At 43.4% G+C, this 144179-nt stretch overlaps 2 protein-coding genes across 2 annotated transcripts; both read right to left on the bottom strand.

The window, feature by feature from the left end:
* Positions 1 to 54402: 54402 nt before the first annotated feature.
* On the bottom strand, positions 54403 to 123757 carry rtn4r (reticulon 4 receptor). The gene is made up of 2 exons (XM_024438204.1): positions 123223 to 123757; positions 54403 to 56583 (listed from the first exon to the last, which is right to left on the bottom strand). Exons 1-2 carry the CDS (start codon positions 123257 to 123259, stop codon positions 55169 to 55171), a joined length of 1452 nt encoding a protein of 483 aa, XP_024293972.1. The 5' UTR covers positions 123260 to 123757; the 3' UTR covers positions 54403 to 55168.
* Positions 123758 to 133850: 10093 nt separating this feature from the next.
* LOC121847896 lies at positions 133851 to 138273 on the bottom strand. Its single transcript, XM_042331155.1, has 2 exons — positions 134756 to 138273; positions 133851 to 133858 (listed from the first exon to the last, which is right to left on the bottom strand). Exons 1-2 carry the CDS (start codon positions 138174 to 138176, stop codon positions 133851 to 133853), a joined length of 3429 nt encoding a protein of 1142 aa, XP_042187089.1. The 5' UTR covers positions 138177 to 138273.
* Positions 138274 to 144179: the final 5906 nt, after the last annotated feature.

The following is a 144179-nucleotide window of genomic DNA, read 5'->3' as shown; positions in this document are numbered from 1 at the left end:
TATCCGGGGTAGGCCGTCATTGTAAATAAGAATAATATAGTATAGTATAATAATATAGTATAAACTTTCACCTTCCTTATAACTGTAAAATACATATTTGTATATTTACTGTTAAAGAAAATGTGTATATTTTCTAAAGGCCTTTCTTGATTAAAACGTCTGCTGTGAATGTCTCACAGAGCTCACCCTTCATCTCATATTGATCTTGTCTGTGTATGACAAACAGAAAGTGTTTTTTATTTCAAATCTATTAATTATTTTAGATTACGGTGTAACGTGCAATGAGTGAAGAGGTGTGGAGTCAGGCGCAGAGAGCAAAAAGGATGTGGGAAAAAACACGCTTTAATGTCCAGGAAAAATAACATGAACAAAAGTAGGAGAACAAATGAACAGAAATATTAACGGACAGCACGAAACCCAAAATGCAAACAAAATACACTCTAACACAAAACAGACGAACAAGCCCGCACGAAACAGAAGCGGGCTGAACAAACTTAAATAACCCCACCCTAACAACCAAACAAGAAACAGGTGATACCAATTAGACAAAACCAAACGAACACAGAACAAAGGATCGGTGATAGCTAGTAGACCGGCGGCGACGACGACCGCTGAGCGCCACCTGAACAAGAAGGGGAGTCACCTTCGGTAATATTCGTGACAGTACCCCCCCCTGACGCGCAGCTCCCGCAGCACGCCGGCCTCGGGGACGACCCGGGGGCCGAGGCGCCGGGCGATCCGGACGGAGGCGATGGAACTCTCTCAACATAGATGGATCTAGAATATCCCCCACCGGAACCCAGCACCTCTCCTCCGGACCGTACCCTTCCCAGTCAACGAGGTAATGCAAGCCCCTCACCCGGCGTCTCGAGTCCAGAATAGCTCGTATAGTGTACGACGGGGACCCCTCGATGTCCAGAGGGGGCGGAGGGACCTCCGGAACCTCACCTTCCTGCATGGGACCAGCTACCACCGGCCTGAGAAGAGACACATGAAACGAGGGGTTAATACGATAATACGAAGGAAGTAATAATCGATAACAAACCTTGTTTATTCTCCTCAGGACTTGAAATGGCCCTATACACTGTGGACCCAGCTTCCGGCAGGGCAAGCGGAGGGGCAGGTTTCGGGTCGAGAGCCAGACCCTGTCCCCAGGTGCAAACACGGGGGCCTCACTGCGGTGACGGTCAGCGCTCTTCTTCTGCCTTACACTCGCTTGGCGTAATGACTCTTGGACAGCCCTCCAGGTCTCCTTAGAGCGCTGCACCCACTCCTCCACCGCAGGAGCCTCAGTCTGGCTCTGATGCCAAGGTGCCAGGACCGGCTGGTACCCCAACACGCACTCAAATGGTGACGTGTTGGTAGAGGAGTGGCTTAGTGAGTTCTGGGCCATTTCTGCCCAGGGAATGTATCTCGCCCACTCCCCTGGCCGGTCCTGGCAATACGACCGCAGAAACCTACCCACCTCCTGGTTCACTCTCTCCACCTGCCCATTACTCTCCGGGTGATACCCTGAGGTCAGGCTGACCGAGACCCCCAGACGTTCCATAAATGCCCTCCATACACGGGAGGTAAACTGGGGGCCCCGATCAGAAACTATATCCTCGGGCACCCCGTAGTGCCGGAAGACATGGGTGAAAAGAGCTTCCGCAGTCTGTAGGGCCGTAGGGAGACCGGGCAATGGGATAAGACGGCAGGACTTAGAGAACCGATCCACAATGACCAGGATCGTTGTGTTACCCTGAGAGGGGGGAAGGTCAGTAAGAAAATCCACCGATAGATGGGTCCACGGCCGTTGTGGAACGGGGAGAGGTTGTAATTTACCTCGTGGCAGGTGCCTAGGAGCCTTACTCTGGGCGCACACCGAACAGGAGGAGACATAGAATCGCACATCCCTCATCAAAGTGGGCCACCAGTACTTCCTCCGAAGACCTCGCACTGTCCTAGAAATACCTGGGTGACCCGACGAGGGTAGACTATGAGCCCATCGAATCAATTGATCACGAACAGCGAGCGGCACGTACCTACGACCCTCCGGACACTGTGGAGGCGCAGGTTCCTCCCTTAGCGCCCGCTCGATGTCCGCATCCACCTCCCATACTACTGGTGCCACCAGCTTAGCTGCCGGAATGATGGGAGTAGGATCGATGGACCTGTCCTCAGTGTCATAGAGTCGTGACAGCGCGTCGGGTTTAGTGTTGAGGGAACCTGGTCGATACGAGATAGTAAAAAGAAATCTGGTGAAATACATGGCCCACCTTGCCTGACGAGGATTCAGTCTCCTAGCTGATCGGATATACTCCAGGTTACGGTGGTCAGTCCAGATAAGGAAAGGGTGCTTAGCCCCCTCAAGCCAGTGTCTCCACACCTTCAGGGCCTCAACCATAGCCAACAACTCCCTGTCCCCCACATCATAATTCCGCTCCGCTGGCCCGAGCTTCTTCGAAAAAAAGGCACAGGGGCGGAGCTTCGGTGGCGCACCCGAACGCTGTGAGAGCACCGCTCCAACCCCAGCCTCGGATGCGTCCACCTCTACTATAAACGCCAAAGAAGGGTCCGGATGCGCCAACACCAGCGCCTCAGTGAACATCGCCTTCAACCTACTAAAAGCTCCGTCCGCCTCTGCTGACCACTGCAAACGCACCGGCCCCCCCTTCAGCAGTGAGGTAATAGGAGCTGCTACCTGACCAAAACCCCGGATAACCCTCCGGTAGTAATTGGCAAACCCTAAGAACCGCTGCACCTCCTTTACCGTGGTCGGAGTCGGCCAATTACGCACGGCCTTTACCCGGTCACCCTCCATTACCAACCCAGAGCTGGAAATGCGATAACCCAGGAAGGAAACTGATCTTTTAGATAACTCACATTTCTCCACCTTCACGTACAGGTCATGCTCCAGCAGTCGTCTAAGAACTTTGTGCACCAGAGACACATGCGCAGTGCGTGTAGTGGAGTAGATCAAAATATCGTCAATATACACCACTACACCCTGTCCGTGCAGGTCTCTGAGAATCTCATCCACGAAGGATTGAAATATAGCTGGAGCATTCTTTAACCCGTATGGCATGACGAGGTACTCATAATGGCCAGATGTAGTGCTAAATGCAGTTTTCCATTCATCTCCCTCCCGAATACGCACCAGATTATACGCACTCCTGAGATCCAGTTTCGTGAAGAACTGCGCTCCGTGAAATGATTCCACTGCCGTAGCAATGAGGGGTAGTGGGTAACTAAAACCCACCGTGATGGAATTTAGACCTCGATAATCAATACACGGACGCAAACCACCATCCTTTTTCTTCACAATAAACAAACTCGGGGAGACAGGTGACATGGAGGGCCGAATGTACCCCTGTCCCAGAGCCTTGGTGATATATGTTTCCATAGCCACCGTCTCCTCCTGGGATAAAGGATACACATGACTCCTGGGGAGTGCAGCGTTTACCTGGAGGTTAATCACGCAATCCCCCTGACGATGGGGTGGTAATTGGGTCGCCTTCTTTTTACTGAAAGCGATAGCCAAATCGTCATACTCAGCTGGAATGCGCACGGTGGAAACCTGGTCTGGACTCTCCACCGTTGTCGCACCGATGGAAACCCCTACACACCTGCCTGAACACTCATCAGACCACCCCTGGAGAGTTCCCTGTTTCCACGAAATCGTAGGATTGTGAATAGCTAGCCAGGGAATCCCCAGCACCACCGGAAACGCAGGTGAATCGATAAGGAACAGACTAATTCGCTCCTTGTGATTCCCCTGCGTAATCATCTCCAACGGAATTGTGGCTTTCCTCACCAGCCCTGACCCTAATGGTCAACTATCTAAAGAGTGCACGGGAAAAGGGGGGTCTACTTTTACTAATGGAATCCTCAACCTCTGAACGAGTCCGCGATCTATAAAGTTCCCAGCTGCACCTGAATCTACCAGTGCCTTATGCTTGAGAGAGGGAGAATAATTAAGGAAACAAATTAATAAGAACATGTGACCAACAGGAAACTCTGGGAGAGTGTGGTGCTTACTCACCTGGGGTGACCGAGGAGTGTTCTGCCTGCCTTCTCGACTCCCAGATGAATTCCTCCAGCACCGACCTAGACGTGTGCCCTCCGGCCACAACTGGTACAGGAGGAGCCTCCTCCTCCGATCTCCCTAGACGCGGTCCCTCCTAGCTCCATCGGGATAGGAGCGGGAGGGTCAGGAGGTAGAACTGACAGGACCCTTTCAGAACGTCCGCGAGCAGCTAGCAGATGGTCCAACCGGATCGACAGGTCTATCAGTCCATCCAGGCTAAGTGTAGTGTCCCGACAAGCCAGCTCCCTGCGAACGTCCTCTCTCAGGCTACACCGGTAATGGTCTATCAGGGCCCTGTCGTTCCACCCTGCTCCAGCGGCCAAGGTCCGGAACTCCAGCGCGAAGTCCTGCGCGCTCCTCGTCCCCTGCCTGAGATGGAACAACCTCTCACCCGCCGCTCGACCCTCTGGAGGGTGATCGAACACGGTCCGGAAACGGCGGGTGAACTCTGGGTAATTGCCCTTCGCTGAGTCGGGCCCGTTCCAGACCGCATTGGCCCACTCAAGGGCTCTACCCGTAAGGCATGTGATGAGGACACACACGCTCTCCTCGTCCGAGGGAGCCGGCCGAACGGTGGCCAGGTAGAGTTCTAGTTGAAGCAGGAATCCCTGGCACCCCGTCGCTGCTCCATCGTACTCCCTCAGAGGCGTAATGCGCAGAGAGCTGGAACCGGATCCCGATGGGGGAGATGGTAGAGTTGCTGGTGGGAGGGTCGGTGGGGTAGTAGGGAGACCATTCCTCTCCCAACGATCCATCCTCTCCATCATTTGATCCATTGCTGATCCGAGGCGATGGAGGATGGACGTGTGATGAAGGACTCTCTCCTCCATCGTGGGAAGAGGAGTGGTCGCTGCTCCTGCTGACTCCATATCGAGGTGCGGGCTTCTGTAACGTGCAATGAGTGAAGAAGTGTGGAGTCAGGCGCAGAGAGCAAAAAGGATGTGGGAAAAAACATGCTTTAATGTCCAGGTAAAATAACATGAACAAAAGTAGGAGAACAAATGAACAGAAATATTAACGGACAGCGCGAAACCCAAAATGCAAACAAAATACACTCTAACACAAAACAGACGAACAAGCCCGCACGAAACAGAAGCGGGCTGAACAAACTTAAATAACCCCACCCTAACAACCAAACAAGAAACAGGTGATACCAATTAGACAAAACCAAACGAACACAGAACAAAGGATCGGTGATAGCTAGTAGACCGGCGACGACGACCGCCGAGCGCCACCCGAACAAGAAGGGGAGTCACCTTCGGTAATATTTGTGACATACGGGCTATAAATCCATCTCTGAATGTGCTACAGAGATATGGTCACTCTCTCCTGGTGCTTTACACAGTAAGTATTATGGTCATATGCGTTGTTAGGGGCTCTGACATAGGGTTTAGCCAGAAGTTGATGGACAGTAGGAAGAGCGAATTAAATGGTAGGAGAGACATACCAGCTTCAAGTGGCGTCAGATTTCATGTCCTGCTTCATTCAGTCAGAAGAGACATTCTCCTTTGTCCATGAGAATCAGGGCTACCGATCAATACAAGCCATTTTGTTTCCACAAATCGATTTATAAAAGAAAATGTCGGTCAGAACCAGTACCAGAACCATGCAGGTCCGCTACACAGGGGACTTTACCTTCGAAGATGTTTAAGAGGAGACAACCATTATTTACCTCAATTATTGCAGACATTTTTCAGTTTCCTGAGAGGATTGACATCACAGCATCATCAATCAGGCCAACACAAAGAGTCTATGAGGGGAGTAATAGTACTGTGATGGGAAGGGAAAATGCTTCCCCTTAAGAAGACATGCCTTAAAGATGAACAAACACACACACAGTAACTGGGTACCTCTCAGATAGAGAGAGAGAGAAAAAAGAAGATAACAGGAATATAAAAGGCTACTGTGAATATAAAAGCAAAATTTAAGATCTGAGTGGAACTCTACCCTCTTTTTACAAGAGTCACAATTGATAGAACAGCTAGCACCTTGCCATACACCATTGTAGTTGTTTACAAGTGATAACATTAGCTAGAGTTTATGGTACCAAGCAATATCAGTGTTTGGCCAGTAACAGAAAGGTAACAGGAAGTTTTGAATCCCCGAGCCGACAAGGTGAACAATGGATCAATGTGCCCTAGAGCAAGGCACTTAACCCTAATTGCCCAAGGGTCGCCGTTGACAATGGCCGACCCTGCATGACCCCACTCTCCAAGGGTGTCTCAGGGGGCGATGGGATATGAAAAATAACATATTTCCATTTCACACATGCGTGTTAATACACATGTGTGAAACAGGACAAATATAAACACCCACCATGTTATTACTAATGTTATTCACCCTCTAATAAAAGGTCAAATTAGGTTCTTGTGAAAGGGAAATGTGGCACAGTTTTGGAACACAAAGCCTAATTCCATCAACTTATTGACCTATAACATTTATGAACTATCCCATTGCTTCCTATCCTGTCCATTTTACCTGACCTTGCTTTCTGGTGTGTTATTGTGATCAACACAAACAGTTATTGAAGGTTAAAAAGCAAAGTAGAGCTGTCAGATGTTCCTATGCAGGAATCTCAGACCCTAAAATGTACTCATCACTCACAGTTGGCCATTCAGTTTTATGCAAGAAGCTGTTTCCTCCACAATATGAATAAATAATGATGAAACGTCAAGATACATTGGGACAAAGAGAAATACAGATATAGACAAAGATCCACCTCAGCAGACTTGGCAAAATAGTTCCTGCAGGTACAGTATGTGCTAAATTAGCTCTAAAAGTAAATAAAGCAGTCTAAGCATCAGAAGAAACTTTTGTTTCTGACCATTTTGAACCTGTAATCGAACCCACAAATGCTGATACTCCAGATACTCAACTAGTCTAAAGAAGGCCAGTTTTATTGCTTCTTTAATTAGGACAACATTTTGTAGCTGTGCTAACATAATTGCAAAAGGGTTTTCTAATGATCAATTAGCCTTTCAAAATGATAAACTTGGATTCGATAACACAATGTGCCATTGGAACACAGGAGTGATGGTTGCTGATAATGGGCCTCTGTTAGTCTATGTAGACATTCCATATAAATCTGCCGTTTCCAGCTACAATTGTCATTTACAACATTAACAATGTATACACTGTATTTCTGATCAATTTGATGTTATTTTAATGGGCAAAAAAAAGTGCTTTTCTTTCAATAACAAGGACCTTTCTAAGTGACCCCAAACTTTTGAATGGTAGTATACATGTGTGAATAACAAACTTACTAACATTTACAAATGTGGTAGTACTGATTCATAAATGGTGAGCAAACAGTTTGTAATTGTCACGGCTGATTGAAGAGAAGGTGTAGCAGGGATCGGACCAAAATGCAGCGTGGTAAGTGTCCGTAGTTGTTTTTAATGAATAAACCGAAACATTACAAAACAATAACCGAAACATGAAATACCCAAAACAGTACCATGTGGTGAAACAAACACAGACACGGAAACAATCACCCACAAAGTGCCACAGAATATGGCTGCCTAAATATGGTTCCCAATCAGAGACAACGATAATTGAGAACCAATCTAGGCAACCATAGACATACAATATACCTAGAAAGGAAACAGCCCCATAAACATACAAAACCCCTAGACAAGATAAAACACCATACATCACCCATGTCACACCCTGACCTAACCAAAATAACAAGGAAAACAAAGAATACTAAGGCCAGGGTGTGACAGTAATTGCCTTAAAAGTTTTAAAAATGGTTTAATATGGACCCTTAAAATAAAGTTTTGCCAACGCTTAATTCATGGACCACAAATTTAGTGGTAAGTAAAGTTAGTTAGAGGCTGAACTGATTTATTCAGTTTGAAAACAACCCTTTCAAGTCCTTTAGTACTTATATAACCCTCAACCCTCCTCTTCCTCATCCTTCCATCATCCTCCCTCCCTCTCTCCCCTCAGAAATCAATATCAGTTCAACAAGTGCGATCCCCTGTTAGAGGATTTAGTGGGTAATGGAACTGGTAACTCCTGACAGCTTCTCCTGTGTGTTTGGGCAGACCAGTAATGAATCCAGGGAACAAAGGCAGAAGGGCAAGTATTTACCCTGGCTATAAGGCAGCAAGCTGCCTGCAGCACGTCCTGTCCATCAAAAGGCTTTGCTCCTTCCCTAACTGAAATGAAACCTCAGTAATGAGCTGACAGGTCCAATGTTTGTGCTTGATACCAGCAAGGCAAATGTGTAGGGGGATTCACATGATGTATGATGCATATTAGGAGTTCATATTCATTAATGCCTCTCTCATCTCATCCAAGCCAGATGTGAACCCTTCAAAATGCGTTCAGTGGCTTCTGTAGCATTAAAGGGGCAGTGCAGTCAAAAACATGATAATCCTTTTTTTAATGATAGTTCCACTCTGAGGTCAAAGTAACATTAATAATGACATTTTAGTGTAAGCACTTACTGTTCATGTGGGAGGGAGTTTTTGGGCCACAGCATGACATCACAATCAGATTTGATTATTCTGACCAATGACCAAATATTGTTTAATCAAAAATATAAAATAAATACGTAATTGAAAAAATATTTATACAATACCAGTCAAAGGTTTGGACACCTACTCATTCAAGGTTTTTATTCATGTTTTACATTTTAGAATAATATTAAAGACATCAAAACTATGAAATAACACATATGGAATCATGTAGTAATGAAAAAAACGGTTGATCAAAACAAAATATATTTTATATTTGAGATTCCTCGAAGTAGCCACCCTTTGCCTTGATGACAGCTTTGCACACTCTTGGCATTCTCCCACACAGCTTCACCTGGAATCATTTCCCAAAAGTCTTGAAGGAGTTCTCACATATGCTGAGCACTTGTTGGCTGCTTTTCCTTCACTCTGCAGTCCAACTCATCCCAAAGCATATCAATTGGGTTGAGGTAGGGTGATTGTGGAGGCCAGGTCATCTGATGCAGCACTCCATCATTCTCCTTCTTGTTTAAATAGCCCTTACACAGCCTGGAGGTGTGCTGGGACATTGTCCTGTTGAAAAACAAATGATAGTCCAAATAAGTGAAAACCAGATGGGATGGTGTATTGCTGCAGAATGCTGTGTTAGCCAATCTGGTTAATTAAGTGTGCCTTGAATTCCAAATAAATCATTGACAGTGTCAAAGCACCACCACACCATCACACAACTTCCTCCATGCTTCACAGTGGGAACCACACATGTGAGATCATCCGTTCATCTACTCTGCGTCTCACAAAGACACAGCAGATGGAACCAAAAATCTCAAATGTGGATTCATCTGACCAAAGGACAGTTTTCCACCAGTCTAATGTTCAGTACTCATGTTTCTTGGCCCAAGCAAGTCTCTTTGTCACGGTCGTCATAATGAGGAGACCAAGGCGCAGCGTGATAAGCGTACATAACTATTTAATTATAGAGAGAACACTGAACAAAACTATACAAAACAACAACACGCACCGTGAAGCTATATGACTAGTGCAAACAGGCAACTAAACATAGAGTAACAACCCACGAACTATCCAAGGAATATGGCTACCTAAATATGGTTCCCAATCAGAGACAACGATAAACAGCTGCCTCCGATTGAGAACCAATCTAGGCAACCATAGACATAAAAACACCTAGACTAGAAAAACCCCATAAACATACAAAAACCCATAGACAATACAAAAACTACACAAACCACCCTTGTCACACGCTGACAAGGGAAGACTATGGGTCTTCCCTTCCTGTGGCTATTGTTCTACAATGTAGAAAGTAGTAAAGATAAAGAAAAACCCTGGAATGAGTAGGTGTGTCCAAACTTTTGACTGGTACTGTAATTGTCTCATGTAGTTCTAGTTCAGAAACTACCCCTTGACATTTTGTTGTGTTTCAGCCTTTTTTTCTATTGATCAAATGTAGATTTCTTTGTCACTGGCCTACACACAATACCTCATAATGTAAAAGTGGAATTATGTTGTTCAACATTTTTACAAATGAATAAAAAATACAAAAGTACAAAGTCTTGTCAATAAGTATTCAACCCCTTTGTTATATCAAGCCTAAATAAGTTCAGCAGTAAACATGTGCTTAACAAGTCTCTTAATAAGTTGCAGAGACTCACTGTGTGCAATAACGGTATTTAATATAATCCTTTAATGACTACTTCATCTCTGTGCCCCACACATACAATTATTTGTAAGGTCTCTCAGTCGAGCAGTGAATTTCAAACACATATTCAACTACAAAGAGCAGGGAGGTTTTCCAATGCATCTCAAAGACGGGCACTTAAAAAAAGCAGACAATGAATATTAATTATTATTAATTACATTTTGGATGTTGTATCAATGCACCAAGTCACTCCAAAGATACAGACGTCAATCCTAACTCCGTAGCCAAAGAGGAAGAGAACCTCTCAGGGATTTCACCATGAGGCCAATGGTGACTTTAAAACAGTTACATAGTTTAATGATAAGAGAAAACTGAGGATGGACTAATGACATAGTTACTCCACAATGCTAACCTACACTGAAAAAAATGTGGCAAATAAATGAAATACAAAGCTTTATGTTCGGGGCAAATCCAACAACACATCACTGAGTAGCATTCTTCATATTTTCAAGCATGGTGGGGGCTGCATCATGTTATGGGTATGCTTGTCATCGGCGAGGACTAGAAAAATCTTCACGATCAAAAGAAACAGCATACAGCTAAGCACAGGCAGAATCCTAGTGGGAAACCAGGTTCAGTCTCCTTTCCAGGTTCAGTCTCCTTTAGAACAGACACTGGGAGACAAAGTCACCTTAAAGCAGGACAATAACCTAAAACACAAGGCCAAATCTATACAGGAGTTGCTAACCAAGATGACATTGAATGTTTCTGAGAAACGTTGTATACATTTTGGTCTTAAATCGCCTAGGAATCTACAACAAGACTTAAAAATGACTTTCTAGCAATGTCAACAACCAACTTGACAAAGCTTGAAGAATTTTAAAAAGAATAATGGGCAAATATTGCACAATCCAGGTGTGCAAAGCTCTCAAAGACTTCCTCAAAGAGACTCACAGCTGTAATAGCTTCCAAAGGTGTTTATAACATGTATAATATTTATAACATGTCTCTGGGGGTTGAATACTTATCTAATCAAGATGTATTAGTGTTTTACTTTTCATGATTTTTTGTAATTGTTAGAATTCTTCTTCCACTTTGACATAAGAGTTTTTTGTGTAGATAGTTGATCAAAAATGACAATTTAATCAATTTTCATCCACTTCGTAACATCAAAATGTGGAAAAGTCAAGAGGTGTGAATACTTTATGAAAGCACTATATGTTGCCTTTTGAGGTCAGGATTGTGTTCCATTCACAAGAAAGAAACCTCTAAAAAGTCTTACTTCTTGTTGGCACCTGCTGGTCCTCACTCCCACACCCTCTCCCACTCCCAGTGTTTTCCACAAACCTTTTGCATCTCCTCTGCAGCTGGTGAGTGGACCTCATCACCATCCTCACCATGCCTCCCTCCCTCCATCCTCAAACCCCCTCCCTCCATCCTCAAACACCCTCACTCCCGCCCTCCCTCCATCTTCGAACCCCCCCCTACCTTCATCTTAAAACCCCCTGCCTCAAACCCCCTGCCTCATTCCTCCCTAACACCATTATTTTCCACAGGCCAGTTTGTAGCTCTGTGTCTGGTGAGTGGGCCAGTTTGTATCTCTGTCTGGTGAGTGGGCCAGTTTGTAGCTCCTCCGTGGTGGGTGGGTGGTGAGTGGGCTAATACCCCTCATTAGAGAGGTGACCTTTCTGGGAATTGCAGCTGTGCTCTCATCCTCGGCTCATAACCCCCTGACTACCTGTGTTACTGCAGCTCAAATCAAATATCCCAGTCGGCAGTCACTGTTCGTGGCGCTCACAGACCAGCCCAGAAAAATAATGCATTTTATTGATGCCTCTCCTGGCAAGCTTACTGGAAATGGTTGAGGTGGTTGAAGGATACACAAATACCCCGTAATGATAAAGTGAAAGCATATTTTTAGAAATGTTTGCAAATGTATTGAAAATGAAATACAGAAATATCTCATTCACATAGGTTTCACACCCTTTTACTATGACACTCCAAATTGACGTCAGGTGCATCCAATTTCCTTTGATCGACCTTGAAATGTCACTACAACTTGATTGGAGTCCACCTGCAGCCAAATCAACTGTTTGGACATTATTTCTTAAGAAGCACACCTGTCTATGTATATAAGGTCCCACAGCAGAAACTATACTATGAAGTCCAAGGAACTGTCCGTAGATCTCCAAGACAGAATTGTAATGAGGCATACAGTGTCTTAAGAAAGTATTCGTATCCCTTGACTTATTCCAAATTGAGTTGTGTTTCAGCCTGAATTCAACATGAATGATGTATTTTTTCACAACCATCTAAGACAATAGCTCATAATGACAAAGTGAAAACATGTTCTTATAATTTTTTGCACATTTATTGAAAAGGAAATACAGAAATATCTCATTTACACAAGTGTTCACACCCCAGAGTCAATACTTTGTAGAAGCACCTTTGGTTACGATTACAGCTTTGAATTGTCTTGGGTATGTCTGTATCGGATTTTCTCCCATTCTTCCTTGCAGATTTTCTCAAGTTCTGTTATTTTATATGGGGAAAGGCAGTGAACAGAAATCTTCACGTCTTTCCACAGATTTTCAATGGGATTCATGTCTGCGCTTTGGTTGGGCCACTCGAGGACTTTTACATTCTTGTTCTGAAGCCATTCCAGTAATGCTATGGCTGTATGCTTGGGGTCATTGTCCTGTTGGAACGTCAATATTCTACCCCAGTCTAACGTTGTTTGCACTCCTAAGCAGGTTCTCATTAAGGATTTGCCTGTATTTGGCCCCATTCATTATTCCCTCTATCCTTATCAGTCTCTCAGTCCCTGCCACTGAAGAGCATCCCCATTGCATGATGCTGCCACCACCATTATTCATAGTAGGGAATGTGTTAGATGGGTGATGAGATGAGCCTGGTTTTCTCCAGAAATAGCACTTTGCACTCAGGCCAAATAGTAGTTTTTTGTCTCATCAGACGACATAATCTTTTGCCTTATGATCTTAGAGTATTTCACGTGCCTTTTTTCAAACTCCAGGCTAGCAGTCATGTGCATTTTTCTCAGGTGTGGCTTCCATCTGGCCACCAACGTATTGTGGAAGGCTATCCGAAACGTTTGACCCAAGTAAAACAATTTAAAGGCAATGCTACCAAATACTAATTGAGTGTATGGAAACCTCTGACCTACTGGGAATGTGATGAAATAAATAAAAGCTGACATAAATCATTCTCTCTACTATTATTCTGAAATTTCACATTCTTAAAATGAAGTGGTGATCGTAACTGACCTAAGACAGGGAATTTTTACTCGGATTAAATGTCAGGATTTGTGAAAAACTGAGTTTAAATGTATTTGGCTAAGTTTTATGTAAACTTCCGACTTCAGCTGTAACTGAGTACCACTCTTCATATTTTCAAGCATGGTGGTGGCAAGGAACCAAGCACAGTGTCACGCCCTGGTCAAAGTATTTTGTGTTTATCTTTATGTATTTGGTCAGGCCAGGGTGTGGCATGGGGTTTTTGTAATTGTGGTGTGTTTGTCTTGGGGTTTTGGTGGTGGTATTGGGATTGTAGCTTAGTGGGTTGTCTAGCAAGGTCTATGGCTGTCTGGAGTGGTTCTCAATCAGAGGCAGGTGCTTATCGTTGTCTCTGATTGGGAACCATATTTAGGCAGCCATATTCTTTGAGTTTGTCGTGGGTGATTGTCCTTAGTGTCCTATGTGTACTCGTTGTTAGTTTGCACCAGATAGGCTGTTTCGGTTTCGTTTATTGTTTTTTGTAAGTTCGTGTTTCTTTGTTATATTAAACATGGATCGCAATCGACACGCTGCAGTTTGGTCCGACTCTCCTTCATCACCACTAGAAAACCGTTACAGAATCACCCACCACCAACGGACCAAGCGGCGTGTCAACAGGCAGGAGCAGCCGAAAAAGGAGATGCTCACCAAGGATTTCTGGTCATGGGAGGAGATCTTCGACGGGAGAGGACCCTGGGCTAAACCAGGGAGTGTAGCCGCCCAAAGGAGCAACAGGAGAAGAGGCAACAGAGGCAGCAGCAGCAGGAGCAGCAGCAGCTACAGTGGGAGAGGTTGCACCACCTGGAGTTATGGACATGGGAGGAGGAATTGGACGGTAAAGGACCCTGGAATGAGCCTGGAGATTATTGTCGCCCCAAAGCCGAGCTGGAGGCAGCAAAAGCAGAGAGGCGGCATTATGAGGAGCTAGCACGGCAGAGCGGATGGAAGCCCGAGAGTCAGCCCCAAAAATTTCTTGGGGGGGCTTACAGGGAGTATGGCTATGCCAGGTAGGAGACCTGCGCAAACTCCCTGTGCTTACCGGGGGCTGGAGAGACCGGGCAGGCACCGTGTTATGCTGTGGAGCGCACGGTGTCTCCAGTGCGGGTGCACAGCCCGGTTCGGTATATTCCAGCTCCTCGTATCGGCCGGGCTAGAGTGGGCATCGAGCCAGGTAAGGTTGGGCAGGCTCGGTGCTCAAGAGCTCCAGTGCGCCTGCACGGTCCGGTCTATCCAGTACCACCTCCACACCCCAGCCCTCCGGTAGCAGCTCCCCGCACCAGGCTTCCTGTGCGTGTCCTCGATCCAGTACCACCAGTTCCAGCACCACGCACCAGGCCTTCAGTGTGCCTCGCCTGTTCAGCGCAGCCAGCGCTTTTCTCCTCTCCTGCGCTGCTGGAGTCTCCCGCCTGTTTAACGCAGCCAGAGCCTTCCTCCTCTACAGCGCTGCCGGAGCCTCCCGCCTGTTCAGCGCAGCCAGAGCCTTTCTCCTCTACAGCGCTGCCGGAGCCTCCCGCCTGTTCAGCGCAGCCAGAGCCTTCCTCCTCTACAGCGCTGCCGGAGCCTCCCGCCTGTTTAGCGCAGCCAGAGCCTTTCTCCTCTCCTGCGCTGCCGGAGTCTCACGCCTATCTAGCGCTGTTAGAGCTTTCCTCATCTCCAGCGCTGCCGGAGTCTTCCGCCTGTTTAGAGCAGCCAGAGCCTTCCTCCGACACAGCGCTGCAGGAGCCTCCCGCCTGTTCAGCGCAGCCAGAGCCTTTCTCCTCTACAGCGCTGCCGGAGCCTCCCGCCTGTTTAGCGCAGCCAGAGCCTTTCTCCTCTCCTGCGCTGCCGGAGTCTCACGCCTATCTAGCGCTGTTAGAGCTTTCCTCATCTCCAGCGCTGCCGGAGTCTTCCGCCTGTTTAGAGCAGCCAGAGCCTTCCTCCGACACAGCGCTGCAGGAGTCTCCCGCCTGTTCAGCGCAGCCAGAGCTGCCAGTCTGCATGAAGCAGCCAGAGCTGTCAGTCTACATGAAGCAGCCCGAGCTGCCAGTCTGCATGAAGCAGCCAGTCTACATGGAGCAGCCAGAGCTGTCAGTCTACATGAAGCAGCCCGAGCTGCCAGTCTGCATGAAGCAGCCAGTCTACATGGAGCAGCCAGAGCTGTCAGTCCGCATGGAGCAGCCAGAGCTGTCAGTCCGCATGGAGCAGCCAGAGCTGTCAGTCTGCATGGAGCAGCCAGAGCTGTCAGTCCGCATGGAGCAGCCAGAGCTGTCAGTCTACATGAAGCAGCCCGAGCTGCCAGTCTGCATGAAGCAGCCAGTCTACATAGAGCAGCCAGAGCTGCCAGTCTGCATGAAGCAGCCAGAGCTGTCAGTCTGCATGGAGCAGTCAGAGCTGTCAGTCTGCATGGAGGAGCCAGAGCTGTCAGTCTACATGAAGCAGCCCGAGCTGCCAGTCTGCATGAAGCAGTCAGTCTACATGGAGCAGCCAGAGCTGTCAGTCCGCATGGAGCAGCCAGAGCTGTCAGTCTACATGAAGCAGCCCGAGCTGCCAGTCTGCATGAAGCAGCCAGTCTACATGGAGCAGCCAGAGCTGTCAGTCTGCATGAAGCAGCCAGAGCTGTCAGTCTGCATGGAGCAGCCAGTCTGCATGGAGCAGCCAGTCTGCACGGAGCTGTCAGTCTGCACGGAGCTGTCAGTCTGCACGGAGCTGTCAGTCTGTAAGGAGCTGCCAGTCTGCAAGGAGCTGCCAGTCTGCAAGGAGCTGCCAGTCAGCACGGAGCCGCCAGAGCGGTCAGTCTGTAAGAAGCCGCCAGAGCTGTCAGCCTATATGGAGCAGCTAGTGCCGCCAGTCTGCCCAGCGCCGCCAGTGCCCCCAGTCTGCCCAGCATCGCCAGTCTGCCCAGCGCCATCAGTCTGCCCAGCATCGCCAGTCTGCCCAGCATCGCCAGTCTGCCCAGCATCGCCAGTCTGCCCAGCATCGCCAGTCTGCCCAGCACCGCCAGTCTGCCCAGCGTCGTCAGTCTGCCCAGCGTCGTCAGTCTGCCCAGCGTCGTCAGTCTGCCCAGCGCCGCCAGTCTGCCCAGCGTCGCCAGTCTGCCCGGCGTCGCCAGTCTGCCCGGCGCCGCCAGTCTGCCCGGCGCCGCCAGTCTGCCCGGCGCCGCCGGTCTGCCCAGCATCGCCAGTCTGCCAGACTCTTCCAGATCTGCCAGTCAGCCAGACTCTTCCAGATCTGCCAGTCAACCAGACTCTTCCAGATCTGCCAGTCAACCAGACTCTTCCAGATCTGCCAGTCAACCAGACTCTTCCAGATCTGCCAGTCAACCAGACTCTTCCAGATCTGCCAGTCAACCAGACTCTTCCAGATCTGCCAGTCAACCAGACTCTTCCAGATCTGCCAGTCAGCCAGGATCTGCCAGTCAGCCAGGATCTGCTGAAACCACCAGCCAGCCAGGAGCTGGTAGATCTATCTACCTGCCTGAGCTTCCTCTCACTCCTGAGCTTCCTCTCACTCCTGAGCTTCCTCTCACTCCTGAGCTTCCTCTCACTCCTGAGCTTCCTCTCACTCCTGAGCTTTCTCTCACTCCTGAGCTTTCTCTCACTCCTGAGCTTTCTCTCACTCCTGAGCTTTCTCTCACTCCCGAGCTTCCCCTCAGTCCCGAGCTGCCTCGGTCCCGAGCTGTCCTTCAGTCCCGATCTGTTCCTCAGTCCAGTGGGGTTCTGGGTGAGGACTACTAGGCCATGGTCGGCGGCGAGGGTGGACTATCCAGGGACGAAGGGAGAGGGGACTAAGACATTAAAGGAGTGGGGTCCACGCCCCGCGCCGGAGCCGCCACCATGGACAGACGCCCACCCGGACCCTCCCTATTGTTTTGAGGTGCGTTCGGGAGTCCGCACCTTAGGGGGGTTCTGTCACGCCCTGGTCAAAGTATTTTGTGTTTATCTTTATGTATTTGGTCAGGCCAGGGTGTGGCATGGGGTTTTTGTAATTGTGGTGTGTTTGTCTTGGGGTTTTGGTGGTGGTATTGGGATTGTAGCTTAGTGGGTTGTCTAGCAAGGTCTATGGCTGTCTGGAGTGGTTCTCAATCAGAGGCAGGTGCTTATCGTTGTCTCTGATTGGGAACCATATTTAGGCAGCCATATTCTTTGAGTTTGTCGTGGGTGATTGTCCTTAGTGTCCTATGTGTACTCGTTGTTAGTTTGCACCAGATAGGCTGTTTCGGTTTCGTTTATTGTTTTTGTAAGTTCGTGTTTCTTTGTTATATTAAACATGGATCGCAATCGACACGCTGCAGTTTGGTCCGACTCTCCTTCATCACCACTAGAAAACCGTTACACACAGGCAGCATCCTAGAGGAAAGCATGGTTCTGTCTGCTTTCTAACAGACACTGGGAGATGAATTCACCTTTCAGTGAGAAAATAACCTAAAACACAGGGCCAAATTATACACTGGAGTTGCTTTCCAAGTCAACATTGAATGTTCCTGAGTGACGTACTTACAGTTTTGATTTATTAAATCGGCTTGAAAATCTATGGCAAGACCTGAAAATGGCTGTCTAGCAATGATCAACAACCAACTTGACAGAGCTTGAAGATTTAAAAAAAATGATGTCAAATATTGTACATTCAGGTGTGCAATGGTCTTAGACAATTACATTTGAGTCATTTAGCAGACGCTCTTATCCAGAGAGACTTACAGGAGCAATTAGTGTTTAGTGACTTGCTCGAACCTGGCACAATACTTTTAACCGCTAGGCTACCTGTCTATCTTACCCAGAAAGAGTCACAGCTTTAATCACTGCCAAAGATTCTTCTACAGAGTGTGAATACTTATGTAAATTAGATATTTATGAATTAAATTTTCAATAAATATGCAAACAATTCTAAAACATATTTTCACTTTGTCATTATGGACTAGTGTTTGTAGATGGATGAGAGAATACATACATTTAATCCATTTTGAATGCAGGCTGTATGCAACAAAATGTGGAATTAGTCACAATACTTTCTGAAGGCACTGTATATAATAGACCTGGACTGCATGGAGTAATTTTGTAATCGTACTGGATGTACAGTACTCAAGAACTTTGAATTGCATCACTTCATTAGCGGCTCCTGAGAACCGAAAGGGGAATAAGTCACTGGACATGTTTTAGTAAGTTGAAAAATCCCCAATTATAGGATTTACTGAGTCAGGGCTACTGCAGGGCAAAAAGACATGAACAGAAATGCAGGCTAAACATTGTCAATGTTATCCCCAATGAAGTGTAGTATGACTTGAACGTTTCGTTCCTGGATCAGTTCTAGATTTTCAGCAACTGTGTATATGTCCTTTATGTTTTCTGTCCAGTTACAACGTATCATTGATTATTAATGAACTATTTAGTACAATTATTCAAGAATAACATTCATTAGTATATCAAGAGGAAAATGACCACACACAAAGCGTACCTCGGTAAGAGTGAAGTCCAAACACTGTAGTTATCATCCAATTTCTGTCTTATTTCTTGTTTTGAGACTGGTTTTCTTCAGACAGATCTGGATGACGTTGAGGCCAATCATAACTTTTCTGACATATGGTGATATTTGAGCTTATAGAAAGCCCCTACAACAGCTACAACATTACAGTGAAATGCTTACTTACAAGCACTTAACCAACAATGAGAAGTTCTAAGAAAAAGAAGTGTTAAGAAAGTATTTACTAAAAAAAAACTGAAGTATAACATAAGAAAATAGAAAAATAACAAATTATTAAAGACAACAAAATAACAGTGCAAATCGTAGTGGACCAGTACATCACTGGTGTCAAGCTTCCTGCCATCCAGGAACTCTAGATCAGGCGGTGTCAGAGCAAGGCTCTGAAAATTGTCAAAGACTCCAGCAACCCTAGTCATAGACTGTTCTCTCTGCTACCTCACGGCAAGCGGTACCGGAGCGTTACCAAGTCGAGGTCCAATATGTTTCTAAACAGCTTCTAACCCCAAGCCATAAGACTCCTGAAAACCTAATCAAATGCTACCCAGAATATTTGCATTGCCCCCCCTCTTTTACACCAAATCAAATCAAATCAAATTTTATTTGTCACATACACATGGTTAGCAGATGTTAATGCGAGTGTAGCGAAATGCTTGTGCTTCTAGTTCCGACAATGCAGTAATAACGAACAAGTAATCTAACTAACAATTCCCCCAAAAAACTACTGTCTTATACACAGTGTAAGGGGATAAAGAATATGTACATAAGGATATATGAATGAGTGATGGTACAGAGCAGCATAGGCAAGATACAGTAGATGATATCGAGTACAGTATATACATATGAGATGAGTATGTAAACCAAGTGGCATAGTTAAAGTGGCTAGTGATACATGTATTACATAAGGATGCAGTCGATGATATAGAGTACAGTATCTACGTATGCATATGAGATGAATAATGTAGGGTAAGTAACATTATATAAGGTAGCATTGTTTAAAGTGGCTAGTGATATATTTACATCATGTCCCATCAATTCCCATTATTAAAGTGGCTGGAGTAGAGTCAGTGTCATTGACAGTGTGTTGGCAGTAGCCACTCAATGTTAGTGGTGGCTGTTTAACAGTCTGATGGCCTTGAGATAGAAGCTGTTTTTCAGTCTCTCGGTCCCAGCTTTGATGCACCTGTACTGACCTCGCCTTCTGGATGACAGCGGGGTGAACAGGCAGTGGCTCGGGTGGTTGATGTCCTTGATGATCTTTATGGCCTTCCTGTAGCATCGGGTGGTGTAGGTGTCCTGGAGGGCAGGTAGTTTGCCCCCGGTGATGCGTTGTGCAGACCTCACTACCCTCTGGAGAGCCTTACGGTTGAGGGCGGTGCAGTTGCCATACCAGGCGGTGATACAGCCCGCCAGGATGCTCTCGATTGTGCATCTGTAGAAGTTTGTGAGTGCTTTTGGTGACAAGCCGAATTTCTTCAGCCTCCTGAGGTTGAAGAGGCGCTGCTGCACCTTCCTCACGATGCTGTCTGTGTGAGTGGACCAATTCAGTTTGTCTGTGATGTGTATGCCGAGGAACTTAAAACTTGCTACCCTCTCCACTACTGTTCCATCGATGTGGATGGGGGTGTTCCCTCTGCTGTTTCCTGAAGTCCACAATCATCTCCTTAGTTTTGTTGACGTTGAGTGTGAGGTTATTTTCCTGACACCACACTCCGAGGGCCCTCACCTCCTCCCTGTAGGCCGTCTCGTCGTTGTTGGTAATCAAGCCTACCACTGTTGTGTCGTCCGCAAACTTGATGATTGAGTTGGAGGCGTGCATGGCCACGCAGTCGTGGGTGAACAGGGAGTACAGGAGAGGGCTCAGAACGCACCCTTGTGGGGCCCCAGTGTTGAGGATCAGCGGGGAGGAGATGTTGTTGCCTACCCTCACCACCTGGGGCGGCCCGTCAGGAAGTCCAGAACCCAGTTGCACAGGGCGGGGTCGAGACCCAGGGTCTCGAGCTTGATGACGAGCTTGGAGGGTACTATGGTGTTGAATGCCGAGCTGTAGTCGATGAACAGCATTCTCACATAGGTATTCCTCTTGTCCAGATGGGTTAGGGCAGTGTGCAGTGTGGTTGAGATTGCATCGTCTGTGGACCTATTTGGGCGGTAAGCAAATTGGAGTGGGTCTAGGGTGTCAGGTAGGGTGGAGGTGATATGGTCCTTGACTAGTCTCTCAAAGCACTTCATGATGACGGATGTGAGTGCTACGGGCGGTAGTCGTTTAGCTCAGTTACCTTAGCTTTCTTGGGAACAGGAACAATGGTGGCCCTCTTGAAGCATGTGGGAACAGCAGACTGGTATAGGGATTGATTGAATATGTCCGTAAACACACCGGCCAGCTGGTCTGCGCATGCTCTGAGGGCGCGGCTGGGGATGCCGTCTGGGCCTGCAGCCTTGCGAGGGTTAACACGTTTAAATGTTTTACTCACATAGGCTGCAGTGAAGGAGAGACCGCATGTTTTCGTTGCCGGCCGTGTCAGTGGCACTGTATTGTCCTCAAAGCGGGCAAAAAGTTATTTAGTCTGCCTGGGAGCAAGACATCCTGGTCCGTGACGGGGCTGGTTTTCTTTTTGTAATCCGTGATTGACTGTAGACCCTGCCACATACCTCTTGTGTCTGAGCCGTTGAATTGCGACTCTACTTTGTCTCTATACTGACGCTTAGCTTGTTTGATTGCCTTGCGGAGGGAATAGCTACACTGTTTGTATTCAGCCATGTTACCAGACACCTTGCCCTGATTAAAAGCAGTGGTTCGTGCCTTCAGTTTCACACGAATGCTGCCATCAATCCAAGGTTTCTGGTTAGGGAATGTTTTAATCGTTGCTATGGGAACGACATCTTCAACGCACGTTCTAATGAACTCGCACACCGAATCAGCGTATTCGTCAATGTTGTTGTCTGACGCAATACGAAGCATCTCCCAGTCCACGTTACTCTCTGTTGTTATCATCTATGCATAGTCACTTTAATAACTCTATCCACATGTACATACTACCTCAACTAACCGGCACCCCCGCACATTTACCCTGCACCGGTACCCTGCACCAGTAGTCTAGCTATTGTTATTTTACTGCTGCTCTTGAATTACTTGTCACTTGTATTTCTTATTCTTATAAGTATTTTTTTTAACTGCATTGTTGGTTAGGGGCTCGTAAGTAAGCATTTCACTGTTGTATTCGGCGCATGTGACATATAATTTGATTTGATTTGTTACATCTTATGGAGCTACACTTAATTTCTGTACGATCAGATCAGAAATCCCATGGTTAGACCTAGCTTGTGTGTTGTAATGTATGAAGCCATACAGAGCTGTCTCCTGGTGATACAGCATGTGTGGCTTGGCAATGATGCGTACCTTTGTGTATACATACACATCGGTATGTTTGTATTAGTGTAGCACGGTGTTAGATGAGGTTTGGCTGAGTACAATGAAACTCCCATCGCCGCCTCGAAGGGTCTGTCCAATACTACCAATAGGAGCATACTGCCTTGAACCCATAATCAAAAGCAACATCAGAAAGTAGATGGACTTTATTGAACGCCACATAGGAAAAGCTAATGTTGCACAATGCAACGCACTCAATGTGTAATTGGACTTTACAGATTCAAATAAAACGGTTTTACACCTCATTTCAAAGTTTCTCATTATGATTGGATAATTGTCCTGGAATCTTCCCAAAAACAGGGGTGCATTGACCGGTCAATAGCGTCTAGACAATGGATGTACAGTAAATGTGTCCCTTTAGAGTGAAGGCGAAGTTGCTAATCAGTGCAGGCTGTTTTTATAACCTTTCACCTCAGATGACGCACCAGTGAACTGGGAATCTATGGTAAGTGTCATTTACACATGAACCAGATACACAGATTGTAAACTATGGAAATATATGTCATGTAAATTCGAACATGTACTATCCGAACAAATCAAATGTCGTCAGGAAGTCCAGTCCCGTCAGGAAGTCCAGTACCCAGTTGCACAGGGCGGGGTCGAGACCCAGGGTCTCAAGCTTGATGACGAGTTTGGAGGGTACTATGGTGTTAAATCCTGAGCTGTAGTCAATGAACAGCATTCTCCCATAGGTATTCCTCTTGTCCAGATGGGTTAGGGCAGTGTGCAGTGTGGTTGAGATTGCATCGTCTGTGGACCTATTTGGGCGGTAAGCAAATTGGAGTGGGTCTAGGGTGTCAGGTAGGGTGGAGGTGATATGGTCCTTGACTAGTCTCTCAAAGCACTTAATGATGACGGAAGTGAGTGCTACAGGGTGATAGTTGTTTAGCTCAGTTACCTTAGCTTTCTTGGGAACAGGAACAATGGTGGCCCTCTTGAAGCATGTGGGAACAACAGACTGGGATAAGGATTGATTGAATATGTCCGTAAACACACCAGCCAGCTGGTCTGCGCATGCTCTGAGGGCGCGGCTGGGGATGCCGTCTGGGCCTGCAGCCTTGCGAGGGTTAACACGTTTAAATGTTTTACTCACATAGGCTGCAGTGAAGGAGAGTCCGCATGTTTTGGTAGCGGGCCGTGTCAGTGGCACTGTATTGTCCTCAAAGCGGTCAAAAAAGTTATTTAGTCTGCCTGGGAGCAAGACATCCTGGTCCGTGATGGGGCTGGTTTTCTTTTTGTAATCCGTGATTGACTGTAGACCCTGCCACATACCTCTTGTGTCTGAGCCGTTGAATTGCGACTCTACTTTGTCTCTATACTGACGCTTAGCTTGTTTGATTGCCTTGCAGAGGGAATAGCTACACTGTTTGTATTCCGTCATGTTTCCGGTCAACTTGCCCTGGTTAAAAGCAGTGGTTCGTGCTTTCAGTTTCACGCGAATGCTGCCATCAATCCACTGTTTCTGGTTCGGGATTGTTTTAATCGTTGCAATGGGAACAACATCTTCAATGCACTTTCTAATGAACTCGCTCACCAAATCAGCGTATTCATCAATGTTGTTGTTCGACGCAGTGCGGAAAATATCCCAGTCCACGTGATGGAAGCAGTCTTGGAGCGTGGAATCAGATTGGTCGGACCAGCGTTGAACAGATCTGAGCGCGGGAGCTTCTTGTTTTAGCTTCTGTCTGTAGGCAGGGAGCAACAACATGGAGTCGTGGTCAGCTTTTCCGAAAGGAGGGCGGGGGAGGGCCTTATATGCGTCGCGGGAGTTAGAATAGCAATGATCCAAGGTTTTTCCAGCCCTGGTTGCGCAATCGATATGCTGATACAATTTAGGGAGTCTTGTTTTCAGATTAGCCTTGTTAAAATCACCAGTTACAATAAATGCAGCCTCAGGATATTTTATTTCCAGTTTACATGGAGTCAAATAAAGTTTGTTCAGAGCCATTGATGTGTCTGCTTGGGGGGGAATATATACGGCTGTGATTATAATCGAAGAGAATTCCCTTGTGTCACGTTCTGACCTTTATTTCCTTTGTTTTGTCATTATTTAGTATGGTCAGGGCGTGAGTTGGGGTGGGCAGTCTATGTTTGTTTTTCTATGATTTGGGGATTTCTATGTTTCGGCCTAGTATGGTTCTCAATCAGAGGCAGGTGTCATTAGTTGTCTCTGATTGAGAATCATACTTAGGTAGCCTGGGTTTCACTGTGTGTTTGTGGGTGTTTGTTTCCGTGTCTGTGTTTTTCACCACACGGTACTGTTTTGGGTTTTCGTTCATTCCACGTTTATTGATTTTTGTATTCAGTTGTTCATGTGTACTACTTCTTATTAAAAGAACGATGGACACTTACCACGCCGCATATTGGTCCTCCGATCCTTCTCACCTGGAAATCACTTACACCTTGGTAGATAATGCGGTCGACATTTGATTGTGAGGAATTCTAAATCAGGTGAACAGAAGGACTTGAGTTCCTATATGTTGTTGTGACCACACCACATCTCGTTAACCATAAGGCATACGCCCCCACACCCTCTTCTTACCAGAAAGATGTTTGTTTCTGTCGGCGTGATGCGTGAAGAAACCGGCTGGCTGCATCAATTCCGTTAGCATCTCTCGAGTGAGCCATGTTTCTGTGAAGCAAAGAACGTTACAGTCTCTGATGTCCCTCTGGAATTCTACCCTTGCTCGGATTTCATCTACCTTGTTGTCAAGATACTGGACATTGGCGAGAAGTATGCTAGGGAGTGGTGCATGATGTGCCCGTCTCCGGAGCCTGACCAGAAGACCGTTTCGTTTCCCTCTTTTACGACGTCTTTGTTTTGGGTCGCAGGCTGGGATCCATTCCGTTGTCCTGGGTGAAAGGCAGAACACAGGATCCGCTTCAGGAAAGTCATATTCCTGGTCGTACTGATGGTGAGTTGACGTTGCTCTTATATTCAGTCGTTCTTCCCGACTGTATGGAATGAAACCTAAGATTACCTGAGATACCAATGTAAGAAATAACACGTAAAAAAACTAAAAACTGCATAATTTCCTAGGAACGCGAAGCGAGGCGGCCATCTCTGTTGGCGCCGGAAGTAGACAACACTGAAAGGAACGATACCTGCAGCGAGATCATAATTAATATCACGGTAAATCTGCCTTGTGTGCCACCAGGAATTTTAGCTGACCTCAGAAGAGGGGTGAAAGTAAGACCATGGCTGGTGCTTTCCTCCACATGCTGAACCCCACAAATACATACAGTAGATACTTTTGTACCTGTTTCCTCCAGCATCTTCACAAGGCGCTTTGCTGATGTTCTGCCATTGATTTGCACTTCTCGCACCAAAGCATGTTCATCTCTAAGAGACAAAACGCATCTCCTTCCTGAGCGGTATGAAGGCTGCGTGGTCCCATGGTGTTTATACTTGCGTACTATTGTTTGAACAGATGCACGTGGTACTTTCATGTGTTTGGAAATTGCTCCCAAGGATGAACCAGACTTTTGGAGGTCTACAATTTTGTCTTGGCTGAGTTCTTTTGATTTTCCCATGATGTCAAGCAAAGAGGCACTGAGTTTGAAGGTAGGCCTTGAAATAAGTCCACAGGTACACCTCCAATTGACTCAAATGATGTCAATTAGGCTACCAGATGCTTCTAAAGCCATGACATCATTTTCTGGAATTTTCCAAGTTGTTTAAAGGCACAGTCAACTTAGTGTATGTAAACTTTTTATCCACTGGAATTGTGATACAGTGAATTTTAAGTGAAATAATCTGTCTGTAAACAATTGTTGGGAAAATTACTTATGTCATGCACAAAGTAGATGTCCTAACCGACTTGCTTGCCAAAACTATAGCTCGTTAACAAGAAATTTGTAGAGTGGTTGAAAAACGAGTTTTAATGACTCCAACCTAAGTGTATTTAAACCTCCGACTTCAACTGTATTTCACTGATTTTACAAACACGCAGGGACATGCACCGGCTCCATCTTCCTGTCAACACCTATAGTTGAGTTACTGTACTATATTCAACTCTACTGTACTGAGCTGTTACTGTACGTCATTAGCTGTCTCACTGTTCCCCCAGAGTCTACAGCTCACTCTCTGTGTCCCTAAATCAGATGTCACTTACCTACATTGTGAATAATTATACAACATAGTATTAATAGAAGACATCCATGATGTTGGTGATGAAGAGGAGGAGGGGGAGGAGGTTTGGGAGAAGGAGGAAGAGGGTGAGGAGGAGGAGGAGGAGGAGTAGACGAAGGAGGAGGATGTTAGGAGGAGAAGCAGGGGGAGGAGGAAGATGGGGGAACGTGTAAAGGAATGTGTATATTGACTACCTTTTATTTGTGTTTGTGGCTCTTTGAGTAATATGTTTTCACTGTGATAAAATACATAACACGACAAGGATTGATTTGTAGCAGTGGCCCATTTTCTACTGGACCTTTTTTGTCTAGCAGCTAGTCAACACAGTCAACATGACTTTGTTCAAGTGCCAAGCTTGAATGTGATGTTAAACCAAGCCAGCGATCTACAAAATACTTTCCAGCCGAAGCCTTCAATATGCGACAGACTTAAACTCCCGGCACCGTCTGTGTGTAATAAAGTAGGCTCAGACCGTGGTAAAATATAGATGCTTCTGGAACAATCGGCCTTGTTTACCAAAAGCCCTTGACCCCGAAGGATCAGAAACATTCTGCTATGAATTCTGATGTTCTAAATCCCAGTCCAATAAATTGCCTACATTTTTGTCAAACATCAAAACACCTCATGTCGATGTGCCACAGGCTGTATTTTTTTTAAGTAAGTGAGAGAAAAGAGAAAGGGCCTGAGAAAGAAATGTAGGACTCGGAGTTTAGTTTAATAATGTCTCTCTCTCACGTCTATTTCTATGACTCCTCCAATAATCTCTGTACGTACAGTGGCTTGCGAAAGTATTCACCCCCTTGGCATTATTCCTATTTTGTTGCCTTACAACCTGGAACTAAAAAAGATTTTATGGGGGTTTGTGTCATTTGATTTACACAACATGCCTACCATTTTCAAAATGCAAAATATTTTTTTATTGTGAAACAAACAGGAAACAAGACAAAAAAAGAACTATGCACCCCCCAAGGTCAAAACATTGTAGAGCCACATTTTGCAGAAATTACAGCTGCAAGTATCTTGGGGTATGTTTCTGTAAGCTTGGCATATCTAGCCACTAGGATTTGTCCCATTCTTCAAGGCAAAACGGCTCCAGCTCCTTCAAGTTGGATGTGTTACGCTGGTGTACAGCAATCTTTAAGTCATACCACAGATTCTCAATTGGATTGAGTTCTGGGCTTTGATTAGACCATTCCAAGTTATTTAAATGTTACCCCTTAAACCACTTAAGTGTTGCTTTAGCAGTATGCTTAGGGCCATTGTCATGCTGGAAGTTGAACCTCAGTGCTAGTCTCAAATCTCTGGAAGACTGAAGCAGGTTTCCCTCAAGAAGGTTTCCCTCAAGAACATCCCTGTATTTAGCGCCATCCATCATTCCTTCAATTCTGACCAGTTTCCTAGTCCCCGACGATGAAATACATCTACACAGCATGATGCTGTCACCACCATGCTTCACTGTGGGGAGAGTGTTCTCAGGGTGATGAGAGGTATTGGGTTTGTGCCAGACATAACATTTTCCTTGATGGCCAAAAAGCTCACATTTAGTCTCATCTGACCAGAGCACCTTCTTCCATGTTTTGAGGGAGTCTCCCACGTGCCTTTTGGCAAACACCAAACGTGTTTGCTTATTTTTTTTCTTTAACTTCTTGGTGACAGGGGGAAGTATTTTCACATCCGGATGAAATGCATGCCCAAATTCAACTGCCTGCTACTCATTCCCGGAAGATAAGATGTGCATATTATTAGTCGACTTGGATGGAAAACACTCTGAAGTTTCTAAAACTGTTTGAATCATGCCTGTGAGTATAACAGAACTTATTTAGCAGGTGAAACCCAGAGGACAAACATTCAGATTTTTTTTTGAGGTCACTCTCTTTTCAATGGGTTTTCATTGGGAATCCAGATTTCTAAGGGACCTTCTTGCAGTAACTCCTTCACGGTTATGAGTTTTGGTGGGCGGCCCTCTCTTGGCAGGTTTGTTGTGGTGCCAAAGTTTCAAAGTTTCTGATATTTTTTTATAACCCAACCCTGATCTGTACTTCTCCATAACTTTGTCCCTGACCTGTTTGGCGAGCTCCTTGGTCTTCATGGTGCCGCTTGCTTGGTGGTGCCCCTTGCTTAGTGGTGTTGCAGACTCTGGGGCCTTTAAGATCTTTCATGACGGCAACAACAGAGATGGTCGCCTCGCTTTGGGTTCTTCGAAAACTATGCAGTATTTTGTTTATTTGTGTATTATTTCTTACACTGTTACCCCAGGAAATCTTAAGTCTATTACATACAGCTGGGAGGAACTATTGGATATAAGAGCAACGTCAACTTACAACCAGGAATACGACTTTCCCGAACCGGATCCTCTGTTGGACCACCACCCAAGACAATGGATCGCATCCCATTAGGCGACCCAAAACAACGGCGCTGCAGAAGGGACAGAAGGAGAGATCTTCTGGTCAGGCTCCGTAGACTGGCACATCGCTCACCGCTCCCGAGTATACTACTCGCCAATATCCAGTCTCTTGTGTCGTGTCTTTACTATCATTAAATGGAAGACTTAGTTTTTATCAAAGATTCTGTGTAATTATTATTACGCAATCAAACTGATTAATCATGAAACTGTAATTAACTGGGAAGTCAGGGCACCAAGGAAAATATTCAGATTTCAGATATTTTATATCTGATCAGTAGTCTTCGAATTAACAAATTATTTACTTTACCTCACGTTAGTCTCATTCCAAACGTCGTAAATAGTTGGTTATCTCCACGAACAAAGCATTTTGTGGGGGTCGACTAAGAAGTCACTACAGAGTTAATAATTATAACAATTGAAATGCTAATCCTTTACACATGAATGCTCACTCATTCGGGAACAATTGCAATCAATATATATAGTTACGCTCAGTGTGTCATCTTGATCGCTGTTAAAAAGTTTGTTTCTTTTGTAGAATTGTCCGTCTCTCTCTCTCTCTGTCGATTTATAGTGTATAGTTCAGAGTGACATTCATTCATGTTGTTGTAGAATGGATGTTTCGGTTGTCTTTCTTCATGTTCAATGATACCGAATTCCTAGCTGCAGACTAGTAATTAATATCAAGTTCTTATTCTGTCAGTATCGATAGTCTAAGAGTTTAACCAAGTGGTATGGTTAAAAGATTCAGCAATGGTCTGCAACCTTTGTCCTCCAGTGATTGAGAGAAACATGGTCTACTGAGAATTTCTCAAAGTTGGGTTTTATTCGGATTTGCAGAAAAGGGGAGGTCCCAGGATGCCTGACCCTAACTGGGCTCATGGGCGGTCCTCTGATTTAGTTCAACTCTAAAGGGAATTGGAGTTTCCTTCATTAAACAGTCCAAAATCACATTACACAATCTTACAAACAGTCTCATACTCACTCATTCATCTTATACAACAATTAGATGTAAACCTCATATCTAAGGCTAATATATAAACAGCGTTATGGTAATGTGGCCACACCGTCTCCCATGAGCTTCCCCAAGTTGTAGCAAACGGACCAGTTCGTAGCTGGATTCTTCACCGATCTTTTATACCTTCTCCGGAACGTAAACGTTGTTCGGACCACAAATTCTGTGAGGTGGAAGAAATTCCTTTGTTCTCTATGAAACTTCACTCTATCTCTATACTGTGTGGCCATGAGGCAGGGTCTCCCCTATGAATTTACGACCTCACTCTGAACACAGCAGTCTGCTTGTAGAAGCAGAGAGTGGGGGATGGTGCTCGCTGTACCCAAAGAGGGCAACGTCATGACACTTGACAACAAGGTAGACGAAATTCGAGCAAGGGTTGCCTTCGGAGATTGTAACATTCTCTGTTTCTCTGAAACATGGCTCACTCGGGATACGTTATCAGAGTCAGTACAACCACCTGGTTTCTTCACACAGAAACAAACATCTCTCTGGTAAGAAGAAGGGTGTGATTGTATGCCTTATGATTAACGAGTCTTGATGCAATCATTACAACATTCAGGAACTCAAGTCCTTTTGTTCACCTGACCTAGACCCTTTTGTTGACCTGACCTATTCCTTAAAATCAAATGCAGACTGCATTATCTACCAAGAGAAATCTCTTCGATTATAATCACAGCCGTGTATATCCTCCCAAGCAGACGCCTCGACGGCCCTGGACTCTATGTGAACTGGAAAGCATATATCCTGAGGGTCCATTTATTGTAGCTGGGGATTTTAACAAGGCTAATCTGAAAACAAGGCTCCCTAAATGTTATGAGATGCGCATTTTATCAAATGCGCAACCCGGGCTGGCAAAATTCTGGATCATTGCTACTCTAACTTCCACAACGCATACAAAGGCCTCCCTCGCCCTCCTTTCGGCAAATCTGACCACGACTCCATTTTGACTGCATCCCCCTGCCGGACCAGACTGCATCCCTAGCCGCATCCTCAGAGCATGCGCAGACCAGCTGGCTGGTGTGTTTACGGGCATATTCATTCAATCCCTAAACCTGTCTGCTGTTCCCACATGCTTCAAGAGGGCCACCATTGTTCCTGTACCCATGAAAGCTAAGGTAACTGAGCTGAACAACTATCACCCTGTAGCACTCACTTCCGTCATCATGAAGTGCTTTGAGAGACTAGTCAAGGACCATATCATCTCCACCCTACCTGACACCCTAGACCCACCCCAATTTGCTTACCACCCCCAATAGTTCCACAGATGACGCAATCACAATGCACACTGCCCTAACGCATCTGGACAAGAGGAATACCTATGTAAGAATGCTGTTCATCGATTACAGCTCAGCATTTAACACCATAGTATCCTCCAAACAGCGTGGTGAAGGAGGCGCAACAGGCTGAAGAAATTTGGCTTGTCACCAAAAACACTCACAAACTTTTACAGATGCACAATCGAGAGCGTCCTGTTGGGCTGTATCACCGCCTGGTATGGCAACTCTCCAGAAGATAAGTGAGGTCTGCACAATGCAAACTACCTGCCCTCCAGGACACCTACACCACCTGATGTCACAAGAAGGCCAAAAATATCATCAAGGACAACAACCACCCGAGCCACTGCCTGTTCACCCCACAATCATCCAGAAGGCGAGGTCTGTACAGGTGCATCAAAGCTGGGATCGAGAGACTGAAAAACAGCTTCTATCTCAAGGCCATCAGACTGTTAAACAGCCCCCACCAACATTGAGTGGCTTCTGCCAACATACTGACTCAAATCTCTAGCCACTTTAATAATAAAAAATTTGATGTAATAAATGTATCTCTAGTCACTTCAAAACAATGCCACTTTATATAATGTTTACATACACTACATTACTCATCTCATATGTATATACGGTTCTCTATACCATCTACTGCGTATTTCCTATGCCGTTTGGCCATCGCTCATTCATATATTTATATGTACATATTCTTATTCATTCCTTTACACTTCAAAATCAAATCAAATCAAATTTTATTTGTCACATACACATGGTTAGCAGATGTTAATGCGAGTGTAGCGAAATGCTTGTGCTTCTAGTTCCGACAATGCAGTAATAACGAACAAGTAATCTAACTAACAATTCCCCCCAAAAAAACAAAAAAAAACTACTGTCTTACACACAGTGTAAGGGGATAAAGAATATGTACATAAGGATATATGAATGAGTGATGGTACAGAGCAGCATAGGCAAGATACAGTAGATGATATCGAGTACAGTATATACATATGAGATGAGTATGTAAACCAAGTGGCATAGTTAAAGTGGCTAGTGATACATGTATTACATAAGGATGCAGTCGATGATATAGAGTACAGTATCTACGTATGCATATGAGATGAATAATGTAGGGTAAGTAACATTATATAAGGTAGCATTGTTTAAAGTGGCTAGTGATATATTTACATCATTTCCCATCAATTCCCATGATTAAAGTGGCTGGAGTAGAGTCAGTGTCATTGACAGTGTGTTGGCAGTAGCCACTCAATGTTAGTGGTGGCTGTTTAACAGTCTGATGGCCTTGAGATAGAAGCTGTTTTTCAGTCTCTCGGTCCCAGCTTTGATGCACCTGTACTGACTTATACTTTTGTGTATAAGGTAGTTGTTGTGAAATTGTTAGATTACTTGTTAGATATTACTGCACGGTCGGAACTAGAAGCACAAGCATTTTGCTACACTCGCATTAACATCTGCTAACCATGTGTATGTGACCAATACAATTTGATTTGATTTGAACAGGTGTATATGTATACTGAGATCATGTGACAAATCATGTGACACTTAGATTGCATACAGGTGGACTTCATTTAACTAATTATGTGACTTCTGAAGGTAATTGGTTGCACTAGATCTTATCTATTGCTTCATAGCAAAGGGGTGAATACATATGCACGCACTACTTTTCAGTTTTTTCACTTCACCAATTTGAACTATTTTGTGTATGTTCATTGTATGAAATCCAAATAAAAATACATTTAAATTACAGGCTGTAATGCAACAAAATAGGAAAAACACCAAGGGGGATGAAAACTTTTGCAAGGCACTGTACAAAGCCCTGGTCACTCGCTGAGCATTGAACACTGACATACATTTTTTGATGTAGGGCCTGTGCACCACTTTCTTAATTCTCCAGCTGGTAGTTAAGAATGCATACAAGAAGATGATCTTTCAGTCAACTTTCAACCATTGTCTTCATCTTACTGAATTGTTTTCACCGAAGTGTCATTCGTGAAAGTAAGTTCTTTGAGAGAAGTAGTTTTTAGTGTAACAGCCAGACTGCATACAATTCCATATCTGGAATGAATAGCATGGATGTGTTTGTTAGGCTCCATTTCTTGATTAAACCATTGTCGTGTGTGAAATCTCGATTTTACCGCTCCTCTGTCCTTTTACTGGCTAATTTATTCAGATAAAAGTGGGAAGTAAAAGTGTCAGATTGAGCTGTTAAAAAGTGATTAATAGCTCAAAGCTACAGTTACTGTTTGGGACATCTGCTTGCTTGTTATTTTCTCTAATTAAAATGATAAATAATTAGTCATGTAAATCCATCAGCATATCTTTGGATTTTTCCTGCTACAACAAAATGTGTGGTTGGATTCAAACCACCGCTCTCATCTGCATATATTAGATACACTTGGAATGGAATGTGCCAATAGGATGTTGAGAGTAATTAGTGATGTTTCCACTCAGAACCAGAGGTCCAGAGGAGGGTTATACAGCATGTGGGTGATAGCAAGGCTTTCATTGTAATACTAATCAGGTTCAAGTGGTTGGCCTAGTGCTTGTTATGATTTAGTTCAACAAACTATTAGCTAACATCCAACATGAATTTAAATATTAAAACATACCGATCTATCCTTTGTAATGTGTGCACTTCAGTTGTTCTGCCATCACAAGATGCTGCCTTGTACTCAAAGATGGTCCTTCAACCTGGACTATGGAAACCCAGAGCCTCTGTGCAAAAGGCAGGATTTGACCCCCATTTTACCTCGTTACCGGTGAGATACATTTTGTCCTGATTAGCCAGTATTCTATAATATGTGTATAAGGTTTCAACTGAACAGATGGGTGCCAATTGCTCTGACAACCGCAAATAACCTTTTTTCCAATATCAGGTAACTGCTAATTAACTCCATATCAGAGAACTGCTAACTATGACACCCAAACTTGGGCTTATCCAACAGTTCAGCTGTTTATAGCAGTAAAAAAAACAAGTTTAGATATGTAAAATATAGTTGCATTTCCTGTGTGCATATTTAACGATTGTACACTATATATTTGGTGCCCTGTATGTGTTACATCTGCTCCTGCCACGCCCTCTACAGCTCGTCCTGTCTCCTTGACCTGCAGCCCACTCCCCCAGTGTTCTCTCCCTCTCGCTCACCCTCTCTCTCTGTGTGTGTGAGTTTGTGGGCGGAGACAGGTGTGCTGGAGTCAGAGCAGATCCCCACCAGCTGCAACCTGTTCCATAATCAAGAGCTCTACAAATACTCAGTCCTGCCACTTCCACACTGCCAGATTGTAATCTTTGCTTCGTCAGTCTACGTTTCTAGCCGTTTGTTACTATTTAGATCCTGTTATCCTGTTGTGCCTCTTTTCCTTGCTAGACAAGGTTTTCCTCTCTGCTACAGTTATGCCCGCTCTGATCTCTGGTCCCTGTCTCCAGTCCCACGTCTCCTCATCCTGCTACTCTGCCCTGGATTCCCCACTCTACTGCTCCCTTGGATTCCCCTCTGGACCTGCTTACCCTGTCCCAACCCCTCTCACTCCTCCGCACCTGGTTTCCTGCAACCCGCCTGAGTTTCCCCTGGCCTGCACTCCATCTTCTCCCTGTGTTTCAATAAATATATTGATTTCATCCCAGTCTCCTCGTCTGAGTCTACTCTTGGGTTTCCCTGTTCAGATAGCCAGAGTGAATTTACCAGCTACGTCTATCTACTGTTGTCCCAGTGACATCAATATTCTATTGAAATAGTTACTTGATTAGTGGAGTCTTTTGTTTAGACATGTAGCTAGCGAAAAAATGAACCATAATCCCAACTCATAACATTACTACCCTGCAAGAATCTGCAGGTAGCTAACCAACCAGGTTCAATGTTAGCTAGTTAACATTAGGCTATAACTAGCAAAGCAAATGGCACTGAGATACAAATAATATTACTACACAGATCATACACGTAATGTTAGCTAGCTAGCTAACCAGCCAACTAATGTTAGCTAGCTAGCTAACCAGCCAACTTACGTTAGCTAGCTAACGGTACACTTTAACTTGAAATGAAAACAACTTTCTGACAAAATTAGAAACGTGTAATATCTGAAAATGTATCTAGCTAGACTCTCTGTTCCATACACATGGATGGACGCTTCTCCCTCTCTGTCACGCATAGCATGGTTGCCCTTAGTTTGAAGATGTAATCCGGGGAGATATGTGTTTTATACAACAGCCTTCCCTGCAACTCATCTCCTTAGCTAGCATACTCTAATTCCACAGATTTTCAAAACTTGGTCCTCCAGAAAGTGGAGAGCAACACCTATGCAGTTTTACAATGTGATATATATATTTTTTAAACCGCATTAGAAAGGATTACCTGCACATACTGACCAGCTCACATTATAGACAGAAGCGTGCTTCATGGCAGACCAATCTGAACTCATCTCTCAGCATGTCCAGCCCACTCATTATCTTAGCCAATAATGGCTAGTGGGAAGGTTACTCACTTTTTCTGTGGCTAAACCAACTAGGCTCGTAATTTAACAATTGTATTTGTATTTACAGATGGCTTGCAAGTTTGTTATTAAGGCACATGAAAATTCACATGTTCCAGAAGGAATTTTGATTAAAAAATAAAAGTACATTCCAATGTCTCTCCTGTGAAGTAGTGACACGCAAAACACGCTTAGTTTCCCAAAATGAGTCACATATTGTAGACTGACTGAAACTGTTGAACTGTTAGATTTCAGCTGGAATCAAAACAGTGTACATACTGTCCAAAATAACACTCTCAGATTATGCTTTTTAATCAGATATCCATGCATTCCCACACAAGCATTAAATGATGGACCAGGATCTCATTGCATTGACTAAGCATTGCATTAGAAGTCCCAGTCTAAGTGGATGGATGGAATATTTCATTATTATTAATGTTGCTGTCTATCCAGAACATACTCTGCTGTTGACTGTCTCATAACTGAGAGGAGATGGCCAGACGATGTTCATAAAATCAAAACAAATTTGGTAGGTCACATACACGTGTTCAGCAGATGTTATTGTGAGTGTAGCAAAATGCTTGTGCTTCTAGTTCCGACAGTGCAGCAATATTTAACAAGTAACATCTAACAATTTCACAGCAAATACCTAATACACACAACATCCATCAGTACAGTGTAACTGTACTGTAACGGTGTAGCCACCGTGCTACTACACCTGCATTGCTTGCTGTTTGGGGTTTTAGGCTGGGCTTCTGTACAGCACTTTGTGATATCAGCTGATGTACGAAGGGCTATATAAATAAATTTGATTTGATACAGTGTAACTGGTGGCTGTGCTGCCTGCAATCAGTATAGGAGAGGTTTATAGATTGATGGTGTGGAAAAGGATAGGTCTGCCTCCCAAATGGCACCCTATTCACTATATAGCGTACAAAAAAACATGCACTGGATAGGTGCATAGTAATATGGTGGCACTGGAGCGAATTACGGTAAAGTGGCTTGCTCAAAGGCACATCGGCAGATTTATCACCTTGTCAGCTCGGGTATCGAATCAAATGTATTGGTCACATACACATATTTAGCAGATGTTATTGCGGGTGTAATGAAATGCTTGTACGAAATGCTTGGGTATTCGAACCAGTGACCTTTCTGGTAATGGCCCAACAGTCTAACCTCTAGACAACCTGCCACCATACCATTACTACAAGGCCTGCTACTTTTGATAAGGGCCCATAAGCCTCTGGTCAGAGGTAGTGCACTATATATGGAATAGGGTTCCATTTGGGAGGCATCATTGGTTTTCAAAGCACTTGTTGATGGATGATCAAACTGACCATCCATCCGAGATCCGACTAATCACAACCGTTTCTCCATCATGGCCGTAACGACAGGGTAGCCTAGTGGTTAGAGCGTTGGACTAGTAACCGGAAGGTTGCGAGTTCAAACTCCTGAGCTGACAAGGTACAAATCTGTCGTTCTGCTCCTGAACATGCAGTTAAACCACAGTTCCTAGGCTGTCATTGAAAATAAGAATTTGTTCTTAATTGACTTGCCTAGATAAATAAAGGTTAAAAAAAATATGTTTAAAAAAACTACTCACAGGACGTGGATGTTTAAGTCAACCTAATATCATGCAGGATGTATGAGTCACTAGCTACAGTTGAAGTCGGAAGTGTATTTACACCTTAGCCAAATACATTTAATCTCAGTTTTTCACAATTGAGATTTAATCCAAGTAAAAATTCCCTGTTTTAGGGCAGTTAGGATCACCACTTTAAGAATGTGAAATGTCAGAATAATAGTAGAGAGAATGATTTATTTCAGCTTTTATTTCTTTCATCACATTCCCAGTGGGTCAGAAGTTTACATACACTCAATTAGTATTTGGTAGCATTGCATTTAAATTGTTTAACTTGGGTCAAAAGTTTCGTGTTGCCTTCCACAAGCTTCACACAATAAGTTTGGTGAATTTTGGCCCATTCCTCCTGACAGAGCTGGTGTAACTGAGTCAGGTTTGTAGGCCTCCTTGCTCGCACACAGTTTTTCAATTCTGCCCACAAATGTTCTATGGGACTTAGGTCAGGGCGTTGAGATGGCCACTCCAATACCTTGACTTTGTTGTCCTTAAGACATTTTGCTACAACTTTGGAAGTATGCTTGGTGTCATTGTCCATTTGGAAGACCCATTTGTGACCAAGCTTTAACTTCCTGACTGACGTCTTGAGATGTTGCTTCAATACATCCACATCATTTTCCTACCTCATGATGCCATCTATTTTGTGAAGTGCACCAGTCCCACCTGTTGCAAAGCACCCCCACAGCATGATGCTGCCACCCAGGTGCGTCACGTTTGGGATGGTGTTCTTCGACTTGCAGACCTCCCCCTTTTTCCTCCAAACATAACGATGGTCATTATGGCCAAACAGTTCTATATTTGTTTCATCAGACCAGAGGACATTTCTCCAAAAAGTATGATCTTTGTCCCCATGTACAGTTACAACCCGTAGTCTGGCTTTTTTATGGCATTTTTGTAGCAGTGGCTTCTTCCTTGCTGAGCAGCCTTTCAGGTTATGTCGATATAGGACTTGCTTTACTGTGGATATAGATACTTGTTTCAATACTTGTACCTGTTTCATCCAGCATCTCCGCAAGGTCCTTTGCTGTTGTTCTGGGATTGATTTGCACTTTTCGCACCAAAGTACGTTCATCTCTAGGAGACAGAACGCGTCTCCTCCTGAGCGGTATGACGGCTGCATGGTCCCACGGTGTGTATACTTGCGTACTATTATTTTACAGATGAACGCGGTACCTTCAGGCGTTTGGAAATTGCTCCCAAGGATGAACCAGACTTGTGGAGGTCTACAATTTTTATTCTGAGGTCTTGGCTGAGTTATTTTAATTTTCTCATGATGTCAAGCAAAGAGGCACTGATTTTGAAGGTAGGCCTTGAAATACATCCACAGGTACACCTCCAATTCACTCGAATGATGTCAATTAGCCTATCATAAGCTTCTAAAGCCATGACATCATTTTCTGGAATTTTCCAAGCTGTTTATAGGCACAGTCAACTTAGTGTACGTAAACTTCTGACCTACTGGAATTGTGATACACTCAATTATAAGTGAAATAATCTGTCTGTAAACAATTGTTGGAAAAATTACTTGTGTCACGCACAAAGTAGATGCCCTAACTGACTTACCAAAACTATAGTTTGTTAACAAGAAATGTGTGGAATGGTTGAAAAACGAGTTTTAATTAATGACTCCAACCTAATTATATGTAAACTTCCGACTTCAACTGTATTTCTCCAAACACGCAATGTCAGGTTATCGTACTGTGTGTAATCTAGCTGTAAACCATATAAATTCATTTAAGACCCAATGAATGACATTTTACTTAATGGAAGTGTAAACCAAATGTTGATGTTGTGGTTATAAAAGTTGCAATAGTATTAAGTGTCTATTGGAGGATAGTTCTAATCAAGCGAAAACTAATGAGAAAGACTCTGTTACAGTTATAATCATTAATCATGACACAGACGATAAGGGAATCATTAGCCATTGTCTTATTTTGTCATTTTTAGTGCTTGGATGAGAGGTTTGCCCTTCACCTCTTCTCTCCTTTCTTTCTAAATGCCCCTGTCTCTCTTTCTCAGTCTCTTTTCACTTTATCTGTCTGCCTACCCCCTCCGTCCTCACTCTCTAAACACCCAGCAGGGATGAGATTGGGGAACCTGAGCCAAGAATGTGCACACAATGGGGTGTGCGGATTGAGGAAAATCAGTCATAGTTACTGGAGTGAACAGTGGGATGGATTGTCCCGTGCCCAGGCACCTGCAGGCCATTGGCACATCAATGGTAGGTTTGCCACGGTATATTCCTCTGATAGAATAGAGAATAATAGCCTGTTGCTCTTTGATTGAAAGATGCTTTGTTATTGTGTTATTGTGAGTCAGAAGGTTCTATAAATACTTTATTTTGATGGGGTCTGTATTATTTTGTTTATTTATACCACAGCATTGTTGAATACTTGTTTCTGATTGGTTAGAATCACATTCTATACTGGACATTAAAACCAGATAACAGGACAGTTGGAAAAGAGGTCGTGAGTGATGTACATGAATTTCTCTGGTCCCTAGTCATACTGTCAAATACTCCCACGTTTCTGGTTTGACCAGCTGTTTTAGGCAACTGATATTGTTTTGTTCGCTTGTCATATAGTTTTGCTAGCAACAAACTGGTGTCCTGATGAGAAGGTAAACTTTTCGATCTACGCCAGGCAAAATCGGGCATTATCAGCTCATTGTTATGGATGTACTCAAATGACTGTCAATAGAAAACAGCTACTTTGCTGTTATTCTGGCTGCAGAGGTCGTGACTGTGTTTATCCCTAGCTATCTGGTTAGCTAGCAAGTAAGGGATAAGAATGTTGCCAGGGACCATGGCAACAGAACAATAAAGAACAATCGACTGGGTAGCATCCATAAATATGATGAGAATGTATGAATTCCTTTATATAAATGAAAATATCTACAAAAAATATTGTTTCTACTCGTGTGCTTATAGTATTGTTTTCTTGGGCAACTGTTGTATAAGCAGGATAAACAGCTTAAACAAACGCAACTGAATACACTTTGCTTTCATTCTGGCAGCAGAGGCCATGACTGTGTAGCCATAGCTAGTTGGCTAGCTAGCAACAAGCAAGGGACAAGAATGTTGCCACTGAGCATGGCAACGGAACTTAAAGAACTGTTTTCTTTCCAAAAATATTAAACTAATCTCAAGAACGACTGGGTCACGTCTCCATCAAAAAAAGATGAGATCGTTCTGTACATTACCTTGGAAAAATGAACTCTGCAAAGGGACTCAGCTCCCCCTCTTCCCTCTGCATCGTCCATGTTTTTGTTGTTGACATTTTACACACTGTAGTCATTTAAGCAAGATAATGTACAGAACGGAGCCGCTTATACCTTAACTTTATTCTTACATAGTTGTATAGATTAATTATCTGTCAATTGATTCCCAATGCCTTTTTGTGACGCCATCTTGAGTGGTACTTAAAGGTAGCTTAGTGCACATATAGTATTTCAATAGTAGAGAATTCTGTAAATCCCACAGTGTGATAAAAAGAAGTCTATTGACGCAACATGCGTCAATCTAAATAACATAATAAAAAATCTCCAGCAAAATCTGGCAATTTAAGCTAGATATACAGTGCCTTTGTAAAGTATTCAGACCCCTTGACTTTTTCCACATTTTGGAATCCACTCTTCAGTATAAGGCACGTGACAGCCCACTTGTAGTTTGCCAAAAGGCACCTAAAGACTCTCAGACCATGACAAACAAGATTATCTGGTCTGATGAAACCAAGATGGAACTCTTTGGCCTGAATACCAAGCGTCACGTCAGGAGAAAACCTGGCACCATCCCTACGGTGAAGCATGGTGGTGGCAGCATCATGCTGTGCAGATGTTTTTCAGTGGCAGGGACTGGGAGACTGGTAAGGATGGAGGCAAAGACGAACTGAACAAAGTACAGAGAGATCCTTAATGAAAACCTGCTCCAGAACGCTCAGGACCTCAGACTCTAAGCACACATTCAAGACAACAAAGGAGTTGCTTCGGGACAAGTCTCTGAACGTCCTTGAGTGGCCCAGCCAGGGCCCGGACTTGATCCCGATCTAACATTTCTGGAGAGACCTGCAAATAGCTGTGCAGCAATGGTCCCCATCCAACCTAACAGAGCTTGAGTGGATCTGCAGAGAAGATTGGGATATTCCCCAAAAACAGGTGTGCCAAGCTTGTAGTGTCAAACACAAGAAGACTTGATGCTGTAATTGCTGCCAAAGGTGCTTCAACAAAGTACAGAGTAAAGGGTCTGAATACCTACAGTATGTAAATGTGATATTTATGTGTTTGTTATATGTTTGTTATTATGTGGTACCGTATGTAGATCGATGAGGGAAAAAACAATTAATCAATTTTATAATAAGGCTGTAAAGTAACAAAATGTGGAAAAAGTCAAGGGGTCTAAATACTTTCCAAAGGCACTGTTTTTGTTTGTTTAGCATGTGCTGTGTCTCAATCCACCGCATCCGCCTAAGCCCCCTAAGCCGGCCTTCAGCATCTGTGGTGGAACGTGGACGAGCTAGAACAGTGTATGTCAGACAATGAGCCATCCGGAAAATGGGTCTTCTCACAAAAAGGTTTTGCTCTTCAACCCCCACAAGTGTCACAGGTATCGTCTGAAGGTACGATTTTTTTTTATGAATGGAAGTACAGTGGCTTGCGAAAGTATTCACCCCCCTTGGCATTTTACCTATTTTGTTGCTTACAAAAAAAATAGATTTTGGGGGGAGGTTGTATCATTTGGATTACACAACATGCCTACCACTTTGAAGATGCAAAATATTTTTTCTTGTGAGACAAACAAGTAATGAGACAAAAAGACAAAAAATTGAGCGTGCATAACTATTCACCCCCCCCAAAAGTCATTAATTTGTAGAGCCACCTTTTGCAGCAATTACAGCTGCAAGTCTCTTGGGTTATGTCTCTATAAGCTTGGCACATCTGTCCACTGGGATTTTTTCCCATTCCTCAAGGCAAAACTGCTCCAGCTCCTTCAAGTTGGATGGGTTCCGCTGGTGTACAGCAATCTTTAAGTCATACCACAGATTCTCAATTGGATTGAGATCTGGGCTTTGACTTTGCCATTCAAAGAAATGTAAATGTTACCCATTAAACCACTCGAGTGTTGCTTTAACAGTATGCTTAGGGTCATTGTCCTGCTGGAAGTTGAACCTCCATCCCAGTCTCAAAACTCTGGAAGACTGAAACAGGTTTCCCTCAAGACTTTCCCTGTATTTAGCACCATCCATCATTCCTTCAATTCTGACCAGTTTCCCAGTCCCTGCCGATAAAACACATCCCCACAGCATGATGCTGCCACCACCATGCTTCACTGTGGGGATGGTGTTTGGTTTACACCAGACATAGCGTTTTCCTTGATGGCTAAAAAGCTAAGTTTTAGTCTCATCTGACCATAGTGCCATCTTCCTTATGTTTTGGGAGTCTCCAACATGCCTTTTGGCGAACATCAATTTTTTTATGAAACCATATTCTTTTATAACCCATCCCTGATCTGTACTTCTTTGTCCCTGTCCTGTTTGGAGAGCACCATTTTAATAAAGAAAATGTACGCCTACCACCTACCAAATGTACGCCTACCTGCACCTTGGTCTCGTTCGAACGACGGACATTACACCTTGATCTTAATGTGCTTCTTGCTTGGTGGTGCCCCTTGCTTAGTGGTGTTGCAGACTCTAGGGCCTTTCAGAACAGGTGTATATATACTGAGATCATGTGACAGATCATGTGACACTTAGATTGCACACAGGTAGACTTTATTTAATGAATGATATGACTTCTGAAGGTAATTGTTTGCACCAGATCTTATTTAGGGGCTTCATAGCAAAGGGGGTGAATACATATGCATAGACCACTTTTCCGTTTAATACATATTTTTAATTTCACTTCACCAATTTGGACTATTCTCTGTATGTCCATTACATGAAATCCAAATAAAAATCCATTTAAATTAAACGTTGTAATGCAACAAAATAGGAAAAATGCCAAGGGGGCTGAATATTTTTGCAAGGCACTGTATGGAGGTAGTTTTGTGTCAAAAATGTGTCCCCCCCCAAAGGCTTAGACTTTTAGAGACTAGAGATGTTATTAAATTACTAGAGGGGCTATGTCATAAACCATCAAAGTTCCATAAAGGGATCGAAATGAAAGTCATCTTGGTCAGAGAAAAATCCAAAACCAGTGTAATTGGAATGAATTGAAGTAGAGGCATAGGTCATGCATTTCCTGCTTTTACATATGCAGGGGGGGAAGTAGGGCATGTGATGTATCAGAAATTGTGTTCTGTAGTCAACCTAAAATATTGTCATATAATAAAAATACAGTTATTATGGGTTTCATACACATTTTCTGAATAAATAACCTCTAAAATATATATAAACGGACTATAAATGTCTGTTTACATATATAGCTATGACGCTATTATATGATACAATATCTATACTTGTTGCATTTACAACTTGTCTAAGTCCTATCATCAACTGATTTCAGCCAGTGTATTGACTGCATTGTTTGAATGGAATGTTGGCTTATTGGCAGTGAATTATAACAATTAATAGAATAATTCCTCTAAAACTGTCTGGCTAGGTAGTTACACAGACATAGCGCAGATAAATTTTTCACATTCATTGTTTTACACAATACCTTATCACAGCACTGGCAAACCATAGTTGACCAACTCCCTGACCAACATGGCTGACTTTTGGACCATCATAAGAAGGTTCATGTCCGTTATAGTATTCTAATTTCTAATCCTATGGGTTTAACATTAGCATAGTAAGACCCTGGCTGTCAGGAAGAACTCTATTTTAGAAATCCTTAGCTCCGGAACATGCTCAGCTCCATTAGAGAGTAAAAATTGGAGGCAGGGACGTGTGCAGAATTGCACATAACCCCACTAGCGCCCCAGAAGTACCTCAAGAGCCTAGGCCTGCCATCCCTCCTGGTTGGGGGTAGAGCATGTTATTCCCACGAAGATGCCTCCACAGTATAATACATTAATGTAACACATTACTGTGTTAGCGATGGATTTTCCCTCCATATCTCCTGGGCGCTAGGGGGCTAATTAAGAAGGATTGGGGGCTAATTGAGAAGGAGGAAAGGAAGACATTTTGAAAAGATTTTCTCCTTTATGTTGGAAACTGTTATGTTAGTTTGAATGTTAAACCAAATTATCCATGGGTTACACATTCCGTCACAATATTGTTTTGGAAGTTCATTTTAAGCCTGATGCCCAACTGAGCATTCTTCTCAATGCATTCTCAATGGGCACTGACTAAAATTTGGTCTAAAGTGCATTACTGTGGCTTGGAAACAAAATTATATTTCAAAATAGGCAAATAATTAATTGGAGAACCTTTTGTCATCATTGGATTGTCGCCTGATTGACTTTAGATATAGCATAACTTTAGCCATCTAGCTAATCGTGAAAGGTCAGCACCAAAATTTAGCTAGTTAACGTTAGCATTACTAGCTATTTTTGACTAACTTTTCTAGCCAATGGCAACTATAGCCATCTCTCTGAAATAAATTTGACAACACCATAAGGATGGCAAGTTGTTACCTACTAATTATTTGTCTACTTTACCAATGTCATATTTTTCCAGGCCACTAGAGTACAAATTTGACAAAATCAGTAATTAGCTCAACATGCAGAATGACTGGGCACCAGTCACTTTCATACCTATAGGGCACTAATATGGCGGAGATGTTTTAAAAACGTTCATAACAATGGCTTGTAGCAACTGAGTGACGGAGGTGCAAATCCATGAATATGGTCCGTGGTAGAAATGATCTTTCGAGCCAAGTCTGTCATGGTTACATCTCATTATTTTCTGAAAAGTTCATTAGTGTGAGTTCTCCCAGTCAAATAAAGTATATCAATATATAAGCATTTTTGTTGGTGAAAATGTTTTTAAAACCACAGTGTTATGGTTTCAGTCCTGCCCTCAGATGTTCTCTGAGGCATCTGGTTCGGAACAGATTTGACATTACTGACTGTGTTCTGCCTGCCTGATTACTGATTTGTGTGATGCCTGCCTGATTAATGACTGTGTGCTGCCTGCCTGATTACTGACTGTGTACTGCCTGCCTGATTCATGACTGTGTGCTGCCTGCCAGATCACTGAGTATGTGCTGCCTGCCTGATTACTGGCTATGTGCTGCCTGCCTGATTCATGACTGTGTGCTGCCTGCCAGATCACTGAGTATGTGCTGCCTGCCAGATCACTGACTGTGTGCTGCCTGCCTGATTCATGACTGTGTGCTGCCTGCCAGATCACTGACTGTGTGCTGCCTGCCAGATCACTGACTGTGTGCTGCCTGCCAGACCGCTGACTGTGTGCTGCCTGCCAGACCACTGACTGTTTGCTGCCTGCCAGATCACTGACTGTGTGCTGCCTGCCAGATCACTGACTGTGTGCTGCCTGCCAGATCACTGACTGTGTGCTGCCTGCCAGATCACTGACTGTGTGCTGCCTGCCTGCTGATTAATGACTGTGTGCTGCCTGCCAGATCACTGACTGTGTGCTGCCTGCCAGATCACTGACTGTGTGCTGCCTGCCAGATCACTGACTGTGTGCTGCCTGCCAGATCACTGACTGTGTGTTGCCTGCCAGATCACTGACTGTGTGCTGCCTGCCAGATCACTGACTGTGTGCTGCCTGCCAGATCACTGACTGTGTGCCTGCCTGCTGATTAATGACTGTGTGCTGCCTGCCTGCTGATTAATGACTGTGTGCTGCCTGCCTGCTGATTAATGACTGTGTGCTGCCTGCCTGCTGATTAATGACTGTGTGCTGCCTGCCTGCTGATTAATGACTGTGTGCTGCCTGCCAGATCACTGACTGTGTGCTGCCTGCCTGCTGATTAATGACTGTGTGCTGCCTGCCTGCTGATTAATGACTGTGTGCTGCCTGCCAGATCACTGACTGTGTGCTGCCTGCCTGCTGATTAATGACTGTGTGCTGCCTTTAAAACATTTTTTATTTTTTATTCACCTTTATTTAACCAGGTAGGCAAGTTGAGAACAAGTTCTCATTTACAACTGCGACCTGGCCAAGATAAAGCATAGCAGTGTGAACAGACAACAACACAGAGTTACACATGGAGTAAACAATAAACAAGTCAATAAAACAGTAGAAAAAAAAGAAAAAGAGTCTATATACATTGTGTGCAAAAGGCATGAGGAGGTAGGCGAATAATTACAATTTAGCAGATTAACACTGGAGTGATACATTATCAGATGGTCATGTGCAGGAAGAGATACTGGTGTGCAAAAGAGCAGAAAAGTGAATAAATAAAAGCAGTATGGGGATGAGGTAGGTAAATTGGGTGGGCTATTTACCAATGGACTATGTACAGCTGCAGCGATCGGTTAGCTGCTCAGATAGCAGATGTTTAAAGTTGGTGAGGGAGATAAAAGTCTCCAACTTCAGCCTGATCACTGACTATGTGCTGCCTGCCTGATTACTGACTATGTGGTGCCTAATTATTGACCATGTGCTGCCTGTCTTATTACTCACTGTGTGCTTCCTGCCTCGTCAGGATTTACAGCTGTGAGAATGAGAGCTGCCCAGCTGTACTGATGCCTCTGCTCTCTGGCACGTACACAGTCATGGGAGAGTAGTGTGTGTGTGTGTGTGTCCATCCATGTACACACATGTGTGTATGATTTATTATTTTTAATAACGCTTAGATGGATCATTAGATGTACCAGTACTACTGTGGTCGTTTCATGAGGTGAAAACTGTCAAATCCTATTGGATATCAGCATAATCTACTGCAAAAGCTCTTCAGCCTCGTACTACAGCGTGTCAGTGGTACGCTGTGTCCCAGACTAGTAGGAATGGCTCTGAAATAGTCTATTAATCTAGGGAATTTAGCTAGAGAACAAATTGCCACTCTACATTCCAAAATCCTAACTGATTGAGAAAAGATGATCAGCTCAGCCCTTGATAAATGGTTTATGGGATTACTCCTGTTGGATACTACACCTCCCCTGTGCAATGAGACAAAAAATGTTTAATTGTCATAATTTACTGTACATAGATATTGTACGCATGTAAAGGCTGTCATAACATGGCAACATAAAGACTGTTTTGAAAGATGTGTTGGACATTTGATCCTCTTCAAAGTTCCATTCAAGATTCCTCATACAGGGCACCAATATAAAGTGCCTTTGGAAAGTATTCAGACTACTTGACCTTTTCCACGTTTTGTTACGTTAAAGCCTTATTCTAAAATTGATTAAATTTAACAAAATTCTCATCAATCTACACACAAAACCTCGTAATAACAAAGCAAAAACAGGTTTTTATAAATGCTAGCAAATCTTTTAAAATTTAAAAACAAAAATACCTTATTTACGTACAGTGGGGAGAACAAGTATTTGATACCCTGCCGATTTTGCAGGTTTTTCTACTTACAAAGCATGTAGAGGTCTGTAATTCTTATCATAGGTATACTTCAACTGTGAGAGACGGAATCTAAAATCTCAAAAATCCAGAAAATCACATTGTATGATTTTAAGTAATTAATTAGCGTTTTATTGCATGACATAAGTATTTGATCACCTACCAACCAGTAAGAATTCTGGTTCTCACAGACCTGTTAGTTTTTCTTTAAGAACCCTCCTGTTCTCCACTCATTACCTGTATTAACTGCACCTGTTTGAACTCGTTACCTGTATAAAAGACACCTGTCCACACACTCAATCAAACAGACTCCAACCTCTCCACAATGGCCAAGACCAGAGAGCTGTGTAAGGACATCAGGGATAAATTGTAGACCTGCACAAGGCTGGGATGGGCTACAGGACAATAGGCAAGCAGCTTGGTGAGAAGGCAACAACTGTTGGCACAATTATTAGAAAATGGAAGAAGTTCAAGATGACGGTCAATCACCCTCGGTCTGGGGCTCCATGCAAGATCTCACCTCGTGGGGCATCAATGATCATGAGGAAGGTGAGGGATCAGCCCAGAACTACACGGCAGGACCTGGTCAATGACCTGAAGAGAGCTGGGACCACAGTCTCAAAGAAAACCATTAGTAACACACTACGACGTCATGGATTAAAATCCTGCAGCGCACGCAAGGTCCCCCTGCTCAAGCCGGCGCATGTCCAGTTTGCCAATGACCATCTGGATGATCCAGAGGACGAATTGGAGAAGGTCATGTGGTCTGATGAGACAAAAATAGAGCTTTTTGGTCTAAACTCCACTTGCCGTGTTTGGAGGAAGAAGAAGGATGAGTACAACCCCATCCCAACCGTGAAGCATGGAGGTGGAAACATTATTCTTTGGGGATGCTTTTCTGCAAAGGGGACAGGACGACTGTACCATATTGAGGGGAGGATGGATGGGGCCATGTATTGCAAGATCTTGGCCAACAACCTCCTTCCCTCAGTAGGAGCATTGAAGATGGGTCGTGGCTGGGTCTTCCAGCATGACAACGACCCAAAACACACAGCCAGGGCAACTAAGGAGAGGCTCTGTAAGAAGCATCTCAAGGTCCTGGGTGGCCTAGCCAGTCTCCAGACCTGAACCCAATAGAACATCTTTGGAGGGAGCTGAAAGTCCGTATTGCCCAGCGGCAGCCCCGAAACCTGAAGGATCTGGAGAAGGTCTGTATGGGAGGAGTGGGCCAAAATCCCTGCTGCAGCGTGTGCAAACCTTTTCAAGAACTACAGGAAATGTATGATCTCTGTAATTGCAAACAAAGGTTTCTGTACCAAATATTAAGTTATGTTTTTTGATGTATCAAATACTTATGTCATGCAATAAAATGCAAATTAATTACTTAAAAATCATACCATGTGATTTTCTAGATTTTTGTTTTCGATTCCATCTCTCACAGTTGAAGTGTACCTATGATACAAATGACAGACCTCTACATGCTTTGTAAGTAGGAAAACCTGAAAAATCGGCAGCGTATCAAATACTTGTTCTCTCCACTGTCTGATGAAAACAACTTGAACTCTTTGGCCTGAATGCCAAGCTTCACATATGGAGGAAACCTGGCACCATCCCTATGGTGAAACATGGTGGTGGCAGCATCATGGTGTGGTGTTGTTTTTCAGTGGCAGGGACTAGGACACTAGTAAAGATAGAGGGATATATTAATGGAGCAAAGTCCAGAGAAATCCTTGATGAAAACTTGCTCCAGACCGCTCAGGACCTCAGAGTGGGGTGAAGGTTCACCTTCCAACAGGACAACGACCCTAAGCACACAGCCAAGACAACGCAGGAGTGGCTTCGGAACAAGTCTCTGAATGTCCTTGAGTGGCCCAGCGAGAGCCCGGACTTGAACCCAATTGAACATCTTTGGAGAGACCTGAAAATAGCTGTGCAGCGATGCTCCACCTCCAACCTTACAGAGCTTGAAAGGATCTGAAAAGAAGGATGGGAGAAACTCTCCAAATACAGTTGTGCCAAGCTTGTAGCGTCATACCCAAAAAGACTTGAGTATGTAATCGCTGCCAAAGGTACTCCAACAAAGTACTGCGTAAAGGGTCTGAATTCTTATGTAAATGTGATATTTCAGTTTAGAATTTTGTATAAATTAGCAAACGTTTCTAAAAACCTTTTTTTGTTTTGTCGTTATTGGGTATTGTTTGTAGATTGATGAGGGACAAAAAATATTTAATCAATTTTAAAATGAGGCTGTAACGTAACAACATTTGGAAAAAGTCAAGAGATCTGAATAATTTCCGAAGGCACTGTACGTAGGGTTAGATTAAAGCAGTGGTTTTCAAATTTCTCTTCTGAGACCCCACAACGTTTCAGTTTTGTTGTAACCCTGAACTAGCTGACCTGATTCCCCAAATCATGGGCTTTATAATTAGTTGACAAGTTGAATGAGTTGTTCTAGCTCTGGAGCAGTTCAAATACATGGAATGGCTGGGGGTCCCCGAGGAAAGGTTTGAAAACCCCTGGTTTAGAGTAAGGACTTACCAAATGTGTCCACTGTACCTGGATGCCTCATGGACAATCCTACAGCAACAGAAGCCGCGTTTATGGTGGTGTTGCTGTTATTGTTGGTGGTGTTGTTTTTGTTGCTGGTGTTGTTGCTATTGTTGGGTTGTTGTTGGTGTTGTTGTTCTTGGTGTTGTTTTTGGTGGTTTTGCTGTTTTTATTGTTGTTGGTGTTGTTTGGTTTGCTGTTGTTGGTGGTGGTGGTGTTGTTGTTGGGTTTGCTGTTATTGTTGGTGTGGTTTTTGAGCCACGTTGTTACCTTCTCACCTGTTCGCCACATTGTGAAGGAGACAATGATGATAGCGGTCTCTGATGTCACAACGTCTAAAACATTCTGTTAGGAATTTACCCCATGACACCATTCCTCACCCCATGCCCCTTTAACCCATTAATATCAACTTCCTGTCTTTCTCTCAGCAGTCTGAGAACTGGTGAAGGTTAAAGTTACACACTGATCCCAGCAAATATTCACAAACGTGTCAAATGCTCACAAATGATTTAAATGAGGCTGCTTATTCCACTGTGCCGTGCGGACATCAGAGAGGAGAAGGGTGACATTGATGAACCATCTGTTCACCGAGAATCACCCTAGGCAGCCATGCTGATGGACAGAGCCCTGGGCTTTCTGACTCTGGAAAATACCAGCTCAGCGACTTTGGTGTAATAATTATGTACCAACTGCGAAGCCATCGTGTACTGTGCCCCATCTCTCTGGATTACAGAAAGAAAAGTTGAAAGAATATTTTAGGAAGTTTGTGAGCAATTTTGTTTTTGTGGAGGCTGTCATTTTCTTTGGGACTGCTTTATGCCACCACTGAACCAATCAGGGCCTTGTGTGTGTGTGTGTGTGTGTGTATTATGTGTCTGAGGTCCTTTAGCGGTGAGCAGCATAAACTTTCTCATATAAGCCTACGCCCTGGGCCATGAACTCTAATATTTCAATCACATTCAGTGGAGCTTAGAAAAATGTCTTATTACTCATGATCAAAGGGGTTCTGCGAGGGAGATGTGGAGAGTCAAAGAGAATATGCATGGAGAATTGTAGGCAGATCACTTTTATTGAATATTGAAGAATTTTGCTGGACTGCTGATATTAACCGTTTGTTGTTGTAAAGGTCCTTGTTACTTTGTCTTTGAAGCAAGCTGAAATTAATTAAAATATGCTAAATATAAGCAAATTAGAAAACATAAACAACAAATAACTGCGAGCACTCCCCCAAAAATGCAAATAAAAATGTAATTCCAAATGACATTGATCTGGGCAGTTATTGCAATATTGAAAATGATCCATGAGAACGGTTATTGCCCTTCCAGAAAATGAAACTTTAAAGTAACTTAAAGTAAAATGATGGCTCTCCTCTCAAGTATGTTAGTGGAAGTTACAATGAATACAAATTTAAGTGGAAATTAAGATATTTCTTTGTGGTTAGTAGCGAACAAAAAAACAAATAAACATTGAACAATATTTTTTACCTTTGCTCATCAAATTTAATTAAACTGTTTACATCTGTCATCTGAACAAATCTAAAAGAGCTACTATGACTACCAAGTTATACCATAACTAAATCAAATCAAATCCTATTCGGTGTCCTGTGTGAATTCTCTAATTCTCTCCTTCTCTCTTTCTTTCTCTCTCTCGGAGAGCTGCATGGTGGGCACTGAAATCGAGTTAAATGCGACATTTAGCTATTTTCCTCCTTCCAACACCAGATACCTTCCCTAGCCCTGAGTTATTTTCCACCTCCACCAATAACAGTGCCTCAAAAACTGGGTTCAAATACTGTTTGAACTATTTAAAATAATTAGAGCATTTATTTAGCCTGCCTGGACTGCCAGTTGGAAGGGATTTAAGTTTCCATGACTATCCAATCCATTCCTGTTCCTATTGCGCCAGCCAAAGACGTCAGATATTATTTTAACACAGGTTTGTTAATTTAACAATGAGTGGAAAAGAGAGTTAGTCTATTAGAGGGGAGGTAGAAGAAGAGCATGCCTATTTCTCCTGTTGATTCCCTCTCCAGATTGATATCTCCATGGCTCCCTTGGGTCCTCTCCTCTTCTTACTCTCTTCTCCTCTTCCTCTCGTGTTCCTCTCCTCTTCCTCTCCCTCTCCTCTTGCTCTCTTCTTCCTCTCCTCTCTTCCTACTCTCCTCTTCCTCTCCTCTCTTTTTCCTCTCCTCTCCTTCAATGAAAATTGCCACGTGTGTATTTTTTCTTTGAATATACAGCCAGGTTGTCATATGTGTTGAATCTTTTTGTGAAATCCTGAGCAATATAGAGATCATGGATCGCAATATACAAAAACCTTATTTTGTGTTCCTGTCATTTGCCCTGAGGCATCTTATGCAAGTGTCATACTGCATTTGAAGTTACTGATAAAGCAAGATCTTGCCGCACGCAAACCATATGAACAAAGGAACAGTGGTATGGCTATTCCAAACGGTATTTTAGGACCTATTGGTCCGTATAGATCTTTTTCAAATAGCTTTCCGAGGTCATACTAAAATAATATTTGGACAGGAGGTGTATGAATAAGTCTGTGTGAATCATTTCAAGTCACTTTTAGAGGTAACACCAAAAGCACTTTGATGAAAGATGTGTAAGGGCAGGCTTTCTATTTACAGACATATCAGCGTTGGTGACATTAGACCAGATCAACTCCCCCCACAAAAGTAAAAAGCAGTGAATATAAAAACTTTTTAGGGGTCATATGGAAAGCATTCAGGGCAATCCTGTAGACAAAAGGTGTATGGGTACTCTTTTTAGTCATGTCAGCATGACCCCCCTACAAAGTACAGAAATGAAAAAGACAAAATATAGTGAAATACAGATAGGATATGTGGTCTCTAGGAAGATTGATGCAGTCCAGTCCTGCTTTAGTAGATTAATGAAATGTGTTTCATGAGCGGGATATGGGGATAGCTAGTCAGTTGTACAACTGAATGCATTCAACTGAAATATGTCTTCCGCATTTAACCCTGAATTAGACAGGTGCGGGGGGCTGCCACAATCGACATTCATAGCGATCGGCATCCATGACATCCTATTGGTTACTGGCCCATCGCGCTAACCACTACGCTACCTGCCGCCAAGTGAGCTCACGCTGGTGACACACACACACACACACAGCAGAGCAAGCGCGTCACTCACCCGGGCAGTGGGTGCCAGTATCCCGTGGAGGACCGAGAGGAGAAAGAACTAAATGCAAAAGAACTAAATGCTGAGATACCGAAATCAGGCCAGGGTTGACAAAGCACCACAAAATATGAGCCTGCCCTGCCACTGTAGGCCAGGCCCAGATATGAACAGTCCACAGGGCAATTCAGGCAAATGCCAGATGGGCTGGTCCATCTTTAGCCCAGTGGGCCTGTCAATACTGTTTATTGTAATAAAAAATTGCATAGAATAGTTGTTATTTGGCTAATAATTGGGGCCTCCTGGAAACAAATTAGCTGGAGTAAGGGCCTCGAAGGAAATAAATGGGCCAGTATGTTAGAAATGGGCTGATTTGTGGTCCCAGTCCATCCCTGCCTGGCCTGCCATCTGTTTAGAAGGAACTTGGGGAAAAGTTAGGGTCTACTTACTGTATGCTTAGGTGATATGTTATGTGAGTGAGGTGACACTAGCTGCTGTTCACTAGATCTCAGGGCCATTTTTTTTTACAACATCTGAGGGATCTTTTTATAGCATTATGGGGCATATATTTTTCACATACCTCATTAAAATAGCATAACAGAATGTTGTTGTACATTTTTATGAGTGTTGATGATGTAATCCCTGTGTTAGCAGTGCAAGAGGAAACCTGTCTCTGCTATTATTTATGTTATGCAATATGTCCTTGTGTCCTTTAGATCATAGATCATCAATGTGTGTTAAGGTTTCATATGTCTATGTGCGAAGAAATTCAGACACTGCCAAAGGCCTACTATACTTTTTGGACATGTATTACATTACATCGTGTTCATGAACAATAGTCTGAAGAAGCAAAATACGATTGAGCAGTTATGAGTGATTCTGTTTGAGGCTGTTGAATTCTGTGTGATTGTGTTACTGGTTATACTGAAGAGCTATACTGAAGACTATACCTCTAATGCCTAAAAAGAACACATCAATAACCAACCAGTTATATGAAAGGAGACCTTTTATTCATAATATATTCATACTTGTACACAAGTAAAATAAAATGCATATCTATGATTCCATTGCAATCTCTGTAAAACATTTAGCCAGCTTTCTATTAGCCAATGCTACCTGTATCCATACTGTGATGAAAACAGAACTCAAACTGGGGAACAATAAACATTTGTCTTTACTGAAATACGTATAAACATAAAAAACATAACAGTACCCAACAAATGCATCACTTTTTTTTATAAATAATGGGGGGGAGGGCATGAAAATCTATTTTTTAATAAACGTTCTTTGTGTGCGTTCAGCCGGCTCTCGGAATTGATGTTTTTTCCTATTTTTTCAGTGGTCTGTCTCAGCAGTCACTGTTGTTGCAGTAAAAGCTTTTTGAGAGGGAAATAGGAATAAGGAGAGTCTCCAAAGTGGTGTAGCTTAGACACGGTACAATAAAGTACATACAGAACAAACAATTTGGGCACCGATTTATTATATACATTAGATATGATGTGTTCTGTAAAGGCATCCATTTTGTTAAATTGTATTTTAACTTCTTTTGTAGTTTAACTTCAAGGACATAGTCCTTGTTACCCTGGTAATCTGTCCAAACCTGACCTCCTGGTTATCAGTCTCTAGGCTATTATTGGAGGTCAGAGGTCACTGCAGAAGGATTCTGTATTATTGTCATGAGCATTAATAACAATCTGTGAGTCCCAGCAATGTATATTTAGCATGTGATCTTATCCCAGCCAGGCCCTAAGGTCCTAAGACATGGCCAACGAGAACCAGATCCAGACTATGGACATGAAGAGAGAACTCAGCGCCACCTGCATTGTAGATCCATGGCCTTTGAGACACTGGGCGTCAGATTTGGGCTTTTTAGTGCACTTCTTTTTCTTCCTGGTTGGGGCTGTAGAGGGTTCCAGGTCTTCAATTTGAACCAATGACTGGTCAAGGTTGTTGGACAGGGTCCCCAGAGGCCCGTCGTTGAGACTCTGCTTATTCCGGATGGTCTCGTTTTTCGTTCGCTCATGCTCTCTGAATTTGGTCTTGGATATGTTCTCCTTCTCCTTGAGGGGGTTGTTGGTGATTTGACGGCTGTTGTAAGATGAGGGGTCAGCGATCGTTTTCCCGGAGATGATAGAGGACTTATCGTTGTCTGGAAGACAACATCTGGGAATTCCATCTCCCAGAGGATTTTCAGTGGAGGGGAATTTTCCGGAACGCGGCTTGGAGCTGAAGAGCTGGGTCTGGATCTGGGGTGTCTCCACACACCCTTCCAGGTCGTTACTCTTCAGCCGTTTCAGGTCCTTCCCGAACAATTCCAGGGGAACGTTACATTCGAGCTCGGAGCTGGAGCCCTTGAAGCGTTTGAACCAGTCCCATAGGGTACTGGCCCGACAGTCACACACCCACTGGTTCCCATTGAGACGCAGGTATTGCAGCGACACCAGCGGGTCCATGGTCTCCCCGGTCAGCACGGTAAGGTTGTTGTAGAACAGGAACAGCGTGGTCAGCTTCCCCAGGTCGCTGAATGCCCTCGGCTGGACGTAGATGACCCGGTTCTGGTGCAGCAGCAGGCGGTCAAGGTTGATGAGGCCGCGCAGCATGTGGTCCGACACGGTCTTGATCTTGTTGTTGTGCAGGAACAGATAGGTGAGGTTGGCCAGGTCCAGGAAGGTGTCGTTGTGCAGGGCCAGCAGGTTATTGTCCTGCAGGTAGAGGTACTGCAGGGAGAACAGTCCCTGGAACGCTCCGACAGGTAACTCCGACAGGCCGCACCTGTGCAGGTGGAGGGTGTGAAGCTTGGACAGACCCCTGAAGGCTGTCGGGCTGATGATCCTCAGGTTACTGTTGTCCCCAATGTCCAGCTCCTCTAGCCGCTCCAGACCGTAGAATGCCCCGGCCTCAATGTGGCTGATATTGTTGGAGTACATCCAGAGGACGGTAAGGTTGTGCACAGAGCTGAAGCTGGTGGAACGGACCACGGTCAGCTTGTTGCTCTGGAGAAATATACGCTGGCTCCGCACAGGGATCTCGGTAGGGATGGAGAACAGTCCTTGCTGCTGGCAGGCCACGGTGGGCCGTGGTTCGCTGTAACACACACATTTGGCCGGGCAGCCATCCACTCCTCGAGACACCAGGTTTAGCCACACAACCAGGAACAGGAGTCGCCCCCCTGGAGGGAGGGAGGGAAAGAGCGGGAAAAAGGTAGAGGGGGAGAAAGAGAGAAAGAGGGTCAGTTTTGGAAACTACGTAAAAAATACTTCATCTTCATATTCATTTCCATGTAAACGTTGCTCCTTGAAGGTTTCTAAATGTGATTTTCGTGATTTTAACACCTCTGCCTATCTCTTAATTGGTTTTTGATTGTTATTTCCTGTAAAGCAAATCAGCAATATTGCTCTCAGGAAGCAATGGTAATCTAAGATATTCACATTTTTACATCAGTACATATCCCTTCCCTCAAATCACCAATGCATTGCTTTCCTTCACATTTACAAATGGCATATATACAGTTTAAGCAACATCCACCTTCAAATCCAGTATAACAGGGAAATAGCTCTGAAGGGAAATAGCTCTCTTTTTACTAGTGATGCAGTGTGTCTATAAAGAGAGAGCAGTCGGTGGTTATTTGGCCCTGGGGACCCATTTCCTCTCTGCTATCGACGCAAGCATGAAGCCCCGGGCAATCGAGGAGAGGGGTCCCGAGAAGCTGATTCATTAAATATGGGTGGGTCGATTTTATGCTGAATTAGCCAGCACTAATAGGTTGGACATAACTAATGGCATCCTAGAGATTTCTGACCTTTTGACATGTATCTTGTCGTGTAAAGATACGTGTAGTGGGGCTTGGTGCTGGTTGCCAGGGTGGAGAGCTGACCTAGGTTTAAATATTGGAGATCACTTAAATTATGTTATTTGTGTTTTACTGTGCTTGTCTGTTGCAATATACAGTGGCTTGTGAAAGTATTCACTCCACTTGGCATTTTTCCTATTTTGTTGCCTTACAACCTGGAATTAAAATAGATTTTTGGGGGTTTGTATCTTTTGATTTACAGAACATGCCTACTACGTTGAAGATGTGAAATATTTTTTTATGTGATACAAACAAAAAACTGTCAATTTGAGCGTGCATTACTATTCACCCCCCTCCCCCCAAGAATGTCTCTAACCTAACAATAGAACAGTGTTCTATCTCTAGTAGAAAGAGGAGGAAGGGAAGCGCTACTAAGGTACACAATAGTACATTTTAGTAGATAGAAGGTGCTCTTTGGTAAAAGGGGTAAATTGGTTATCAAAAAGAAAGGAGGACCAAGGCCCTCTTCATATAATTCATTAAAATGCCTTTATTAGTATGGCATGTTCAATAGAAACAAAGGTTTTTAAAAACCGACGCGTTTTGGCTGCATGGCCTTCGTCAGGGAGCACAAAAAAATGAATACAATGTCCTCTTTTGAACAGCTTTTCCAATTAGCCCTAATTGGAAGAGGGAGTGGTTACACAATTGATTGGACACTATACACATTAAAAGGTGAAATACTGTAGCTATGTTATCATAAAAATACTACTCCAAGCTAGAAGTATAAGAACACTTAGAAAGGTAGTTCTAACCTTAAATATGACTGGGAGAAGTGTCAAGAATAAGAAAGCAATATATTCCATAGTACACTAGAACACAGCAAAACATGAACAACAACAGTCTAACCGTAGCTGAGGGCAATTGAGCAAAATGTCCACTAGATGACAGCAAATGGACCCATCACAACCCTACAGGAAGGGTGAGAAATCCATATCTTCATTTAAACCAGGGTATTTAGTGGCCTGTAGTTTGTAAATCCATATCTTCATTTAAACCAGGGTATTTAGTGGCCTGTAGTTTGTAAATCCATATCTTCATTTAAACCAGGGTATTTAGTGGCCTGTAGTTTGTAAATCCATATCTTCATTTAAACCAGGGTATTTAGTGGCCTGTAGTTTGTAAATCCATATCTTCATTTAAACCAGGGTACTTAGTGGCCTGTAGTTTGTAAATCCATATCTTCATTTAAACCAGGGTATTTAGTGGCCTGTAGTTTGTAAATCCATATCTTCATTTAAACCAGGGTATTTAGTGGCCTGTAGTTTGTAAATCCATATCTTCATTTAAACCAGGGTATTTAGTGGCCTGTAGTTTGTAAATCCATATCTTCATTTAAACCAGGGTATTTAGTGGCCTGTAGTTGGTAAATCCATATCTTCATTTAAACCAGGGTATTTAGTGGCCTGTAGTTTGTAAATCCATATCTTCATTTAAACCAGGGTATTTAGTGGCCTGTAGTTTGTAAATCCATATCTTCATTTAAACCAGGGTATTTAGTGGCCTGTAGTTTGTAAATCCATATCTTCATTTAAACCAGGGTATTTAGTGGCCTGTAGTTTGTAAATCCATATCTTCATTTAAACCAGGGTATTTAGTGGCCTGTAGTTTGTAAATCCATATCTTCATTTAAACCAGGGTATTTAGTGGCCTGTAGTTTGTAAATCCATATCTTCATTTAAACCAGGGTATTTAGTGGCCTGTAGTTTGTAAATCCATATCTTCATTTAAACCAGGGTATTTAGTGGCCTGTAGTTTGTAAATCCAAAAACCTTCCCTTTGGTTTAACTGTTTAAGACGGTCCGCTTTTCTAATAGAGGCTGAAATATGATCAATACCCATAGCTTGTAGGGAGGCAGGGTTGCCATGGTGTAGGGACTTGTAGTGCCTTGCCATGGGGTCGTCTTCATTGCCTACCCGTATGGCGTACTTGTGTTCCGCTAAGCGGTCTTGAAGGCGTCTCTTTGTCCGTCCAATGTAGAACACCTTGCACTGTTCAATCTCTAACCTAAAAATAGAACAATGTTCTATCTCTAACCTAACAATAGAACAATGTCCTATCTCTAACCTAACAATAGAACAATGTCCTATCTCTAACCTAACAATAGAACAATGTTCTATCTCTAACCTAACAATAGAACTATGTTCTATCTCTAACCTAACAATAGAACAATGTTCTATCTCTAACCTAACAATAGAACAATGTTCTATATATAACCAACAATGGAACAATGTTCTAGCTCTAACCTAACAATAGAACAATGTTCTATATATAACCTACAATGGAACAATGTTCTAGCTCTAACCTAACAATGGAACAATGTTCAAGCTCTAACCTAACAATAGAACAATGTTCTATATATAACCTACAATTGAACAATGTTCTAGGTCTAACCGAACAATGGAACAATGTTCTATATATAACCTAACAGTAGAACAATGTTCTACATATAACCTAACAATGGAACAATGTTCTAGCTCTAACCTAACAATGGAACAGTGTTCTATCGCTAACCTAACAATAGAACAATGTTCTATATATAACCTAACAATAGAACAATGTTCTACATATAACCTAACAATGGAACAATGTTCTAGCTCTAACCTAACAATGGAACAATGTTCAAGCTCTAATCTAACAACAGAACAATGTTCTATATATAACCTAACAATAGAACAATGTTCTATATATAACCTAACAATGGAACAATGTTCTAGCTCTAACCTAACAATGGAACAATGTTCTAGCTCTAACCTAACAAAATAACAATGTTCTATATATAACCTACAATGGAACAATGTCCTATCTCTAACCTAACAATAGAACAATGTTCTATCTCTAACCTAACAATAGAACAATGTCCTATCTCTAACCTAACAATAGAACAATGTCCTATCTCTAACCTAACAATAGAACAATGTTCTATCTCTAACCTAACAATAGAACTATGTTCTATCTCTAACCTAACAATAGAACAATGTTCTATCTCTAACCTAACAATGGAACAGTGTTCTATGACTAACCTAACAATAGAACAATGTTCTATCTCTAACCTAACAATAGAACAATGTTCTATCTCTAACCTAACAATAGAACAATGTTCTATCTTTAACCTAACAATGGAACAGTGTTCTATCACTAACCTAACAATAGAACAATGTTCTATCTCTAACCTAACAATAGAACAATGTTCTATCTCTAACCTAACAATAGAACAATGTTCTATCTCTAACCTAACAATGGAACAGTGTTCTATGACTAACCTAACAATAGAACAATGTTCTATCTCTAACCTAACAATAGAACAATGTTCTATCTCTAACCTAACAATAGAACAATGTTCTATCTTTAACCTAACAATGGAACAGTGTTCTATCACTAACCTAACAATAGAACAATGTTCTATCTCTAACCTAACAATATAACAATGTTCTATATATAACCTAACAATAGAACAATGTTCTATCTCTAACCTAACAATAGAACAATGTTCTATCTCTAACCTAACAATAGAACAATGTCCTATATATAACCTAACAATAGAACAATGTTCTATCTCTAACCTAACAATAGAACAATGTTCTATCTCTAACCTAACAATAGAACAATGTTCTATCTCTAACCTAACAATAGAACAATGTTCTATCTCTAACCTAACAATAGAACAATGTTCTATCTCTAACCTAACAATAGAACAATGTTCTATCTCTAACCTAACAATAGAACAATGTTCTATCTCTAACCTAACAATAGAACAATGTTCTATCTCTAACCTAACAATAGAACAATGTTCTATTTCTAACCTAACAATAGAACAATGTCCTATCTCTAACCTAACAATAGAGCAATGTTCTATCTCTAACCTAACAATAGAACAATGTCCTATCTCTAACCTAACAATAGAGCAATGTTCTATCTCTAACCTAACAATGGAACAGTGTTCTATCACTAACCTAACAATAGAACAATGTTCTATCTCTAACCTAACAATGTAACTTTAAGCATCAGCTGTCAGAGCAGCTCACTGCACCTGTACATAACCCATCTGTAAATAGCACATCCAACTACCTCATCCCCATATTGTTATTTATTATTATTTTTCGCTCCTTTGCACCCCAGTATCTCTACTTGCACATTCATCTTCTGCACATCTATCACTCCAGTGTTTATTTGCTAAATGGCAATTACTTCGTCACTACGGCCTATTTATTGCCTTACCTCCCTTATCTTACCTCATTTGCACACACTGTATATAGATTTTATTTTCTATTGTGTTATTGACTGTACGTTTGTTTATGTGTAACTCCATGTTGTTGTTTGTTTCGCACTGCTTTGCTTTATCTTGGCCAGGTCGCAGTTGTAAATGAGAACTTGTTCTCAACTAGCCGACCTGGTTAAATAAAGGTGAAAAAAAAGAAACATTCAGACACAGTACAGATACAAGTACAGAGATTTCACTAATTCATCAAAGGCGGATCAAGGTGTCAAAGTGTGACAGCAGGAGAGTCCGAATCCAATATGCCATGTCAGGTGGCAGGTGGCAGTGCCAAATATTGCCCAAATCTCAGTGAATCCGACCCTAGCCCCTATCATAAGTGAGGATTTCCATTCCCAGCTGCCACAACCATCACGGGAAGCCCAGGCTCTCTGCTGTGACAGGTAGTGAAGTACTGGAAAATGCATGAGCTTTACCCCTCTCGTCCTCTCCATCCCTCCATCTCTTTCCTCCTCTTCTTCCTCCCCTGCCTCCCTCCATTCCCTGTCCCTCTCTCTGCCTCTCCCTTTCAACTCCTCGCTCCCTCTCACTTTTTCTACCACACCCTCTCCCTCCCTCTCCCTCTCCCATCCCTCCATCCTGCCTTCCTGCTGTTCATGCAGCAGTAGCAGCTCATCCCTGGCCCTTGTTAAACGAAGGCTGTGGTGTGGCCTGACAGCAGCCCTCTGTTGCACTTTCCCTCCAACCTCCCTGCTCAACCTTCAGTCAGATATACTCTGCCACCGGAAAGCTGTCAAGAGTTTTCTTCCACTACTCTTTCGTTCTGCATCGCATCACTTTTTTTCTCTTCCCTCCCAGCCACAGCTCCTACTTTCCTAACAATAGCAATTTATATATATATATATATATATATTTTTTTTTTTTTTACTGCTGCAGATAGAGCACTCTTCGTATCTCCTCACTGTATGTCCTCTCACTGTCTTACTTTTTAATGTTCATTAACAGGCTACGTCCACCAATTCGCTTTATTTCGAACACCCGGTTTTCTGAGCTCCCTGCGTAATTTTATCTTCATTAGCATCTTCTGACACTAAGCAAGTCAGATGTCCTCAGTTATTTTCCTATATATAGTACTATATCAATTTCCTCGCCATTAGTTCCTGTCAAAACAAAGGAACAATCCAAAGCCATTTTGCACTCATCACGTTGACCTCCTTGGACTGTGTTTTTAAATGTGCTTACTCTTCTGTGATTAAAGTGGTACTTTTCCCTCTGGTCTTTCAGAATGACCTCTGTGTGATTTGATAGTTCACAGAAGTTCTCTCACCTTCTTCTTTTGGGAATTACACCATGTCTCAAAACATGGTAATCGCTGTAAAAGTTTGCACTCCCACGCAATGTTGACCTGCTAAGTCTACTAAACTGTACGTCCTGACTTATCTACCGACCTCTGATTGTTCCCTCCCCTTTTACCTTTGGTAGTTTCTCTTATTTATCACAACATCGTTGCTAATAGTTTGCCCTCGCTATTGAGCTGTTGGGTATATCAGACTCTATCTTTCAACCTTTCTGCTCAATTCCAATCAACTTTACAGTGCTGATATACTAATGTAAAATATTTATGTGGCTAAACTGACATAATGAATGCATATACAGTACCAGTCAAAAGTTTGGACACACCCGCTCATGCAAGGGTTTTTCTTTATGTTTACTGTTTTCTACACTGTAGGATAATAGTGAGTGAAAACATCAAAACTATGAAATAACACACATGGAATCATGTAATAACAAAAGACATTGTCGTGTCTTTGTGAGCCGCAGAGGTGTGTGGTTCCCACCGTGAAGCATGGAGGAGGTGGTGTGATGATGTGGGGGTGCGTTTTTCAACAGTACCATGACCCAAAACACACCTCCAGGCTGTGTAAGGGCTATTTGACCAAGAAGCGGAGTGATGGTGCTGCATCAGATGTCTTGGCCTCCACAATCACCCAACCTCAACCCAATTGAAATGGTTTGGGACCCAATTGATGAGTTGGACTGCAGAGTGAAGGAAAAGCAGCCAACAAGTGCTACTTCAAAACTGTTGGAAAAGCATTCCTCATGAAGCTGGTTGAGAGAATGCCAAGAGTGTGCAAAGCTGTCATCAAGGCAAAGGATGGCTACTTTGAAGAATCTCAAATTCTGATTTGTTGAACACTTTTTTGGTTACTACTTGATTCCATATGTGTTACTTCATAGTTTTGATGTCATTGTAGAAAATAGCACTAATAAAGTAAAACCCTTGAATGAGTAGGTGTGTCCAAACGTTTGACTGGAACTGTATAACATTGTACTGGTGCTAACAAATAACAAAAAAGCTATGTATCTTTATCTTATTTGGCCAACTTTGGTTTCAACATGTTATCTCCCCTATATGTTGTCTAATTACAGTCCTGACACACCAACGGTCACAAATCCAAATCTCCGGTGTTCCAGTAAACTGGCCTCCCTGTCCCTTTTGAAAAGTCCATTATGGTCTAACAACAATCTTAACTCTGTCTAAGATGAGACAACAACCTCTTTGTCTTGCGGAGGCCAGACTTCCTTCCAAGCTCTTTATAAACTAATGCACATTGACTCAGGCTCTCCTGCATGTTTGAGAAGCACTTTTCCTCACAAAGGCTGAGTGCTATATGGCAGCCTATTTCCTGTGTCGTGAATTACTTTTGACCAGAGCCATATGGATCCTGGTGAGAAATAGTGAACTATATATAGAACAGGGTGCCATTTGAGACAAAGACTGGCTGACAGACAGAGAGACAGACAGACAGACAGGGAGGTAGACAGAGGCAGACAGAAAGGCAGACATACAGGGAGACAGACAGAGAGGCAGACAGGAAGAGAGACAGGAAGACAGAAAGAGAGGTAGACAGAGAGGTAGACAGAGAGACAGAAAGGGAGACAGACAGAGAGCCAGACAGGGAGAAAGACAGAGGCAGACAGAGAGGCAGACAGAGAGGCAGACAGAGAGGCAGACAGAGAGGCAGACAGAGGGGCAGAGAAAGACACAGACATGGAGACCAAAAGAGATCCAGAAAGGGAGGCAGACAGAGGGGCAGACAGAGAGACAGACAGACAGGCAGAGAGGCAGACAGAGTTGCAGACAGAGGCAGACAGAGAGGCAGACAGAGAGGCAGACAGAGGGACAGACAGGGAGGCATACAGAGACAGACAGACAGACAGAGAGACAGACAAAGAGGCAGACAGAGAGACATATAGGGAGGCAGACGGGGTGGCAGACAGGGTGACAGACAGAGAGGCAGACAGGGAGGCAGACAGAGAGGAGGCAGATAGACAGACAGAGGGAAAGAAAGAGACACGGACAGAGGCAGACAGAGAGACATACATAGAGGCAGACAGGGAGACAGAGGTAGAGATATGTCCCGACAGTTAACAACCTAGTGATGAATGGCAGACATCAAGGTTGCTCCTCACTCGTCTAATTGTGTTATTTGCCAAAACAAAAAGAACAATGTGGGAGAACAGAAAACACTTGCGATAATAGCAAGGTGTGAGGAGGGTCGAGGAGGACAGAAGTGGGAGCAGCCAGAGAGAGGTGTTTACTTAACGCAGCAGTGCATGACCAGCCTGACACCCTCCCGGATCATTAGCATACGTCCCTGGCTGTGTGTGTGTGTGTGCGTGTGTTTGCTACTTCACTACTCCAGGCCCATCCGGTGCTTTGTCTCAGCATGATGGAGGCATCCCAATCTGACCCAGCGACCCGGCCAAGTGCCCTGAGAGCACAAAAGGGCATGTAGGGACAGGGAATCCACAGGGTCTGTAATTCATCACGCAGGCTTTACTTTGAAGAGAAATAGATCGGGCCCAGATGGGTAACACGACAGTGTTATCCCTTAGCTGAGAGGAGAAGGGAAGAGAAGTCTCTCTAGGAGATGTATCACACAATTCATCTCAGGGGATGCAATGGCCTCTTTCCACTCACACAGCGTTAGGGAATCTTGTTGCTGTGTGGAATTTAACATGTTCCAAATATAGTCGAGATCTGTGTACTTCAGGCTGTTTGATTGTTGTAAATGCATTCATGCATACAAATGCAGCCTAATATCATGTATAAATCAATAAGCTAAAGGCAATGTTCTCAAAGCTCTGTCACAAAGTGGTTCTAAACCCAAGTGATTGTATGGTGATAACGTGCATTACAACCATTGCCGGCTGTCATACTAGGACCAACATCTTTGACTGGTGGCATTTACTCTTTCAAGGGGAATTCACTCCTGTATACGGCATAATGGGAAACTGGATTTGAAGAGTTGGTACCGCTCCTAAATGCTTCCCCCTTTAACACGGATGGAACTATAGTTCCTAATGTCTTCCCACATGAACATACACAGAGACAGAACTACAGTTCCTAAATGTTTCCCTGGCATGAACATACACAGAGACAGAACTAGAGTTCCTAAATGTTTCCCTGGCATGAACATGTGTGACTCATTTCAGGAAAATAGCGTATGCCACTACTTTACGGGATTAGCATTTGAATGTTAACAGGTGTGTTTTATCAAAATGCATTTTCTGGCAGCAATGCATTCTGGAACATGTGAACTTTTACGTGCATTAATAACATACCTGTATGCCTTCTGTACATACAAATACAATTGTTAAATTACGAGCCACGTTGGTTTAGCCACAGAAAAAGTAGGGAACCTTCCCGCTAGCCATAATTGGCTGAGATATTGGATGGGCTGGACATGCCGAGAGATGAGTTGGGATTGGTCTGCCATGCAGCAAGCATCTGTCTATAACATGAGCTAGGGCTGGGCGATATGGCCAAAATCTCATTTCCTGATGTAGCTCATTTCATATCCTGATGAAGATACATATCACGATATGGCGCATTTTCTGTAAATTCAATGAAAAAATAGTTTTTATAAAATGACCACATGTAAAGGCCTATTTCTTATTACATTTTGAAATATAGTCAACAAATAAAAGGTACTTAGTCATGTTTGATTATTTCTCCTTTCATTTGGAACCTTTGCGCAAATGTGCAATTAAGCATGTAGCAAAATATTAAATATTGATGTATAAATCTGAAAAGGTAAATAGAAAACAAAATAAATACAGGCCTAAAATATAAAATATATATGTTATTTTGGCATTAATATGTGTAATATATCAATTTTCATTTTGTACCTTGGGTCGAGTATTAGCACCAACTCACAAAACCCCTGTTTCTTGACCATGTAAATTGGGGCCATGTCTTTGCAGATGTAAGTTGTAATGGCAGCTGTTTTCTCCTTCCATCTTCATGATTCTTTGCCATATTATGTGCCACGGACAAAAGCCTCTTGCAACCTCTGAGTCGGGGGTTTGTTTTGAGCACTTGACTGTACTTCTCTGGGTCTCACCCGTAGACTCTCTCCGTACTGTTTCACATGATTCTTGCATAGGTGGTAAAAGAGGTTAGTGGTGTTTGAGCCTGTTGTCGGGACAGGCCTGCAGCATATTTTGCAGAGGACGGTTTTCTGGTCCGTGTCAGACTTTTCATACCCAAACCACGTCCATGCGACCGAAGTAGCCCCTATTTTAGGTACGAGCTCCGTGTCTCCTTGCCTCCATGTTTGTTTGTGTTGTAAATTTCCTTCCACAAGAACGTAAAGCGTCGTCCAATTGATGAAAAATATTGCCGTAAAGAGTGATTTGTGACACAACGAAATAAAGGAAAGAGCATCATTTGAAACAAAATACATTTTTCTATCGTCACACGATATATATCATCACATCGCCCAGCCCTAACATGGGCTGCTCAGTATGTGTAGGTAGTCCTTCCTAAAACAGCTATTTTGAAAGATATTATGAAGAGCCACGTTTTGACATCACTGGAATGCCCGGTGGAAGCAGAGTATGATAGCTATGAAGATGGAGAAAATTCTGGCGTTTGATTGCAAATAATGCAGAGGGAGTCTAAAATAAAACACACAGAAGAAGACTGTTGTATAAAACTCCTGTGTCCGGAGGATATCTTCAAACTAAGGGCAACCATGGCATCCATGAAAGAGAGGGTGAAGCGTCCATCCATGTATACGGGTAAGAGTATAGCTAGCTACATTTTCAGATATTAATACATTTCTAATTTAGTCAGAACGTCTTTTTAATAGAAGTTAAAGAGTATGTTAGCTAGCTAGCTACCTTTAGCTTGTTGGCTTGCTAGCTAACTTTAAGTATATGATCTGTTTTAGTAATATTAATTTTATCTCAGAGCCATTTGCATGGCTAGTTATAGCGTAATGTTAGCTAGCTAGCTAACATTGAACCTAGTTTGTTAGCTTTAGCTACCAGCAGATTCATGCAAAGTATTAAGAGTTGGGATTATGGTTCATTGTTTAGCAACCTAGCTACATGTCTAATTAAAAGACTCCACTATGCAAGTAACCATTTCACTGTACTGTTTACACCTTCTGTATCCTGTGCCTGTGACAAATCAACTTTTTTATTTGATATAATGTGTGTTTATCAGAGACTGTAATGTGAAGAACCAAATGACCTTCACCAAAGTCAAATTAGGATATAACACTAGGCCAACGCGACAGTGTCCAAGTTCTAAAATTCTCCAATAGAATGCCCTGCTTTTATTTCATCACACTCACAACTGTAAGCTATTTTCTGTAATTATCTCGTCATTAACTTGTAAATAATGATCTTGTTGTGAGTTTATTTTCCTGTAATAAAGAATTAAAATGAGCTAAAGTTAAGATGTTGTCAGCTATATGATATGGTAATTTTTAACGTTAGCTTGCTAGCTAACAAGCTAGAAAGGAACCAAAACATTGTTTAGAAAATTGCTTTTAGTTGCCTGGTTTGCTAGATTGACATATACTAAATTAATTTTTGAACGGATGGCTTGATTGGTGTTAAATACACCAGTTATACTATTTTGGACCAACAGGCTGCTGATGTCATGTAGCCTGTCGTTTTTGTGTTTATACTTTTTCATAATGACAACAACAAGTTTGATGTCGGACGACAATAGAATGTTCATGATGTCACTGCGACAACTGTCTACAGACATGTTGATGGACGTAATATAAACCAGCCATTAATCTTGGTTTCTGCGGTCGTTTAGTACACTACAGTACTCACTCTGTTTAGCACATGGCCTCACATGTGAATCCTTAAAGAGATGGGTGGGACTAAGGCTTAAGAGGATGTGAACAATGCTGAATGGATGTAGACAAAGAAGGGCTCTGCAGTAGGTGTACCAAAACATTCTAGGGCTATTTTCTCACAAGTGGGGTTACACAATTTTATCAACTTTCAAAGCAGAATTACTTTCCCATTGTTCCTCAACTGTAGTGTATAATATACCATGTTCTAGCTCAGAGTCAATTATTTTATCTCATATAAAAAACACAATTAAACATTTTGCTACGAGCCGGTCGTTCACATACGCAGGGAGAGAACTACAGTTCCTAAATGTTTCCCTGACATGAATATACGCAGGGAGAGAACTACAGTTCCTAAATGTTTCCCTGACATGAATATACGCAGGGAGAGAACTACAGTTCCTAAATGTTTCCCTGACATGAATAGACGCAGGGAGAGAACAGGTCATCTAACAACACATAAAACCATGTATATCCTGATCAGGCTGTTAAGGGTAAGATTGCTTATAACTAGCTTTGGATTGTGCGTATTTGTTTGTGTGTGTGTGTGTGTGTGTGTGCGCGCACGCCTGCATTTGTGTTTGTATGTGCATGTATGTGTGAGTGTTTGTGTTTGCACTCGTGTGTTTCTGGGAGAGCCCATGGTCTAGTATGCAGACAAGGACACAATTAGCAGAGCGGCAGAGGGACAGATCAGGTCCTGTCTGCCACACATCTGCCACAACACTCATCTCATCCAGACAGATGGCTCATGAATAACTGAGGAAACCGGAGGTCGGCGGGAGAGAGAGACAAAAGAGAGAAAGAAGGGAGCAACTGTGTGTGTGTGTGTGTTTGGTTTTACTATCCTTGTCGGGACCAAAAGTCCTCACAAGGATGTTAAAACAAGGGAAATTATATGCGAGAGGTGAGAAGAGAAAACATGAAATAAATGCAAGATTGTCAACTACTTGGATTGCTCGTCAGTCGTAAAATAGGAAACATGACACAATTTAACTATCGAGGGACAAAATGTCAGGGCTGAAGTTGGAAAAACATGTAAGAACTAAAAACTTCTCACCCCATTGTGTCCACATCAACAACAAACTAGAATGGTCCAAACACACCAAGACAGTCGTGAAGAGGGCACGACAAAGCCAATTTCCCCTCAGGAAACTAAAAAGTTTTGGCATGGGTCCTGAGATTCTCAAAAGGTTCTACAGCTGCAACATCGAGAGCTGCACCATCGGACCCAGTACATTACTGGGGCAAAGCTGCCTGCCATCCAGGACCTCTACACCAGGCGGTGTCAGAGGAAGGCCCTAAAAATTGTCAAAGACCCCAGCCACCCCAGTCATAGACTGTTCTCTCTACTACCACATGGCAAGCGGTACCGGAGTACCAAGTCTTGGACAAAAAGGCTTCTCAACAGTTTTTACCCCCAAGCCATAAGACTCCTGAACAGGTAACCAAATGGTTACCCGGACTATTTGCATTGTGTGCCCCTCCAACCCCTTTTTTACTCTGCTGCTACTCTCTGTTTATCTTATATGCATAGTCACTTTAACTATACATTCATGTACATACTACCTAAATTGGCCCAACCAACCAGTGCTCCCGCACATTGGCTAACCGGGCTATCTGCATTGTGTCCCACCACCCGCCAACCCCTCTTTTTACGCTTCTGCTACTCTCTGTTCATCATATATGCATAGTCACTTTAACGATACCTACATGTACATACTACCTCAATAAGCCTGACTAACAGGTGTCTGTATATAGCCTTGCTACTCTTTTTCAAATGTATTTTTACTGTTGTTTTATTTCTTTTTACACACACACACACACACACACACACACACACACATACCTTTTTTTCACACCATTGGTTAGAGCCTGTAAGTAAGCATTTCACTGTTACTGTTACACCTGTTGTATTCGATGCACGTGACAAATACACTTTGATTTGATTTGTAGACCTGGCATTCAACCAACCCTCACTGCAAATTATGATCACTTTGACATGTGATTTGAAGTCTCTTCCATGCAGTTCTCTCTCTGCCCCCTCAATCCCATTGGCATTGCCACTTCGCAGCACATTACATTGTGTAGAATGTATCATGCAAGCAATGTGAGATGAAAGTAATGCAGGCCTCAGTCGAGTGCGTGTGTGTGTGTGGGGTGGAGGGCTTCCCAATGCACTCTCCAAACCCCAAAGGAGCCAGCATAGAAGAGTTGGCCTATATCATGTGGTTGGACTATAGAGTTTGTAGCCCTTAGCACATCTCTCTACTTTAACAGCAAGCCTCATTCTGTATGGGCCTATTTCTTCAGTAAATGTAATATGTCATGCAGAAGCATATATGTATTACCCAAATATAGCAAGAGTATTAAGTTACACAAATCCTACTGTATTTAGTATAGTCGCCACCTTCCAGATGTGAGTTTTAGGGAGATACTAAGCATTGCTTTTCTTTCTCTGTAAGAGCATAATTCTGGTATTGACATAATAAATATTATTTTCTTCAGCGTACAGCAACTTAAATATACCAGGTAGCAGTACAGAAGATACTGTATTAAGTTTTAAGTGTGCATTAAGATACTGTATTAAGTATTAAGTGTGTATTAAGATGCTGTATTAAGATACTGTATTAAGTGTGTATTAAGATGCTGTATTAAGTATTAAGGGTGTATTAAGATGCTGTATTAAGATGCTGTATTAAGATACTGTATTAAGTTTTAAGTGTGCATTAAGATACTGTATTAAGTATTAAGTGTGTATTAAGATGCTGTATTAAGATACTGTATTAACTTTTAAGTGTGTATTAAGATACTGTATTAAGTATTAAGTGTGTATTAAGATACTGTATTAAGTATTAAGTGTGTATTAAGATACTGTATTAAGTATTAAGTGTGTATTAAGATACTGTATTAAGTAAGTGTTTGAAATGTATCACCAGGTAACTCTTTAGGGGATACTGGGCAAAGGTGTTGGTCCATCTCTGTAAAAGCTTCGTTCTGCCTGGTCTATATCACGCAGGCAGAAGCACCGAAGCTACATATCTGTAACGGCCAAAATAATGGAAACACTTGAGTAAATAAAGGAACACAAAGTACATTGAAAGCAGGTGCTTCCACACAGGTGCGGTTCCTGAGTTAATTAAGCAATTAACATCCCATTGGACGACAATGTGCCATGGCCGTCTCAGTGACCCAATCTCATCCTGATTTAACACTTTTGGGAGATTCTGGAGCAGCATCTGAGACAGCGTTTTCCACCACCATCAACAAAACACCAAATTATGGAATATCTCATGGAAGAATGGTGTCGCATCCCTCCAATAGTTCCAGACACTTGTAGAATCTATGCCAAGGTGCATTGAAGCTGTTCTGGCTCGTGGTGGCCCAACGCCCTATTAAGACGCTTTAGGTTGGTGTTTCCTTTATTTTGGCAATTACATGTGCGATTATGACACATCAGCTAATGCATTTAGAGTGCTGGCCAGATGTGGAACGTGTCACCAGCAGCTCAGAAGAGGCTACTAGGCACAGGTGTTAGTCCTCTTCTATCTGGGGACCACCGTTAATCATCATTTAGATGAAGCCATCACATCTTAACCCTTAAAAAAACATGCCCCTCCTCCCCAGCCAAAAATGAAATCACTGTCTCGCATTGCAGACTTTTATTAGCAATCAAGCCTCAATTTGAAATCTGTGAGGCTGCCAGACCTGCAGGGTTGAGAGAATACATTACCCTGAAATAAAGGAGAATGTGGACTAATGATTTACCGCTGTATTATCAGAGTGCCGTACCAACGGTAGTGTTCAATTAGGGCTGTGATAGGATAGCGATGCTAACACCTCTTGATTCAAAGTGTCTCGTGTGAGAGAGAGCCATGATAAGGTTCACTGATTCACTGACAATTGTCACACACGGTGCTCATAGTTTGTGTGGATGACTTAGAATACTTAAATACTTGGAATATGGAATGTTTATGCTGCTGCTTTGTTGTCTGTCACAGTTATGCAGTGCAGCCAGCTAGATCCTACGTAGAAGTATTTTCTGCCCCCAGACTAGACAACCAAGCAGTCCCAATGAAAGTAGTTAATCAAGCTGATCTCAAGTGAGATCTCTAACATGATCTACTCTGTTCTATTCTGATGGGTACATTATGGTAAAATTCTAGTGTTCTAGTGTTTGGCACAGTTACGCAGTCAGTTAGAGGTTATTTAGAAATATTTTCTGTCCCAGAACAAACCAACCCAACAGCTCAAATCAACTTGTTTGTTATGCTGATAGCAATGCTTACACCTCCTTGTGTGAAGTGTTTCATCAAGATAGAGAAATAATCATAGACTATTTAAAAATGCTTTCTGTCCCAGACTCAAACAACCAAGAGGCCCAATAAAGTGGCACTTCATACTGAAAAGAACCACATTAAGACCTCTAATACTATCTACTCTGCCTGCAATCTCTGCATCTGTCTGAAAGGTTCATTAACGTACCATTCTCGTGTTTTGGCACCAAACTGTTTCAGACTGGTATTTGTTTTCTGCTTAACATTTAGAGACTGTTAACAAATGTTTTCTGCCCAGAATAAACAAGCCAGCAGCCCACATTATCTACTCTGTCTGCAATCTCTACATCAACATGACAGGTTAATTATGTCTTTGGCACCATTTTAGACTGGCACTTGTTATTTTCTTCATTGTCTTGGGCATAGTTATGCAGTTAGTTAGCCTATTTAGAAACCGTTTAAGCCCCAGAAGCCCAATAAAACAGTTGTTCATGCTTAAAAAGGCATTACAGTCAGACCTTTAACATTATGGACTTCGTCCAGAACACTTTGATAGGATCATTACCGCAAAATTCTAGGGTTTGCCGTTTGGCACCTAGTCGTTTAAGAATGCCACTTCTTGTCTGCTTGTCAACAACAAAGAGGGAAGTTGAGATGAACTCTGTTTGCGGTCGGGTTACAAATTGGAGGACAATAAATCAAACAAGGCACTAACTCTCGACCTACACACTAAATCTCATCCACTTCTTAAGTGTTCAATTTACAGAGCATTGTGAGCGGTAGACGGTGATAGAATTGCCTGGTTGCACGCTGCTTCAACTCTTTCTCTGGAGCTCAACGTGATCTTTCAACCCCTTATTTTCTCTTACAGGATGGAAGCATTAAAAGTGTGCAGTACCAGCCATTTTAAAAGTTACAGTTGCACAAAGAGTTTCAGGCAATTACTGTTCTGTATCCTGGTTTTCAACGTGACAGGCTGAAATCTGAACTGTGAATGGTTTGAGAGACACACCACTATCGACGCCTCTCTTATCTATTTAATGTGTCATGTAACCGCTCGCTGTCTGCTCTGGTTCTGCCAGCTCTGCACTTTGGTGGAGGGCTGCGCTACTTTAGCTGACTAAGCAGGGATGCGACAAACGTCTCATCCACAATCATCTCAAGCTTAGCCAGATTGGGACAGGCCGAAAGGTACGATTCAACTGATGAACCCAGATGAAGTACGTCAGCAAAGCCTAACAAACGGCTAAGCCTTCTGTGATGGCTAGAGTGTCATACTGGGGTTCAACTTAGAAGCCACATGAATAACTCGAAAGCACAAATAAAATGAACACACACACCGAGTTCTGTATGGTTTAGAAATTTGCAGCTTCCACCAGCATCTGCCATCCCAACCTCCACATGCAAGCCAGAGAATGAATGATACAAACGTTGGTTAAATTAAAGAGTTTTGCTATTCCCCAGCCAGTCAGCGATAGATTCATTGGACTTAAAAGCCTGCAATGCTGTAAAAAATACAAATTAACGTAGCTTTATTAGATCCAGCAATCTACATGGAGCTGATTGAAGCTTGATTGACATAAAATGTGTTTGTGTCTGTGTGTGTGAGTGTGTATGTACATTGTGTGATATTTCACCCTCAAGGTAGCAGTAGCACTTGGTCTTGCATCGTACATACAGTAGAATACAACACAATGCTACCATGCCGATTGCTAAGAGGCTTGCTTTACATACCACACAATGGCATGCAGCTGACAGATGGTCTGCCTTGTTTTTGAAAAAGGACTGAACTGAAGTGACATTTTAGATTCCTTTGTCCTGTCTCTGTGCTCTGGTATTTTATGGGTCAATTCCATTTCTTATCCAACACTTTATGTGCCACTCTGCTTTGTTAGTAGTGTAATGGACAGGCACACAGCTGGATGAATGGGACAGATGGATTGCATAGTGTAGGTGTAGGGATTGATTTACAAGGTTACAAGCTCTTGAGGTGTGTGTGTGTGTGTGTGTGTGTGTACATATTTTTGTATGAGAATGTTGTTGTTGACATACCGACTCTGCAATAGTTATGGTACTTCAAGTACTGCTATAGCGATGGTATTACAAGTCACTATCCAGCCACCTCAGCCTACAGTAGAGATCCTCATTAGAACCAACAAGGCTCAACTCACATTTGTATTTGCATTTTGTTGTTAATTCGGTAAGTCATTTAAGACCAAATTCTTATTTACAATGATGACCTACCTTGGACAAACTCTAACCCGGACGACGCTGTGCCAGTTGTGCACCGCCAACCACAGACAGTTGTGATACAGCCTGGAATTGAACCAGGGTCTGTAGTGACGCCCCTAGCACTGAGATACAGTGCCTTAGACCGCTGCGCCATTCAGGAGCTCAAACATAACAGATGTGTTTAATCATGTGGCATCTCAATTGATATCCTTTAGCTATCTATTGCCTAACACAATGGATATGTAATATGGTTGCACAGCACAACTGGAGTCCCATCATGTCTCATCACCAATGTGGATGGCTAACTATGCAGCTTTAAAGGCGCAATCTGTGATTTTCATATACATTTGTGGTATTTTAAATATACCGAAGAATAACACCTATACAGTAAATGCTTCATGAGATAAGGTCAACATTAGTGGAGAGCAAACATCCCTTAATAATCGTAGTATGGATATACAGGGCATTTGGGAAAGTATTCAGACCTTTTACCTTTTTCAACATTTTGTTACATTACAGCCTTATTCTAAAATGGATTCAAATTAGTATTTTTTTCTCATCAATCTACACACAAAACCCCATAATGACAAAGTAAAAACCGGTTAGTAGAAATTAATACAGGAGGAGTGATTCCCACAAGGCTTAGCCCCAACGGATACAGTAAGCTCCCATCACAGATCTCTACTTATTCAAGACCATCTATTTCCGATGCTCAGGCAGCACCCTTGAGGCACGTTGACCTGGAAAAGACAGACCCTCTCTCTACTTTCATCTCTACAAGCTAACGCATTAGGACCAACCATACAGTTGGCCTTAGTTCTGTTCTGTGATTCTGTCCAATAATATCAGAACTGTTCTCCTCTCTGCTGTGGTGTTTTCTGAAAAATATTTCCAAACTCAAAGATGTTTCCACCCAAGATGATTTGTGAAAATTAAACTTAAATGTCTACTAACATAATGTCAGGCTATATACTGTAGGCCCAGTAATAAGAGAACTGTTCTCTCCGTTACTGTGGTATTTTCCAACGGATTCTCTTTTCAAAATAGCAATGTCAAACAGAACATTTACTGCTTAGTGCCTGTAAATCCCATTTGTGTTTGCTCCATACTGAACTGTGTGTGTGTGTGTGTGTGGGTGGATAGCTGACATCACGGGGGCACACATTCTCATATCTACTCTTCTGCCTCCACATATCTCAACATATCGCCATTTTCAGTGCCTCTGGAATAATTTGGCCAGTGAAGCATTTTCTCTTCTTTGGCTCTAAACTCCAACAGTTTGTATTTGGAATCAAGCAATGAGGTTAAAGTGCAAATTGACAGCTTTAAATTGAGGGTATCGGGTGAACCGTTTAGAAATTACAGAACTTTTTTTGAACATAGTCTCCCATTTCAGGGGAGCAAAAGTATTGTACTACAAATTCACTTATTTGGATTAAAGTACTAAAAAGATGAGTATTTGGTACAATGTTCATAGCACACAATGACTACATGAAGCTTGTTGGATGCATTTGTTGGATGCATTTGCTGTTTGATTGGTTTGAGTTTCAGATTATTACTATAGAATGGAAATGAAAGGTAAATAATTAATTACTATGGAATAGAAATTAATGGTAAATAATATATTGTGTCTTTTTCAAGTCACATTTATAGTAAATAAGAATAAAATATGTTTCTAAAGACATCTACATTCGTTATGTCTCCTCCGTTCTGGCGCTCGACGTCACCGGTCTACTAACTACCGGTCCTGGCAACCCATCTTTACGCATACCTGGCAACCATCATTACGCACACCTGGCAACCATCATTACGCACACCTGGCAACCATCATTACGCATACCTGGCAACCATCATTAACCACACCTGGCAACCATCATTAAGCACACCCGGCAACCATCATTAAGCACACCTGGCAACCATCATTACGCATTTATCTAGCACTCTGTTTTGTCAATCATCTGGTAGCATTGTTTGTGTTTCTATGTCAACGCTTCTCCTGTTTTGTATCATCTGTGTTCGTTATCATTAAACTCACTAATCGCACCTACTTCCTGACTCACTGCGTCTACGTTACAACATTAATGTGGATGCTACCATGATTACGGATAATCCTGAATGAATTGTAAAAATATCATACCCCCAAAACATGCTAACTTCTAACCATTACAGTATAACAGGGGAGATTGGCATTTTTGGGGAGTTGTGATATTCGTGCGTATATATTCAGGATTATCTGTAATCATGGTAGTATCCACATTCATGTAGAAGTGTTTAGAAACATATTATATTCTTATATACAATAAAAGTGACTCCAAAACGACACAATACATTATTTACCATTAATTTCTATTGGGCACAAAATAATCTGAAACAACCAAAACAAAAAGAAAATGGAGATTCTTTATCCTCAAACTCTGGGCTCATCTTTACCAGGCTAAAACTATTTTGAGGAAGTGATGAGAAAGGGACCACCTAGGGATGTAGTGAGAAAAGGAGAAGAAAAGAGGAGAAATCTCCCTCTTCGTGCTGAAATATGACAGAATGACAGGCGGGAAGACATAGGTTGTAAGTCCCAGACTTGAATTCGATCAGTCCTGCTCTGTTCTGCTCAGGATGCCTTAATGTGGACGTACTGTACGTCATAGTCGCCATCTGCTCCTCTTTTTGATGTTTGCTGCTGTCGACACACTGCATAGCATCAAGCTGGCCTATCTGGCATAGCATCAAGTTGGCCTAGCTGGCCTAGCTGGCAAACAGTGCTGGGAACAAGACCCCATTTGTACCGGGACTAGTGCTGGGGACTCTTCAGCGAATGATGCAATCCTAACATCTCCTCGGTGCTTCACAGTAGGGACACAGGGGGGCACTTAGGAGGGAAGAGAGGGGACGGAATGGGCGGCAATTCGCACCACAGATTCTGATTCTCAATTGTTTTGTGAGGGCTGTAATAATGACCGCCTTTGGCCCCCATGCGGCGTAAATTTTGAGCAAGGGATTTTTTGGGAAAGCTCCCCCAAAACACAGAGAGAGAGAGAGCTGGGCTGGTTTAATGAGCCCACTTCAGAGGTTCTGTTGTAGCGAACAGAGCTGAGCGGTCGGTCTCCTTTAGAAGGATGAAGAGAGAAAGACGTGCATTATTTACCAGCTGTCTCTGTATCGCCACGCCCCGTACAGACAAAGAGCCCTGCTGCAGGAAAATAGATTTTCTGCAGAGGAGACTGAATGATAAGGAGGGTGAGAGAGAAAGAGACCTGATCTGCTGTCTCCTCTGCCTCCTAATCTGCTGTCCCCTCTGTTTCCTAATCTGCTGTCTCCTCTGCCTCCTGATCTGCTGTATCCTCCGCCTCCTGATCTGCTGTCTCCTCTGCCTCCTGATCTGCTGTCTCCTCTGTCTCCTAATCTCCTGTCTCCTCTGCCTCCTGATCTGCTGTCTCCTCTGTCTCCTAATATGCTGTCCCCTCTGTCTCCTATTCTGCTGTCTCCTCTGCCTCCTGATCTGCTGTCTCCTCTGTCTCCTAATCTGCTGTCCCTTCTGTCTCCTGACTGCTGTCCCCTCTGTCTCCTAATCTGCTGTCTCCTCTGTCTCCTGATCTGCTGTCTCCTCTGTCTTCTAATCTGCTGTCTCCTCTGCCTCCTGATCTGCTGTCTCCTCTGTCTCCTAATATGCTGTCCCCTCTGTCTCCTATTCTGCTGTCTCCTCTGCCTCCTGATCTGCTGTCTCCTCTGTCTCCTAATCTGCTGTCCTTTCTGTCTCCTGATCTGCTGTCCCCTCTGTCTCCTAATCTGCTGTCTCCTCTGTCTCCTGATCTGCTGTGTCCTCTGTCTCCTGATCTGCTGTGTCCTCTGTCTCCTGATCTGCTGTGTCCTCTGTCTCCTGATCTGCTGTGTCCTCTGTCTCCTGATCTGCTGTCTCCTCTGTCTCCTAATCTGCTGTCTCCTGATAAGGCAGATAAATGTGTTCTTTACATCTGAGCCCTCCATGGATCAGTCACCTATTTCATTCCAAAGGTGGAGTCCTGGCCATTCGCACGTCAACGATGGGAAGCCATCATCCCGCCACCTCTCTTTATCGCCAGTGTGAAGGATGAGCCCAGACTCAGGGTGACGCCACATCGCCCCCCTCTATCCGCCCGTGCCCCCTGGGCTGCATTCAGCGAGATAGAGGAGGGAAGGAGGGAGGGAGAGAAGGGACAGTGAGGGGTGCGGAAAGGAAAGGCAGTTTGGAGAAGCTTGTCGAGGAGGGTGGCTATCTGATAAGGGCAGGATCCAATGGCAGCGAGAAGGGAAGGAGCATCTGTGTCGCACCGTGGCGTCTCCAATCCGAGCGATGAGACCTCGTTTTCTAGCTAGCTATCTCCCCAAATCCGACACGACACACCTCGGCTTGTCGCAAATGGAGTCTGAACAAGCCATGGCGAGATGAGCTGGAAGGATAAACATGTCAGCGACTCAGCTGGCATCCTTCTGAGACTTCTCCAAAGCTTTTCTTTTCTTTCACCATGGCCCCCCTCAGGTCTGATCTAGGATCAGGACCCCCTGTGCATACTATCTCATTAATTATTCAACTCCAACTATGAAATGCTTTCTGAATACTGGCCTAGGTGTTTGTCCCTGTTCCAAACAAACAGTATACAGTACTGTAACCATGTGCCAGGGTACTGTAGGACGCCCCAGATGATATACAGCACTTGCTGCTGCTATGGAGCCTGGGTAATGAGTCACTCTACCCCTGGAGAAAAACAATTGTGTATTTTTAAACTGCATCCTTCAGCTGTTCTTTGCTCCCAGGAGCAGTGCCTAGCTGCCTGCCTGTTAGATCTTGGTTGGCTGTGAAATTAATGCAATTTTCAGCAGTTGGCGCTAATGGGCATACGTGGACCCACTCCTGGTCCAACCAATGGACCTGTTGGTGAGAACTCAACTCTCAACACATCACAATGGGCATGAGATTGCATGTATGAGTTCTAGAAGTGACACGTGTCGAAAGCACTGTACTGTAAGTTGTTAGGACAAAACGTCAGAGAATTTAGAGTGCTGATAATTGAGGTCCCAATATTAGTACAGTAAACATGTATGTACCTGTGTGCCTGTGTGCCTGTGTGCCTGTGTACCTGTGTGCCTGTGTGCCTGTGTGCCTGTGTACCTGTGTGCCTGTGTGCCTGTGTGTCTGTGTGCCTGTGTACCTGTGTGCCTGTGTACCTGTCTGCCTGTGTACCTGTGTGCCTGTGTACCTGTGTACCTGTGTACCTGTGTGCCTGTGTACCTGTGTGCCTGTGTGCCTGTGTACCTGTGTGCCTGTGTGCCTGTGTACCTGTGTACCTGTGTGCCTGTGTACCTGTGTGCATGCATGAAATATGAAATAGCAGCCAGCCAGCAGAGGCAAGAGACACACAGAGCAACAAAGCCCACTTGATCTCCACTCATAAACAAAAGCTGTGCTCTGCAGCTGAGGATTCTGCTTACAGAGGCTGTCTGCATTCCCGCCTCATCACTTGGGCAGACATCACCTGACAGCAGGGATTTCCATCATTCTGCTGAGCTTCAAACACAGCGGTTCCCACTGGGCAAAACTGGTTGAATCAAAAACAGTTCTCCGTCATTTCAACCCCAAAAATCATTGTGATTATTTTGAATCAACGTGTAAAACTTATGTAATCAATTTAAGGGCATTTAGTATTTTTTTCATCCTACTTTTATCTTAAGCATTTGACATTTGTTGTTGATTTCACGCTGAATTCACTTGAGTTGACAACTAACACATGAGCGTGCACGCACACATACACACAGACACCAGTGCCCACTGCCAGTGCTACAAGCCCCTGTCCCGATGATGTGAATGCTCCAGTTTTAGAGTTTTCACAGGTTCCCTAATGCAAACAATAATTATTTGGGACTCGCTGAAATAGATCATGTGTACCCCCTCATCAAATCCTCATTAGCAAGCCTTTCTTAATGACCAATATGGGTATTCTTATTTATGCAGTTTTCTTTGCAGGAAATGGCTTTTTAACAGAATCAGGGACAATAGCAGGGCGATATACAACAGTCACTTGATAAGCGTTAGAGAACAATCACAATGCCTTTCTACATCTATGTATGAAAAGAGCGACCTTGCAGTACAGCATCGTGGTTGGTTTCCATAGTTCCATTAGCTATATGGAGGGAGTTGTTGGGGATATACGCTATTCAGCTGGATAAGATACACATCCCTACAGTATCCCATTCAACTAGGACTGAAAAGAGCTCTGTACAGTATCTTTGGCTAACAATAGAACATAATGTTTCCCATCCCCTTTCTAAATTCATTATCTTTAGTGGATGTTTGTCAATGTAAACTGCCTGTTGTACGACAAAGATGGTATATCATCAATTACAGTGTATAAGTATACAGCCAAATAACGAAAAACAAACACTTAAAGTATGTGTTTTTTATAGGCACAAAATACCTTCAAAACAGATAGCCGGCGCTACAAACAACATAAATGTTTAGATAATTTATACCTACTCATTCAACTTCTTTTATCTTACTAGCCTGCTGCTAGCATTAATATCTCACAGTTGCCAATGAAACCAACAACTGTTAAACACAGTTTCATTCCAGCTAAATGTTTGGAGTTGATGTTTTCATATATCAAAACAACAGAGATGAAAATATGCTAAAGTAGGTCATGTCACTTAACAAATGCCAAAGTCTATACTTTAAAAATATGCTACTGCTTTGTCACTTCAGAAATGCCTTAGCCTATACTTTTTAATCAGTTTGAGGACCTGTGTAGCCTCGATACATAAAGGAGCTTGACAAGCACATTATGATTAATGATGCATTACCCTCTGGGTCTGAATAAGAGCTCAATTAGCCGCCAGGGCTAGAAGGGCTAAAAGCTTGTCATTAGCTCCACAGGCTAATCCCATGTCTTTTGTTACTCTTGGTAACCGCATGGGGTTAGAAGGAAAACATGTCCAACATCTGTTAAATACATAGCCTGGTAACTGCTTTTATGAACAACTATTCAACAACATAACAACATACTGTTCGTAGCACAATCCTTGTAGTTGCCATTTATGTGACGGTGACTGTGTGACATGACTTACCCATATTCCCCATCTACCGTTGCTCTCCTCTCTTGCCCTTGGTGGCTGCCCGCCTGTGACAACAATCACCGAGAGAAATTAAATTAAACTATTTTAAGTTAAATTAGTTCCTCCATGATGTTAATATTTGATGGAGGCTGGGCCTTCCTGGCCTCCTGAGAGGAATCAGCCATACTTAATCCACACTTCTTCTCCCTGGGGTCTTTCCGCACTGCTTTAAGTGATAGAAGACTTGTATCTTCTCCTCATGAGGCACAACAGGGAAAGGCTGAATAGGCTGAATATTTCATATACTTCATATAGTGCCCCAAATGGCCCCTTCTTGCCTACATCATGCACTCATTTTGATTAGTGCCCATAGGGAATAGGGTGCCAAATGGGACACAACCATAGCTACAGTAGTCTGCACCAGTTATACAAGGACAGCTAGTACATCACATCACAGAACACCAACAATACAGCACAGTTGAGTACAGTTTGTGCTGTTCCCTCTAGTGAGGACCATGCCCTCATGGGAAAACATGGCTTGCCATCTGCTCTACCTGCCTCAGTGGAAACAACAGACAGAAGGAAAGACAGAGAGACCGAGAGAGAAGAGAGAGAGACTGACAAAGACTTAGACAGAGAGAGAGAGAGAGGAAGACAGATAGACGCAGAGAGAGGGAGCACCACTCCAGAACAGATTGCAGAGTCGGTGGCACAGGTACAAGGCAACTAGCTAAATGCAGGATGAAAAGAGCCGTCAGAGTGAGAGGATTTGATCAGGTGGGCTGGGCTGACACTGTAGACCCATGACTGATGCATATTGCGGCAGGCACAGAAAATGAGCCACTGTGCAATGGGGGAGAGAGCAGGGGAATTAGCTTCGATAGAAAATGTAGCCATGAGGAGAGACACCAGAATCATGCACACATGACTCACCTCAATCAGAATACTAAGTAGCCCGCTGATATTTTTAATAGATTAAGATTAATGTGGGCCAAATGACTCACACAGCTGCGCATGCATTCACGCACACACATATGCATGCATGTAAGCATACTCACACTCCCCCTCACCACTCACCCACCACCCCAAACACACACACACACACCCACCCTCACCCACTCACCACCCCACAAACACACACACACACACACACACACACACACACACACACACACACACACACACACACACACACACACACACACACACACAAACACTCCCTCCCTCCCTCCCTCCCTCACCCACTCACCACCCTAGACACACACTACATAGATAGCAGGCAAGTATTATGAGACGGTGGAAGAGATCCAAGCGCCTCAATGTGTCATGTAGTAAAGTTGTGAGAAAAGCTCAAGCTTGCCCCCTAGTGTACATCCCAGTCCCGCCGGACCAACTCTTAACATGGTCTCTGCTCCACAGGGAGTCTTGGATGTCCTTCTTCTGATTGGGTGGGCTTGCTGTTACTACTTTATAATGAAATACCCGAACACATCTCTGATCAAAAGCCCTATTAAGCATTTTGTCCTGTACAGACCTAAATCTCCCCACTCTCCAAACTCCTATATAGGTTAACATTGATTACGATTTCATATGAGACTCCATTCCATGTTTGTAGTATAGTTAATAAGTCCTCCATGGCAGTAGTATAAGATGTCTGAGAGCCACTGTGACTATGTGATCACATTCTCTGTGCCTTGGTCTCTGTAGCTCGTCTGAAACATGCCTTTCTGTCAGAAGGAAGGAGTGTGTGCGTGCATGCGTGCCTGTGTCTAAAGGAGGAGGGGCAGAGATGTCAAAAAGCTCATTATATGGTCTGCGATGAATCCATTAGAAACGGTATTCATTGATTCATGATTTGATTCTGCTTGACATATCTCTACGAATACGTTTCTGCAGTAAATGGGGCAATCAACAGCACTAACACACATATGCACACACACACACGCGCACACACACACACACACAGAGAGAGAGAGAGAGAGAGAGAGAGAGAGGCATGTGTGCACACACACTCAAACACAAATGTTCCGGCATCATAAGGTACACTAGGAAGACAGAGGGAGCTAGGCTGCAGTATTTAACAACAGTAGAAGGATACAACAACCTGTCAAGAGAGGTGTTGCTTATAAAAGTGTATGGTAATTTATTGCCCAGCAGCTTGCATTAAGTCAAGAAGTAGATGAATCCTATGACAAATACAATTAAAAGGATCCAAAAAAAGTGATCTACTCTATCAAGAAGGAACACTTTGAAAATCCTCCACAGTTCAACAACACATTAAAATAGTGCTATATGGTTCTTTGTCACAAGGCAACTGAAACACAAACCAATGCCAGAGGATGAGCTTTACATCACACACATGATACAGTGCTTTATGTGTTGTGAACATATACAGTAGCAACACAAGAGGCGGATGGCACTGGTATTCATTCAAATCTTCTGCAACCTTCAATTCCTTGCTCTGGCATCACCTGTCACTATGATGTGATGTGGGAGTTTAGGGAATCTCACCCTTACATCCCATCCCTCTATGGGGTATCTCTACCTCACATACTATCCATCTTTGGAATATAGGGGAACACCTTGCCCTCACGTCCCATTCATTTGAGGAATATAGGGGATCACCTCGCCATCACGTCCCATCCATCTATAGAATATAGGGGACCACCACTCCATCACGTCCCATCCATCTGTAGAATATAGGGGATCACCTCTCCATCATGTCCCATCCATCTGTAGAATATAGGGGACCACCTCTCCGTCACGCCCCATCCATCTGTAGAATATAGGGGACCACCTCGCCATCAAGTCCCATCCATCGGTGAAATATAGGGGACCACCTCTCCATCACGCCCCATCCATCTGTAGAATATAGGGGACCAACCTCGCCATCACGTCCCATCCATCTGTGGAATATAGGGGACCACCTCGCCATCACGTCCCATCCTTCTGTGAAATATAGGGGACCACCTCACCATCACGTCCCATCCATCTGTGAAATATAGGGGACCACCTCCCCCTCATCCCCCATCCATCTGTAGAATATAAGGGACCATCTCGCCATCACGTCCCATCCATCTGTGAAATTCAGGGGACCACCTCAACCTCACACCTCATCCATCTGTGGAATATAAATGACCACCTCACCCTCACGTCCCATCCATATGTGGAATAAATATAAGGAATTCTTGCTGACCCTCATGTCCTAGACGGCAATCCGAAGGGATAAGGTAAACACGGCTTGTCTCAACCATCAGCAGTACGTACGGCCATGGTCTCTATATTTAAGGGTCCAAGCTAGCAGATAGCTGACAGCTCAAATCCCAGCAGTCAATGGACTGAATATAAAACAGCATCGAACCACATCGTCCGACCGTTAAATGTGAAAGGAATGTCTGCTCTGCTGCGAATGTTTATGATTGTCAATAGAGAGTGTCATTAGATATAATAAATCCCTGAAATCTACAGTTGAAGTCGGAAGTTTACATACACCTTAGCCAAAAACATTTAAACTCAGTTTTTCACAATTCCTGATATTATCAGAGTTAAAATTCCCTGTCTTAGGTCAGTTAGGATCACCACTTTATTTTAAGAATGTAAAATGTCAGAATAGTTGAGAGAATGATTATTTTCAGCTTTTATTTCTTTCATCACATTCCCAGTGGGTCAGAAGTTTACATACGCATTGCCTTTAAATTGTTTAACTTGGGGAAAACGCTTTGGGTAGCCTTCCACAAGCTTCCCACAATAAGTTGGGTGAATTGTGGCCCATTCCTCCTGACAGAGCTGGTGTAACTGAGTGAGGTTTGTAGGCCTCCTTGCTCGCTTTTTCAGTTCTGCCCACAAATTTTCTGAGATTGAGGTCAGGGCTTTGTTATGGCCACTCCAATACCTTGACTTTGTTGTCCTTAAGCCATTTTGCCACAACTTTGGAAGTATGCTTGTGGTCATTGTCCATTTGGAAGACCCATTTGCAACCAAGCTTTACCTTCCTGACTGATGTCTTGAGATGTTGCTTCAATATATCCACATAATTTTCCTACCTCATAATGCCATCTAGTGGCATCCGCCCCTCCTGCAGCAAAGCACCCCCACAACATGATGCTGCCACCCCGTGCTTCATGGTTTGGATGGTGTTCTTCGGCTTGCAAGCCTCCCCTTTTTTCCTCCTAACATAACGATGGTCATTATGACCAAACAGTTCTATTTTGGTTTCATCAGACCAGAGGACATTTCTCCAAAATGTATCATCTTTGTCCCCATGTGCAGTTGCAAACCGTAGTCTGGCTTTTTTATGGCGGTTGTGGAGCTTTGGATTCTTCCTTGCTGAGCGGCCATTCAGGTTATGTCGATATACAACTCGTTTTACTGTGGATATAGATACTTTTGTAGCTGTTTCCTCCAGCATCTTCACAAGGTCCTTTGCTGTTGTTCTGGGATGGATTTGCACTTTTCGCACCAAAGTAAGTTCATCTCTAGGAGACAGAACACGTTTTCCTGAGCAGTATGACGGCTGCATGGTCCCATGGTGTTTATACTTGCGTACTATTGTTTGTACAGATGAAAATGGTACATTCAGGCATTTAGAAATTGCTCCCAAGGATGAACCAAACTCGTGGAGGTCTACAATTTTATTTCTGAGGTCTTGGCTGATTTATTTTGATTTTCCCATGATGTCAAGCAAAGAGGCATTGAAATACATCCAGAGATACACCTCCAATTGACTCAAATAATGTCAATTAGCCTATCAGATGCTTCTAAAGCCATGACATAATTTTCTGGAATTTTCCAAGCTGTTTAAAGGCACAGTCAACATAGTGTATGTAAACTTCTGACCCACTGGAATTGTGATAAATTAAATAATCTGTCTGTAAACAATTGTTGGAGATTTGACTTGTGTCATGCACAAAGTACATGTCCTAACCGACTTGCCAAAACTATAGTTTGTTAACAAGACATTTGTGCCGTGGTTGAAAAATGAGTTTTAATGACTCCAACCTAAGTGTATGTAAACTTCCAACTTCAACTGTAGGTATTACAGACTCGGTCAGAGGGTGGTTGAAAATGTCAGTGAAGACACTTGTCAGTTGGTCCGCGCATGCTCTGAGTACACTCCTGGTAATCCGTCTGGCCACGTGGCCTTATGAATGTTGACCTGTTTAAAGGTCTTGCTCACATCGGCTACAAAGATCATGATCCCACAGTCGTCAGGAACAGCTGGTGCACTCATGCATGTTTCAGTGTTGCTTTCCTCCAAGCTTGCATAAAAGGAATTTAGCACGTCTGGTAGGCTCGTGTCATTGGGCAGCTTGCGGCTGGGTTTTTAGTCCATAATAGTTTGCAAGCCCTGTTACATGTAGTGATTCCTATGTTGATGATGTAAAGAATATTTGCTGGTCTGTGGTGTGTAATGAGGAGTAACCAGACGCCTCACTTGACGCATTTATGAAACTACTTACTCCAGTTACTAATAAGCACGCACCCGTTACGAAAATGACTATAAACAAAACTGTTATATCCCCTTGGATTGATGAGGAATTGAAAAAATGTGTGGTTGAGAGGGATGAGGCAAAAGGTAGTTAAGTCTGGCAGCCCAACTGATTGGCAAATGTACTGCAAATTAAGAAATCATGTGACTAAATAAAAATTACAATAAACTACACTATGAAACAAAGATAAACTATATAAAGAATGATAGTAAAAAGCTTTGGGGCGCCTTAAATTACATTTTGGGAAAAAAAGCCAACTCGGATCCTTCATTCATTGAATCAGATGGCTCATTCATCACAAAGCCCAATGATATTGCAAACTACATTAATTACTTTTTCATCGGCAAGATAAGAAAACTTAGGGATGACATACCAGCAACAAATGCTGACACTACACATCCAAGTATATTGGACCAAATCATGAAAGACGAGAATTGTACTTTTGAATTCCGTAAAGTCAGTGTGGAAGAGGTGAAAAAAGTATTGTTGTCAATCAACAATGACAAGCCACTGGGATCTGACAATCTGGATGGAAAATTACTGAGGATAATAGCAGAAGATCTTGCCACTCCTATTTGCCACATCTTCAATTTAAGCCTACTAGAGAGTATGTGCCCTCAGGCCTGGAGGGAAGCTAAAGTCATTCCGCTACTCAAGAATAGTAAAGCCCCCTTTACTGGCTCAAATAACCGATCAGCCTGTTATCAACCCTTAGTAGACTTCTGGAAAAATGGTGTTTGACCAGATACAATGCTATTTCACAGTAAACAAATTGACAACAGAATTTTAGCATGCTCATAGGGAATGACACTCAACAAGCACAGCACTCAGACAAAAGACTGATGATTGGCTGAGAGAAATTGAGGATACAATGATTGTGGGGGCTGTCTTGTTAGACTTCAGTGCAGCTTTTGACATTATCGATCATAGTCTGCTGCTGGAAAAACTTATGGGTTATGGCTTTACACCCCCTGCTATAATATGGATAAAGAGTTACTTGTCTAACAGAACACAGAGTGTGTTTTTTAATGGAATCCTCTCAAATATAATCCAGTTATAATCAGGAATTCCCCAGGGTAGCTGTTTAGGCCTCTTTCTTTTAATTTTTTTTACTAACTACATGCCACAGACAGTAAAGCCAGAGTGTCTATGTATGCGGATGACTCAACACTATACACGTCAGCTACTACAGCGACTGAAATGACTGCAACACTCAACAAAGAGCTGCAGTTAGTTTCAGAGTGGGTGGCAAGGAATAAGTTAGCCCTAAATATTTCTAAAACTAAAAGCATTGTATTTGGAACAAAACACTAACTAAACCACAACTAAATCTTGTAATAAATAATGTGGAAATTGAGCAAGTTGAGATGACTAAACTGCTTGGAGTAACACTAGATTGTAAACTGTCATGGTCAAAACATTTTGATGCAGTAGTAGCTAAGATTAAGAGAAGTCTGTCTATTTTAAACTGATGCTCTGCCTTCTTAACAACACTATCAGCATGGCAGGTCCTACAGGTCCTAGTTTTGTCGCACCTTCACTACTGTTCAGTCCTGTGGTTAGGTGTCACAAAAAAGGACTTAGGAAAATTGCAACTGGCTCAGAACAGGGCAGCACGGCTGGCCCTTGGATGTACACAGAGAGCTAATATTAATAATATGCATATCAATCTCTCCTGGCTGAAAGTGGAGGAGAGATTGACTTTATCACTACTTTTTTTTTGAGAGGTATTGACATGTTGAATGCACCGAGCTGACTCTCTAAGCTACTGGCACACAGCTCGGACACCCATGCATACCCCAGAAGACATGCCACAAGAGGTCTCTTCACAGTCCCCAAATCCAGAACAGACTATGGGAGGCACACAGTACTACATAGAGCCATGACTACATGGAACTCTATTCCTCATCAAGTAACTGACACAAGCAGTAAAATTTGATTTAAAAAATAGATAAAAACACACCTTATGGAACAGCGGGGACTGTGAAGCATCACAAACGTTGGCACACACACACACACACACACACTCACACACACATGATCACATACACACTATACATACGCATGGATTTAGAACTGTAGATATGTGGTAGTGGTGGAATAGGGGCCTGAGGGCACACAGTGTGTTGTGAAATCTTTGAATGGATTGTAATGTTTTTAAAATTGCCTGAATTTTGCTGGACCCCAGGAAGCGTAGCTCCTGCTTTGGCAGCAGCTAATGGGGATCCATAATAAATACAAATACAAGTTCATCAGACGAGCGTCACAGCCGGTGTGGTAGGATTCAATCTTAGTCCTGTATTGACGCTTTGCATGTTTGATCGTTCGTCAAAGGGCACAACAGGATTTCTTATTACCATCCGGATTAATGTCCCGCTCCTTGAAAGTGGCAGTTCTAGCCTTTAGCTTGATGCAGATGTTGCCTGTAATCCATGGCTTCTGGTTAGGATATGTACACACAGTCACTGTGGGGACGACGTCCTCGATGCACTTATTGATAAAGCCGGTGACTGAGGTGGTATACTCCTTAGTGCCATTGGATGAATCCCGGAACATATTCCAGTCTGTGCTTCCAAACAGTCCTGTAGCGTAGCATCCACCTCATCTGACCAATCATCTGACCAACCATAGATACAAGAGGGTAAATAGAAAATATTCACTAGAATGGTGATATTTAGCAGAGTTGGGGACTTGACGAATTGGGGACTATTTGGCATAATTGGAGACTTGAAGTTGGTCCTCAGCCGACAGTGAATGAATGACAAGTCTGATATTGGTTATCTGAGCCTGAAGTTGGACTACTGTGCAAGTCTTCCACTGCAGTCCCCAAGCAGTGCAGCGCACATGCCTTACAGCAGGATATCACCACCACTTTGGAGACCTGGCTGTCAGACCTTGACTCAAAGTCAAAGTTTATCTCTCAGAGGCCAAATCTTGGCAGGGGCTGAGAATAGCTACAGTTTTTGCAACAGAAGCCTTAGTTGTTTGTTGCTTCATTCAGTTGATTGGATTTATGTGGTTTGACGAGAGGCTTTACTTCCCTTCCTTGCCAAATACTTCCCTTGTTTCCGCAGGTCTAATGGGGTAGAACATGTTTCGAGACAAGGGCCCAGAATTTTTACCCGGTCAGGTCATGTAATCAGGAAAAAATTTAAATCTTTGCAAGATTCTTATTTCTTATATACGGAATTATTATTCTCTCATTCACAAGAGTTACTGGTCAGGAAAACCTGCTGGCGCTAAATCATTTTCCAGGTTTTTAAAGTTTCTTATTTGAGGTATAACACATTGTCATAATTTAATTCTAAAGCACTGTTAGGTTCTAAACAAAGAGAGTCCTACCTTATCAGTGACTGAAACCAGATGTTGCCCTTTGCCTCTCTCATGTTCTGTAAACTTTCTGCACTCCCTTTCTCACTCAGTAACTTTCCATACACCTAGTTCTGATCCACCTTCCATTGACCCCAACATATACATTCGTTATACATCTATAAATCGTAGAATGGAATCCAACAGTACAATGTGGAGAAAGAGTAGTGATTCATGGATATGAATCAGAACCCAGCGGTCTGATTGGCACCTAGCTCAGAGTCCCACACCTAAACTTTAAGACTTCTCCTAACTAACTTTAAGACTTCTTCTAGCTAACAGTAAGACTTCACCTAGTTAACTATAATACTTATTCTATAGCTAACTTTGACTTCTTCTAGCTAACTTTAAGACCTCCTAGATAACTTTAAGACTTATTCTAGATAACTTTAAGACTTCTCCTAGCTATCTTGCCTCCATCATGATTTAATAAGACATGGTAAACAACTCTGACTGACAATCCTGATACACCAACCCATTATCTTAACATTTCTGCTTCCCATAGCGTAACAAATTGGTTGTCCTAACCACGACACCCCTACAGAATGTAGGATAAATTAGGATAAAAAGAAGGAGGGGATAGACATATATTTGTGAAAAGAGAATCCATTTGATCTATTCATTTTCATGGATTTCATCCCCAGACAACATTAGACTACATCCATCAGATGACTACGTATCACAACAACTACGTAACACACAGACAAGCAGACAGAACGACCAAACAACAGAGAGAGACTGAACAACAGAGAGACTTTTTATTTCATCTTTATTTAACTAGGCAAGTGAGTTAATAACAAATTATTATTTACAATAACGGCCTAAGAATAGTGGTTTAAGTGCCTTGTTCAAGGGCAGAACGACAGATTTTTACATTGTCAGTTCGGGGATTCAATCTAGCAACCTTTCAGTTACTGGCCCAATGCTCTAACCACTGCCTGCCGCCCCGATAGAGATAGACAGACAGCCAGGCAGACAGACAGAATGAACGACAGAGCGCCAGACAGATAGACAGACAGACAGACTGAACAACAGACAGACAGACTGAACGACAGAGAGAGACAGACAGGGATCAAATCATATGCAAACAAATAGGATGAGCAACTGCCCTTTACAGTAAAAGTGCCCCAATACAAAAGGTTACTATCGACCTTATGCGGCAGGCTGATGCTGCTCTACCATTGAGCAAACAGGGCTTAGTGGGGGGGGGAAGCAAAGCTAGCTATCGCATTATTGGGAGGAAAAAAGGGACTTTAGGGATTAAAGTTTTTATTTTTTGAATTGAATATCAAAATGTGGGAACAGGCTGGGATAAATAAACAAAAGCAATGAAATCCTCTTGTCCCTTTTGAATATTTTATATCATCGTGTCTGCTTGTGTTTAAAACAGATTTCTTTTGTTTTGTTTGGTGACTGTTGTGTATGTATGTGAGTGTGCCTGACAAGGGATTTAGTCCTTTTGAAGGCTTGTTTCCAATATGAGATGACCAGGTGGACCATATCGGGAGAGAAGGAGAAAGAGAACAGAGATAGAGAGAAAAGGGAGAGAGAGAGAGAAAAAAAAAGGGAGAGAGAGAAAAAAAAGTAGAGCGAGAGATTGAAGGGAGAGAGAGAGAGAGAGAGAAGGGAGAGAAAGAGAGAAAGAGAGAGAAGGGAGAGAGAGAGAAAGATAGAGAAGGGAGAGAGATAGACAGAGAGATAGAGAGAGAAGGGAGAGAGCAAGGTATTAATTAAGCATGCACAGGGATACGGGGAGACTAGCAATAGAGTAATATAGAGAGAAACTGAATAGAAATAGGTACTCTTAAACACCCACCGCAGTCAAAAACATGTGTTTTATATATATTTCTACACTATGAGGTTGGAATAATACTGTGAAATTGTGAAAATTATGATAATACCCTTTTAGTGTAAGAGCTGTTTGAAAAGGCTGCCTGAAATTTCAGCCTGTTTTGGTGGGATGGAGTTTTGGCCTGTCACCAGGCAGTAAATGAGTTACTAGGCCAACAAGAAAGAGAGCTCTAAACCTCTCTGCCAATAACAAGTAGTTTTCAATTGTTCACTCCCCACTCAGACCACTCCCAGACAGTCCTACTGTAGCTACATTCTTGCTTGAGAAAATGCTCTTTGCTAAGAAGCTATTTTTCTTTCCATTAGACCATTTTAATTGAAAACAATCACATTAAGGTACTTAATTATTACCCAGAAATGATTTGATATTGAAATCAAAACAGCTGCATTGGACCTTTAACAAAATTACCTTATTCACACTGGAGTATTTGCCTTTAAGCCTGTGTAAATGTCAGTTGGAATTGAACACCACCATGCAGAATGACGTGATGAATCTCAGACAGTCTCTCTCCTCTCTCTGTAAGACCCAGATCTTATCAGGAGGACAGAGGACTTAAAGTCAACTTATGCTTAAAGGTGTAACAAATCAACACTTTGAAGATGAAGGCGTGGGCTTATTTTTGTGTCAGTTCCACATTCCCAACGGGAGTCAGCCAGGCCTGCTACTTCAGTTCAGTCCCGTAGAAGGCCCAGACCCCCAAACCTGAGAAGATAAGATACCTTTCTTCTGAAGAGAAAAGCAGATATCTGAGCTGCTTGAAAAGATAAGGTGACATCACTCCGCCAGACCTCAACGGTCAGTCTGGGCAGCAGCTCAGATAACAACCTGGATGGAGCCGTGTCGCTGGAGTGGTGACTGGCAGCCCCTTGAGTAGGCAGCTAAGAAGGTAACTGGAGAAATGAGCTGTCGCTCATGTTTGGGGATAGGTTGAAATGGTCCTCATATACACTACAAGCACCTTGGCCATTCAATTCTTAAGCTGCCCGAAGAGAGATAGTGAGTGATAATACTATGATAAAATGTGAAACTTATCTATTTGTGTATTCTTAAGCATTTCCTTGGCAGCTGTATTGATTTCTCAAGCAACAGACACAATATCCAAACATATTTTGAAACAATGAATTATTTTCGGTTATGAGGTTCACTGAGAACCTAATTCTGTTTTCGCTAACTTCTAACTTTACTGCACCCTCTGTATTATCAGAAGCCATTACCATGGCAACATACTTTTGAGGGATTACAAAATGGAGGGCACCAAAGTACAGCAGTAGGGATCCAAACCAACGGAAGTGACTCGGGCAACATCAGAAAGGTAGTAATTCACAGCAGCAAGTGTTTTGTGATTTGGTAACCGTTGAACCCAACATGTCCGAGAGTTATTTCAGAACAGTGCGGTGCTCCTGAAAGTCTTATGTGAATTAGCTTTAGTATGTTTATTGGTGTTTGACTCACTTGACTCATTCCTTTTAGCTCCTAGTGGAGCAGAGGCCCAAATGCATCTCAAAAATGTGAGAGTTTTACGTCATCAAAACTTTATTTATTTTTATTTATTTCACCTTTATTTAACCAGGTAGGCTAGTTGAGAACAAGTTCTCATTTACAACTGCGACCTGGCCAAGATAAAGCATAGCAGTGTGAGCAGACAACACAGAGTTACACATGGAATAAACAAATTAACAAGTCAATAACACAGTAGAAAACAAAGGGGGAGTCTATATACAATGTACAATGTGTGCAAAAGGCATGAGGAGGTAGACGAATAGTTACAATTTTGCAGATTAACACTGGAGTGATATATGATCAGATGGTCATGTACAGGTAGAGATATTGGTGTGCAAAAGAGCAGAAAAGTAAATAAATAAAAACAGTATGGGGATGAGGTAGGTGAAAATGGGTGGGCTATTTACCAATAGACTATGTACAGCTGCAGCGATCGGTTAGCTGCTCAGATAGCTGATGTTTGAAGTTGGTGAGGGAGATAAAAGTCTCCAACTTCAGCGATTTTTGCAATTCGTTCCAGTCACAGGCAGCAGAGTACTGGAACGAAAGGCGGCCAAATGAGGTGTTGGCTTTAGGGATGATCAGTGAGATACACCTGCTGGAGCGCGTGCTACGGATGGGTGTTGCCATCGTGACCAGTGAACTGAGATAAGGCGGAGCTTTACCTAGCATGGACTTGTAGATGACCTGGAGCCAGTGGGTCTGGCGACGAATATGTAGCGAGGGCCAGCCGACTAGAGCATACAAGTCGCAGTGGTGGGTGGTATAAGGTGCTTTAGTGACAAAACGGATGGCACTGTGATATACTGCATCCAGTTTGCTGAGTAGAGTGTTGGAAGCCATTTTGTAGATGACATCGCCGAAGTCAAGGATTGGTAGGATAGTCAGTTTTACTAGGGTAAGCTTGGCGGCGTGAGTGAAGGAGGCTTTGTTGCGGAATAGAAAGCCGACTCTTGATTTGATTTTTGATTGGAGGTGTTTGATATGAGTCTGGAAGGAGAGTTTGCAGTCTAGCCAGACACCTAGGTACTTATAGATGTCCACATATTCAAGGTCGGAACCATCCAGGGTGGTGATGCTAGTCGGGCATGCGGGTGCAGGCAGCGATCGGTTGAAAAGCATGCATTTGGTTTTACTAGCGTTTAAGAGGAGGTGGAGGCCACGGAAGGAGTGTTGTATGGCATTGAAGCTTGTTTGGAGGTTAGATAGCACAGTGTCCAATGACGGGCCGAAAGTATATAGAATGGTGTCGTCTGCGTAGAGGTGGATCAGGGAATCGCCCGCAGCAAGAGCAACATCATTGATATACACAGAGAAAAGAGTCGGCCCGAGAATTGAACCCTGTGGTACCCCCATAGAGACTGCCAGAGGACCGGACAGCATGCCCTCCGATTTGACACACTGAACTCTGTCTGCAAAGTAATTGGTGAACCAGGCAAGGCAGTCATCCGAAAAACCGAGGCTACTGAGTCTGCCGATGAGAATATGGTGATTGACAGAGTCGAAAGCCTTGGCAAGGTCGATGAAGACGGCTGCACAGTACTGTCTTTTATCGATGGCGGTTATGATATCGTTTAGTACCTTGAGTGTGGCTGAGGTGCACCCGTGACCGGCTCGGAAGCCAGATTGCACAGCGGAGAAGGTACGGTGGGATTCGAGATGGTCAGTGACCTGTTTGTTGACTTGGCTTTCGAAGACCTTAGATAGGCAGGGCAGGATGGATATAGGTCTGTAACAGTTTGGGTCCAGGGTGTCTCCCCCTTTGAAGAGGGGGATGACTGCGGCAGCTTTCCAATCCTTGGGGATCTCAGACGATATGAAAGAGAGGTTGAACAGGCTGGTAATAGGGGTTGCGACAATGGCGGCGGATAGTTTCAGAAATAGGGGTCCAGATTGTCAAGCCCAGCTGATTTGTACGGGTCCAGGTTTTGCAGCTCTTTCAGAACATCTGCTATCTGGATTTGGGTAAAGGAGAACTTGGAGAGGCTTGGGCGAGGAGCTGCCGGGGGAGGAGCTGTTGGCCGAGGTTGGAGTAGCCAGGCGGAAGGCATGGCCAGCCGTTGAGAAATGCTTATTGAAGTTTTCGATAATCATGGATTTATCGGTGGTGACCGTGTTACCTAGCCTCAGTGCAGTGGGCAGGTGGGAGGAGGTGCTCTTGTTCTCCATAGACTTCACAGTGTCCCAGAACTTTTGGAGTTGGAGCTACAGGATGCAAACTTCTGCCTGAAGAAGCTGGCCTTAGCTTTCCTGACTGACTGCGTGTATTGGTTCCGGACTTCCCTGAACAGTTGCATATCACGGGGACTATTCGATGCTATTGCAGTCCGCCACAGGATGTTTTTGTGCTGGTCGAGGGCAGTCAGGTCTGGGGTGAACCAAGGACTGTATCTGTTCTTAGTTCTGCATTTTTGAACGGAGCATGCTTATCTAAAATGGTGAGGAAGTTACTTTTAAAGAATGACCAGGCATCCTCAACTGACGGGATGAGGTCGATGTCCTTCCAGGATACACGGGCCAGGTCGATTAGAAAGGCCTGCTCACAGAAGTGTTTTAGGGAGCGTTTGACCGTGATGAGGGGTGGTCGTTTGACTGCGGCTCCGTAGCGGATACAGGCAATGAGGCAGTGATCGCTGAGATCCTGGTTGAAGACAGCAGAGGTGTATTTGGAGGGCCAGTTGGTCAGGATGACGTCTATGAGGGTGCCCTTGTTTACAGAGTTAGGGTTGTACCTGGTGGCTTCCTTGATGATTTGTGTGAGATTGAGGGCATCTAGCTTAGATTGTAGGACTGGCGGGGTGTTACGCATATCCCAGTTTAGGTCACCTAACAGAACAAACTCTGAGGCTAGATGGGGGCGATCAATTCACAAATGGTGTCCAGGGCACAGCTGGGAGCTGAGGGGGGTCGGTAGCAGGCGGCAACAGTGAGAGACTTATTTCTGGAGAGAGTAATTTTCAAAATTAGTAGTTCGAACTGTTTGGGTATGGACCTGGAAAGTATGACATTACTTTGCAGGCTATCTCTGCAGTAGACTGCAACTCCTCCCCCTTTGGCAGATCTATCTTGACGGAAGATGTTATAGTTGGGTATGGAAATCTCTGAATTTTTGGTGGCAGAACAAAAAGCAGAACAACAAAGCAGGGCACTAACACGCTCCTTGGCGTCATCAGTTTTGTTTTGATTTCACCTCACAGTAGCGAAAGCCAATTTGAGTGCAACTTTTCATTCATAGTGCCATTCTAATTACCCCGAAGGCAATTAGCCGAGCCAATAAGTTGTGTTAGTTATCACCCTTAGTAAATCATAGGCTAATATCCTCATGGCATGCTGTAACGTCTATCAAGATGACAGGCGATGGCGGGCAGATATATGACATGAATGAAGAGAACAGATTGGAGCAGAGCCACAGATATATGTAAAAATGTACTGTCCATATATAGCTCTGGATGGGAGGCTTCTTAAAAACTGAGAGAGTGTACCAAGAAGTATGTAGTGTAAAAGGGCATGTAGGAGGTATAGATCCGTTGAAAGAGAACTTCTTTGGTTAAAGACGTAAAGACTGGGTTTGAAGAGGAGAGATGAAAGCAGGTGGAGAATGCTGTGGAGTGTATCAGTATTCACACACTCCTCCATCTCTCTCTCTCTCTCTCTCTCTCATCCCCTATTCCTTTTCAGAAGCGTATCTATCTTCTCTCTGTCTTCATTCTCCCTCTCTCTCTACCTCCTCCTCTCTCTCTCTCTCTCTCTCTCTTTCCCTTTATTTTCTCCCGCATAGTACATAGGACCACTTCACATCATAATGCACCTTCAGGATTATTTTTTGTTGTTGTTGACTTCGCTGTTTGCTGCATCTTAAACATGGAATATGAGGTGACATAAAAGTTTGGTGGGAAAGAGAGGGAGGCAGGGAGGCTTGAATGGTTGAAGTTCACTTTGAAAACCTGGAAAACTTACTCTGACTGACTGTGATCGGCTGAGTCCCATATGGGAATATTGTGCCTCGCCTATTGTAGCTAGGGACATGGTTGAAATGTACTCAATATTGAAAGAAAGAAAACAAAAACAGTTGGCTGGAAAACTTTCAAAGAACGGCTACAGTGATGAAATATACATGGGGTTCTGCTACTGGGCAGGGAATGAGAGAGAGAGAGGATGAGGTGTGTGTTGCTGTGTAAGGGGCGGAAGTTGGATCCACCAAAATAGATGATATTCCCATCTCCCTGATGCTGTGGGAGGGAGGCACGAAAACAACGTACCGCTGTTTGTGTTTTCACACATTTAGAGTTTTGCTTTTCACGCTCCTCCCCTCTTAGATTTATGCCACTTTGAGCTCCTACCCTAACAGCCCTCCCATGTCAGCTCAACCCACTGAACTGAACTGAGGCAGACAGACAGGCCACCTTTCTCAGCCTGACTGTTGCTGCTTACAGTGAATATGTGTGTTATTATCACGATAGTGGTACAATGACGTGCTAACAGGCCCACCTTGGAATTACATGCAAATCACAAACCATGCTGCCTATATTCATGTTCTTTCCCTATAGTTTTACACCTGTATCACAAACTGTATGCTACAACTATGACAACATAGTCACACAGCTACTGTTCACACATAGTTACAGTTGGTTGTGAGAGCGTCTGTCTGTCTGTCTGTCTCTCTCTGTCTGTCTGAAATAGAGGATACAGTTCATTTTCATTTACATTTTTACTTTTTTCCCCCTCCCGCTCTTTTTTCATTCTTTATGTGTCTGATATTTTTGGGCCGTTTTATTCTCACAGAATTTTTATTTGGGCTGGCATTATTGAAATTAACAGAAGATAAAAGGGATCCGGCGCTTTGTTATTATCTCTTTGAAGATGCAGTCAAATTGGCAGTAGAATCCCTGGCCCTTTTGCTCTCCTCCTGTATTCAATACGTTGAGTAGAGAGGAGGAAAGATACTGCAGACTCAGCGAAGCAACACACCTCCCTATGGCTCTCTCTCTCTCTCTCTCTCTCTCCCTCTCTCTCACTCTCTCTCTCCCTCTCTGTCTCTCTCTCTCTCTCTCCCTCTCTGTCTCTCTCTCGCTCTCTCTCTCTCAATTACATTTCAATTTAAGGGCTATATTGGCATGGGAAACCTATGTTTACATTGCCAAAGCAAGTGAAATAGAAATTAACAATACAAAATGTACAGTAAACATTACACTTACAAAAATTCCAAAAGAATAAAGACGTTTGAAACGTCATATGATGTATATATACAGTGTTTTAATGATGTGCAAATAGTTAAAGTACAAAAGGGAAAATAAATTAACATAAAAATCGGTTGTATTTACAATGGTGTATGTTTTTCACCGGTTGCCCTTTTCTCGTGGCAACAGGTCACAAATCTTGCTGCTGGGATTGCACACTGGTATTTCACCCGATAGATATGGGAGTTTATCCAAATTTGATTTGTTTTGGAATTCTTTTTGGGTCTGTGTAATCTGAGGGAAATATGTGACTCACCACCTGGATTTGATGTAGCAAAATTTGAAGTAGTGTTTTATATATTGGATAAAAGTAGAGCTACAAACTGGTGTATCATACACTGTATTTTTGAGGAACAATGGAAAAGTAATTCTGCTTTGAAAGTTGATAAACTTGTAAACTCACTTTTGAGAAAATGGCCTTTGACTGTTTTGGTATCTAGTGAAGAGCTCTTTTTTGTCTACACCCATTCAGCATCGCTCACACCCTCTTAAGCTTTAGCCCAGCCCATCTCGTTTTCCTCTCGGAGCGTTCAGAGCGCACACTTGACTCTCTGGCCGATGATTTATTTATCTATAACATGAAAACAGCCTAACCAGCTGTGCTGGCAACAATTTCATTACTCTTTTTTGTTGAAGTTTACTGATATTCAGCGGGTGATGTACACTTTAGCTTAAGACATGTAGCTAGCTAGTTAGGTAAACAATGAACCAAGCTAGGTAAACAACGTGTAAGATCACACAAGTCACGTAATGTTAGCTAACAAGCCAGCCAGCTAACATTAGCTATTTAAACAACAATGAACATAGTTCCAAATCATGTCGTTAGTACCCTGCATGAATCTGCTGGGAACTTACCAACCAAGTTCAATGTTAGCTAGCTAAAATGAGGCTCTAACTAGCAAAGCAAACAGCTCTGGGATAGGAATAATAATGCTCATAAACGTAACGTTAGCTAGGGAGCCAGCCAGCTAACGTTAGCTAGCTAGCTAACAGTACACTTTAGCTTAATAGAAGTAGCTAGTGTTAGAAATTAGATATGTAGACGGGCGAGTCGGTCAAGGATCGATTCAGACAAGGTGGTAAATTGTATGACAAGCGACAGTTTATTTAGAGTGAAGATATCTAGAACAGCGTAATTACGGCTCCTCCGCTGGTTCGTACGGAACTGCAGGCAAAGAGACCGATACAATCAGTACACCACTTATATATAGAACAGAAAGTAGGTTGATTCTGGAAGATCGGATCTTTGGATTGGTTCAGCTGGGGTGTAGTCTGTAGTCTTCCGCCATTGGCTCAGTTGTCTGTCCGTCATCATAGAATCCTCTTCGGGCACACAATGTTCAGCTACAAAGGAGATTATGTGTGTGCGCTAGTTTTTGGCAGTTAGTGCAATGCGGGAGCTATCCTGTAGGGGACCCCACAGGCTTTACTTTAAGTTGTAGCCCTTTATTAGCAATAGGTTGGTCACCTGCATAAGAAATAGCATTTCTCTACACTAGCTAGGTAACAATTGTTATTATTTTTATTGTTTTTATTTAACTTTTATTTAACTAGGCAAGTCAGTTAAGATCAAATTCTTATTTACAATGACGGCCTACCAAAAGGCAAAAGACAAAAGGCCTCCTAGGGGAATGGGGGCTGGGATTAAACATTTATTTATTTATTTTTTATTTCACCTTTATTTAACCAGGTAGGCCAGTGGAGAACAAGTTTTAATTTACAACTGCGACCTGGTCAAGATAAAGCAAAGCAGTGTGACAAAAACAACAACACAGAGTTACACAAAAACAAACGTACAGTCAATAACACAAAAGAAAATAAAAATAGAAAATCTCTGTACAGTGTGTGCAAATGTAGAAGAGTAGGGAGGTAGGCAATAAATATGCCATAGAGGTGAAAATAATTGCAATTTAGTATTAATACTGGAGTGATAGATGTGCAGATGATGATGTGCAAGTAGAGATACCGGGATGCAAAAGAGCAAGAGGGTAAGTTATAATATTAGGATGAGGTAGTTGGGTGTGCTATTTACAGATTGTCTGTGTACAGATACAGTGATCGGTAAGCTACTATGACAGCTGATGCTTAAAGTTAGAGAGGGAGATATAAAACTCCAGCTTCAGAGATTTTTGCAGTTCATTTGTCATTGGCAGAAGAGAACTGGAAAGAAAGGCGGCCAAAGTAAGTGTTGGCTTTGGGGATGACCAGTGCAATATACCTGCTAGAGCGCGTGCTATGGGTGGGTGTTGCTATGGTGACCAGTGAGCTGAGATAAGGCGGGGCTTTACCTAGCAAAGACTTATAGATGACCTAGACCAGTGGGGTTGGCAACGGATATGTAGTGAAGGCTAGCCAACGAGAGCTTACAGGTCGCAGTGGTGGGTAGTATATGGGGCTTTGGTTATAAAACAGATGACAGTGTGAAAGACTACATCCAGTTTGCTGAGTAGAGTGTTGGGGGCTATTTTGTAAATTACATCACCGAAGTCAAGGATTGGTAGGATAGTAAGTTTTACGAGGGTATGTTTGGCGGCATGAGTGAAGAAGGCTTTGTTGCGAAATAGGAAGCCGATTCTAAATTGTATTTTGTATTGGAGATGCTTAATGTGAGTATGGAAGGAGAGTTTACAGTCTAATCAGACACCTAGGTATTTATAGTTGTCCACATATTCTAGGTCAGAATCGTCCAGAGTAGTGATGCTAGTTGGGCGGGAGGGTGCGGGCAGCAATCAGTTGAAGAACATAGACTTAGTTTTACTAGCATTTAAAAGCAGCTGGAGGCCACGGAGGGAGTGTTGTATGGCATTCAAACTAATTTGGAGGTTTGTTAGCACAGTGTCCAAAGAAGGGCCAGATACATACTGAATGGTGTCATCTGTGTAGAGGTGGATCAGAAAAACACCAGCAGCAAGAGTGACATCATTGATATATACAGAGAAAATAGTTGGCCTGAGAATTTAACCCTGTGGCACCCCCATAGAGACTGCCAGAGGTCCGGACAACAGGCCCTCCAATTTGACCCACTGAACTCTATCTGAGAAGTAGTCGGTGAACCAGGCGAGGCAGTCATTTGAGAAACCAAGGCTATTGAGTCTGCTGATAAGAATGCGGTGATTGACAGAGTCAAAAGTCTTGGCCAGGTCGATGAAGACGGCTGCACAGTACTGTCTTTTTTTGATGGCGGTTATGATATCGTTTAGGACCTTGAGCGTGGCTGAGGTGCACCCATCACCAGCTCGGAAACCAGACTGCATAGTGGAGAAGGTACGGTGGGATTTGAAATGGTTGGTGATCTGTTTATTAACTTGGCTTTCAAAGATTTTATAAAGGCAGGGCAGGATGGATATAGGTCTATAACAGTTTGTGTCTAAAGTGTCTCCCCCTTTGAAGAGGAGGATGACCACAGCAGCTTTCCAATCTTTGGGGATCTCAGACGATATGAAAGAGAGGTTGAATAGGCTAGTAATAGGGGTTTCGGCTGATAATTTTAGAAAGAGATGGTCCAGATTGTCTAGCCCAGCTGATTTGTAGGGATCCAGATTTTGCAGCTCTTTCAGAACATCAGCTGTTTGGATTTGGGTGAAGGAGAATCAGGGGGGGTTGGGTAAGTTTCTGCAGGTGGTGCTGAGATGCTGGCCGAGGTAGGGGAAGCCAGGTGGTAAGCATGGCCATCCGTGGAAAAATGCTTATTGAAATTGTCGATTATCATTGATTTATCGGTGTTGACAGTGTTTCCTATCCTCAGTGCAGTGGTCAGCTGGGAGTAGGTGCTCTTATTCTCCATGTACATTACAGTGTCCCAAATCTTTTTGGAATTAGTGCTACAGGAGGCAAATTTCTGTTTGAAAAAGCTAGCCTTAGCTTAGTATTTTGGTTCCTAACTTCACTGAAAAGTTGCATATCGCAGGGGCTATTCGATGCTAATACAGAACGCCACAGGATGTTTTTGTGCTGGTAAAGGGCAGTCTGGGGTGAACCAAGGGCTATATCTGTTTTTAGTTATAGCTTTTTTGAATGGGGCATGCTTATTTAAGATGGAGAAGAAAGCACTTTTGAAGAGCAACCTGGCATCCTCTACTGACGGGATGAGGTCAATATCCTTCCAGGTTATCTGGCCCAGGTCGATTAGAAATGCCTGCTCGCTGAAGTGTTTTAGGGAGCATTTGACAGTTATGAGGGGTGGTCGTTTGACAGTAATGAGGGTTGGTCGTTTGACTGAGGACCCATTACGTACGCAGACAATGAGGCAGTGATCACTGAGATCCTGGTTGAAGACAGCAGAGGTGTATTTAGAGGGCAAATTGGTCAGGATGATATCTAAGAGGGTGCCCATTGTTATGGATTAAGGGTTATACCTGATAGGTTCCTTGATCATTTGTGTGAGATTGAGGGCATCTAACTTAGATTGTAGGACGGCCCGGGGTGTTAAGCATGTCCCAGTTTGAAGATAGATATGGGGTCCAGGGCACAGCTGGGGTCTGAAGGGGATCTATAACAAGTGGAAACGGTGAGAGACTTGTTTCTGGAAAGGTGGATTTTTAAAAGTAGAAGCTCGAATTGTTTGGGCAAGGACCTGGATAGTATAACAGAACTCTGCAGGCTATCTCTGCAGTACATTGCAACTCTGCCCCCTCAGGATAAGACAACATAGCATGGTAGAAACACAACATGACAACAAAATGGTAGCAACACAACATTGCAGCAGCACAACATGGTAGCAGCTCAAAACAGGGTACAAACATTGTTGGGCACAGACAACAGATCAAAGGGCAAGAAGGTAGAGACAACAATACATCACGCAAAGCAGCAACAACTGTCAGGTTAACACAACTGTCAGTGTAAGATCACACACGTCACATAACGTTAGCTAACGAGCCAGCAAGCTAACGTTAGCTAGGTAAACAAAATGAACATAGTGCCAAATCATGTCGTTACTACCCTTCATGAATCTGCTGGGAACTAACCAAGAAATTTCAATGTTAGCTAGCTAACATTAGGCTCTAACTAGTAAAGCAAACAGTTCTGGGATACGAATAATAACTTCATACAAATAACATTAGCTAGGGAGCCAGCCAGCTAACGTTAGCTAGCTAGCTAACAGTACACTTTATCTTGAAATTAACCACTTTCTGTCAACATTAGAAACATGTAATGTCTGAAAATGTAGCTAGCTAGAGTATCTAACCCACATACATCATCATGCATCATCATGCATTATGGATACAAGTCATTTTTCCAACAATTGTTTACAGACAGATTATTTCATAATTCACTGTATCACAATTCCAGTGAGTCAGAAGTGTACTTACACTAAGTTGACTGTGCATTTAAACAGCTTGGAAAATTCCAGAAAATGATCTCATGGCTTTAGAAGCTTCTGTTAGGCTAATTAACATAATTTAAGTCAATTGGAGGTGTACCTGTGGATGTATTTCAAGGCCTACCTTCAAACTCAGTGCCTCTTTGCATGACATCATGGGAAAATCAAAAGAAATCAGCCAAGATCTCAGAAAAAAATTGTAGACCTCCACAAGTCTGGTTCATCCTTGAGAGCAATTTCCAAATGCCTGAAGGTACCATGTTCATCTGTACAAACAATAGCACGCAAGTATAAACACCATGGGACCACGCAGCCATCATACCGCTCAGGAAGGAGACGCGTTCTGTCTCCTAGAGATGAACGTACTTTGGTGCAAGAAGTGCAAATCCATCCCAGAACGACAACAAAGGACCTTGTGAAGATGCTGGAGGAAACAGTTACAAAAGTATCTATAGCCACAGTAAAACGAGTCCTATATCGACGTAACCTGAATATCCGCCCAGCAAGGAAGAAGCCACTGCTCCAAAACCGCCATAAAAAAGACAGACTACGGTTTGCAGCTGCACATGGGGACAAAGATGGTACTTTTTGGAGAAACGTCCTCTGGTCTTTGAAACCAAAATAGAACTATTTGGCCATAAGGACTATCATTATGATTGGAAGAAAAAGGGGGACGCTTGCAAGCCGAAGAACACCATCCCAACCGCGAAGCACGGGGGTGGCAGCATCATGTTGTGGGAGTGCTTTGCTGCAGGAGGGACTGCTCCAGTTCACAAAATAGATGGCATCATGAAGTAGGAAAGAAAATTATGTGGATATATTGAAGCATCTCAAGACATCAGTCAGGAAGTTGGGTCGCAAATGGGTCTTCCAAATGGACAATGACCCCAAGCATTCTTCCAAAGTTGTGGCAAAATGGCTTAAGGACAACAAAGTCAAGGTATCGGTGTGGCCATCACAAAGCTCTGACCTCAATCCCATAGAAAGTTTGTGGGCAGAACTGAAATTGTGTGTGCGAGCAAGGAGGCCTACAAACCTGACTTAGTTACAACAGCTCTGTAAGGAGGAATGGGCCAAAATTCACCCAACTTATTGTGGGAAGCTTGTGGAAGGCTACCCCAAACGTTCTGACCTACTGGGACTGTGATGAAAGAAATAAACGCTGAAATAAATCATTCTCTCTACTATTTTTCTGACATTTCACATTCTTAAAATAAAGTGGTGATCCTAACTGACCTAAGACAGGGAATTTTTGCTAGGGTTAAATATCTGAAAGTGTGAAAAACGGAGTTTAAATATATTTTGCTAAGGTGTATGTAAACTCACGACTTCAATTGTATATTGTAGACCAATCCTCTCTCTCGGCATGTCCAGCCCACTCATTATCTCAGCCAATCATGGCTAGTGGGATGGTTGCCAACTTTTTTTGTGGCTTAACCAAGGCTCATAATTTAACAATTGTATTCATATTTACAGATGGCATACACATTGTTATTAAGGCACATGAAAGTTCACATGTTCCAGAAGGCATTTCTGCCAAAAAAAAAAAAAACATTTAAATGGCTCTCCTGTGAAGTTGTGACTTGCGCCTTGCGCCTTGTTTCCTGAAACGGGTCACATTTGTCCCTAATATGGTCATACATTTGGCATGAGGTTAGGACGTGCATCTCAGTTTCCACTTCATTTTGTGGGCAGTGTGCACAGCCTGTTTTTTCTTGAGAGTCAGGTCTGCCTATGGCGGCCTCTCTCAATAGCAAGGCCATGCTCACTGAGTCTGTATATATTTAAAGCTTCCTTTAATTTTGGGTCCGCCATAGTTGTCAGGTAATCTGCCACTGTGTACTCTTTGTTTATGGCCAAATAGCATTTCAGTTTGTCTGTTTTCTTTTCAGCGTTTCAAGTAATTATATTTTCTCTTGATTTGCTTGTGTCTAATTGTGTTGCTGTCCTGGGGCTCCTTGGGGTCTATTTGTGAACAGAGCCCCAGGACCATCTTGCTTAGGGGAATCTTCTCTAAATTAATTTCTCTGTAGGTGATGGCTTTGTGATTTTCTTTATTTAACTAGGCAAGTCAGTTAAGAACAAATTCTTATTTTCAATGACGGCCTAGGAATAGTGGGTTAACTGCCTGTTCAGGGGCAGAATGACAGATTTGTACCTTGTCAGCTCTAGTCCAACTCTCTAACAACTAGGCTACCCTGCAGCCCCAATTATGGAAGGTTTTGGATTCACTTCCTTTTAGCTATTCGTAGAATTGAACAGCTCTTTTCTGGATTTTGATAATTAGTGGGTATCGGCCTAATTCTGCTCTGCATGCATTATTTGGTGTTTTACATTACACACAGAGGATGTTTTTGCAGAATTCTGCATGCAGAGTCTCAATTTGGTGTTTGTCCCATTTTGTGAATTAATGGCTGGTGAGCAGACCCCAGACCTCACAAACCTAAAGGGCAATGGGTTCTATGACTGATTTATGTATTTTTAGTCAGATTCTGATTGGGATGTAATATTTTATTTTCCTTTTTATGGCATATTAGGCCCTTCTTGCCAGCTTTGTGGTGCTGATGTTTAGGCCGAGGCATGTACTCTAGTTTTTTTGTGTGCTCTAGGGCAACGGTATCTAGATATAATTTGTATTTGTGGATCTGGCAACTGGACCTTTTTAGATCACCATTATTTTTGTCTCACTGAGATTTACTGTCAGGTCCCAGGTCTGACAGAATCTGTGCATAAGATCTAGGTGCTGCTGTAGGCCCTCTTTGGTTGCAGACAGAAACACCAGATCATCAGCAAACAGTAGACATTTGACTTCAGATTCTATTAGGGTGAGGCAAGTTTCTGCAGACTGTTCTAGTGCTATATATATGTTGAAGAGGGTGGGGCTCAAGCTGCATCCCTGTCTCACCTCCCGGCCCTGTGGGAAAGGGGAAAGGGAAAGGGGGATACCTAGTCAGTTGTACAACTGAATGCATTCAACTGAAATGTGTCTTCCACATTTAACCCAACCCCTCTGAATCAAAGAGGTGCAGGGGGCTGCCTTAATCGATAGCCATGCCATCTAAATAAATGTGTGTTTTTTGCCAATTTTAAATGCACACTTTTTGTTTGTGTACACAGATTTTATTATGTCGTATGTTTTTCCCCTAACACTGCTTCCATTCATTTGTATAGCAGACCCTCATGCCAAATTGAGTCAAAAGTGTTACGGTTTTCTTCCGTCGAAGGAGAGTCGGACCAAAATGCAGCGTGGTTAATAATATACATCTTTAATGAAGATGAACACGAACAATACAAAAACACAAACGGAACATGAAAACCTATACAGCCTATCTGGTGAATACAAAACACTGGGACAGGAACAATCACCCACGAAACACTCAAAGAATATGGCTGCCTAAATATGGTTCCCAATCAGAGACAACGAGAATCACCTGCCTCTGATTGAGAACCGCCTCAGGCAACCATAGACTTTGCTAGAACACCCCACTAAGCCACAATCCCAAAACCTACGAAAAAACCCCATACATAAACACATCACAAAATAAACCCATGTCACACCCTGGCCTGGCCAAATAAATAAAGAAAACACAAAATACTAAGACCAGGGTGTGACAGAACCCCCCGAGCAGCTCCGGCTGCTCCATGCAGACTGGCATCTCTGGCTGCTCCATGCAGACTGGCAGCTCTGGCTGCTCCGTGCAGACTGGCAGCTCCAGCTGCTCCATGCAGACTGGCAGCTCTGGCTGCTCCATGCAGACTGGCAGCTCCGGCTGCTCCATGCAGACTGGCAACTCCGGCTGCTCCATGCAGACTGGCAGCTCCGGCTGCTCCATAGCGCTCTGGCAGCGCTAAACAGGCGGGAGACTCCGGCAGCGCTGGAGAGGAGGAAGGCTCTGATAGCGCTAGACAGGCGGCAGACTCTGACAGCGCTGGAGAGGAGAAAGGCTCTGACAGCGCTAAACAGGCGGGAGACTCTGACAGCGCTAAACAGGCGGGAGACTCCGACAGCGCTGGAGAGGAGAAAGGCTCTGGCAGCGCTGAACAGGCGAGGCGCACTGAAGGCCTGGTGCGTGGTGCTGGCACTGGTGGTACTGGGCCAAGGACACGCACAGGAAGCCTGGTGCGGGGAGCTGCCACCGGAGGACTGGTGTGTGAAGGTGGCACAGGATGGACCGGACCGTGAAGGTGTACTGGAGAGCCTGAGAGCAGGGCTGGCAAAGGACGTGTAAGGCTAGGTAGGTACACAGGAGGCCTAGTGCGTGAGGCTGGCACAATCTTCACCAGCCGACTAACACGCACCTCAGGATGAGTATGGAGCGCTGACCCAGGTGCCATCAAATCCCCGACACGCTCCGTAGGGCGAATATCGTACCTAAAGCACCAAACTAGCAACTCCCTCATAACTCTCTCCTCCACTTTCCCCATTAACTCCTTCACAGTCTCTGCTTCACTCACCTCCAACACCGGCTCTGGTTCTGGTCTCCTCCTTGGCTCCTCACGATAAACAGGTGGAGTTGGCTCAGGTCTGAACTCTGACTCTGCCACACTCTCCCTGAGCCCCCCAAGACATTTTTGGGGCTGACTCTCGGGCTTCCTTCTGCGCCGCCGTGCTTGTCTCTTCAACTCCATTCTCCTATAACCGCACTGCTCCAGCGAATCCCAGGCGGGCTACGGCACTCTCCCTGGGTCGACCGCCCACCTGTCTATTTCTTCCCAAGTCGAATAATCCAACCTTGGTTGCTCCTGCTGCCGCAGCCTGTCACCACGCTGCTTGGTCCTGTTGTGGTGGGTGATTCTGTTGCGGTTTTCTTCCGTCGAAGGAGAGTCGGACCAAAATGCAGCGTGGTTAATAATATACATCTTTAATGAAGATGAACACGAACAATACAAAACAACAAACGGAACGTGATACTAAGACCAGGGCGTGACAAAAAGCTTTTTTGAAATCCACAAAGCATGAGAAGACATTGCCTTTGTTTTAGTTAGTTTGTTTGTTTGTCAAAGAGGGTGTGCAGGGTGAATACGTGGTCTGTCGTACGGTAATTTGGTAAAAAGCCAATTTGACATTTGCTCAGTACATTGTTTCACTTAGGAAATGTACATGTCTGCTCTCTCTCTTCCACATGTTGTATTTATTTTTCAGAATGTTGTTTTGTCTTGTCACCTCATTGTTCTTTCTGTCTTAATCTCTAAAAACCCAGATAAGACGTCTCAGAAAACAATCAGACATCTGGAGTTCATGGATGGTTCAACAGATGTTCTAAATACACATCCTCCCATGCGGTGTGACGTTCCACTACCAGTTTAAAGTAAAGAAATTGAAAACGGCCAAATCTCTGCTTCGTGTGAACCATGTTCCTCGAATAAGCTCTCTCTCTCTATCTCTCTCTTAGTCATTAGCTAAATGCTTTATGGTCGCCTCAACTTTGTGTCATTACAGAGTTGGGCAACAGAGAGACAGGGAGAGAGAGAGACATGCATGCCTGATTTTTCAAGAATCCTCAAGTAGGGCTTAAAATTAAAGTGTGGGAACCACTCCAGAAGCTTTCTCCTCCTCTCCTCGGTGTTGCCCCAAATGGCACCCTATTCCCTACAGTGTGTACTACTTTTGACCAGAGCCCTATCTTTATAGGGAATAGGGTGCCATTTGGTACGCATCCGGTTTCTCTATCAGCGCTCAGAAGCCCAGTCCGTCATCCATCTCCTCCACTCTGAGAGAGAGCTGTTGAACCAACCAACGTGGCATCACATCTCACTGAGACGTTAATACTCCATTAATTACTCTCATCTTGACCTGGGACTAAAAGGAGACCCTGTGTTTCCATGATCTAGCGTAGAAAACGCATTAGCTCACGCTCTCCCCAATAGCTTTAATTTGCCGTTAACGGCAGACGGTTTGCCGCTAAGTGACCGATGAGTCAATATGGTAACATGTTTCTAATATGTATAGCTATGGCCCTCAATGTTTGTCTAAAGAGATGCATTGGGATTGTGTTTTGTATGGAGATGGCGGTGATAATATGCCAGATGAATCTATCCAATTTTAACAAATTAATATCCTATCCTGTAACAGGCAGCGAGGCAGCAACTCAGACAGGCCATATCAAATGATTACTCTGACCTAGTATCTGTTTTCCTTTTCAGATCATAATGAATAAAACAGTGGGGACCTGATCCTAGATCAGCACTCTTACGCTGAGACACTTTATGAATAAGTGCCCAGAACTTTTGGCTCTTGCTTCAGCAAAAAACTATTTCAGAGCATGATGGTGTTGATAGCAGAACCTTCACTGCTCTAGCCATCATAAGTAATGTAGTTTCTAGTCTATAATTGATCCATTTGCTGGATGATGGCCGGTTCAGTCTACTCTATTCACACTGGATGATGTAGCTAATGGGTACTGATGGTTTTTAATGTAGAGTGATATTCCACTCAATACAGGCCAGCACCACTGATATTATAACTGGGTTGGGCCTCTGAAAATGTTTCAGGGAAAAGCAACAACGTTGACTTATGGGAAATTAAAGCAGCACTTCTCAATCTCTGCTTCCGCCCTTCCGCCTGTTCGAATCCCTAAGCTAGGCAAAACATCTGTTGATGTGCCCTGGAGCAAGGCTCATAGCCCTAATTGCTCCTGTAAATCGCTCTGGATTAGACCATCTGCTAAATTACTATAAGTGTAAAAGTCTAAACCTAATAATAAACCGAGCATAGCACCTTTATCACACAGAGGAGGGTGTCGCTTTCATTGTGTTTCTCCTGAGGAGTCACGAAAACACCTCTTTCTATCGTGGTGTTTTTCCTGACACAGGAGCAGTGGGAGATGCCAACATGATGCCTATGATATTTACTGTGAATCTCCTTCTGACAATATGCTCTCTCTACTCTACCGCCTAACCCATGTGTGAGTCAGTGTGCAGGCATACATGCCTGCCTGTGGGAGTAAACAAAGGGAGAAAAACACTGTGAGAGGGAGGGACAAGAGGAGGTCCATGCATGCTGTCTATCCTGGCTCACATTGCTCTGTGTTGTAGAACGGTGTGCCGCATGGTGGGAATCGCTTCACAGTCAGGCACGGAACTCAATATGGAGAGAGAGAAAACATAACGTGTCAATTATCTACGGCACAACCGCTGAAAGATTCATTGGAAATCGCCGGAATGTTCCACAAGACCAAGCATCTCTCAGAACAGAGAAGAAAGATCAGCAGTAGTGTAAGGCTAGCTGAATAATTACCATGTTAAGTCAACAGCATTAACATCGGATCTCACGTAATAATAGTCTTGGTGAATTATATATGTAGTAGAATTAAGTTGATTACTTGAATTATGAAAAAAGGTAGTCAGATGTTAAAGCACTGGTCATTTTCTTTGAATAAGCCAAATCTGAAGTCATATCTGCAATGATTTCATTGGTTTCTGGGAATCCAGAATGTTTAGGGGACCCTACCATCCAACAGCATGCATGATGTATCATAAGAATTAATTTCCAACTATTTTATTTTTCCTGACATTTGGAGCATTGTTTACTGGGAGCGCTTGTCTTTCTCAGTCAAGTTAATTGCTGCGATGATTGGATTAACTCGAAACATGAACAGACAAGTGAACAGGAAAAAACAAGTTCCGATTTTGATTAGCAGTATGAATAACTGAGCCACACAGACATCTCCTCTGAATCTCTGCTCTCATTAGATCGATTCTTCCAGCGTCACCATCACACACAGACTGCAAAATCAGAATAAACTAAATAATCACACACAGCATGTCATGAAGCCCACACACAAACACACACACACACACACACATGCACACGCACTTGCAGGTACACACGGACACACACACATGGAAATGGCTTAAAACGGACACACAAGATGATGTTCATAATCGTGTTCTGACAAAGCTGTTGAACTGGACCAGGGTTCATCATGACCCAGGCTTCAGGTCAGGAAGTCCTGGCCATTGGTTCCCATGCAGAGGGCAAAGCTGAAATGATGTTAATACAACCAGCTGCTTTGCCCTGCCCTGTTGGAAGTGATGTTGAATGTGATCTGACTCTGGCCAGGCCATGGATGGGATCAAGGGGTGAGGTGAGGTCAATGTGAAAACAGCACACACAAGCACACACACACACACACACACACACACACACACACACACACACACACACACACACACACACACACACACACACACACACACACACACACACACCATCTTATCTGATAAAGCCATAGCTCTGGTTGCATGCTCTCCTGCTAGCCAAGCCAGGCCATCAAGGCAGGCCTCCTACTGAAAAGGATCCATGTTCAATCCTCTATGATCCCCCCCTTAGTCCCCGCCCCTCCCCCTGAGCACACCAGATTACTGATATCATTATAATGGACGGTCTGGCAGAGTGGCTGCGGTCACATTTAATTTGGCATGTCCTGATATCTACACTAGATAATCAGCCTTTACACCTGAGGGAGGGAGGGAGAGGGAGTGTATCCAAAAGACCTAGAGAGGTAGAGAGACAGAGAACGATGGAGAGAGAAAGGTTGAGTGAGAGAGACAGTGAAGGAGAGAAAGAGAGAAAGGTAGCATGAGGGAGAGAGAGAAGAAAGAGAGTGTTATTCAGCATACACACCAAAGGGGCGAAGGGAGTCTGGCTGCACTTGTCAGATTTACATTCTAATGAGAGTAACCTACTTTAGGCTTCTCAGAAGACGCACAGTAGAAACTGATTCACTTGGACATCTCTCAACACTGATGAAACATTTAAAGGTGCAATTTGCAAAATGTTCACCTCTTCAATGGTCAATTCGATTAACAATACCTATTATATTCTTGAGGAAAATAATATGTGGCTCTCGAGCTTAGTACAACTGCCTTAGAACAATAATGGTTAAAACAATGTTGTTCTCATGGACTGATCTCATTCATGTAGCTTTATAATAAACCAAGTGGAAGGGCTGTCATTTGGCTGAAAAACGAGTTATGGATTGTTCTTGTAAAGGGGGGCTGGTGTTTGCTTCCTTATATAGTGCATATTTTTCGAATATCCAACACTGAGATCCTATAAATATGTCATTCTATGGGTATCAATATTGCACAAACATATGATTTCCTATGTGATGACTGGGCTGAATGTACTGTATTACTGATGACATAATCTGACTTCATTCATTATACTTCAATACTATGATTTGATCAATACACAATCAGTATTGAGTCATCCCTACTGAGGCCAGTAGAATTGTTAATGTGAGGGAAAAGTTCCTATCAACTGCACCAGGATTCCTTCTCTTGCAGGCTGCTCTCTTGCAGAAACGTATTGGATATATAGGCTATTTTAACTATACAAGGTGCGTTTCATTTACCACTTTATCCGTATTGGCATTGTTGAGAAGAAGTGTCACAGAACTTCTAGCATTACATTTAGTTTGTGCATTTAGTAAACTCCATCTTCACCATTCTCCATCTAAACTATTCCTCGATTCCCTTGGAAAGAGTTTTATTGAAGACATTCAGCCCAGCTAAAGAAAGTTATTTATCAGTTGGTGGAAATGTGAATTCTTGTTTGAAAGATACTGGCATCTATGTTTTGCTGTTGCTCCCTCCCGCAGAATGGGCTTTCAGTCCTACAACAGATACATTTCCCCAGAGCAGCAGAGTGACGGCCTGAAATGCTATTTCCTTTGAAGGGCTTACCATACATATTTCAACTGTGCACTACCAACAACGCTCAGGGAGCAGAAAACACATCGCCAATCTCCTCCACTGCACTGCAATGGGATTCTATTCATCCAAGCTGAGCATCTATCCATTGTTCTATCAATGTATTTACAGTGTCTCTCTGTATCTCTCTTTCCACTCATCTGTCAGAGTTTAGGTCTAGAGACTTGAAAGCTACCATTTTGAAAGTGTGACGGAAGAAAACAGAAATGTATTTGTTCTTCACAAGAAAAAAAATTAGTATATATGCAGTGATACATGCAAGTCAAGAAGCCCCTTTAAAGTGATCTTTTGAATTTAATTTTTAATGAAGTTAAATAGAACGCAGAACAGGAAGGTTCTAAGAGTGAATAGAATAGAACCACTAAAAAAAATGCAGAGTTCTTCGAACAAAGATCACAGGGTTGTAAAAGAAAAGATTCACCATCGGTCTCTTTATTTTCCAGTAGCAACTCATGCAAAATAGAGGAGGTAGATCAGAGGAATTCAGAGAGAGACCAACGTTTTCGCTCAATACTAATGAGATGAACACTGCCAGAAATATATCTATGAATATCTATCTTTCTGGAGAGAAAAAAAAAACTGTTTGAGTTCTTTCCCTTAATCCATTCCCTATCAGATCTAGGCTAATCATCACTTCACAGCCTTCTTGTTGCTGGAAACATCTCAGCTAATAAAACACATCCAACATCCAAAGACTCAGAGCTGCCTGAGCTGCAAAGCCAGTCGAAGCAGGTCAACTCTGATATTAGAAATGGACATTCTTTCCAGCTGACCACTAATACTCAGTCATTAACATATTATTCCATCATAACAAACTGAGATTGACACATATAAACCATCATCGCTATCAGGAACTTATCTCAGTTATGACTGATCAATAAACATGATTGATCAGATATGAAGGGCACCATATACTATGTCTGGGGGCTCTGTCTGGATCAAACATCACTGTAGAACAGGGGTGTTCAAACCCAGGCCTTTGGGTCTACAGTACTGCTGCTTTTATTCCGTCCCTGGTAGTTGATTGATTGTAATTATATTTATTGAACTAGAGTTCACTCACTAGGACGTACACCACTGGCAAAGATTAAACCTAGCAGTGTAACAGCCTGGATTTGAGCACTCTGCTGTAGTTTGTGGGTTCTGATTACACCATAGTTACTTTCTCCTCTTTACAAATAATCTAGGATTGGTTCTACCTAACCTCTGTCTTAACCTTCACCATTGTGATCTAAAGTACCAGGCCAGTATGGCTACACTAAAGGCAGGAGAGTATACACAGACTGACTAAAGAAGGATCGGCGCTAGGCTACGTGCTGACTGAGTTATCAGCCTGACAAAGGCCCCTGTTCAACCATCTAATTTAAGAACTGCTTCTTCTCTGCCTAATTAACAATTTACTAGGCCATCAGTCAGCCCCTCCATTGTGGTATAATCAGCGTCACAAACCGAACCGAGCGCACCGGCACTCTGAAATGCACCCTTTCATGAGAAGCACATACACCAGGACATGCAGCATTCAGTCACCATAAGGTTGACTTGTCATTGTGTTGGATGTGCTCGTGCCATAACATGAACCCTCTGTGTCAAATGAACTGGTCCCAATAGGCTTGGTTAACTAATTCTGTGTCAGATAGGGTTAACTTCATAGACATGGTACGGTACTAGATAGCATTAACTAGCTGTGTCAGATAGGGTTAACTTCATAGACATGGTACGGTACTAGATAGCATTAACTAGCTGTGTCAGATAGGGTTAACTTCATAGACATGGTACAGTACTACACAGCATTAACCCTCAGTGTCAGATAGGGTTAACTTCATAGACATGGTACGGTACTAGATAGCATAATCTAGCTGTGTCAGATAGGGTTAACTTCATAGACATGGTACGGTACTAGATAGCATTAACTAGCTGTGTCAGATAGGGTTAACTTCATAGACATGGTACAGTACTACACAGCATTAACCCTCAGTGTCAGATAGGGTTAACTTCATAGACATAGTACGGTACTAGATAGCATTAACTAGCTGTGTCAGATAGGGTTAACTTCCTGGACATGGTACGGTACTAGATAGCATTAACTAGCTGTGTTAGGTTGGACCCAGATAGATTAAACCACACAAGTTACATGGTATACACCGGAACATGGAACAGTCATTCCAAATGGGCCTGTTTGACTTCAAGTATAAAGTTTCAACTCTTATATGTCACATACACAGGATACAGCAGCTGTAAAACAGTACCATATATACAGGGTGAATTGACTTGACATGGAACCTGTCAGATAGGGTTGACATGGTACTATACTGTGTGTGCCTTGTGCCAGTACACATGACTCAGCATTACCTCTCTGTGTCAGACAGACATGCACTGGTCGGTCCTGATAGGGCTGGTTATCCTTGACTTTACATTGTGCGTGCCTCATGCCAGTAGAGAACACACTATTAACCCAATGTGGCAGATAGCGTTGATTTAGTTGACATGGTACTCCACTGTAACTAGCTCATGCCAGTACCCATAACATCGTATTAACTATGTGTGTCAGATGTCAGATAGGCCTGTGCTCTGCTGAAGCCCCTGAGAGTGGCTGTGCGTGTGAGGACAACGAGATGGTCAGGCCGATCAATTAGCTAGCTCACAGAGCCATCCACCTATGTATAAACACATGCTAAAGAGTTAAATGGTTATATCTGATAGAACAAGACAGCGAGAGGAGCATCAGATTCAAAAGATGTGATGGATACTGCCGATCAGGGGCGCAACTTTCACTGGGGACAGGGGGACACGCCACTTTCTAAAATTGCATTTTCTTCCCCCCCAGTGTTATCATTGGAATGTGATACAAAATTAGGCAAAGGGTTGCTTTAGGACCATGCGGACGACTCCTAGCGGTCGGGTAGGCTGTTTGGAGAGTTTATCCGATTGGATTAAAAATTCGATTAAAAGATGACCCCCCACTTGTAAAACCAAAGTTGCACCCCTGCTGGAGATAGTGACATATTGGATTGCCCCAGGGGTGTTCGTGTGGTTAGTCTGTTTGTTGGCTGTATGGTGTATCATATCTAAACTGAGCATCTGTTGCAAGTTCAAATCCCCAACCTGACAAGGTACAAATCTGTCGTTCTGCCCCTGAACAGGCAGTTAACCCACTGTTCCTAGGCCATCATTGAAAATAAGAATTTGTTCTTAACTGACTTGCCTGTTTAAATAAAGGTAAAAAAAGAAAATAATTGCACAATGTAACTGTTGGTGAGGTTTTGATCTTGGATGCCACGCGTAGGCTTCTTTAAATGATTACGATACCGCTTCTGTCAGAGTGGAGTTTTTAAGCACACTAATAAATGTGCCACCAGTGTTGTGTAACTGAATTTTCAGTTGGAAAGGATATTGGCCCTACCCAGAAGAAACAGCAAAGGCTCATATTGTATGACCTACGTCGGCCAGTCGAAGGAGGCACATTATTTCTCATAGGCTGTAGCATCCTGGAAATTCTAATTTTAGTTATCCCTTACAAATTCTAAATTCCAACAGTCAGGCAATAATCCAGAAAGGGGATTAGAACCCTATAAACCAAAGAAGGGATTAGAACCCTATAACCCAAAAAGGGGATTAGAACCCTATAACCCAAAGAGGGGATTAAAACCCAATAACCCAAAGGGGGGATTAGAACCCTATAACCCAAAGAGGGGATTAAAACCCAAATAACCCAAAGGGGGGATTAGAACCCTGTAAACCAAAGAGGGGATTAGAACCCTATAACCCAAAGAGGGGATTAGAACCCTATAACCCAAAGAGGGGATTAGAACCCTATAATCTGCATGAGTTTCAGATTCTATTTACTCAGTTCAACCTTTGGTTTTTCTTCCACATAAACAAATATAATTTTCTTTGTTTATCCTCTTAGTCTCTGTCTACTGATTAGTAATGACGGGTTTGGAAGACATGGGCTAACCTTCAGGATGGTTCTGGGGCCTCTCTCTCTGTCTCTCTCTCTCTCTCTCTCTTTCTCTCTCTCTCTCTCTCTGTGTGTAAACAACACTGCGATTCATGAGGGCTAGCCTGCTGAGCCAATTAAAAGGGTTCCCCTGAAGAACTGGGGCTCATTAGGATTCACTGAACATTGACTGTGTCGCAAATGGAACCCTATTCACTATATAGTGCACTACTTTTGACCGGGGCCTATAGTGCAGTATATAGGGAATAGAGTCCCATTTGGGATGCAACCAGTATCCTTCAGATTACCAATCTATGGAGACTTTCTGCCAATGCAATCGAAAACTAGGCACTAACTACAACCTCCTGCACACGTCTAGGACCAAGGTTATTCCCTATGGGAGGGCATCATCTTGCTGGCCATTTAGGCCCTTGGGAAGAAGGAGGTCTCTGGTGTCGAATGTGATTCTGTTACCCAGGATTTAGGTCACATTTCAAGACACTTGACTTTAAGACACACCCCAATGAAGAACGAGCTACATCAATGTACAATCGTTGGGAAATTGCCACCCACTGCCTTTAAGCATTCGTTGTCACTGTGTGTTTTGTCTATTATAGCACAGGAGATTGGTGGCACCTGCATTGGGGAGGATGGGCTAGTGGTAATGGCTGGAGCAGATTCAGTGGAATGTTATCAAATACATCAAACACATGGTTTCCATGTGTTTGACGCCATTCTGTTGGCTCCGTTACAGACATTATTATGAGCCTTCCTCCCCTTAGCAACCTCCACTGTATTATAGCCATCAGAGACTTTGGAGAAGGATTCACTCTGATGGTATCAATTTAAGAGCTATAAAACCTGTTGTGTACCGTACTTGAAAAAATAAAAGTTGAATACTTGTTGTTACCTTGCTTTACAGCCAAGGTGCACAAACACAAGGGCAAGCTGAAGAGAGGAAAATACCAGGTTAAAAAAGGCTTCTAAAGTTTGTAATTTCCACTTTAAAATGATAGACTTGATTTGCCCTAATGACAAATGCATCAACCCCTACAGAAAATCCATTCATTATAATCCACATAACAATTCACATGCTGCAGGATTATTTTCCTGCTGTAGCAAACCGGCTCAAATTAAGATCCTACATCTGTATGTTCCTATAGCTATTGAAGAAGACTCACTTCCCACTGGGCAAAGACATCACCAGATCAACCTTCAATTCATTCAAACATGAATTCAATTTGAAATCAACCAAATCTTGAAACCTGCATTGATAACGTCTAGCAAATTACATTTAAAAAACGTAATTTGATGCAACGTGATAGAATGTGATTACGTTTAAAAGAAACTCTGGTGAAATAGCGTGAGAAGTAACTCAACCAATCTTTTCCAGCTGCAGCCAGTCTGGTCTGTTTCATATAGCATACAGTCACTTTTTCGGGCTAAAGTGTTGTGTATCCTTCCTCCAACTGTAATTGGGTCTTGGTTTGCGTATCAGCTTAATGCCAAAACATATGCTGTGTTGAAGACAATCCTGTTGACTGCAATTGACCCCTGGGAGGTTTATCTCAAACCTCACGGGAAGAGTTCTGCCTCTGTTTCATTGGCCGTATGCCAGTCACGGCCAATCCAGTTTAGCCTTGCTGCCTTATCTGAAGAACCTCAATTAGAGCATCCTGGGTAGGAGCACACGCATGCAACACCTTTTCTCAGCACTATATTGATCCACATGGGACTGCATTGCATGGTGGGGAAATGGTGGAGGCAACCTGTTTGTTCTCTCTCTCGCTATCTCTCTGTCTCTGTCTCTTTCTCTCTCTCTGTCTCTCTCTCTCTGTCTCTCTCTCTCTCTGTCTCTTTCTCTCTCTCTTGTGCTCTCTCTCTCTCTTGTTCTCTCTCTCTACTCTCTCTTGTTCTCTCTCTCGCTCTTGTTCTCGCTCTCTGTCTCTCTCTCTCTCTCTGTCTGTTAACCACATTGTTCGTAATATGGTAATAATAATCTCTCTCACGTTCTCATACACACCTCTCATAGACACCTCTCATACACACCCCTCATATATACCTCTCATACACACCTCTCATACACACCTCTCATACACACCTCTCATACACACCCCTCATACACACCCCTCATACACACCTCTCATACACACCTCTCATACACACCTCTCATACACACCTCTCACGGCTTCCCTTGTCTCTCCTTCTTTCCGTCCAGGCTCTCTATCGCTGTAACCTCTCTCTCCTCTCTCTCTCTCAAACGCGGCCATACAAAACACAAACCGACATTTATTTCAAAATCCCGTTTAGAGTACAGCAGCTGCCATGTCTCATTGTGAATTTATACCTATGTGATGTTTGATCATACCTAATGCAGCTTATATGCTAATCAAACTTTGTTATTCATGTTTCTGTGCCATCTTTTTTTCAGCTCTAATATTCCAAACAATTAATCCTGCTTCCTCATAACTGGTCACTTCAAGCAACCTATTTACAAAGATAGTGCAAAAAGTCAGCAAAATGTATATTTTCCTTGCACAGTGTTGCCAAAACCCAGTGTTGCCAAAAAAAAAACTAATTGAAAAAAGCCCTCATTGTTTGGTTTCAAAGCTCATGAAACTAAAGCATTCAGCTCCATATAATGGTTTTATCCATTTGTTTGTCTTCTATTGGCTTTTCTTGACAGGAATTAAAGAAAGAATCCCCAGAGCAACAGCTCAAATGAATTCAAATCAATGTTTCTTAGTCGCATACACAGATTTTAAAATGTTATCAAGGGGCAGTGAAATTCTTGTTTTGTTATCTCCAACACTGCAATAATACCTAGAAAGGACGACCAAAGAAATACACAGATAATCCAGAAAAAGTACAAAATTAAGAAAATTAAGAAAAATCAGAAAGAGCGATGTCAGAGATCAGAATTGAAATGTACTGTATATACACATAATGGTGTTATTCCAGGAGAGGTGGCTGATATTTGATCATATGCTGTCTGAATGAGAAATTGCATACATTAAACCTGCTTTAGCTGTGACCGTTCAATAAACACACGACATGACAGCCTTATTAATGAATCTATTCAAAGAAGGCCTAATGGCCTTTGAGGTATACAAATTACAACAGCACAACCCCACTGAAATATCAGCAGACATTGTCTGGCATTTCTTTACACTTACTACTAGATCACAACAGAAAGTGAATGATGAATGAACCTTAGCTCATAGAACACTGGGGAGCATTCCAAGTTCCATGCCAATGAGATGGGATACAAATGAATTAGCATTAGCTGTGGGTATATCAAACGGAATAAACAAACAAATGCCTGTTTGATTTGTAGTTGTGGAATACAAACACACTGTTGTCTCTACTGTAATCTGCTGCTTTCCTCCTATAATCCTCTGTTTTTAGTAATGAACAACATGAGGCCATAGGAGTGTACACGACATATTGCGTAAGCAGAGTGGGCTTGAATGTCTGTGTGTGTGTGTGTGTGTGTGTGTGTGTGTGTGTGTGTGTGTGTGTGTGTGTGTGTGTGTGTGTGTGTGTGTGTGTGTGTGTGTGTGTGTGTGTGTGTGTGTGTGTGTGCCCGTGTGCTTGAGTGCCCGTGTGCTTGAAGTTATGATATGCCCCCTCCTTCGACACACACACCATCCAGTCATTACATGATTCATTTTACTGCTACATGATCACCAACACAAATCTGGATCTCTCCCGACCCACATTCATTAAGAATCACCTTCCCTCTAAACCCTAGTGCCCCCTGTTGTCGCACTGGTTACAGACATAGCCCAGGCCACCACTAAACCATTAATTATGGGTAAAGCAGTTGGAAAAGAGCGATATAATCCGATCGGCATGAGCATTAAAGCAGACCATCTGCAGACTTCATCAAAGAGCAGCTCCTAATGGCCATGGCACAAACCGCAAAAATAGAAGATACCGGCGAGGCGCGAGGTTGCTAAATCCGCTCGGGCATGTTGTTATGCCAAACTGTGTAAATATACTGACGCAACTGTCCCTTGGCCACAGTCGAGTGATAGAATGTCATATCTATATAACCATTATTGATAACATCAAAGTCATTCATGGTGTGAGGATGTGTTTTACGGTAATCAATTAATGATGACTAGCCAACATGAGATATAGACCTACTAATTACCCCCCTCAATGTTCATATTCAACGTTATTGATCCAATACTGTCAGAGCTAGATTAACATATATTATTCTATTTTATAAATATATTGTTTTATGAAGGTAAGAGTAGCACAAATATAATGATAACTTTTCTCACAAAGCACTTACTCAAGTTGCATTATGTTCACCAAGTCGAAATCCATTGAGAAATGTTTTCTCTTAGTCCAAATCATCCAAACAACCTTCCGTTGATTTCTAGGGGTTCCGCGCGCTCTCCTCCAAGTTACCTTCTCAAGGTAGTAGCATGCGGAGGGCAATGACTGTGCTCGATTTCGATTTTATTGGTGTCCTAATTTACAATCACGTACCTGTATCATTCTAGTCAATGCAACGTATAATCAACTTTATGGGATGTTGCCTGTGTACTTACCCTCAACAAGACTGGTCTTCATGATTTTTGAATACATCCAGTAGTTGAATAAATCCAACAGATGAAGCCTGTTTGCGGAGACTGTATATCCGCTCTTTAGTTGCAATCGATAGATAATTGCAAATCCAGGGCACGGTGTTGTCACGGACCTCCCAGTCACCGTTACATTCAAACTTTAGCCGGAGGTTTTCCTGCTGAAGCCGACTGGAGAACAACGTCTCCGGCTGGAACGGCGCACAGTCATCTGGGCCAGTGGGAGCGAGACAAGAAGTGTATAGTATCCAAACTCAACCAACACACAACGCAGGCTACGGGAGCGCACAGCGTAGAACAACACCCCAAAAGGACGCGCGAACAATCAACAAAAAAACACACAAAGAGCACTAAGTTCCAAAATTGGTAAAGTCTAAAAGAGACAGAACAAATCAGAAAGGAATCCATGGACAGGCTACTGATGTACACATCCTGTCTGATTTCTAACTGACTGTATTCGGAAGTACATCTATATGTGTTTGGATATTGGCTGCACTGCCCAGCGCAGTACAACATGGGTTTGCATGGGGGTCGCATAAAAGAGAGGGCGGTGCCGTGAGAGAGAGAGAGGGGGGGGATTCAAAGATGAATGTTTTATGGGTCTGGATCAGGGACTGCGCGCTAATGAATGTTTTAGAAGATACGGGTGGTTTGACGTGCGGGGAATCTGTTTTGGATCAAACATGCACAAGCACGCACATTCATGCGAAAATACACAACAAAATACACCTTGCAGGTGAACGGCTAGCCAATTTATGGGACAAGGCATAATGGTTGGGAAGGGGCAACGCAGTTCTGACCGAAAAGCATTATAAGCGGAAAAGGGATATTTGAGAAGCAGCATTTGCCTGAACATGGTTTTAATTTCCTTCCTTTAAATATACAAGCTTTTGTTATTACATTAAAATGTAGTACACAATTCTAGTCTGATAGAAATCTCCCAAATCTTCATCACCGTTTAGCATTCGCCAAATTAACCATCAAGGTAAAATTGAGACCGTATCTTATTGTTTTATCAATTTGCGCACCGTCATTGGGTTACAATTACACGACGGTAGTAGGGTACACAGGAATGCACAAAAACCTTGAGGGGATCATGCGAAACGTTTGAGTGGATGCGCCCATTACACCTATTTGATGTAATAAAGACCGTAGTTAAAAAGTGATTGAATATTAAGCTCCATTGATGCATGCATGCTGCGGAGACTGATTGGACCGAGAAAACAAATTCCCTTCGCTGTGCACTCTGCAGGCTAGATGTACTGAAACCCAAGGGAATTAGATCAGTACCGCCCGCGCCGTTATTTCTAAGTACCATGCGCCTCCTAGCGGTAGGTCAATGTGTAGTTGCAACATGGTAAGGATGTCCTTTCAGCCCATGCACAGCAACAGCGCAGCTTCAGTGGTGAACATGCTCTCACCATGTAGCAGCCTAGGCTACTCTTGGGGCAACAAAGTGGATCCAGTGCAATTGAAGCTTCAGATGTCATAGTAACATACATGCCGTTTTTTAGTACCCTTTCTGCTATCCGTTTCTTAATGGAAACCAAATGCAGTAGAAGATGCAAAGGACATGATGAAATATGAATGCAATTGAGCAATCATCTCCTGAAGCCTGTGGGCTAGCACTCTGCAAAAAGTGATTTTAGTTTACACTTCTGACATAGTAATTAACTTACAGTTCCCTCCGTAATTATTGGGACAGTGAAGCATTTTTTATTCTTTTGGCTCTATGCTCCAAAAGTTTGGATTTGAAAAGTTTGGATTTGAGACTGTCAGCTTTAAATTGAGGGTGTTTTCATTCATATCTGGTGAACCATTTAGAAATTACAGCAGTTATTGTACATGTCCCCTATTTTAGGGGAGCAAAAGTATTGGGACAAATTCACTTATACTGTATGTGTATTAAAGTAGTAAAAAGTTAAGAATTTGGTCCCATAGTCCTAGCATGTTATGACCACAGCAAGCTTGTGACTACACATTTGTTGTTTGTTTTGTTTGTGTTTCAGATCATTTTGTGACCAATTGAAATTAATAGTAAATAATATATTGTATCATTTTGGAGTTACTTTTATTGTATATAAGAATATAATATGTTTCTAAACACTTCTACATGAATGGGGATACTACCAGGATTACAGATAATCCTGAATGAATCGTGAATATTGATGAGTGAAAAAAGTTAGATGCACAAATATCATACCTCCCCCCAAAATGCTAACCTCCCCTGTTATTGAAATAGTGAGAAGTTAGCATGTCTTAGGGGTTTGATATTTGTGCATCTGTAATGTTCTCACCCATCACTATTCACAATTCATTCAGGATTATCTGTAATCATGGTAGCATCGCAATTAATGTAGAAGTGTTAAGAAGCATATTCTATTCTTATTTACTATAAAAGTGACTCCAAAATGACACAATTAATTATTTACCATTCATTTCTGTTGGGCACAAAATAATCTGAAACACAACATAAACAAACAGCAAATGCATCCAATGTAGTCACAAGCTTGATGTAAACACTTTTTACAACTTTAATACACATAAGGGAATTTGTCCCAATACTGTTGCTCCCCCAAAATGAGGGGACTATGTACAAACAGTGGTGTAATTTCAAAGCGGTTCACCAAATACAGATGAAAATACCCTCAAATTAGAGATGACAGTCTGAATTTTATCCTCACCCTTAACCTTAATCCATATTTCTGAAGTATAGAGAGCCCTGTAACATTTCACAGGTGAAACAGCAATCCACAATACAATTCATGGTGTATTTTAAGCAACAGACACTAAACCAACTGAAGCAATTCAGGAATAATATATCAGCCAGATCATACAATTATGGATTGATTGTTGAATAAAATTGAATTGGGTAGATTGGGTTTAACCCTTGTTTTACAGTCACCTTTGCTATTGAATGACACTAATTTAATTCCTTACCTGAATCACTTTACAGTAGAGGCCGGATGGGTCGGCAGTTGACATTGTAACATACACAACCTTCATAACCAGGAAGGTCAAAGGTCATATGTTGTACAAAAGCAAGGAGAGACTTTAACCTCTGTTTCCACTTACACCTGTGTCTCAATTCAATAAAATATGCATTGTTTGTTTTACAGTAGCTGTTTTTCCCATCGTAAATTAAAATCCCAGACGGGTTCTGGGTAGCTACTATGAAAACCTACTTCTACCCTACATGGCAGACTCCCTTCACATGTAGATCATTTCCATTTTCTAAATAATTAGTGTTTATATGTGCAGTAGTTTGTAAATAAATAGACTGCGTAAACATGCCTGTGGCCTAGGTTACTCTTTCCTATTATGTCAATATGTCTGTGTGTGGGTGGGGATATACTATTACTGATCACACTACTTCCACTCACCTTATTATCAAATCTAATCAAATTGTATTTGTCACATGCTTGGTAAACAACAGGTGTGGACTAACAGTGAAATGTTTACTTATGGGCCCTTCCCAACAATGCAGAGAGATAGAAACCAAGCTGCACTGCTTCTTGACACAATGCCCACTTAACCCAGAAGCCAGCTGCACCAATGTGTCAGAGGAAACACCGCACACCTGGCAACCGTGTCAGCGTGCACTGCGCCCAGCCCGCCACAGGAGTCGCTAGTGCACGATGTGACAAGGACACCCCTGCTGGCCATACCCTCCCCTAACCCAGATGACGCTGGGCCAATTGTGCGCTTCCCCATGGGACTCCCGGTCGCGGCCGGCTGCGACAGAGCCTGACCTCAAACACAGAATCTCTAGTGGCACAGCTAGCAGATCACTGTGCCACTTGGGAGGCCTGTAGATATGTACATATAACTTGGTTTAAAGTGACTATGCAACAGGATAGATAATAAACAGTGGCAGCAGCATATGTGATGAGTCCAAAAAGTTAGTGCAAAAAGGATAGCTATTTGGTGAACTATTTAACAGTCTTATGACTCTGGGGTAGAACCTGTTCTGGGTCCTGCTGGTTTCAGACTTGATGCATCGGTACCGCTTGCCTTATAGTAACAGAGAGAACAGTCTATGACTTGGGTGGCTGGAGTCTTTGACAATTTTTAGGGCCTTCCTCTGACACCGCCTAATATAAAGGTCCTGGATGGATGGTAGTTCGGCCTCAGTGATGTACTGGGCCGTACACACAACCCTCTGTAGTGCCTTGACGTCAGATGCAAATCAGTTGCCAAACCAAGTGGTGATGCATTAGGTAAGATGCTCTCAATGGTGCAGCTGTAGAACTTTTTGAGGATCTGAGGGCCCATGCCAAGTCTGTTCAGCTTCCTGAGGGGGAAGAGGCGTTGTCGTGCCCTCTTCACGACTGTGTTGGTATGTGTGGACTGTGATAGATCCTCAGTGATGTGGACACAGAGGAACCTGAAGCTCTAGACCCACTTCACTACAGCCCCATTGATGTGGATGGGAATGTGCTCGGCTCCTTTGTCTTGATCACGTTGAGGGAGAGGTTGTTGTCCTGGCACCCCATTGACAGATCTCTGACCTCCTCACTATAGGCTGTTTCATCATCGTCGGTGATCAGGCTACCACCGTAGTGTCGTCAGCAAACTTAGTAATGGTGATGGAGTTGTGTGTAGCCACACAGTTGTGGGTGAACAGGAGGGGAGTGCAGGAGGGGACTAAGCACACACTCCGGAGGGGCCCCCGTTTTGAGGGTCAGTGGGGTGGATGTGTTGTTGTCTACAGTCTCTACTCTCCAAGATACCCACATTACCACTGTAGTGTATTTTTCATAAATATCTATTCCAAGTTGTACCCTATTTCCTATATAGTTCCCTACTTTTGACCAGGGCCCGTAGTGTGCCAACTGAGACTCAAACAATGGTACTGCAGGACTGAGAGGGACACAGGTATTTTGTGGGAGAGGTTGGAGTCTATAGACTCCTTCGTAGAATAAGAGACTGTACATTACTGCAGGTGAGCATCATCACCATATGAATGCACGTTAGAGACAGAATCTAAAAATATTTAATTCATGAACGTAATGGACTGAGTGGAGTCAAGCTGTTGGAGTTTCAAAGCAGATAGCTCTGGTTCTATACTATGCTCTCATCAGCAACAAGAAGGATCAAGCATAAGAGCTGGATCAGATAAAATACTTCCTTTGGTAGGAGAGAAAGTTTGAGGGTATTGCCACTGGAGGGATATCATTAAATAAATGACATGAGCAGTACTAGCCTTTTTTCTGTCCAAATTGTAATAAATTAGTGTCTTGTGCAGTGGTACTAGCTAGTATGCAACGGAGATTAGTTGTATTTGGAGAGTGTTATTCCCCACCTTCATCAAAATCACTGGAATCATCTTAATTTTGGCTGTTCATTCTGTTGATATCAATCTTTTACAAGGTACCCTGAATTGATTACATACCAGGCTCCATAACGAAACACTCTACATTGAAGCCATGCAAACCCATCAAGATGTCCTCCTTCCAATCCTTCTCTCTCAACAGCAGCTGTTAGGATCACAATATCAATGTGAGACATCAGATCTTTTCTGTCAACTTAAAAACACACTTGTAGGACACTCACCGTTGTGTCTTCATTAAAATGAGACTATGAGTGCATCACAAATGACGCCCTATTCCCTATGTAGCGCACTACATTTTACCAGTCCCCGGGTCAAAAGTACATACTGTCATGCCCTGACCTTAGAGATCCTTCTTCTGTCTCTATTTTGGTTTGGTCAGGGCGTGAGTTGGGCTGGGCATTCTATGTTTTGTGTTCTATGTTTTCTAATTCTGTGTGTTTGGCCGGGTGTGGTTCTCAATCAGAGGCAGCTGTCTATCGTTGTCTCTGATTGAGAACCATACTTAGGTATTCTTAGGCCTTTTCCCACCTGTGTTTTGTGGGTCGTTGTTTTCTGTTTTGTGTCTGCACCAGACAGAACTGTTTCGGTTTCGTTCGTTCTCTTTGTTATTTTTGTTAATCGGTGTTTAGTTCCATTAATAAAAGTACGAACACATACGACGCTGCACCTTGGTCCTCTCCTTCCAACAGCCGTTACACATACATTCAGGGTGCACAGCTCGTCATATATTACCAGTGCCCCAGCAGACGAACCCCTGTTGTCATTAAGATCCTCCTGACAGCTAATTTTCCCTCACTGGTCTGTAGAAGACAAAAGCAGTGATGGAATTGTTTTTGCACTCTGTCCAGAACCTCCAACTCATTGGAATAAAGGCAACGTGGACTCATTCACATTAAGCTGTGCGTTACACTGACCCCCCCCCCCTTTCCATTTGCTGTTTTAATTAGATTTCCCCTCTAAAACATGGCGACAGTGTGGATTGGATTGACATTTAAGACTCATAAATTAAGATGCAGTTGTCCGCTGTATGTACTTGAGTGCGGCTGACGACGGGCAGGAAAAGGGTCCTAAATGGCACCCTTTTCCTATGCAGTACAGTACTTTTGATCAGGGGCTCATAGCGGTCTGGTCAAAGGTAGTGCACTAGGTAGGGAATAGGGTGCAATTTGGGAGGTTGACAAGAAATTTGATGACGCCTGACGGCCACAACGTTTTGAAGGAGGGGATATGCAAACATGTCATGTCATCCTCACCGGTGCTGAAGTCATACGTTATCAGCTCACAAGGCTACATTCCTTGAGACTGTCACTTGGTTTTAAAGGACAAGAATATTTATTTTCTCTCTCTCGCTCTCTCTCTCTCTCTCTCTCTCTCCGCTCTCTGTCTTCGCTCTTGCTCTCTCTGTCCTCTATCTATCTGTCTTCTCTCTCTCTGTCCTCTATCTGTCTCTCTCTCTGTCCTTTATCTGTCTCTCTCTCTGTCCTCTATCTGTCTGTCTCTCTCTGTCTTCTATCTGTCTCTATCTCTCTGTCCTCTATCTGTCTTCTCTCTCTCTCTCTCTCTCTCTCTCTCTCTCCCACTCTCTCTCTGTCCTCTATCTGTCTCTCTCTCTCTGTCTCTGTCCTCTATCTCTCTCTCTCTCTCTCTCTCCTCTCTGTCCTCTATCTGTCTCTCTCTCTCTCTGTCTCTGTCCTCTATCTCTCTCTCTCTCTCTCTCTCTCTCTCTCAATTCAAGGGGCTTTATTGATATGGGAAGCATGTGTTAACATTGCCAATGCAAGTGAGGTAGATAACATACAAAAGTTAAATAAACAATAAAAAATAACAGTAAATATTACACATACAGAAGTTTAAAAAGAATAAAGACATTACAAGTAACATATTATGTATATATACAGTGCTGTAACAATGTACAAATGGTTAAAGTACACAAGGGAAAATAAATAAGCATAGATATGGGTTGCATTTACAATGTTGTTTGTTCTTCACTGGTTGCCCTTTTCTCGTGTCAACAGGTCACACATCTTGCTGCTGTGATGGCACACTGTGGAATTCCACCCAGTAGATATGGGAGTTTATCAAAATTGGGTTTGTTTTTGAATTCTTTGTTGATCTGTGTAATCTGAGGGAAATATGTCTCTCTAATATGGTCATACATTGGGCAGGAGGTTAGGATGTGCAGCTCAGTTTCCACCTCATTTTGTGGGCAGTGTGCACATAGCCTGTCTTCTCTTGAGAGCCATGTCTGCCTACGGCAGCCTTTCTCAATAGCAAGGCTATGCTCACTGAGTCTTTACATAGTCAAAGCTTTCCTTAAGTTTAGGTCAGTCACAGTGGTCAGGTATTCTGCCACTGTGTACTCTCTGTGTAGGGCCAAATAGCAATCTAGTTTGCTGTTTTTTGTTAATTCTTTCCAATGTGTCAAGTAATTATCTTTTTGTTTTTCTCATGATTTGGTTGGGTCTAATTGTGTTACTGTCCTGGGATCTCTCTCTCTCTCACTCTCTATTTGTCTCACTCTGCATCTTTGTGTGCTCTGTCTATCTGTTGACCCTGGGTTTCCTAGACAGTAGAGGATTCTTGGGCAAGCAGCATGGTTTGATGCTGTCTTCTGGGTGAAGAAGGAGCGCAATGACAGACATCAATGGGTGTATTTTTCCCAAATGGACTTCTGGTCCACTGTATAGGCCTACTGTCTGTGTATGGACTTCTGGTCCACTGTATAGGCCTACTGTGTGTGTGTGTGTGTGTGTGTGTGTGTGTGTGTGTGTGTGTGTGTGTGTGTGTGTGTGTGTGTGTATGGACTTACGGTCCACTGTATAGGCCTACTGTGTGTGTGTGTGTGTGTGTGTGTGTGTGTGTGTGTGTGTGTGTGTGTGTGTGTGTGTGTGTGTGTGTGTGTGTGTGTGTGTGTGTGTGTATGGACTTACGGTCCACTGTATAGGCCTACTGTGTGTGTGTGTATGGACTTACGGTCCACTGTATAGGCCTACTGTGTGTGTGTGTATGGACTTACGGTCCACTGTATAGGCCTACTGTGTGTGTGTGTATGGACTTACGGTCCACTGTATAGGCCTACTGTGTGTGTGTGTATGGACTTACGGTCCACTGTATAGGCCTACTGTGTGTGTGTGTATGGACTTATGGTCCACTGTATAGGCCTACTGTGTGTGTGTGTATGGATTTATGGTCCACTGTATAGGCCTACTGTGTGTGTGTTTACAACTTCATACAATCAGCATTTATTGGGTATAAGCATGAATTGTTTCTATACATTGTTTATTAAGACTATTTGTGACCCTGGGTGAGATGGAATATGGAATATAAAACCTATTTGATCTTAGTGTCAGTGTAGCAGATTGAGCACAACCAGAGTCAACAAGATTACATTGAACAATCAACTCCACTACAGTACAAAACAGTATAAGAACCTTATATAACAAAGCCTACAGTACAACACTTTTTCTGTAACTTTAGGTCAAAGTAGGACAGGACAAGGAGTAAGTGAAGGTACAAAGAGAATCAGTCCTACATATCTCTCTCTCTCTCCTCTCTCTCTCTCCTCTCTCTCGCTCTCTCTCTCTCTCTCTCTCTCTCGCTCTCTCTCTCTCTCTCTCTCTCTCTCTCTCTCTCTCTCTCTCTCTCTCTCTCTCTCTCACATATGGAATTTAATTTGTACTTTCTCTTAAAACAATTCTCTACTGGTACTCTCTCTCTCTCACTTACTGTACTGTAATTTAGCTTGCATCATGTTGGTTAAAGACAATCAGATCTGGGTTCAATTAGTATTTTACATATTTCAAATACTTTAGGCTTTTGATTTAGCCTACCTGAAGTGACAGATGGGCAGGGTTTGCAGTTGTGTGAATTGTATTGTTTCTGTTGGGCCAGGCAAGCTCAATCAAGCACCGATAACATATTTTAAATGATTTCAAATAGTGTTTGAAACCAGGTCTGTTAGGTGTGCCAAAATTAAGAACAGTCCATTCTACCACCTTAATAACAACCCCAAACCCAGTGTATCATCCTAATGGCATATTGTTATTGGCCTGCATCATCTGTTGGTTACAACAACAATATCCTCTCTCTCTCTCTCTCTCTCTCTGTCTCTCTCTCTCTCTCTGTCTCTCTCTCTCTCTCTCTCTCTCTCTCTCTCTCTCTCTCTCTCTCTCTCTCTCTCTCTCTCTCTCTCTCTCTCTCTCTCTCTCTCTCTCTGTCTCTCTCTCTCTCTCTCTCTCTGACTCTTTCTCTCTCTCTCTCTCTCTCTCTCTCTCTCTCTCTCTCTCTCTCTCTCTCTCTCTCTCTCTCTCTCTCTCTCTCTCTGTCTCTCTCTCTCTTTCTCTCTCTCTCTCTCTCTCTCTCTCTCTCTCTCTCTCTCTCTCTCTCTCTCTCTCTCTCTCTCTCTCTCTGTCTCGATTGTTTGGAGTCTAATACCACCTCCTCGGTAGATAAAGACAATTAAATGTCGTCTCCAATTGGAATGAGGTAATTTGTTTCACTTCATTCACTGTTATCTCTTCAATCCTCCCCTCAGTCTCCATGGCACTAGCAAATGTAATGTTTCCCTTCACCATTAGCTCTCACAAATGGTTTAAAACAAGTTATGATTGTAATTATATTCTGATATGTAGGTATTTCTTACAGAAGACAATAATGGAATTATTATGAGTTGTTAATTATTACTATTACTACTGTGAATTAGGGTTCACAGTACTGGAGCACGTCTATTGGCAGACAGATGTTTACGTTTCACCCAACATAACCTTTAGTAGTGTGTTTGGTAACCTGGCTTCATTCAAATAGTATTGTCAATGGCATACATAATCATTAAAAACAGAAGGTGAAAAGCAACAATATATAATGTAAAATCCTAAATTGATGGCAACAGAAGGAAAATAAATAGAGTGGGTTTCAGGAAGTCCACAGTGCTGTCACGTGCTGACCTTAGTTCCTTTGTTTTGTCTTTGTTTTAGTATGGTCAGGTCGTGAGTTGGGGTGGGCGGTCTATGTTCTTTTTTCTATAATTTGGGATTTCTGTGTTTGGCCTGGTATGGTTCTCAATCAGAGGCAGCTATCAATCGTATTTAGGCAGCCTGGTTTCACCTTTGAGTTGTGGGTGATTATCTTCTGTTCTGTGTTTTGCTTCACCGTTCAGGACTGTTCGTTTTTGTCGTTTTATTGTTTTTGTTCAAGTGTTCGGTATTCGTATTCAATACAATATGGACACCTACCACGCTGCGCATTGGTCTGCCATTTCTTACTACTCGTCTGAGGAGGACGAAGACAAGCGTTACAAGTGCTCACTAATCCAAGATAACGTGTGTATGCCGGTGTTAATCTCGTCATAGTTTACATTTAAGTAGGATTATCAGATTATTCCTTTTTATCATTTTCTATGTGGATGTTTCTGTCACATTGTCCTGTCTCTAGACATAATTATACAAGATCTCAGGTATTACGACTCCCTATAGATGCTGAATAAATGCACAATGCTCTAATGTTAATGCAATGTTTCTTACCTCTGAAGTATTGTCACACTACCCCAAGCAGTTAGGTTTTAGTTCATCAAGTAGACCGTTTTTCTGTTTGTCCAAAGTTAATTTGAGCCCTGTAGACCACACAGCGATTTCAAAACAACTTTTATTTATTGATATTGTGAGCGGACCAAGTAATTGGGCGTCACTCTAAAGCGGGAAGGTGGAATAAACGAGTCAGGAGTAGGTTTTCTTGATTGAACACAGTTCTCTATTGAGGGCATTTGGTCAACACAAACACTCCAACATAATCAATGAAAATCTTCTAAGGAAAAAAACATACATCTTCTTCTCCAGATGAAACAGGAACACAATAGGTTTATCTTTAAACTACAACAAAAAGTCACAGGATTGTCACCGTCCTAGTGGTTCTCCCTGGATAGCTCCTCTCTGACGGTGGCCATCTTCCAGAGATAGTTTCCCCCCCCCCTCTCTGCTGGTTCCATTCTCTCTCTTATAGGGGAAGGAGAGTATGTCATTAGTACCGTCAGCTGTGCTTAATTGCCTCTGGTTACCTTGTCTCCCATGCCTTGTTGGGCTACTATCCATGAGCCCAGCCTGCCCTCTGGTGGTCCTTCCACATACCTTCCCCCCCCCAGGACCGAACCGGAGGGTCGGGCGCCAGACGCACCGTCTTGGTCGCGTCGGGACAGAGCGTCTGCATTCCCGTTCCTCGATCCGGCCCTGTGGATGACATGGAAAGAGAACGGTTGTAAAGACAAAAACCATCTGGCTATTCTGTTGTTATTGTTTCTCTTACCAGCCATCCACGTGAGGGGCGCATGGTCAGTAACTAATGCAAACCTCCGACCCAGTAGGTAGTACCGGAGATAATCGAGGGCCCACTTGATGGCTAAGGCCTCTTTCTCTACGGTCGCATACCTCTGTTCCCGATCGCTGAGCTTCCTACTAATGAAGAGAATCGGCTTCTCTGCTTCACCTTTACCCTGAGCTAGTACGGCCCCGAGCCCTGTATCCGAGGCGTCGACCTGCACAATGAACTCTTGTGAGAAGTCCGGAGCCTGTAGAACGGGATCAGAACACAGGCCATCTTTCAGCAATTGAAAGGCCTCTTCCGTCTCGTCCTTCCACTCTACCTGGTTTGGCAGGTTTTTCCTGATGAGGGTTGTGAGGGGGTTGGCAATGGTTGCATATCCCGGGATAAAACGGCGATAATATCCTGTTATCCCTAAGAAGGCCCGAACGTCTCGCTTGGTCCGGGGTCGAGGCCAGTCACGAATTGCCCTGGTCTTCTCTGCCTGTGGGCGTATTTTCCCATTCCCCACGGTGTACCCCAGGTATTCCGCTTCGGACAGGCCCAGGCAGCATTTATTTGGATTGGCTGTCAACCCTGTGGCTTCCAAACTCACGAGCACCGCCCGTAATCGCAGGAGGTGACTATCCCAGTCCTCGCTGTGGATGACCACATCGTCTATGTACGCCGCTGCATACTCTTGATGGGGCCGTAGAATGGCATCCATGAGGCGTTGGAAAGTTGCAGCGGCACCGTGCAGTCCGAAGGGCATCCTCACATACTGGAAAAGCCCCTCTGGGGTGGCGAAGGCAGTCTTTGGGCGATCCTCTGGAGCCACCGGCACTTGCCAATATCCCTTTGTCAAATCCAGGGTAGTGATGAACTTGGCCTTTCCTAAGCGCTCCAAGAGTTCATCCACACGGGGCATGGGATACGCATCGAATGTAGAGATGGCATTCACGCCCCGGAAGTCGTTGCAGAGTCTCATACTACCATCGGATTTGGGGACCAGGACTATGGGACTGGACCACTCACTCGTCGAGGGCTCGATCACGCCCATCCTCAACATCTCCCTCACCTCTTTCTTAGCGATGACTCGGCGAGCCTCAGGAATCCTGTAAGGGCGGATATGCACCTTCTTGCCGGGTTCAGTGTGGATATGGTGGAACAGGACATCTGTTTGTCCTGGGAATGGAGAGAATATTCGACCGAAGTTCATAATCAGCTTGTCTAGCTGTCTTGACTGCTCCGGTAGGAGAGTTTGGCCACGGCGCACCTGTGGTAGAGCCTCCTCTTTTCCTTTGCCCTCCAGGGCCATCAAAGCCACCTCCTCCTCTCGTCCATGGTACGTCTTCAGCAGGTTTATGTGATAGAGTTGGACCTTTTTCCTCCTGTCAGGTTGCTTGATGAGGTAATTGACCGGTGAGACCCTTTTCATTACCTCGTAGGGCCCCCTCCACTGCGCCAGCAAGCGATGTTCGGCCGTGGGCACAAGCACCATCACTTTCTCTCCCACGGTGAACTCACGGGGGGTCGCGGGCTTATCATAGGCCCGGCCTTGGGTCCTTTGGGCCTTCTCCATATGCTCCTTGACTATGGGCCACACTGCTGACAGGCGGTCTCTCATCAGGGTAACGTGTTCTATTGTGGATCGAAAGGGGCATGGTTGGGTCTCCCAGGTCTCCTTGGCTAAGTCGAGGATTCCTCGACAGGGTCTACCATAGAGCAATTCAAACGGAGAGAATCCAGTGGATGCCTGGGGTACTTCTCGCAGGGCAAACATTAAGTGTGGGAGAAGCATGTCCCAGTTTTTCCCGTCTCGGGACACCACTCTTCTTAACATGCTTTTAATCGTTTTGTTCAAGCGTTCACACAACCCGTCTGTTTGAGGGTGGAATATGCTTGTACGTATCTGTTGAACCTGATATAACCGACACAAGTCCTTCATCAACCGGGACATGAACGGGGTTCCTTGATCGGTTAAGATAGTCTTGGGGAGGCCCACACGAGAGAACATCAGGAATAACTCCTTGGCAATTCCCTTTGACGACATGTTACGCAGGGGTATGGCCTCCGGGAACTTGGTAGCGTAATCTATAACCACTAGGATGTACTCGTGTCCTCTGGCGGATTTTGGGAGGGGTCCTACGAGGTCCATAGCTATGCGTTCAAAGGGAGTCTCTATGATGGGGAGAGGAATCAAAGGGTTACGTAGGTGTGGCCGTGGGGCTGTACGTTGACATTGATCACACGTCCTACAATACCTGGCCACATCCCGGGTGACCCGGGGCCAATAGAATCTCTGCATGATTCTGTCAATAGTCTTGTCTCGTGCCAGGTGTCCTCCTAGGACGTGGGAATGGGCTAACTGTAGAACTGTATCCCTGTATGGCCTAGGCACCATTAGTAATTCCTGGTTTTCCTCCCTTCGTCGTACGACCCAGTATAAGAGACCCCGCCTGATTGCATAGTAAGGAAGAGGGGGCTCACCTGATCCGTCGACGTTCCTCCCGTCGATCACCTTCACCTTCCTCATGGCCTCCCTTAGGTCTGGGTCTCTATGCTGCGAGGTGCCGAACTGTCCCTTTAATTCCTGGGGCAGGTCGACCTCGGTAGAGGGATGTGGAGGATGTTCCACATCCCCATCAGGGGTGACCGAGGAGAATCCCTTCCAGGTTCCCTCCTCGGATGGAGCTTCAAATATATCCCTTAGCGCCTGGTTGCTCCTTCCTTCCTGCGTTGTGTATAACCCTTCACATGTGTCTTCATCAGTGGTTTCCTGGAATATCTGTCGTAAACGTTGGGTCGCTATTTCTTCCTCTGCTGCAGAGGACGAGGACGCGGCTACGTCTCCTTGTAGGACTACTACCTCGGGCTTGGCTTTTCTCTTCTTTCCTGTCCCCCTTCTTCCCGTGCATAACGTCATCTGCCGAAGCTCCTTATATAGGGGACAGTCTCTCCCGATCAATAATGGCACCTTCAGCTGGGGCACTTTCCCTGCCCTGACTGTACACCTTCCTTTTGGAGTGAGAATAGGCAGATTCACAGTGGGGTAATAGTGGGTGTCTCCATGGATACAGGATACGGCTACTTTGTCTGGTAGCAGTGTTGCGGAGGTCACCATCCGCTCCTCTACTAACGTAACCATACTTCCCGAGTCGAGAATAGCTACCACATCTTGTCCTTCGACTCGCACCGGAATCTCTGAGGCTGGGGCTATCTCTGCTAACCAACAGTGTTGATCCAGCCCCCTCAAAACGGGATGTGTGGGGGTAGGCAGTGATGACTCCATGACCATGGGCTCATCCTTGCTAGGACATTGTGGGGCATAATGGTTGGGAGACTGACATTTATAACACCGACCCTGCTGTGTGGTGGCTGACTTCTCCCACCTCCGGGGGGCTTGGACGTTTCGGTGGCGGGGCGCCGGGGTGAGTCGTGGTACGGGATTGGAAGACTCCTTCCGTTCCTCCTTGTCACTTTTTAACAACTCCCCTGTAGACCGATATGTTTCCACCGCCTGGGCTATGTCGTCGGCTGACAACGGGTTGGCTTGCCCCACAACCCTTTTTAAGTCACTGGGCAATTCTCTCAATATTTTGTCCACTACGAGAGTCTCTATCACATGTCCTACTCCCTTTCCAGGTTCTAGCCACTGTTTCGTCAGTCGTATTAATGCGAAGATCTGGGCACGGACGGGTTGATCAGCTGTATAGGTCCATTGATGGAACTTTACAGCCCTATCTCTGGCAGTCAGCTGGTACCGGGACAGGATCTCGGTTTTTAGTCGCCCATAGTTCTCAGCTTCGCAGGAATCCAGGTCAAAATAGGCTTCCTGAGCCACCCCAGTCAAAAGAGGGGCTAATGCGCTCGCCCATTCTGTGGGCGGCCACTCTTCCAAGGTGGCCGTCCTTTCGAAGGTCATGAGGAAGGCCTCAATATCATCCTCCTTGGAGAGACGAGGTAAGATGGCGTGAGCAGCCGCTCTTGGCTTAACTCTAGGTTCTTCTCGTCGACTCAGCTGTTGTTGCAGGAGTTCTATGGTTGTGTGCTGTGCCGTGATCAATTGTTGTAGTAGGGCGTTATCCATCGTTCTTGAATGGTTCCTCCGGGTCTACTGGAAGAATCTTGATATACTCACTAATCCTTGTGTCACTCGTCCACCTAGTACCCGCATTCTCCACCAATGTGAGCGGACCAAGTAATTGGGCGTCACTCTAAAGCGGGAAGGTGGAATAAACGAGTCAGGAGTAGGTTTTCTTGATTGAACACAGTTCTCTATTGAGGGCATTTGGTCAACACAAACACTCCAACATAATCAATGAAAATCTTCTAAGGAAAAAAACATACATCTTCTTCTCCAGATGAAAGGAACACAATAGGTTTATCTTTAAACTACAACAAAAAGTCACAGGATTGTCACCGTCCTAGTGGTTCTCCCTGGATAGCTCCTCTCTGACGGTGGCCATCTTCCAGAGATAGTTTCCCCCTCTCTGCTGGTTCCATTCTCTCTCTTATAGGGGAAGGAGAGTATGTCATTAGTACCGTCAGCTGTGCTTAATTGCCTCTGGTTACCTTGTCTCCCATGCCTTGTTGGGCTACTATCCATGAGCCCAGCCTGCCCTCTGGTGGTCCTTCCACAATATCCTTTCAAATTCTCAGAGGCAAACCTTGAAAATAAAATGCAAGCTATATATCCCACAAAGGGGATTACAATACATGCTAAAATCATAATGAGATATCTATTTTTTCGTTGTATTGCAACATCAATACAAGTACCACACACGCGTGTATCGTATACTGTGGTGAGGACAAGAGATATACAGCAGATTTAAAAAAAAAACAAAAAAAACACTTTATTTAACCAGGTAGGCAAGTTGAGAACAAGTTCTCATTTACAATTGCAACATGGCCAAGATAAAGCTAAGCAGTTCGACACATACAACATCACAGAGTTACACATGGAGTAAAACAAACATACAGTCAATAATACAGTAGAAAAATAAGTCTATAAACAATGTGAGCAAGTGAGGTGAGATAAGGGAGGTAAAGGCAAAAAAAAAGGCCATGGTGGCGAAGTAAATAATATATAGCAAGTAAAACACTGGAATGGTTGATTTGCAGTGGAAGAATGTGCAAAGTAGAGATATAAATAATGGGGTGCAAAGGAGCAAAATAAATAAATAAATACAGTAAGGAAAGAGGTAGTTGTTTGTGCTAAATTATAGATGGGCTATGTACAGGTGCAGTAATCTGTGAGCTGCTCTGACAGCTGGTGCTTAAAGCTAGTGAGGGAGATAAGTGTTTCCAGTTTCAGAGGTTTTGTAGTTCGTTCCAGTCATTGGCAGCAGAGAACTGGAAGGAGAGGCCGCCAAAGGAAGAATTGGTTTTGGGGGTGACCAGAGAGATATACCTGATGGAGCGCGTGCTACAGGTGGGTGCTGCTATGGTGACCAGCAAGCTGAGATAAGGGGGGACTTCACCTAGCAGGGTCTTGTAGATGACCTGGAGCCAGTGGGTTTGGCGACGAGTATGAAACGAGGGCCAGCCAACGAGAGCGTACAGGTCGCAGTGGTGGGTAGTATATGGGGCTTTGGTGACAAAACGGATGGCACTGTGATAGACTGCATCCAATTTATTGAGTAGGATATTGGAGGATATTTTGTAAATGACATTGTCGAAGTCGAGGATTGGTAGGATGGTCAGTTTTACAAGGGCATGTTTAGCAGCATGAGTGAAGGATGCTTTGTTGTGATATAAGAAGCCAATTTTAGATTTTACTTTGGATAGGAGATGTTTGATGTGAGTCTGGAAGGAGAGTTTACAGTCTAACCAGACACCTAGGTATTTGTAGTTGTCCACATATTCTAAGTCAGAGCCGTCCAGAGTAGTGATGTTGGACAGGCGGGCAGGTGCAGGCAGCGATCGGTTGAAGAACATACATTTAGTTTCACTTGTATTTAAGTGCAATTGGAGGCCACGGAAGGAGAGTTGTATGGCATTGAAGCTCGTCTGGAGGGTTGTTAATACAGTGTCCAAAGAAGGGCCAGAATTATACAGAACGGTGTCGTCTGCGTAGAGGTGGACCAGAGACTCACCAGCAGCAAGAGCGACATCATTGATGTATACAGAGAAGAGAGTCGGTCCAAGAATTGAACCCTGTGGCACTCCCATAGAGACTGCCAGAGGCCCAGACAACAGACCCTCCGATTTGACACACTGAACTCTATTAGAGAAGTAGTTGGTGAACCATGCGAGGCAATCATTTGAGAAACCAAGGCTGTTGAGTCTGCCGATGAGGATGTGGTGATTGACAGAGTCAAAAGCCTTGTCCAGGTCAATGAATACGGCTGCACAGTATTGTTTCTTATCGATGGCGGTTAAGATATCGTTTAGGATCTTGAGCATGGCTGAGGTGCACCCATGACCAGCTCTGAAACCAGATTGCATAGCGGAGAAGGTATGGTGGGATTCGAAATGGTTGGTAATCTGTTTGTTGACTTGGCTTTCGAAGACCTTAGAAAGGCTGGGTAGGATAGATATAGGTCTGTAGCAGTTTTGGTCAAGAGTGTCCCCCCCTTTGAAGAGGGGCATGACCACAGCTGCTTTCCAATCTTTGGGAATCTCAGACGACACGAAAGAGAGGGTGCACAGGCTAGTAATAGGGGTGGCAACAATTCTGGCAGATCATTTTAGAAAGAAACTGTCCAGATTGTCTAGCCCGGCTGATTTGTAGGGGTCCAGATTTTGCAGCTCTTTCAGAACATCAGCTGACTGGATTTGGGAGAAGGAGATGCTGTTGACCGGGGTAGGGGTAGCCAGGTGGAAAGCATGGCCAGCCATAGAAAAATGCTATCAATTATAGTGGATTTATCGGTGGTGACAGTGTTTCCTATCTTCAGTGCAGTGGGCAGCTGGGAGGAGGTGTTCTTATTCTCCATCGACTTTACAGTGTCCCGGAACTTTTTTGAGTTTGTGTTGCAGGAAGCAAATTTCTGCTTGAAAAAGCTAGCCTTGGCTTTCCTAACTGCCTGTGTATATTGGTTTCTAGCTTCCCTGAAAAGTTGCATATCACGGGGGCTGATCGATGCTAATGCAGAACGCCATAGGATGTTTTTGTGTTGGTTAAGGGAAGTCAGGTCTGGAGAGAACCAAGGGCTATATCTGTTCCTGGTTCTAAATTTCTTGAATGGGGCATGCTTATTTAAGACGGTGAGGAAGGCATTTAAAAAAAAATAACCAGGCATCCTCTACTGACGGGATGAGATCAATATCATTACAGGATACCCCGGCCAGGTCGATTAGAAAGGCTTGCTCGCTGAAGTGTTTCAGGGAGCGTTTGACAGCGATGAGTGGAGGTCATTTGACCGCTGACCCATTACGGATGCAGGCAATGAGGCAGTGATCACTGAGATCTTGGTTGAAAACAACAGAGGTGTATTTAGAGGGCAAGTTGGTAGGACGATATCTATGAGGGTGCCCGTGTTTACGTCTTTGGGGTGGTACCTGGTAGGTTCATTGATCATTTGTGTGAGATTTAGGGCATCAAGCTTAGATTGTAGGATGGCTGGGGTGGTAAGCATAATCCAGTTTAGGTCGCCTAGCAGCACGAGCTCTGAAGATAGATGGGGGGCAATCAGTTCACATATGGTGTCCAGAGCACAGCTGGGGGCAGAGAGTGGTCTATACGAGGTGGCAATGGTGAGAGACTTGTTTTTAGAGAGGTGGATTTTTAAAAGTAGAAGTTCAAATTGTTTGGGTACAGACATGGATAGTAGGACAGAACTCTGCAGGCTATCTTTGCAGTAGATTGCAACACCGCCCCCTTTGGCCGTTCTATCTTGTCTGAAAATGTTGTAGTTAGGGATGAAAATTTCAGAATTTTTGGTGGTCTTCCTAAGCCAGGATTCAGACACGGCTAGAACAACCGGGTTGGCAGAGTGTGCTAAAGCAGTGAATAAAACAAACTTAGGGAGGAGGCTTCTAATGTTAACATGCATGAATCCAAGGCTATTACGGTTACAGAAGTCATTAAAAGAGAGCGCCTAGGGAATAGGAGTGGAGCTAGGCACTGCAGGGCCTGGATTCACCTCTACATCACCAGAGGAACAGAGGAGGAGTAGGATAAGCGTATGACTAAAAGCTATGAGAATTGGTCATCTAGAACATCTGGAACAGAGAGTAAAAGGAGGTTTCTGGGGGCGATGAAATAGCTTCAACGTATAATGTACAGACAAAGGTATGATAGGATGTGAATACTGTGGAGGTAAACCTAGGTATTGAGTGATGATGAGAGAGATATTGTCTCTAGAAACATCATTGAAACCAGGTGATGTCATCGCATGTGTGGGTGGTGGAACTGATAGGATGGAAAAGGTATAGTGAGCAGGGCTAGAGGCTCTATAGTGAAATAAGCCAATTAACACTAACCAGAACAGCAATGGACAAGGCATATTGACATTAAGGAGAGGCATCCTTAGTCGAGTGATCATAAGGGTCCAGTGAGTAGTGAGGTTGGTTGGTCACGGCGATTCAGACAGCTAGCCGGGCCATCGGTAGCAAGCTAGCATAGGATGGAGGTCTGTTTTTAGCAACCTCTTGTGTTTCCGTCAGTAGATTAGTGGGGTTCCGTGTGGTAGAGGGGATCAATGCAATTGGCAAAATAGATATAGTTATAATGACCCAAGAAAAATTGTCCGATAGACTTATTCAGATAGCAGCCGATAAGACCGCTAACGATTAGCGTGTCACAGATGGGCGTTCAGGTAACGTCGTGACGGAGGGGCCAGTTGGATAACTCCCTCGGATAGATAACGTTGGTAGTCCAGTCGTGAAGGCCCGGTGGGCCTCCGCATTGGCAGTTAAACGGGCCCGGATAGGTGATTGTAGCCCAGGAGTGGCTGATGGAACTTTTCAGCTGGCTAACTCCGGAATAATTGATGTTTGCTCTGGGATCAACGTAAGCCAATAGTCACACGGATAGCAGCTAGCTAGCTGCGAGATCCAGGTGTAAATTTCCAGAGCTTGCGATTGAAATCCGGGGATATGGAGACAAAAATAGGTCTGGTATGTTCTGGTCTGAGACGCGTTGTACAAAACTGGCGAAAGATTTTTGAGCCAAAGGATAGCTGTCGACCAGAAACCGTGGTTAGCTGAATACTAACATTAGCCAGTAAACTGGCTAGCTTCTGGCTAGCTTCTGAGTAGCTTCTGGTTAGCTTCTGGCTAGCTTCTGGCTAGCTTCTGACTAGCTTCTATTGTGGAGTTCAGATTTGAGGTAAATAATACTTTTTTTAAATTG

This window comes from Oncorhynchus tshawytscha, linkage group LG12 (assembly GCF_018296145.1).
Source record: "Oncorhynchus tshawytscha isolate Ot180627B linkage group LG12, Otsh_v2.0, whole genome shotgun sequence".
NCBI lineage: Eukaryota > Metazoa > Chordata > Actinopteri > Salmoniformes > Salmonidae > Oncorhynchus > Oncorhynchus tshawytscha.
The sequence above is the reverse complement of the archived record's forward strand: the minus strand, read 5'-3'. Positions and strand labels throughout refer to the sequence as shown.

Coding starts and splice junctions, on each gene's coding strand:
- LOC121847896 (XM_042331155.1), bottom strand. CDS start 138,176: ATGGTCATGGAGTCATCACTGCCTACCCCCACACATCCCGTTTTGAGG.
- rtn4r (XM_024438204.1), bottom strand. CDS start 123,259: ATGTATTCAAAAATCATGAAGACCAGTCTTGTTGAGG. Junction 56,584..123,222: donor GAAGACCAGTCTTGTTGAGG/GTAAGTACACAG, acceptor CCCTCCCTCCAG/GGGGGCGACTCCTGTTCCTG.